At 46.5% G+C, this 118,466-nt stretch overlaps 1 protein-coding gene and 1 pseudogene across 1 annotated transcript; both read left to right on the top strand.

Moving 5' to 3' along the window:
- The first annotated feature begins 8,231 nt into the window (after window positions 1-8,231).
- On the top strand, window positions 8,232-45,924 carry LOC142501918 (arsenite methyltransferase-like). The gene is made up of 11 exons (XM_075612510.1): window positions 8,232-8,275; window positions 12,155-12,209; window positions 14,492-14,619; window positions 15,414-15,564; window positions 16,778-16,914; window positions 19,350-19,419; window positions 19,627-19,708; window positions 24,129-24,260; window positions 25,802-25,944; window positions 28,502-28,627; window positions 45,585-45,924. Exons 1-11 carry the CDS (start codon window positions 8,268-8,270, stop codon window positions 45,681-45,683), a joined length of 1,131 nt encoding a protein of 376 aa, XP_075468625.1. The 5' UTR covers window positions 8,232-8,267; the 3' UTR covers window positions 45,684-45,924.
- A 4,879-nt stretch (window positions 45,925-50,803) lies between these two features.
- On the top strand, window positions 50,804-103,002 carry LOC142502181 (arsenite methyltransferase-like; annotated as a pseudogene).
- Window positions 103,003-118,466: the final 15,464 nt, after the last annotated feature.

A 118,466-nucleotide genomic window follows, 5' to 3' on the forward strand; every position in this document is an offset into this window, starting at 1 on the left:
CCAAGGGACCCCACACCCCCAGCTTAAATGCTATAAAAAAATAAAGTTTAAACAAAGAAGAGGCAGAATTACTGCTTGAACCTCGGATGATGCTTCACTTGCATTGGATGATGCAGTAACTTGCATCCTTCTGTTGGCCTATCCCAAATATAAAGCAGGCTAAGGATTAAAGAGGATAGGTAAATTAGCACCAGTCGTGCTGCTAAACCCCGCAATGCGGGGTGTGGGGTGGCGAGAGCGGAGGGTGCCCTGCCGGCGCTGGGAGTTGGACCCGGCGGCGCCAGAGTTCGGGCTTAAATTCCGCACCGGTTGCTGCTGCTTCCTTGATGCGGGGTTACACACACACACACACACACACACACACACACACACACACACACACACACACACACACACACACACACACACACACACACACACACACACACACACACACACACACACACACACAGTAGGGATTGTGTGTATATGGGGGAGAATGGGGAATTTGTGTGTGTGTGTGTGTGTATATAGGGGGCTGTCAGAATGGGAAAAAACACCACTCTCACACACACTCATACTCACCCTTACACACACACTCATACTCACCCTTACACACACACACTGAATTCTTCTACAAAGAGAATTGCACAATAACATTGTTTCCTCGCTGTGTCAGTGGGAAGGTCTAAGATGTCCCTTTTCTGACTGTAAATTAAATATGCATTAAAAATACCACAATTTACAGACTTCAGCAAACGTCTCTCCCTTTAACTCCTGAGCAGGAAGGCCATTAAAAAGCTTGATGCAGAAGTATGCCATCTATTGCCTTTTCTTGATTTCTAGAATCACCGCCTTTATTGACATAAATGAATAATTACTGACACCTGCTGGACAATAACAGTGTATCCTCACTTTCTTATTATTTTTATTCATGTTTTTATCAGTCACCTTCTCATTGACGTTGTATTATTTGTCTTAATCCTATATAAATAATGCTAATTTTGTGAGTATTAATAAAGAATAGTATAGGCTTCAAGCAAAGGCCTTAATGAGACTCTGCTCTGTGATTATTACTTCAAAATTATGATCTACATTCTCGGTTCTTAGGGGGTTATTCATTAAATTTCGAGAGTGCCGATCGGGGCACTATCCCATGGAACCGCCCTCTGACTTTAATTAATATTTGTTTCTGTTCTCCACATGGCAGTGGGTACTAATAGGTTGCTCTGCTCCTTTAGCCGCAGTAGGACAGGAAATCCTTCCACAGGTTGTGGTATAAAAGGCCCCTACTACCTGCGGGATAGTCTTTTTCCTGTCCTATAATGTAGCAGCAGGTTTTGTTAATTCTTCATGTAGGACTCATCGGGACTGCAGTTAGTGCATTTAAATCCAGAGGGTAGTCATCCTCTCTCTCTCTGAAGTTCCGAAACGTGTCAACGGTGACAGCCAGCTGGAGGCCTCTGCGCCCAGGTTAAGACATTGGAGGTGTCTTGGAATGCAAGTAGTGGAACGCTAGACCCAAGAAAGCCATTGTGTGCCTGTGCAACGTCCAACATGGATGGAGAGAAGCGGGAATTGCGCCTGAAGCAGGGAAGGGCTGCTACTTAAAGGGGGAATGCCCAAACACCATGCCTGAGGCGTGCTGAGATGCTACGGGTCACAAGGAGTTGCAGTACCAGAGCAAATTGGTGATGGATTCTGGATCATGGAAAGGGGTTGCTGCCCAAATCTAGGTGAGTCCTTAGGTGTTTGATAAAATTAGTGCATTTTTGAAGAATGAAGATTTTTTTATATGTATTACTACAGTGAGGGACAGCCAGAAAAAGGACATAAAAAGCAGCCGTGGAGGCTTTGCATCAGAAAAAGAAGGCTACAAAGAAGTCCAGAATTTGTGCGGGCTGTGATGAACCTGCTATGGAAGCCAAAAAGGTTTAGCGAAGATTCCTTGGAGACCAGTGCGGTGGTACCTACCGGCCAGATGTCTAGTTTTTTTTATCTTGGATGAAGGATGCATGGTGAATTTAGCAGTCAGGCAACCAAAAGTCTCAAAAGGGATCAAGGTTTCAAACCAACTTGGACAAAAGGAGAGATTCTTCGTCAGAGGTTTCTGAGGTTCTCCAACAGTACTCAGAGGGTGAGTGCTGCAATTCTTCTGAGCAGGAGGCTGTAAGTGAAGACTCCAATTTTAATCTGGTGCTTGTGGACTCAAGGCAATGACGGACTCAAGGCAATGACGGAAGTTCTTGAAATAGAGAACCCAGAAGAGGAACGTCACAAGAAGGATAAATTATTCATGGACGGGCAATTTTTCTTTTGATGTTTACCACTACATAAAGTTCTACAAAGATGGTGCAAGCTGAGTTGACACAACTAGACAAAAAGTTCATGCCTAAGTGATATACCAGGATGTATCCTTTTGCAGTCAAAGAAATCAGGAATTTTAAGGATGCCATGGACTGAAGTATGGAAAGTGTCACCACAGCATCATTGTCTGTGTGGCAAATGTGGGGGAAGCACTAGATAAGGCTGTGAAAAGAGTCTCAATCTTGAGTCACCTTATAGAGATTAACTTGGCAACGGAGTATATTGCCGAGGCAGCACTGGACACAGTGTGCCTATAAGCCAGATTTTGATTCCTCATTCCTTGCCTTTCTAAGATGAATAGTACATTTCCACCGCAATAGAGAAGAGTTAGGTGTTTTTATAATATGATTCCTCCGCAAGACAAAATGCCTCCTAGGGTGACTAAGGTTTACTGCCCTGGGAGACCCTTTGCTTGACAACCTGCATGGAGAGGGGGTCAAAGTAATCTCTTTTATGGCCCCAGGGAAAGAGGGGCATTTGAAAGAGGAAAGTTTGCATGAGATCAGGAGAGCCCTGCAGTTCACCATGGGGAGAAAAGCTGATGCAATGTAGCATGGCATGGGCTCAGTCTATAAAAGACAAATAGGTCCTTCTGGTCATCTCGTTAGGATATCATCTGGAGTTCAAAAGAACACCATGGGGAAACAAATTCGTAATTTCAAAGTGCCTGAAATGCTGATTAGAAATTGCAGCATTGGACCATATTATGAGGAATTTTATATAGAACCAGTTGATATTTGAAGTCCCTCGCTCTCACAAAAGAAATCTACTCCAAAATATTTTTGGTCAAGAAAACACCTGGTGGATTCAGAGCAGTACTAAACCTCAGGAAAGTGATTACTTTTTTCCAGGTAAAGAAGTTCAAGGTGGTATAATTGAACACAATTATTCACAAAGTCAAGCCAAAGGATTGGCTAGTTTCGATAGAATTGTAGAACGTGTACTTGCATATACCAATCGTATAAAACCAGCAGAAATATCTCAGGGTTGCGATAAAATGAAGGTGTTACCAGTATGCAGACCGTCCTTTTGGACTAACAAGTCTGAAAAGCTTCGCCAAGGTATTCGTACCATTAGCGGCAGAGCGGCGAAAGATGGGGATCCAAATGTATCCAAATCTGAATGATTTGTTGATAAATTGACAAGACAAGAAACCCTTTTTGACCCACAGAGATAGTCATCACATTGCTGGAACGTCACGGATGGATCATAAACAGAGACAAAAGTCATCTCAGTCTTTGAAATTTCTGTGGCTCATATTTGAGACATTGCAGGGGAAAGTCTGTCTTCCCCAAGAAATGAGTTGGCAAATAATGAAAGTCAAATCAGAAACCAAATCTGAGTGCTGAATTGCATAAGATTATTGGGAAAATTCGCCTCAATGTTTAGTGTTGGACAATGGGCAAGGTAAGGTTCCATAAGAGACCGCTACAGAGAAACTTGTTGGGTCAATGGAAGAAGAATTCAAAAGACCCAAAACAATATATATCCGAGAACAAGGTGGCAAAATCTTGACAAGCTCCCTGAAAACATGCAGGAAATACAGGCAGTAGAGAAGGCTCCCAGATCTTTCCAAGGCAAGAGTGTGAGGATAAGGTCAGACAATGTCACAACAGTAAAATATATTGCCAAGCAAGGAGGAATGCGAGGCGGAAGACTTTGTAGGCAACATTAATTATGGTATGGGCAGATGTGCACCTGAACGATGTCACAGTTGTTCGTATTCCTAGATGCCAAACACTTGCAGCCGACTTCCGTCAAAATATAATTCATCCTGGACAATGGGAGTTATGTGTCGAAATATTTCAGCACCAAGTGCAGGGGTGCTCAACTCCAGTTCTCAAACTCCCTCAACAGGTCAGGTTTTCAGGATATCCCTGCTTCAGCACAGGTGGCTCAATCAGAGGCTCTGTCTTCAATTGAGCCTCTGATTTAGCCACCTGTGCTGATGCTGGGATATCCTCAAAACCTGACCTTTTGGGGGGCTGGAGGACTGGAGTTGAGCACCACTGACCTAGTGTAGCACTGGAGCGAGCCTGAGATGGACCTCATGTCAACATCTCAACAAAAAGGTGGAGTGCTTCTGATCAAAATTTTTCCATTACATCCCGTCATCACAGGAGGCCCCCCGAAAAGGTGATTGAGGGGGTTGTACTGAAGTGGGTAGCAATGAGGGTTTCCCATTACAGCCCATGACCCTAGATCAGACACTATTTATGGACCTGGGGGATAGAAATAGACCAGCACAGGCCCTGACTGTTGACCGAGAGGCAGATAGACATCCAGCAAAAGAGAGAGACTTAAAGCGAGAAAGGCAGGGATAGAAAGACAATCAGCAAGGGCAGAGCAGAGGCATAGCTAGTGAAAGAAAGAGAAAGAGAGGCGCAGTACAGAGAAAGAGGGACTGCCAGAGCAAGTGAGCAGGCCCAAGAGATAGAGAGAGCAAGAAGAACAGTCAGAAAGAAAGCAAGGCTGCCAGAGAGGGAGAGAGAGAGAGATATGGAAAGAGAGACATCCAGGAAGAGAGAGAGCGTGATTGCCAGCAGGAGACAAATGGAAAGAAATAGCTAGAGAGAGGGTCTGTGAAAGAAAGGGGGGGGGGCAGGAAGGGGGGCGCAGACTAAAAAGTTTGCGCACCCCTGGTCTAAGAGACAGTCAAAGAAAGAGGTAGCAATAAAAAGAGTAGCGAAGGAGAGATCGCCAGACTGCAAGAGAGGGCTCAAGAGACTATCAAAAAGGGAGATAGAGACAGCTAGAAAGAGACAGCCAGTAGTGACATGGACCCCTAACTGGGATGGTATGAACAGCTTATCACGTCAGGAGAAATGTGGTATCCATGTGAGCATGAAAACTAGCTTGTAAGCCAACCCCCCTCACTCACAGTTAAAGGGCGCGGGGGGGGGGGATGTCATTATAAGGCCAGAAAATATTCAGTATCTTAATAATCGGGCACCACAGAGTAATTTGAGTTGCAAGTTGCATCTTAAAAATACAAGGAATTGTTTTCATTGAGGTCGAGACCTGGCCTGGTTTTCTGTGTTATTCTAGAAGGGAGGTTATCTGGGGCCACGGCCAATTTTGGAAAGTGGACTGATTGAACCCTGAAGTTGCAACTCTTTATGACTGTAGAAATAAGCAACAAACCTTTTTAATATAACTTGAAAGGAAGTCCTCTGTGTTCTGGACAATGCCAGAGGGCGTAGCGAGGAAGAAACAGTCCATATCTGTGTAAGTTTGCTAAAATACCGCGGATCTCATATTAGTCGCAAGAATTACAATATATATTTGTAACATTTGCGATCAGATGAATTAAATGATGCTAAACAATCCACGATTGTGAGAGTGCAAAAGTCAGATGTTAGTTTGTCTCTCAAACGTAGAATGAAGCCCTTAAAAAATAGTCTCTTTACATGTGGCAAATTCACCTGAACGCGATGAATTGTGTAACAATATTCTAGGAATTGAAGCACTAAAGAGATGGGACATTTTCGATATTCAAAAACCTTTTGATTCAAAATGAAACCTTTTTCTCTCCCTAAGCTGTAAAAATGTAATTAGAGTAATGAGGGGAGGGGGGTTAATGACATGTTCAGAGGGTAGACTTATTTTGTGTTCAATGTAGAAGGGTTTTAGGATAAAAACCATGCATTTACAATATGAATTTGGAATTCAACCAAGAGGGTGTATTATGTCAATTTCACACGTGGATTTCCATATTTCCAACTTCAAGCCTCTTTGAAGGAATCTTATATTGTTATGTGGTAACATATGTAGCCATGCCTGGTTTTGGCTACCAGTCTGCCCTCTCTGTCATGCAAGCCCTGGTAACAGTGCAGGCAGTGACAGGACCAATCATGGCTTTTCCCCACAGAGGCAGCTCCCTCGAGTGACAGGGGAGAAGGTGGGACAAGGCCCGTGTTCTGCTCAATCCTGGGTTCAGACCTTGTACCTTACTCCCACTGTACTTTAGGGGCTGCACCACTAAATTTAGGCAGTTGTCTCTACCCTTGAGAGACAGGTAACACACAGGAGCACCGGCGCATTGGCATCCCCTGTTCCTCTTCCCCTTGGGGGAGAGTGAGTGATTACCATTCCCCTGTCCCTGCTAGAGAGTCAGGGAAGAGTAAGGACTGCTTCAGGTGCCCTTGCCCCAGAGTGGAGGTTCAGGGACCATACAGAGGTTGGTGGCCTGTATTGAACTGTACTGAGCAGATACCCAGTGTTATACTGTGCGTGTAGAGGAATAAACCAGTTGCAGTTATCTATAACTCCTGCCTGGTGTGCAATTTTTCTGGGTTGAGTGGAGTACGTTTCTTCTGTAGGAGATTGCCTCCATACATCTGGAGCCTGCAGCAGATGGAGGCGCTGTGTCACCAGAGATAAATGTCGGGTATGTACCCCAAAAACCTATCCAGAAGTCCCCACAACCATCGGCGGATCACTCAGCATTCTGTGAGCCAACAGGTAGCATGCACCAAACACCTGGTAACAGAGGAATCTCTCAGAGGGTGGGGGAAGCACCGTTACACATAGATTAGATTTTCTTTGTTTATCCCATTATTTTGATTAAACTGTCTACATATATTGTACTATATGTTTTTGTAATAATCGTGTTCTGTAACCTAAGCATTGTACTACTTTTATTTACTAAATCTAAAATGTAATAAATATTGCTTTGGGCTCTAATTGAACTTTACTCATGAAGAGAGTAATTGCAATTGCGAACACATTTTGCTACATTAGATTTTTGTGTGCTAATTACATATTTTTCTTAGTGAACGGGGCCCAAGGTCCTCCTAGCGATTATATTTTTCTTTATCCTTGGTGATGGCAGCGATTTAAGATATATTTTAATGGATTGATGGGGGATATTACTGATTTGAGGGACGCTGCGGGGGTGACAATCTGATTGGAGGGTGCAGCCGCAGCGTCATCACAGTGATGCGTTGCCAGGGCACCATGTGATGGTGCATTGTCATGGCAATGCATTGTCACTGGATGTCACTACGTCATGATGATGCAGAGTCACAAGATGCCACCGTGCGGATGGAGGAGGGCTGCTTTCTTACAGATTCCCGCTCTCTCCTACGGTAATCAGTTTCATTGCTGTGGGGAGGAGTATGTGGGGCCTCTGTAAGTGCAATAGCAATTCTTGGGGGGGTGCAAATGCACGCTTGCGCCTCCCCTGGTTGCGCTACTGGCTATGTGTATTAACACTTGTCACATATACAAGTCACGTGCTCACAGGTGTGCCATTCGTGACATCCATTATAAGAGAACAAAGCACAGGCTGGAGAAGGGTCACTCTGCATTCTGCACTATTACCCCAAGTTAGGAGTTGGGTTGCCAGGAGGCTTCTCCAAAAATACTTGACGCAATGGTGAAAGGTGTGGCGCGCTCGAGACACACACACACACATGCTCGAGGGACACACGCTCGAGAGACACACACACACCTCTCTCTGCTCCATGCTATTTCCTCCTCTCCTTTGCCCCACCCTCAGTTGCTTGGCACCTCCTCCTGATTGGCTGCTTCTGGGTGATGCAGCCAATCAGGATGGAGGAAGCTGCCCAGCCCCCTAGCAGAAACCCTGCTCGGGGAAATCCAGCGGCCCCCCAAGTCGGTCAGGTCACTATGTCCAGAGAGGTAATATCGGACACATTCATGTCCAGTATTATCTCTCATTTTTTACTGGACAGAGTTTCCAAATACAGGGCATCCTGTTCAGTACTGGACACCTGGCAACCCAGAGTTTCGATTCCTTTTAATGTTCTCTCTGTTCAAGATCAGCATTGGAGAAGGAAAAACTGCTGAACTACATGCAATCTGTAAAATATTATCCTGTACCATGTACACTGTAGCTTTAAACAGCAATGTATTATGGGCTGTAAGGGAGCTGCCATTTTTGAAGGACGTGGAAAATGTGCAGGTAACAACTTTGCTCTTGAAACAAATATTGCAGATTATGGGCTCAGGAAAGTGTTATTTGTTAACAAATATAAATGAGGAATGATCAGGGGGATCTTAGCTCTAGTGCTTGGTAGTAAATGTGTTATCTAAAGTACACGTTATATAAGGTGCACAGGTCACATGTCCGGAGTCCTCTGTGAGTGTATATAGTATATACTGTACTATGTGTGTTGCTGAGAAGTGTCTGATCCTCTTTCTTCTGTAGGGGGCAAAATATGGTGTTTATAAAGGAAAATGCAGCTTTTAAACACCAGGTACTTTACCAAACAGGAGTCTGAGGAACTTCTTTACAAGACTGAGCAGGGAAATATAACAGAATCACTGTGCATACATTAAATGAGACAATGCAATGTAAGGAGTCCTCGGATAGGCACTGAGGCAGATACATAGAAAAGTAACACAAGCAGAAGGTTACAATGAATGCATACAGTACCACCACATTGCTGCATTTCCCACTTTGGATAGATTGAAGGTCATAGGGTTGCCTGTGATATACCTGTATGTGGTGTAAGTGTATGTGCAGGATCGGGCATTTCTCACCTTTTATTCACGCCAATTGCAAGGTCTGTAGCAGTGACACGTGTATAAAATGACTTCTTGTATCTGTGCTTATGACCGTTAGCTGGACACTGTCCTGTATTCGAGGGACCTGGGGGCTGTTTAAGGCCGCGCGTATAGTGCCCGCGACGGAACGGGTGACATCACCCGTCGCCGCTAGCAAAAGTTATATTTCACTTTGCTGCGGCGTCGCAGGCTTTCTCGCATTTGATTGGTTCAGGGGCTGTCACATGAGGCCCTTGAAAAATCAAATATTGCCAGCTTCCGAATTTGGCGACGCGACGTCGCTCCGTCGCATTGTCGCCGTCGCGCTTACTATAAGCGCACGCGGCGGCGGCAATGTATTTGTTTTTGGACGACGTCGCCGTTGCGGGCACTATACGCATGGCCTAAAGCAGCAATCCCCCCTGAAGCCTAGAAGGGTGTATAACTCCTACAGTGTTGTTATTTTGCCCCTCAGCGTGCACTGTTTAAAAAAAAAAAAAAAAAAAATCGTTGTGTGTTAAAAATCACAACCTCCCGGACACTTAATATTTCAAAAATGTATCTCCTGGGCATCAGAGTTTTAAAAGAAAATAAATACAATGCAAAAAACAAACGTCTATCAGCTGCTTTAACGGGTTGTTCATCCAAATAATTAAACGGGGGGGTATTTCTATCACCATAGCTCAACAAAATATACATAGATCAGATGAACTATGTTAAATAGAATAGCCTCCTCAGCCACAAGTTACTGTTGTGTAAAAAGCGGGGTGCAAGCAGGATGCTAAATTCTTACTCAGAAAATTGGATGGCGGAAAAGGAAGATCCTTTAAGCTGCAAACTTATATAGACCCCAAGGAAAAGATCTGTGAAAACGATACAAAATATACTTTCGTTCAAACGTTCTAATGATAAGTCACAAATAACAAGAACATTAAAAACACTTACAAATCTGGGGGGCTGTACAAAATACAAAATACGTTTGTTGAACCTCTTAATTTAGAAACAATCTATTTGTACACAATGCAAATTTGGAGGCCCGCCAAGAAACTTGTAGTATAAAACACAGTGTATTATATAGTGTAGTCCACTCTATAGTGGAAGTAGCAGACCCTTTGGCTTAAATGCAGTGATCTGTAGCCATGTAGTTTTGGAATAGGATATGAGTTGGTTATTCACCAGGATTAAGAATTTGATTAAGCAGCGGTATTGATAGAAATTTGTACACTTTTCATAGCAAATACCATTTTCCTCCCCTGTCTTTTTTAATGTAAAGCATGTGACCATGTATAATTCTACATTCTTACCTAAACTGGCAATCATTTGGTGCCCCTGTTATAAATCTGTCCTGATTGTTTGCCTAACATAATGGCCACCTTTCAGTTCCAATCAATCTTTCAGTCAGTGTAACTCAGCAGCTACAATGTATCCTGATATTACTAAGGTAACATTATCTATTGATACAGTTTGCTGCTCAAACTACTGAGAACATTGTCAACAAATGATCAAAAACAGAAAAGTGTTGCAAAGATTTTGCACTGCTGGAGGTGGGCTAATCCTGCTATAGAAATCCAAAGATGCTTTATAACTCATTAAAAATGGCATTAAGAGTTGAATAAAAAATTGAAAATAAAACAGTCACTATTATCTAATACTACAGAACTGATTTATTTAAAAAAAAAAAAAAAACATATAAGATTTCACATGTTTTGCTGGTTTAACGATCCATCAATTGGTTATTACGGTCTCTAATTCATGTTAATATTTATATATTAAACCTAGCAGACATTCTAAAATACACGTAACCTTCCAATTCCAGATCCCATCATTTTCAGATCCCAACCGCTGGATACTTTAACAGTCACCCAGGCGAAACAAACAGGACAATGCTCGTATGAGTCCCATTGAGATCCCAAGATCACATTTTAATTCCTGAGTCTAGGCCTCTTGGATCTATTTATAAACTTGGTTATTTATCCACGGGTTCCAAACTGTACAGATATTGTTAACCATGTGTCTCAGGAAAGAGGTCACCTTTTCCATCAGCATTATGTTATTGAGGAATCATTCATCTTGAAGGTGCGGTAGTTTTTTCCCCACGATGCAGCAATTGCGCATCTGGCCGCTGAAGGAACGCGGGTTATCAGTTTACGAGTTCGAATTGTCTGTAAGCTTAGAAAATAAAATTTTCACCGGCTCAAGGGGGATCGTAATCTCTAAAGTGTGTTCTATTAACCTTTGGATTATACTCCTAAAGTGTCAAGCTTTAAACAGTACAAGCAAGTTCTGTATCTTGAAGATAAATGACTGAGGTAGACCAGAGAACACAAGGCATCCATCTTGGAAGGAGGAGTTCTAACCTCGTGTTACAGGCAGACACAGCTCTATGCAGCTCCTGAGGCAAATCACTAAATACTATGTTATGTTAAATACATAAGTTTGTTTCATACTTGCCTGTGTCTAGCAAGTGTGTTTGGAAGAAGTGAAGGGTTTCAGTTAAACAGAGAACATAACAACCCTACATTCTCTCTGTAAAACCACGAAACGTGGTAGATATTCCCAACCTGTCCATCCCCAACCTGTCCACATGCTCTCCAGCACTGATCCAAAGAGCCCGGAAATAACTGGTCCAGTCATTTGGAATGACATACCATCTAAAAAGTACTGATTTATAAACATTCTCCTAAGTTGTTGTACAAATAGAGGTCTTAGATTGACGCCCAACCCCAGATCTCTGACCAGCCAAATAATGGCCTTTGAATAAAGTCATGCTGTCATTTCAGCTGGGCAGTTTCTCCAAAAATGTAAGCAAAATACTTTAAAAAAAAATATATTCAAACACTGTGTTTGTCATTTGATTTTACTTATAACTCACGTCCCTTTACCTACGAAGAATCTAAAATATAATTTATTCTGGAGATACCAGCAATTCTTTTACATAGCACAGACTCAATAGCATAGAAACAGATATCCTATAAAATAAAAGGTAAGACTTGATGTACAAAACATTAAACCGTTTGTTGAAAGGAGCCACCAACTAATAATTGGGTAATATGAAGTAGGGTATGATGGATTGTTTATGTAGTTTTACTATAACACTATAGGAGGTTTTAATGTTTGATGAATAGACCCAGGAGAGTTGTGATGAGTCTTGTCTATAAACATTGTGCTTCTGAAGAACACGTGAAGGGTTTTGCTTAGCGAGACCGGGCTCCTAACAGCCCCAAGTCCATGTTTTAACGAAACTGTGAGGATACAAACTGCTAATGTAATGTCTGAATATCTGCTCTTGTTTTAGTGCTGCCGGGTCCAGCTGTTGCTCACAAGGTCAACAAACACATGAAGATGTCAAGGTGATACCCCCATGAAGCCAGGGCTTCCTATGTGCATCACACACATTCTTCACTTATTCATTTAATTAGTTTCCTTGTTGAAATAATGCCAATAATATATATATGTGCAAGGCTGTTATTGCATCATTTCCTTTCTCCCGAGCCAAGACTCGCTATATTGACATGATTTACACAGTCCTGGGCTTCTATCTGCTCCTGTGATGCCACCGTAAGAGGCATTAGGGAGCCAATGGATCAATGGTACTGTCAAATAATAAGCATTATGGGCATTATTTATTAAGCTGTAATGTACTTTATGGTCCATTCATTTGAATATGGCATAAAGTACCTTCTGGCTTAGAATTGCTTAGTAAATATGGCACTATTTGCCTAATTGCCACCATTAATGTTATGGACCTGAAATCTTTCTAAGCAAAGGACAAGATGACTTTGAAGCATATTGAGATGGAATAGGAGCCTGACATGAAAAAGTTCCATCCACTCAACTAGTATACAATGTTTTTCTTGTTTAAGACCATATATGTGACAGTCACTGTGGGTGGAAGGTTTTGTCTCCTGAAACCCTAATCCGGGCGGCACATTCCCCATTCTCGTGGTGTGAAAACAAACTCAGAGGTGAAGCAGATGGTACTGCCGCATTAATGATGCCTTCACCCAATGCCCTTACAACATTTACTTGCAATGCATTAAAGTAGCAATCCCAGGAAAAAATGGATTTTTCTTTACATAATTGGTACCAGGAGGGCCCCTGGATCTGCTCTGTGCTGCTTTCAGCTTTGGGAGCCCCCCGGTTACCGTGATAATTACAGCATTAGTTGCTGGTGTTCCTCACTGTGAATCAAATATGGGGGCCATGGTTTGACCAATTGGAAAGGGCAAATTATGATGTTGTAGCTTCCTATTGGCAGATCTTGTGAGATTTAAATGGCCATATTGTCTCCTCAGCTGGAGACCTGACAGCAGCAATTTACGCAGTAATTATCTAGGTAACCGGGGCTCCTCTGAGCTGAAAATAGCCCGATCTCGCTCTGGAGGCCCCCCCCCCCTGGCTCCAATTATGTAATAAAAAGCCTAAGTACACTGTGGGGGTTAATCAAGGGTTCGAGGTGGGATCGAAACATCAACTCCTATTTAATAAACGCATTTTCCATTTCACTATGATCCTTGGTGTGCCTGGATATCTTCTTGTTTATTAAAAAATAACACCTAGTGGAGATTGCAGCTTTAATTTAAAGCACAGGAGTTAACGCTGTCATAAGCAGCGCACATAGTAGGCGCGACCGAGCGCGTGATGTCTCGCGCACCTGCAGCAAAGGCGAATCGTGGCCCGTGGAGTGTAGAGGAGGAGACGCCACCAAGAGCAGCTCCAATTTCAGGCTTGGGGGCGTGCCCATGACATCACGTGAGCGCTTCGCCCTCATTGGCTGAACAGCGCACGTAACCCGGCCGTCGTGAGACACAATGAAAAGATCTTGTCTCGCAAAAAATTGGTCATGCCGTTGCGCTCCTGCACGCGCGCTTCCTATAGTCGTGCGCATTGCCTAAGGCTAAGGCCCCGCTCCCTCAGTCAGCGCGCACGCACTGCAGACAGGCGGGGCGCTGACAGACACAGACCGCGATATGCGGTTTGTAGGGAGCCGGGAGCCGGAGCTGGAGGGAGGGGGGCTGGAGTGGGAGGGAGGGGGGCGGGATCTGATCGTGGTGTCGTCTACCCCCCCACACACATACATACATACATACATACACATACACACACACACATACATACACACACACACACACATACATACACACACATACATGCATTTACACACACACACTTTAACCTGCAGCTCCTTCCCTGCTCCCCGCCCAAGGCGCCTCCCATCTAGCTCCTTCCCTCCCCTCCTCCCCATTGACTGACTCGCATACCATGTGACGCGTCGCCGCACGGGAACACAATTCTCTGGTATCCCCTGCTGGCTGACGCGTCACAGTACATAGTCAGTTGGCAGTGAGGAGGGACTGGGACCGGATCGTGAGGCTAAACAGCAATAGTGAGTTGCGCTCACGCGGCCGCCCACACCACCGGGCGCAGCGGGTCCCAGCCCTTACAGGCTTTGTGTGCTCCATGCATGCGACGTAGCTCATGTGACGTAGCTCGTACTGTCACACTTACTATGGCCGTGGGCTTAGTAGGGTGGATAGGGAAGGATCCCACGTTATTTGGTACAAAGTTGAGTGATTGGTAATATCTATGGGATGTGAATATAGGTTTCAGATGCAGATTTTTGTTTCAACAGGATTATTATGGAAAATGTTTAAAAACGGCAAAGGACCTGAAAACCAACGCCTGTGTAACTCCATCTAAACCGTTACCGAAATTCATAAGAGACGCACTGAGTGATGTTCATGAAGACGTCTCCTCACGGTATGGAATCCATGTTCAATGAGGAGCAGAGTAGCCTGTGGTATTGATTAGTGTTTGTATTGTAACGTGACCACCTCTCCCTGTTTATCATGAAATCAATCTCAGTCACCGTGACTATTATGTTCATTGTAAGAATTACATGGTGGGAACTTTATAAGTTTAATATAACTGAACCCACATTGTGCTCATCCCTAGATCACAAAGCACATCTGTTTGTATTGTGACTCTCTTGCTCTGAGGCTGGAGGATTGTAAACACGGGAACGATGAGATAGAACCTCAGTAACGTGCATGGAACATCCCGGGATATACACAAGAGAACCACAGGAAATGTAAAGGGAAAGAAGCAGTGTTTCAAATGTGAAGATACTGAAGTAACAATCCCTGCAGAACAGGGCATTACTGGCCAGTAAACTGCACCCGTGACCAAGTTATTGTTCACAGACCAGGAGTTAACTCCACTTTTTTTTTTATTCTGTTACTTTGAAACCTACAATTCCACTTCATTTTTCCTAAAGATACATGTATTTATATTAAAAGGCTCATTCTGTTTTCAGAGCATAAATATCATATAAACCTTTCCATAAATACAATCAAAAACTCTTCCTCAGTTAATAGGTCTACAATTTATTGACTGCCGATGTGGGACCGCAGCATTTTGCGGGCACTTTGGTCACTGAGCAAAAGACAAAAATGTAACGGAGATTAAACCTTTAAAGTAAATAGGAAGAATGCTGGTGTAGGTGGCTGGGCCAAGAAGTTCTGCCGCTACCATCAATGTCTGTGCTTGTGCAGGTACTATGGCTGTGGCATTGTGGTACCGGAGTGCTTGGAGAACTGCAGGATCTTGGATCTGGGCAGTGGGAGTGGCAGGGATTGTTACGTGCTCAGCAAGCTGGTGGGACAGCGAGGACACGTCACTGGGATAGACATGACTGACGAGCAGGTACAGTAATATACACCATATGGAGCGGGTTCCTGGATGTGAGTTTACACCTGCAGATTATTTCAATGCTTGTGACTCATATATATCTGCAGCATTTACCTACACTGTCTGCGGGCTTGTAATACACTGAGATGTGATGCGTTATAGCTTCCTATATCTTTTTTTAATGTACACACGAATGTCCATAAGGGATGTCTGGACACACAAAATGTCATATCCCTATGTGACCGAGAACATGGCACTGTTTAAGCCCGTCAGATCTTCACCACTCCTGTAGGTAACTTGGGTTAGATGTATTTACGGGTCACGTATTGCATATAATTCCTTAAGTGACATTGTTTGTGTCCTATATACTACAAAGTTTATATGGGCAGTGCTATATAAAATGAATGGCTACCCTTACGTAATCTTAACATCAGTATTCTGGAACAGAGTAGGTAAATGGGTTTCTTTTTAAGAGCAACACAAATATACTGTAGGTCTCCATTTCTATTGTGTATTACCATATTTACTTATGTAACCCTCCCTGCCCGGCTCCCAGGGAGTTTACATCAATTCTCTCTGAACATGGCTTGCTCAGAGATGATTACCCTGTCAGGGTGCTGGATATGTGCAGGCTGGGGGCGTTGGTAATGCAATGGTGGGCACCAGGAACTTTATTCATACAAACAGCATCTGTATTAATCACCATGGATAAAGTCTCGTTTACACGTCACTTTGTTTGTACCATATTCTCTGTATGTGCTGCCTGTATCCTCTTCCCTAGCTCCCCCCTATCTCTGCCCGCTAGGAAGGTGCTGAGGCGTAACTAACTCCTGTTTCCTGAAGGATCTCTCTGCTTTGTAGCGTTGATAGTGCTCTGTCTCCATTGGGCCCCTGTCGGCCTTGTACTACGCTCTCTCTCTGTCTGTGGTTAGTACTCTCGTTGCGGGTACTGAATGCCATCATGTGGCCTTCTGGGAGAGAGTCCGCTAAGGGCCCTCCCAATGGGGCTGGGCTATGCTTCGGGGCTGCGGCCATATTAATCCCAAAGGGCGGTTACACTTAAATTGTATATTTATTATACTTCATTTTGCAACACCAGAAAAGGTGAATGTAGGTGAATGTAGAGCATTGTAGACATTAGTGCAGAAGAGTTGCCTATACTGCATACTGTCTCTGTAATCTTCCCATACCGGGGCTTTACATTGTGCATTTATACTTTGTATTTTAGGTGGAAGTAGCAAGACGGTACATTGACTATCACACAAAGAGATTTGGTTTCCAGCAACCCAATGTGGACTTCATTTCTGGGTACATTGAAAATCTTCAAGCTGCCAACCTAAAGGACGAGAGCTATGATATTATCATGTAGGTAGCTTTATTGAACAATTCCACATTACATCATGTAATCAAATAGGCTTATATATTTTCTCTATTGGCCAAATATTTATCAAAGAGACTTTTTGCCTAGCTTAATGTGTTCATTACAAAGTGGTTGACGAATTTTATAGTCTGTTATCAAGGTTTATATTATAGTTTTAATTATAACAAGACCCTGTAGATATATCATGGACCTGTGATATATGGTATGTCCCAGGGAACCTTCAGATCAGGATCGAGAAGTATTTTAAAGTTACATTGAAGCCTTCAATGCAAGATGTACCTACATTATAACACTATGCCCTCAAGATCTTCATGAATGGTACATTATGGAAACACATACCTGTTGAGAGGGAGTACCAAGTACTGTCCTCTGAATAAGGGTGACCCAGATTAAGTCCCAGTTCCAAATACTTGTGGCCTTTAGAAAGTAATTTTACCTCCTAGTAGCAAACATTAGATTGTAAATTCTTCAGGATAATGAGTCATTGACATGATCAGTTCTACTATGTACAGTGCAGCGAACTATGTCACTGTAATGAATACAGTATGTTAGGAGGTATTGGGTATTTTAATCAATCTGGCACACAATGGACTAGTTCCGAATTGCCTTAAAAATACAATAATTGTTTTATGGCCTGTCAAACCAGGCCTGTGTTGTATAGGACTGAGGTTATCGAGTGAACATCTGTCTTGCCAGATATTTTAATCCCATATGGCTTTCCTGACACTAGAATAAACAAGACCCTTTTAAATACACCTTGAAAAGCATTCTTAGGAGGGGTTCTATATTGTGCCAAAGGGTGTGACTAGACCTACCGTTCAAAAGTTCTGAAATATGTCATTCTGGGCCTGACAGCAATTTACAAGAATACTAAATAGATATTTGTAACCGTTGCAATGAGACAAAGCAAATGGTTCCAAACACTTGGTGATTAGGAGGTTCAAAAGACAGATATCTGTTTCTCCTGCAAAAATTGACGTTGGGCTGACAAATTTTAGATGGAGGCTGTATGTTAAGTAGTGAAGTGTAGGAACCAGTCCCTTGTCCGGCGCTCCAGAAACATGAAGGAAAAAGCCAAGTAAATAAACTTAAAGTATATGTTATTGAGAAACAATAATAAAAGTCTTTAATTGAGACTACGGGAATATTGTTAGCTGTGTGAAGATAATATAAGACAGAGCCCATATATGTGTGGAGAAAAAAAACACAGGTAAGAATAAGGGTAGGTGGGAGGGATAGACCAGCACCGGTGAGCCCACCGCAGGGTGCGTCCACCGATGCCAATCAAAGCCAACCCACAACCCGCAAATATCCCTGCTGTCACACACTGGCCCCTAAGCATCACATGGGAAGGTAATAAAAAAACCACAGCTGAGAAGCATCCGTGTTGGTCCAAAATATCAGCGAAATCCAGTCCCGTTAAGTGTATGTTAAGTACACAGACGCAACAGTGAAGATGGTGTCTGTCTAGGTATTAGAGAAACAAAGTTAAGAAGCCTTTTATATATTGGAGAAAACTTTTTAAAACATCAGAAGATAGGTTTTTTTTCTTTTAGGTCGTAAATGTCAGCCAAGTGGCTGATTGATGACAGGGGCGGGTTTATGGTGGTTTCAATAGGAGGAGAAGAGTATATAGGTCTTAGCAAAGAGTTATGAAATTAGAATTCAACAGATGTGTGTTTTGGGAACAGGCACGTGAATTTAAGTTTTTCCTATGCCAGCGACCTCTCTGGGAAGAACCTATGACATGTGGTAACGTATCTTATGTTTATCCTTTTATTTGAAGAAATTATCTGCATTTATTTTAACTGGTTGTTCTTGTAATAATCGTTTTGTGTAACCTAATCGCTGTATTTTTTTAATATTAAGGCCAAACTTTACTTTGGGCTCTGAATGAACTGTTTGCACGCTTGGTAGAGAGTAAAATACCTTTTCTGACACATTTTGCTGCAACAGATTTTTGTGTGTTAAGTGCATAGTTTTTCTTTACTAAACAGGGACCAAATATCCTAGCAAATACAATTAATTTTGCGTTTATCTTTTGGTGGTGGCAGAAATTATTGTAACTGAGTATGGGGTGAATATTAACTCATTGGAAGTACTTTGCGCTGGAGAAAGGTGAGTTGGCTAGAGCCAGGTTGCATATCTAAGTGCTGTGCTGTTCGTGACAGAAGATATATTGGGACTGATTGAGGGGAGATATTAGTCATCTGTGGAGAAAAGTGAATCAGCTAGATAGCTGTGTGTATTAACCCTTATCCCATATACAGGTCACGTGCTCACAGGTGTGCAATATGTGACAGTCACCGTCAAATAGGAATACATTATTACTATTTTAACATAAATTGATATTGAGGACCGAAAACGACTCATGTATTTGTGATTGATAATGAATGATAATTATTTTGTTCCATTGTAGATCTAACTGTGTGTTAAACCTTTCCCCTGATAAAAAGACAGTGCTGAAAGAGGCATACAGGGTGTTAAAGGTAAGGTAGGAACACAATAGTGTTTAAAAAAAATGTTTGCAACACATTATTCTGAAATCAACGCACAACGGCCTTTAAGTTACATAAATATATATGTTTGCATATGAGTATATTTTATATGCATATGGATTTATATATTATTGCTTTGATTATTTGTTTTTACCTTTTTCCAAGTAGCATGCTAAAAGAAAACGTTCTATTTCTTAGGATGGCGGAGAAATCTACTTTAGCGATGTATATGTTAACAAGGCAATTCCTGATGAACTGAGGAAGAACAAAGTGCTATTGGGTAAGTGCCAAAAACAAAACCTCCAAATAAAAGCACTAAAAGGCAAACTATATCTCAAATCGCATTCCTATTCCCCATCTAAATATTATCCTATAATGTCCAATGGGGTGAACAGCACCGCCACACGTGTAGATTTGTCATATGACCGCATAGCAGTCCGGTGTCACGGGAGAAACTGCGGGGCTGGGAGAGGCTGGCAGGCGAGTAGCAATGGTCAGTAAACAGGCAGAGAGGTCAGGGCTGGCGACAGCCAAAGAATGGTCAGGAACAAAGCAGAGATCAATGCAGGCAGCAGGCAAAGGATGGTCAGCAAACAGGCAGAGAGGTCAGGGCTGGCGACAGCCAAAGAATGGTCAGGAACAAAGCAGAGATCAATGCAGGCAGCAGGCAAAGGATGGTTAGCAAACAGGCAGAGAGGTCAGGTCAGAGGGAAGCAGCAAAGGGACACGAAGGCAGCAAGCTTGTCCTAAAGGGAGAACCACAATAACCAGACAGGGAGGAAGGGGAGGGCTGGCTGGGCATGGGGGACAGGTGCTGAGCATTAGACAAATAGGCCGTGATTATAGCGCCCGCACGTGATGTCACAGGCCCTCTAGCTGGAGGCGATCGGGAGGCGACAGGGAGGCGTGGCCATGATGTCACATGAGCGGTTTGCCCTCAGTGGCTGAACCACTTACGTGACGTGGCCGTGACCTGGCCGTTGCGCTGCAAAAACAAATCCAATTGTATTTTGAAAAATAGCCTGCCTCCTAGAGGTGCGCGTGGCGTGCGGAGGCTCTACAATCACAGCCTTAGAATCCTCAGAGAGTTCTCTGGCGAGACCAGCGGCAGTCACAGCGGCCGTCCCAGCGGCCGTCCCAGCGGCAGTCACAGCGGCCGTCCCAGCGGCAGTCACAGCGGCAGTCACAGCGGCAGTCACAGCGGCAGTCACAGCGGCAGTCACAGCGGCAGTCACAGCGGCAGTCACAGCGGCAGTCACAGCGGCAGTCACAGCGGCAGTCCCAGCGGCAGTCACAGCGGCAGTCCCAGCGGGAGTCCCAGCGTCAGTCCCAGCGGCAGTCACAGCGGCAGTCAGAGCGGCAGTCCCAGCGGTAGTACAGCGGCAGTCCCAGCGGCAGTCACAGCGGCAGTCACAGCGGCAGTCCCAGCGGCAGTCACAGCGGCAGTCCCAGCGGCAGTCACAGCGGGAGTCCCAGCGTCAGTCCCAGCGGCAGTCCCAGCGGTAGTACAGCGGCAGTCACAGCGGCAGTCAGAGCGGTAGTACAGCGGCAGTCCCAGCGGCAGTCCCAGCGGCCGTCCCAGCGGCCGTCCCAGCGGCCGTCCCAGCGGCAGTCACAGCGGCAGTCACAGCGGCAGTCACAGCGGCAGTCCCAGCGGCAGTCCCAGCGGCAGTCACAGCGGCAGTCAGAGCGGCAGTCCCAGCGGCAGTCACAGCGGCAGTCACAGCAGCAGTCACAGCGACAGTCCCAGCGGCAGTCCCAGCGGCAGTCCCAGCGGTAGTACAGCGGCAGTCCCAGCGGCAGTCCCAGCGGCAGTCCCAGCGGTAGTACAGCGGCAGTCACAGCGGCAGTCCCAGCGGCAGTCCCAGCGGCAGTCACAGCGGTAGTACAGCGGCAGTCACAGCGGCAGTCCCAGCGGCAGTCCCAGCGGTAGTACAGCGGCAGTCACAGCGGCAGTCCCAGCGGCAGTCCCAGCGGCAGTCACAGCGGTAGTACAGCGGCAGTCCCAGCGGCAGTCCCAGCGGCAGTCCCAGCGGCAGTCACAGCGGCAGTCACAGCGGCAGTCCCAGCGGTAGTACAGCGGCAGTCACAGCGGCAGTCACAGCGGCAGTCCCAGCGGCAGTCCCAGCGGCAGTCACAGCGGCAGTCCCAGCGGTAGTACAGCGGCAGTCACAGCGGCAGTCACAGCGGCAGTCCCAGCGGTAGTACAGCGGCAGTCACAGCGGCAGTCACAGCGGCAGTCACAGCGGCAGTCACAGCGGCAGTCCCAGCGGCAGTCCCAGCGGCAGTCACAGCGGCAGTCACAGCGGCAGTCCCAGCGGCAGTCACAGCGGCAGTCCCAGCGGTAGTACAGCGGCAGTCACAGCGGCAGTCACAGCGGCAGTCACAGCGGCAGTCACAGCGGCAGTCACAGCGGCAGTCCCAGCGGCAGTCACAGCGGCAGTCACAGCGGCAGTCCCAGCGGCAGTCACAGCGGCAGTCCCAGCGGTAGTACAGCGGCAGTCACAGCGGCAGTCACAGCGGCAGTCCCAGCGGCAGTCACAGCGGCAGTCCCAGCGGCAGTCACAGCGGCAGTCCCAGCGGTAGTCACAGCGGCAGTCCCAGCGGTAGTACAGCGGCAGTCACAGCGGCAGTCACAGCGGCAGTCACAGCGGCAGTCACAGCGGCAGTCACAGCGGCAGTCCCAGCGGCAGTCACAGCGGCAGTCACAGCGGCAGTCCCAGCGGCAGTCACAGCGGCAGTCCCAGCGGCAGTCCCAGCGGTAGTACAGCGGCAGTCACAGCGGCAGTCACAGCGGCAGTCACAGCGGCAGTCACAGCGGCAGTCCCAGCGGCAGTCACAGCGGCAGTCACAGCGGCAGTCCCAGCGGCAGTCACAGCGGCAGTCCCAGCGGTAGTACAGCGGCAGTCACAGCGGCAGTCACAGCGGCAGTCACAGCGGCAGTCACAGCGGCAGTCACAGCGGCAGTCCCAGCGGCAGTCACAGCGGCAGTCCCAGCGGCAGTCCCAGCGGCAGTCCCAGCGGCAGTCCCAGCGGCAGTCACAGCGGCAGTCACAGCGGAAGTCCCAGCGGCAGTCACAGCGGCAGTCACAGCGGCAGTCACAGCGGCAGTCACAGCGGCAGTCCCAGCGGCAGTCACAGCGGCAGTCCCAGCGGCAGTCACAGCGGCAGTCACAGCGGCAGTACAGCAGCAGGCTGAGAAGGAGAACAGAGTTTAATACCTCTCAGGGACATCGCTGGCATCTGGCAGAAGGTTAGGTGCACGATGGACTGGGGACCACAACCTGGATACCCAATAGGATAAAGATATGGAAGAAAGCTCTCACAAATGAACTTACTTTCAGACCTGGAAAGAAATAAAGGGAATTAAGTTTCGGGTCACAATATTATCCTAGGGAACCCAAGCTGAAGCCTGCATGGAAGAATCAAACACGCATTACATTTAGGAAAACAGATGTTCTGAAGGGGCAATGCATCGATCTGACTTTTACTGGTGCAGTGATATTTTAATAAGTTAGTTATACCAAATAACTCAATTACAATGTGTTTCTTTTGCTACTGTGCATGTTTGCAGCTTGTTTTAGAACACCCCAAAGAATTCAATGTTCACGTAGATGACAGGTGGCTGATGTAGAAATTAAACATAACGCACCAACCACTCTATACTGTATAGTGATTAGTCGCAAAGAAGGAACATTCTTCAAGAATCAACATCTATATGTAGCCCTGGTTGGTTTTGGGCTACGAGTCTGCCCTCCTCCTGGCAGTAATCCCTAATAAGGGTAGGTTTGCCAGGAGTAATCATGGGTTTTCCCCACACCTTACAGCTCAGTGAGTCAGAGAAGGTAGTGCAATCAGGCCTGGCGTCCAATTAGGGGCAAGGGGCTGGTTCTTTCTAGAACTGACTTAAGGAGCTGTACTTCCTCAATTTAGCCAGTTGCCTCTACCCTTGAGAGAGGCTAGTCTACCCCACCCAGTTTTCAGGGCTCTGCTTACTGTGGGCCCTCCCTGAGGGGAGAGGAAGGGAGACTAGTCCCCTTACCCTACCAGAGGGTAAGGGAAGAGCAAGGACTGCTCCTGGTGGCCAGTGGCTGGGAGTGAATGTCCAGGGACATCCTGAAGGTGAGGACCCGTTGATGAGAATTGATTTCAGTGTAAGCTGTACACTGTCTTTGATTGCTATGAGGGTACTGAGAATAAAGAACATCTGCTTTCACACACTTCTTGCCTGAGACTGAAATCAATCAGGAAGAAGAAGAGATAAGTTCTCCTGCAGAGATTTCTCCCCACATCTCTGGGGGCTGCAAGAGATGGGGGCGCTCTCACCGTGAGTACGATTCGGGTAATACCCCAGAAGCCTGTCCTGACATCCCCTATAACACCATGCGGGAGATTCAGGGCCACTGTTTATCAGCAGGTATGCACCACACTACCATGAATAACCAGTGAAGGATTTTCCCCTCTAGACCCTATCTAAGATTGAGGGGGGAAAACAGGGTTACATCTAAATAACAAAGGCAGACGAGACCCTGATTTTTGTCCCCTTAGAAAAGTAAAAAATTAAAAAGCTTATGCTACATTGGACACACAACCCTTGTATTCAGTTATGTTTCCATAAAATAAGTGTGTTGTTATCATGTCTCCAGAAGGGTTCATACAACTTCCCTTTTAATGATGATTTCCTATCTTTTGTGACGCAGGGGAGTGCATTAGTGGAGCATTATGGTGGAAGGACCTCTTCCAGATTGCTGAAGAGATTGGATTCAGCACCCCGCGTTTAGTCACCTCCAGCTACATCACTATAAACAACAAGGCGCTGGAAGACATTATCGGTACGTTTATTGGGAGAGGTTTCCACCATATTAATGCAGCGTTATTCCAGTAGCTGTCTTTCATCTTTATTGCTGTATACATATAAATTAATCTCACATAAAAGATGGCTACATGATTTTAGTTAACACAGATTTTCTAACACTTAGGTCAAACATATGATATAATTGTTCTCCAATCCACTTCTTCACTAAAGTTCTCCGTGTATTCCATAGTTTTAAATATTCTTAGGGCCATATTAACTAAGCAGTGTTAAACTATAAGGCCCTTACACCCCATCTAAATGAATAGGCACCTTAACAACTCATTTTGATTTAAATATGGCCCTTATTCTCTCAACAGTAAATAGAGTCAGCAGGGTGTTCAGTAGGACGATACAGTCAGGGTGATTCCTTCCTGTGAAAGGGAACAAGTTCCTGATTAGACTAAGAAAAGTGCTGGGAACAATTTATTGTATCTAAAGTTCCTGGTTAGAGTTGGGCACTACTCGCTTATATTCAACTACTATAAAAAGATCCAAAAACAATGTAGCGTGTACAAAACATAAGTTAGGGAGAGCACATAACCAGCAGAGTGCACCTTGTATTGCATTAGAGAATGTTTTATTTCTTTTGTGTATATCTTATAGCATACAATGAAAAGTTAATTTACTCATATCATTGCATTGAAAGGTTTGTTTGCAGATAATGTGGTATTTTGTTTTTTTTTCAAATGCAAAGCTACATTTTTTAGATAGTTATTGCAGCCAAAGACCTTGATGTGCTGCCTGAATTCTGCACGCAGCCAGGGAGAAAAGACCCGCTGAAATGAGCTAGATTATTCCTAACCTTGACACTTCTTTATATAAAACAAATATTCTAATGGCTGTCTATGTAATATTGGCACATGAGTGATGTCGTAAATAAGCTCTGGTAAACCGAAGATATAAAAGGCATTTTTTGGTATCCTAACAATATAGATTTGTTTAATCTTTTGTATCTACTTGAATCGGAATAATTCTAGTGTATAATTATTTAATAAGATCCCTCATCTTTTTGTATTAATGGTCACTCTCAAGGTTACCTCAGTGTAATTTATTTATTGTTAGTAAAACCTCATCAGTCGTAATGAATTATTGAAATAAAGAACAGCTGGCAGAAAAAGCCAATTACCACAATAAACTTGGAATATTATATATAGATATAATGATATCTCAAAATCACAATCCAAGAAATAAAACCATATTCAAAATTCAGCTGTCAAATAAAGCAATAAACCAATTGAAACAAATTAGCAAAACAACACAGGTGTAGTCGTATTGAATTAAAGTAAATCAGTTGTAGTTTACACTGTGAGGACAATGTATACTGTATTGTGATACATTTCTTGTGTATTTGTAATGAATCAGGGATGTTTATTCACCTGTGAAAATATGGAATATGAATATCTTTTGGCCCCAAAAATTGCCTTCAACCAATCAAACACATTTCAGATGCAACCAGCCCCCATCCTACAGCACTATGCACGAAGGTCATATCAACATCTGGTCTCATGTTCATTTTAGGTGACTACAGATTTGTCTCTGCCACCTTTCGCCTGTTCAAACTCCCGCAGAACAGTGAGAAGATAAAATGCCTGGCTATATACAATGGGGGAGTCACTGGCTGGGAGGACCAGCTGCAATTTGATGCCAACTTCACATTCAAGGTGCAGCACTTCTCATTTAAGGCACAGCTAGAAAACAACTCTTACTGTTTGAGCTTCTAGCGCTTAGTTCTGTGTCCAGATCTATGAACCGTTTTGTGCATTTCAACATACAGATGCAGCGGCCGTTATCCGACCATTTCTCGGGTTGAAAAATGCAATATATTGCGTGGTGGTCTGAGATGGTTCACTGCAGACTAAATGGCCCATCGGATTCACACAGCAGGAGTCCCCGCTGTGTGAATCCTACCGGGGTCTACCTGTCTGGAGGAGACGCGCAGTAAGAGAGAGGCTGAATCAGTCACTCTAACTGCATGCCTCTAAAAGGCGATCGCGGGGGGTTTATTTAATTTGGATACTACAGTATTGTAGCAGGGGGTCTCTGGAGCTGAACTGCATTGATTTCAGGTCTGGGGACCCCCTACTTCCCGAGTTACAGGCCCCGTTATGGGGTGCCGGTATCCCCGCAATGTTAAAGGCCTCCGGTCACGTGACACAGAGCATTTTAACATGGCGGGGATACCGGCTCCCCATACTGGGGCCTGTGTCTCGGGAAGCAGGGGGTCCCCGAGGCTGAAATCAACTTGGTTCAGCTCAGGAGACCCCTTGCTCACGCACACTATGAATAAAAATATAAATGTAAGCAGCTTCATTACCTTAGTGGCTAATACTTACTTGAAAACGAAAGGTAACTCTCAATGTATTACTTGCTGGTAAAACATTTTTATAAATAAATATAATTATACCTATTGTACCAATACATAACCCACCCCCTGTACCCCCAACAACCCCCCCAACACATACAGTAATGGGCAAAATTACTATTATCCAGATATGGATAATAGTGCATTTGCCTATTTCAAATAAAACATCAACCAGCATAAAGTAAATAAAACATGCACTTACCACTGTCAGGATGAAGGCTGTCCTCATCCTCATCACTTTTCTTGTCCTCCGTTATCAGCAGCAGCAACAGTACAAGTACAATAAATAAAATACAATCTAATGGCCCCTACCCCCCTAATCACTTAGCGGTTAGTACCCACTATAGTAATTAAGGGGTTAACCCACCCTCCCCCACTACCCCACTACCCACCCAGGATGCCTAACCATCCCGGGGTCACTACCCCCACTACTCATTGATTGGCACAGTGTTAAAACATGCCCATATAAATATGGGCATGCTTTAACATTATAGCAATAAATAGTCAAGCTAAAAAAAAAAAAAACAGGCCCAAAATAAAATACAGTATTACATAGAAAAAATACCTATTACAAATGCCAAAAAACAATTGATTGGCACAGTGGCACACTCATGCCCTGTTTACATGAGACGCCACTATGCCAGGCAATATGCAACCTGCCAATGTCCAAAACAAGCCTCAAATTAAAAATACATTCAATTTTAATCCAAAAAATGCCAAAAGAAACCCCAATTGATTGGCACAGTGGCAGTAAAGCACTGCAGGAAATATTTGACAACCGTCTCTACCTGCGAGACTCGCAAAAACGGTTATGTTAGTATTGGTTAAACATTCTTATCCACTGCATGCAGAATACAGATCCAACATCCATGTGCCTTCAGTTTATAGATATGACGTCAGTATTATGTGGTGCAAAGCAGACAGAAGTCTTTTGTGTTGACACAGAGTGACAAACGGATATCTGTCTCTGGCCACCACCGAAACATCAAGTGTTTGGCCTTTTTACATCTGTCACCTTAAAACGATTACAAATATCTAAATGTTATACTTCCAAATAGGTGTAAGGTTTAGGATTCCATATTTCCTATCTTTTGAACGCGCCTTGGCACTCTGTAGAACACTTCCAGGAATGCCTTGAAAGTACCTTTAAAAGTGTCCTGGTTACTCGAGTGTCGGGATAGCCATCATTTAATCGCTAGCACAATAGATGCCCTATCTCTAGATTCTAATAGTCCCATACATCACAGAGGCCTGGTCAAAGGTAGAATAGGCCAGGGGAGCACAAGCGTTTGCTACTGGGCCCCCCTGTCTTGCCTGCCCTGGTGCTCGCGCCCCCCCCCCCCCTACCTTGCAGCTGCGTCAAATGACGCTGCGGGGTCATTTGAAGCCACGTTGCCATGGCAACACGTCACACAGCCGTCTGAATCACGGTAAGTTGAGTGCTGCAGAGGCCTCACGCGATCCCCAAGCATTTCATTTAAATGCCTTGGGGAAGAGCGCAGGGCCTCTGCAACTGCCTGCGCCCCCCCCGAAAAATCTCCTGCCCCCAGCTTGCGCACCGCTGTAATAAGCCACAAAAACATTTATTTGTATTTGTATTTAAGTCAAACTGAAGCCACATGAATCCCTGAACCACCATATTGATTAAAATACTTACAGTCCCTTGTCATCTTTATTACAATAAGTATCTTTTAGAAGAAAGCTTAAAACATTAATAATTGGGAAGAGTGCGTATATTTTATCAGTGCCAGTCACTGTGGTTTGCATTTATGATCTGAATTAGAAATGAGCAATGCGTGTGGAAATTATCATTGCTTTGGCCATTGTAATGATGTCACTTTGCTCTCTGTCGTCAGGAAGGGGAATTTGCAGAAGTGGATGAAGAATTATGCGGCATCCTGAAGAATTCTAGGTTTGCCGATGAGTTTCTGTTTCGGGCCCTTGAAAAAGGAATTTCTTCTGCAGGGTGTTGCCCTAAGAAGGTCAGTTTAATGCTGTAATGAAGTGTTTCATACTGTACGTGGTTATCAAAGAGAGACTCAAGTTGTATTATACAGACCACTAAGGATTGACATAATAGCTTTGTATAACCAGGCCATTGTAAGATGATGGACAATGTAATTGTGGCAGCAAAGTGGAAATGTAGTCCTTAAACAAGCCTGGAAAACAAAGAACAGATCCTGCACTCCTACCAATTGGGCTAAAATATACTAGTGACATGTTTACATTTAGACGCTAAGTCTGTGTAACAAAGGAGTCATTTGGTTGCATCTTTTGATCAAAATAGGATTGAAGTCTGCCAACCTCTTCAAGGTAACCTCCATTTAGCAGGTACCTGCACTGAATATATGTAATTAAACAAGCCAGACACATAATCAGTGTGCAAATATGAGACAAAGTGATGCTCAGATATAAATGTGTGCATTTATAATGTCTTTGAAACAACGATTGTTACACTGCAACCATCCATAAATTTAAATGACCATAAATGTATGCCGGGGGCACAATGACCTAGTGGTGTCCCTAGGACTACCACAGCCAGTGGTCTTTGTAAATAAACCCCTGAAAAGCATAAAGCCCCACGGGACGAAACGCGTTGGTGCATTTGTGGCTTTCTTTTTCTGTGAGCGGAAGCTGATGAATTAAATACCTTTCTTTTATTCTGGAGTTGCCATCCATTTTTTGCTGCTGTGCTCCTTTGCTCCATTGCTGCTGTTACATAATCAGTGTGAGATGTGTAGGCAGAATATTGGAGATAAGGAAAAAGCAGAGGTATTAAACAAATTCTTTGCCTCTGTGTTTACCAGGGAAGAATCTATTTCAATAGTAGGGCCGCAGGAGGAAGCCACAACCTCCATATTAATGAAAAACTGGTTAACTGAGGAAGAAGTTCATAAGCGACTTGAAAAAATTAAAGTAAATAAGGCACCTGGCCCCGATGGCATACATCCAAGAGTTCTCAAGGAGTTAAGTTCAGTAATAGCCAAACCATTATATTTAATATTCAAGGACTCCATTTCCACAGGCTCAGTACCACAAGATTGGCGTAAAGCAGATGTGGTGCCTATAGTTAAAAAGGGAGCTAGATCACAACCAGGGAATTACAGACCTGTAAGCCTGACTTCAATAGTGGGGAAACTACTTGAAGGTTTAATACGGGATAATATTCAGGAATACCTAATGGAAAACAAAATCATTAGTAATAGTCAGCATGGATTTATGAAGGATAGATCATGCCAAACAAACCTTATTTGTTTCTTTGAGGAGGTAAGTAGGAATTTAGACCAGGGTAATGCAGTTGATGTGGTCTACTTAGATTTTGCAAAGGCTTTTGATACGGTTCCACACAAGAGGTTGGTGTACAAAATAAAGCAAATTGGACTCAGTAATAATATATGCACCTGGATTGAAAACTGGTTGAAGGACAGACAACAGAGGGTTGTCATAAATGGAACTTTTTCAGGTTGGGCTAAAGTCGTGAGTGGAGTACCTCAGGGACCGGTACTGGGACCCCTGTTTTTCAGCTTGTTTATTAATGACATTGAGGTTGGCATCGAGAGCAAAATCTCCATCTTTGCTGATGATCCTAAATTGTGTAAGGTAATAGAATCAGAGCAGGATGTAATTTCTCTCCAGAAGGACTTGGAGAGACTGAAACGTGGGCAGGTAAATGGCAGATGAGGTTTAATACAGATAAATGTAAGGTTATGCATTTGGGATGCAAGAATAAACTGGCGACTTACACATTAAATGGGGCTAAATTGTGGGAATCCTTGATGGAGAAGGATTTAGGAGTGCTTGTAGACAGCAGGCTTAGCAATAGTACCCAAAGTCATGCAGTAGCTGCAAAGGCAAACAAGATCTTATCTTGCATCAAACGAGCAATGAATGGAAGGGAAGTAAACATAATGATGCCCCTTTACAAAGCATTAGTAAGACCACACCTTGAATATGGAGTACAATTTTGGGCACCAATCCTAAGAAAAGACATTATGGAACTAGAGAGAGTGCAGAGAAGAGCCACCAAATTAATAAAGGGGATGGACAATCTATCTTATGAGGAGAGGCTAGCTAAATTAGATTTATTTACATTAGAAAAGAGGTGTCTGACTTCCGGTGATGTCATCCAAGATGGTGGGTTAAACAGGGAGGTCTGAGAACCCTCACGCATCAAAAGGTAAAAAAAGCCGTTTCCACCCCTCGAAACGGACAGCAAACAGATCCACAGAGTGTCTGAACCCCACAGCATGCCACAGAAGGCGAAAACCCCAACCTCTAAAGGAGTCCCAAAATTCTTCCAGCCGCAGCAAAAACACGGCCTAGCGGGTATGCAGGGTCCCCAAGATGGCGTCGATCACCACGCGGCCGCATCCCCGCAAAGAGAGGGAAGCACGCAGGCAGAGGAACCAACCCTGGACAGGGAAATTACACGCTCATATCTCGAGGACCTCCTCTCCAATATGCATGACATAGGTAGATAAGGGAATAAACCTTATCTAATAGCTAAATTAGATTTATTTACATTAGAAAAGAGGTGTCTGACTTCCGGTGATGTTATCCAAGATGGTGGGTTAAACAGGGAGCTCTGAGAACCCTCACGCATCAAAAGGTAAAAAAAGCCATTTCCACCCCTCGAAACGGACAGCAAACAGATCCACAGAGTGTCTGAACCCCACAGCATGCCACAGAAGGCGAAAACCCCAACCTCTAAAGGAGTCCCAAAATTCTTCCAGCCGCAGCAAAAACGCGGCCTAGCGGGTATGCAGGGTCCCCAAGACGCGGCCGCATCCCCGCAAAGAGAGGGAAGCACGCAGGCAGAGGAACCAACCCTGGACAGGGAAATTACACGCTCATATCTCGAGGACCTCCTCTCCAATATGCATGACAGGCTGCATAAGACTCTTAAACAAGAACTTAAAGAAATGATGGCAGGAATGCGGGAAGAGATAAGCGGCCTTACGCAGAGAACAGACGATCTCGAGAGTAAGCTGGAAGAATCCCTGCAGGCACAGGCCATGGCGGACGACGAGATTATGCGCCTGGGGGAGGAGATCAGACTACTGAAAGACAGTATCGAGGACCAGGAGAACCGGGACCGGCGACAGAATCTCAGGATTCGAAATGTCCCGGAAACGGTTCTCCCTGAACAAATAAAACCTTATTTGGTCGACCTCTTCAATAATCTGTGCGAAGGACTTGATAACAGAGATCTGGAAATCGACAGGGCGCACCGCGCGTTAGGTCCCCGCTCCAATGACCCGAAGCGGAGGCGAGACATCATAGTCCGCCTCCATAGCTACTCCACGAAGGAGAAAGTGATGGCGGCGAGCAGGGAGAATAGCAACCTAACCTTCAAAAATGAGCCGGTGCAGATCTTCAGTGATCTCGCTAAGATCACGATCGAACGCCGCCGGGAGCTTAAGCCGCTTACTCAATCACTCTGAGAGAACAACATCCCTTACCGTTGGGGCTTTCCGTTCCGACTGTTAGTCAACAGGAACGGGAAACAAAGATCCATCAGGCTCCCGGAGGAGATGCAAGGATTCGCCCGTGAACTGGGCCTGACGCTGCCTCCAACGAGAAACACCATGCGGAGAGAGCCACGAGACACAAGCCAGGAGCGGAGAACCACGCGAGCCTCAGAAAGATTGGCGGGCCACCAGGAACAGCAACCCTGAACATCCAGATGACCAGCCCGAAACCCCGAGAGGAGCAGCCCAGAGACCGGTAACCCAAGTCGCCTTCCCAGAGGATTACACGTCGGAGCAGTACCGCTTGCTGCCGCTTTTACACCCGGTTAACCGAAGCGATCCCATTATCACAGGGTTTTACCTGCAATTCCTGCACCTGAGTAAACAGCACAGGCGAGTCGAGAAGCGCGGAGGCAGGAGAGGGGAAACCCGATCCACTGGTAATCTCACCGACCAGGCCCCGCTGGGAACTCCTCGACCTGCCCGTGAACACCGCCTAGATCAGGTTTGGCTGCCCCCCCCCCAGATAAACGTTAAATCTGGACTCCATACGAGAGTGCTAGCCACGTTCCCCCCCCCCCCCTTCATCAATCGGACTGCTACCGAAGCTGTAACCCTGGCAACGAGACTAACACATCGCTCAGGCCAAACACCCCACAACCCTGCATCCCCCCTTCTCCCCCTAGCATTACACAAATGCAGCCCAGACCCCTGTTATAGCTCAAGTGACAGCCACTTTACAGCGCCCCTCATTACCACAACACAAAACAGACCAACTCACCCCCCCCCCATTCGGTTACTCCCCCTTCCCCCCCCCTCCCCATCCACAACTCCCCCCCCCCCTTTTTCACTTCAGGACCCCCCCCCTACCCATTACCCAATCCCATCTCCCCCCCCAGGCCTGCTCCCTTCCCCCTCCCTCCCCTGACCTACCCCCCCCAAACACACCAACCTAGAACAACTGCGAATTAACCTACACCATATAAACTCCGCAACACCCCCAACCCCAAACAACCAAATATGAGTCACACTAAAGCCAACATCAAATAATACAGGAAACCATCATTGGATCCCCCTCCCCTACCCCCCCCCTCCCATCACCACACCAAGCCACCGTCCCCCCCCTCCACTCCCCCCCCTAAACCTAACCCCCGCTTACCTTCACCCATGCACGGACAAATCCACAAGTCAACCCAGACACACAGAAGAACTCAGCACCTGAAACACACCAAAACAGAGAACCGAGTGGAGCACAAACACGTGATGTCAACAAAACACCAAACAGTGGTACACAGACACCAGCAAACTGCACACAAGCTAAAACGCGATCATAGACCCACAATAACCCTCACACATACCTATCCCCGCAGGCCATCCCCCTACCCACCACCCTTCCTCCGCTTTCTCCCCAACCTCACCCCCCCCCCCCCCTCAGATAGAATAATAAACACGCCTGGAAACTCTGAACTCATACATAAAAGTCCCCAATCTCCTTAAACAAAACAGAGACTGAGCCCGCCCCAGTGTATAGAACACGTAACAGGAAACCAATGTATACCAAACATACAAGTGTCCCGCACCAAGGGACAGTTGAAACTGAGACCACTGTGATTTCACTACCAAAAGCTACCACAAATGCCTATCATGACAGGGAACGCCAGCCCATTTAAGGCGTAGGTGACCCTAACCCAATTGCCACACCATCCCCCCCCCCTTATCCCACCCCCTGACCGCCCACCACCACCCTCCCCCCCCCCTGCTCCCATCCCCTCCCCCCCCTCCCTCCCAGGACCCCATCCCCCTTAGAACTACTCAAGCTAATGACTCTCTCACCTGCTGCCCAGGACTCTCAGATAGCCGCGTCTCAGACACACACCGACACGAGCTTAAGAGCGTAGCAACGCCCAGAACTGATCACATGACTCTATGAAGTCGCGGCTTGGCACAAACAAAACAAACCCGTTAGACCTAGTGACACACACCTACAAAAATAAAGTAACCCCCCCCCCTCAAACCCCCCCCCGAGACATCCCTGATCACCCCCCCCCCACCCCCCCGCCCTGGGCACAGCACACTCCACCACAAAGGTCCCCCAGACCCCCCACACACAGTTGTGAACGAGCCCACCCTGGTGTGGATGATGGAGATCCAAGATATAATTGGGATACAAATGTCTCAAACTCGGACGCTAATGAAGATAGGATAACTGTGATCTCCATGCCAACATCTACTGTGAATGTATAATATCACTGTGATTATGTCCACATCGTATGTATATGTATCCCCAAGTTAATTTAATTGTTGCAACACCCGCACACTACCCCCCCCCCCCTAAACCTCCAACGATGCCACCCCCCCTCTCCTCCCTGCACCCCCTCCCCCCCTTCCTCCCTGCGTCTCTCCCCCCCCACCCCACTCCCCCCCGTAGAGTAATCCCCCCCCTCCCCTTCCCCACCAGCTTTCTCAACCCCCCCCCTCCCCCCCACCCTACCGCTTCCCTCCTCCCCCCCCCTCCCTCACCCACCCTGATGTTGACAAAGAAATAAATGTATAAACAGATTATTGGAAAAATAGATTGTATATCTAGCATTCAAGAGTTACCTATATCCATGACATGCTTTATATGTACCATGTGTAGGCGGTTCTTAAAAAACAAAACGCCGAAATCTTCTCCCTCTACTCCCCCTGTCCCCCTCGCCCCCTCCCCCCCCCTCCGCTTCTTACCACACTTCCCACCCCCCCCCCACCCCTTTCCTCGCCAGCTTCCCCCCCTAGGCCCTACTCCCCCCCCCCTCCCCTTAAAAACTCTGTAATGACCCATTCCTATCTGGCCCCTCCCGCCCCCTCCCCCCCTACACACCCCCTCCCATCCTCCCCCCCTTCCCCCCCTCCCCCCGCTTTCTCCCCCTATCAGAGAACTAAGGACACAAATGAGTTCTTTGAGCGGAGGAAAAACAAAGAACTAGAGGGTTCGGCCCCCTACCCCCCCACACTCCCCACCGGATGCCGACACCGGAGTCAACCCCGTTGGGCTCGTTAGCCCAAAAGCCGGTCGCCCACGGACCAGGCAAATACTTGTTAGGTTCAAGCTTGAACCTCATCCTACTTCTCTCTCTACCGCTGACTCTGTCCCAGCGGCACTACCCCCCACCCCTCCTGCCCCCTCCCCACCCCCCTCCCCCCTTGGCCCATCCAACCAACCCTACAATAAAACAAGCAACCCACAGAAGTTTGCTAGGGCCGTACCTACGTATATACTACAAGATCAGGACCCCCCCAGATGGGAAGGGAGGATCCCTCAAAACCAGACACGCTAACATCACATATGGCCTCTAACGCCCCAGTAAAAATAGTATCGATCAACGTCAAAGGCCTTCAAAATAATACGAAAAGGAGGCTCGCCCTCCAAGACATAAAACAGTCTGGGGGAGACATCGTATTCCTGCAGGAAACCCACTTCACATCAGATGGCCCCCCAAATTTATTCAAAAAAGTGTTTCCAACATGCTTTTATGCATCATTTAGTAGTAAAAAAAAAAGAGGTGTCTAAGAGGGAATATGATAACTATATACAAATATATTCGAGGACAGTACAAGGAGCTTTCAAATTAACTATTCATCCCAAAGGCAGTACAAAGGACTCGGGGGCATCCCTTTAGGTTGGAGGAAAGGAGATTTCACAAGCAACAAAAAAGGGAAAGGAAAGGATTCTTTACAGTAAGGGCAGTTACAATGTGGAATTCATTACCCATGGAGACTGTGATGGCAGATATAATAAATTGGTTCCAAAAAAGGTTGGACATCTTTTTAGAAAGGAAAGGTATACAGGGATATACCAAGTAAGTAAACATGGGAAGAATGTTGATCCGGGGATTAATCCGATTGCCAATTCTTGGAGCTAGGAAGGAATTTATTTTTCCCCTTATGAGATATGATTGGATGAAATAACACTGGTTTTTTTTGTTTGCCTTCCTCTGGATCAATACGTAAGTATAGATATAGGATAAAGTATCTGTTGTCTAAATTTAGCATAGGTTGAACTTGATGGACGTAAGTCTTTTTACAACCTCATCTACTATGTAACTATGTAACTATGTAACTATGCAACATCCAAACTCTAGAATTTGAATGTTTCACTTACATTGACATGTCTCATTCCATTAGATGAGTATATTTGGTATTGTGATGTTATATTGTGACCAGATCTATTGATATTTGGTTTATTGGTATAGATGGGGCTGGCCCTGAGCTGCATAGCACCCACATATGGGCCTCATTCATGATATTTGATTTACCAAGTGCTGGCTAATGACACACAATGTGTTGCACTGTGGCTCATTCCCAGCTGTGTGAGAATAGTTTTGTGAAATATATTCCTAATGCAAAGTTACCTGTGGACATGATCGTGTAGGATGTAAGAATTCCGACATACTTAACAAAGTGTTATTATCACATAGTATTTAAAGCTGCAGTTCAGGCTCCCGTTTTGTTTTGTTTTAAAGTTTTTTTTTTTAAAGTTTTTTTTTAACTTCAATAGTTTAATATGGGCAATCTCTACTTACCTAAAAAAACTGCATAGCTGCCAGTCAATTCGTTCTCCGTCTATTGATCGGCAAAGTTTGGCGACATCTTTAAATATGGGGAATGTAAATCGTTGCTATAGGAACAAGCATGCTTGTTAAAATAGAATACAAGAAAATTGGTCTTTCAAATTTTTTTTTTTAAAACAGAAAATGCTAAAAGTATTTTTTCTTACTACAGAACTGATTTATTAAAAAAAAACACACATGCAGGATATTGCTTGAACTGCAGCTTTAATGGAAGACTTGTAATGATGAATTATATACGCAGCTAAATAACTCCGTCACACTGTACAATCATATATTTTATATTTTTCCAGTCACTAAACTCATTTTTAGCTATTTTGTCACAATAAAGATGTGATGTTATGATATATTGTAACTTACGTTTTGGCTACTTAGTCCTCCTTGTGGCATCTGAAGATAACATTACAAAATACTTTTCCTGTACAAATGTCCTAATATTTCCAGCTTAAATAAAGCCATCACATTTACTAAAGAACATGCTGTGCCTAAATTAGTTAAAAAATAATTTCAGAAAATTAACAAAGCGGGGGTCCCCGGCAGTCCCATTCAGTTTGAATGGGACTGCCGGGGACCCCCGCTGTGTTAATCAGATGGGCCATTAGTCTGTCTGCAGAAATGTCACAGAAATGTTGTAGCATTACTGGAAGATTGCCCCAGATTTTCCAAGGCAAGTGTTTGGATACTCGTGGATGCAACTGTATAAGCTCAGGAAGCACTCAGAAGCAGTGGAGCTGTCCAACAGCTGATTTAGCTCACTGCTAAAGCTGCTGCCTCAAAATCAACCTGAAGTGCAACAATGACACCAACATGTGTGTTAGGCCCCTAAATTGGTATCAATATCGCATTTCTTCATGTTGGCTTTGAGGACACCCTTGAAGCTTTCTCTCTGTGCTCCACATTACAATTTGAGTGAGTCCAACCTTGTGTTAAAGCTGCAGTTCAGTCAATATCCTGCATGTGTGTTTTTTTTAATAAATCGGTTCTGTAGTAAGAAAAAATACTTTTAGCATTTTCTGTTTTTAAAAAAACAACTTTGAAAGACCAATTTTCTTGTATTCTATTTTAACAACCATTTGCTAAGGCACTGCCCCTTCATGTCCTGTCACAAGCCCTGGCACACCCCTTTGTCAGCCCTGCCCTCCCTCTAGCACATGTCAGTGCAGGAGTGCTCATGAATATTCATGAGCTTCCACTGAGAGAAAGAAGCAGAAGAAAAACAGATCCCTTCACTAATGATGTCACCAAATTTCGCCTATCAATACATGGATAACGAATTGACCTGCAGCTATACAGTTCTTTAGGTAATTAGAGATTGCCCACATAAAACTATTGAAGTAAAAAAATAAATAAAAAAAATAAAAAAGACTAAACTGCAGCTTTAAATGGTGTACACTCAGAGGAGGGGAAGGTGACCAGTGGAGTACTTGAGGGATCTGTACTGGGACCGATGCTCTATAATATCTTTATTAGTCACATTACAAATGGCTTGGAGGGGAAAGTATGCCTCTTTACAGATGACAGAAAGATCTGTAACAGGGTTGACATTCTGGGGGCTGGTCTCAACAAAGTGACTAATGATTTAGGTAAATTGGAGGAATGGTCAAGAGTGTGACAACTACCATTTAATGTGGCATGTAGTTCCACGGGTGCCCTTGCACACCCAGAGGTTGAGGCCAGTTCACATTCAGAAAATACTCCTAGTTGTGATATGTGCTTAGTTTGGCACGGCTGGCTGCTCTCAGTAAGCCACTTTTAGTCTTGCCAGAAACATCTACATTTTCATGGACAACTTTTTCCACCCTGGTGGGGCTTGGCTGACTTTGTCTTCCTTGTGTAGTGATGAGTACTAGAAGGCTGCTGGGAGTCAAATATAACTACTGCTCTATCTGTAAGAGCAGCTATAATCTTTTCCCTAGGGTCCTACTCATTGTCTGGCTAGGGTAGCCATAGCCAAGATCACCACATCCCCACATCAGTGCCCTTGTTTACCAATATTAGACTTTTTTCAATATTTCACTGAGTGCGATTCATCAGCAAATCTCTATCTACCATGTGTATAACATTCCACCTCCCACCCTGAGCTCCGTCCCAAATGCACAAGCACATGGTGTGAGCCCTATTTATAGTCTCGGCATTTAGCGAATCGCAATGCACATTGACTAAACCTATTAACTTAATATCTGGCAAATCGCTTGCAAACTCTGACTCAGTCGCATTTTTTCCCGTCTGAAAAAGGAGCAAATTCTGTGTGGTTTGTGACCTGCCAACATTTGACACATCTCTAGTGTTTATTCAAATGTGAAAATTCATTGACGGCAACTTTAAATATTTTTCATTAAGGGGCGGCAGGGAAAGTGTCTGTAAAATGTCACATTAATGGAAGATCCCATGAACCAATGCTTGTCAGCTGTGTGCAGCGAGACCACATTTAAGTTCAGCTTCACTTTCTTTGTTGCCTCATATAGGAAAGTGAATGGGACGCAAGGGTCCTTATACTCTTATGGAGTAGCACTGCTTAGTAAATATGGGCCATAACGTTGTGCCTGCTTTTATCGCCACAAGTAATTATGTTAGACCCCTATACGATTAGTGACATTAAAGTGGTTGGTGATAAAGAAAGGTCTCAGAACCTCGTTCCTGTGTCATTTAGAAAGTGCTGTACGCCTGAAGCAGTCTGCGGTGTTTGTTTACATACTCCTTATTCCACATTGAATACCACAAAAGACACACAAACCTCCTCCGACTATGCAGCCTGTGGGAAGGCATTTCCAAAAATGCAGTTGCCCTGACACGTGTTAAGTTTATCTCCGTCCTGTCCTTCTACCATACTTCCCCTTCACTGCAGGTGTCCCCCCAGTGTGCAGGAATAAAGAACAAATGGATCAAAATAAAGTCTTGGCTAACGAGCTTTAGATGTCCTAGAAATACAGCCCTGTGCCCTTCTTGGCAGGAAGAAAAGATGTTGCTCAGTCACTTTCTGTTATCTGGATTTGAAATGTATATGAAACCCCGTGTACTCCTCCTCAAATACTTTCATTCGCGTGCTGTAGAGATATATTGTACAAAGTTCTTGCGACACATTCAGAGCACACTTCAATGTCTTTCAACTTCACCGTAAACATTCCTTTAAACGGTTTAAAAAGAAAGTGAGCTAATGACATCGGACACTTTTGCTGTCCCTATAAAAACTGTCAGAACTCAGCGTGGTTTTCCATCCATTCATTAAAGTATTTGGCCATGAAAAGGGTGTGTGTGCCGAGCACGCGCATCTTAAGTGAAACGTTGTCTTTTATAACTGTTTTGTTATAGAAATTGTGTTTGTGTTGGTGATGTTTTTCATTAAAAATCAAAACACAATTTCAGTGACAAAACGCAAAGAAGTTTCCCTTAGAACGCGCGTGCTCGGCCCACACCCCGTTTTAGCTATTTGCACTTCTATATTTATACTAACTGTGAATTCCTCGTGTTTGTTTGTGTCTGTGTGTGCGTGACTGTATGACAGTGTGGGTGAGTGACAGGATGTGTGGGTGTCAGGGTGACAGTATGTGTGGGTGTCAGGGTGACAGTATGTGTGGGTGTCAGGGTGACAGTATGTGTGGGTGACTGACCTAGTTGGGTGACTGACTGACCTTGAATTAATCACGTGGGTGGGTGACTGACTGACCGACTTACTGACCTGGGTGGGTGACTGACTTACTGATGTGGGTGGGTGACTGAGACCCCCCCTCGTGCAGTGAGTGGCCCGGAGCTGGCCGAGCTTCCCCCGTGCAGTGAGTGGCCTGGAGCTGGCAGTGCCCCCCCCCGTGCAGTGAGTGGCCGGAGCTGGCCGTGCCCCCCCCCCCGTGCAGTGAGTGGCCGGAGCTGGCCGTGCCCCCCCCCACCCCGTGCAGTGAGTGGCCGGAGCTGGCCGCGCCCCCCCTCGTGCAGTGAGTGGCCGGAGCTGGCCGTGCCCCCCCCTGTGCAGTGAGTGGCCCGGAGCTGGCCGCGCCCCCCCCACCGTGCAGTGAATGGCCTGGAGCGGGCCGCCCCCCCCTTCTGCGGAGTGTGTCCCCTCTCCCCCGTGTGTCCATGGATCAGCGCTGCCTGCCTCCGGTGCAATTCTGTAGGACAAACTGCACCTGACCGAGAGAGAGTGGGGGGGTTGGTGTGTGTGTGTGTTACTGCCTCCTCGCGGTGACTCCTCTTGGTGGAAGCTGGCAACACTGATGGCCTCTTCTGTCAGGAGTGATGTCACTTCCGTCTCCAATCATCTACATTCATGTTGCTAAAGAAGTTTCACTTCAAAAAACGCTTGGACTACAACCCTCAGTCAGGTTTATGTAAACATTCCTGGTAATTGATAATGGAATCTATAAATCAATGTTTTAAGCTAGCTATATGTTAATACAAAGTTTTACTTTACATTTTACTGAGCTACATAGTAGATGAGGGTAAAAGAAGACGCATGTCTCCTGAATTCATCCTATATTTATTGATCCAGAGGAAGGTTAAAAAGAAGAATATCCCAATGATGTCTCATGAAGGGACTAAAATATATCAAACAGACACTCCACTAAATTTATGCTATTTTTTTAAACAAACCACATGGGGAAAATTCCTTCTTGTTTCCAGTAATAGAAACAGATTTATCCCTGGTAAACACCCTTCATATGTTTGTAGCCTGGAGCTCCAGTGGCTCCTGGAGACCCCCCTCCCTTGGTGCAGCGCGGTCGCGGGTGCCGACAGCCCGACGGCTGCTTCCAAGGGTGGGGGCTGGAGCAGGGAGCAGCGCGGCTTCCTCCGCCTGCGGCCGGTTGCCGGGGACGCGATCGGGCCGTTGCTAAGGCCGCGATCGCGTCTCTAAGGTCCCGGCGGCCGGTGAAGCAGGGCGCCGCCATTGCGCTGCGGTTTGCGCATGCGCAGGGACGCGATAGCCCCAGAGACAGGGCAAAGTCGCGCGAGACTAGGGACAGCTCAGGGAAGGTTGAGGCAGCTAGAGGGAGCTTGCGCAGGCGCAGGAGAGGTAGGGAAAAGCCCGCGAAGCCCTAGCCTACCAGGGAAGGCTCTGAGCTGGGACTACAGATCCCATGAGCCTCTGTATGCCCCACGTGACACCAGGGAGCCAATAGGGCTTAGGGAGCCTCTGAAGAAGAGATACATTTGGCGGGCTTACAGCACGTTAGCTAGCAGTCAGAGATCGGAGCAGCCCAGGGACGGAGGTAGGGTACAGGAGTCCAGGACTCACTGTACTAGGCCAGCACCCCCAGGGTCTGAGGTAGTTAGTACTCTGAGAGAGAGAGTGTTGCCAGGGACTGCTCTAGTGAGAGGGATCCTGTCACGCAAGTTAATCCGTTGGAGCAGGGGAGCTGTGAGGGAAGGCAGGGCGTGGGGAGCGAGTACAGCTCCTGTGGCCCTATAGGTACCCACACCCCAGTTAGGCCCCAACCCCCCACTAGGGTAGTGGGTTAATTGCTGAGGGAGGCCCAAGATAGGGACGCTGCCCTTAGTTTAGAGTGCTGCCTTGTCAGAGTCACAGCGGTCAGTGCTGTGAGGTCTGACAGGCAGGCACCTTGTTGCGCAGCATGTTGGCTGTCAGCATTTAGTGAGGCTGAAGGGACTTGGGTAGTTAGGGGAGTGGGACAGGTCCTTAACCCCTTTAGGCCCATAGGAGTTCCCCAAGCCACTACAGGTTGCTGTACTATAGGGACGGCCTATAGTGTAGCACGTGCCACTTAGATGAGAGAGCGACACAGCGGTTGCTGCTGTTCCTGTTGAAGCGGTTCGGACCCACGTTGGGGTCCGCAGAGACAATTCCGGAGTGGGACCGCCCTGGCGGTCCACGCGTGCCAGGAGTTCGGTTGGAGGATCAGACGGATTCATCACACGTCTGACCCTTTGCGAAGCCAGTTGCTGATCCGAGTACCGGAGTGCTCGGCAGGTATCTGATACATAAGTGCACCACCGGGCCCTTAGCTTAACTGTGACTGCGCAGTCACCCATTGACTCTCTGCAAGAGTGCGGGACATTGGGTGGGGTTTCTTTGGACACTGAGTGGGTTCACTTGGTGTTGGGGAAGCGTCCTGCGCGACGCAGTAGGTGTCTCCTCGGTAGAGGGACACAGGTTATTATTGATGTGCTGATGGCTATTCATGTTAGTAAAGGTATTAGTTAATATTATTGTATTGTATGTCTTTATTCACTGTGTATGTGTTTATTGATTGTCCTGCGAGGAACCACTCCCCCTCTGGTGGGAGCCATCGCAGGTGGAGGCGCTGCACCGAATGTAAGTGGTTGTCCGTAGTATAATTGCCCCAGGTTCCCCGTGGCGGAAGCTCAGCCCTCCTGTGAACCAACAGGTATGCACCACACTGAGTAACGATATATGTTCCTGCACCCACACAGTATAATCTGCGATTGGGGGGGGGAAACCCGTTACTTGTTTAATAGAGCACTCCTTCCTGGGGTCACTTTAAAAAGAAGAAAAAATGATTATGAAGCAGGTGGTCCCTGGAGCTGAACCGCATTAATTACAGCTGAATAGATTCAGGGCCGCCGACAGGGGTGGGTGGGGGGTGGGGGGGAGAGCCAGGACAATTATCCCGGGCCCGGTAGCAGCGGGAGGCCCGGCGACAGGACAAAGCAATTAGACCTGACCTCTCGTGGCCTCCGGGCCCCAGCTCTCTCCCAGCTGTGGGCCTCCCTGCTTCCTAACTGTCCCATGCCGGGCCCTCTGAAGTCGACGTGCATGCCCGAAGTAAGCTGGGCTCGGCTTCCGGCACGCGCCAGCATGCGAGAGAGGCCCAGCGCGCGCTGACGTCAGAAGCTCAGCATGAGGGAGAGGCCCGGCGCGCGCTGACGTCAGAAGCTCAGCATGAGGGAGAGGCCCGGCGCGCGCTGACGTCAGAAGCTCAGCATGAGGGAGAGGCCCGCGCGCGCTGACGTCAGAAGCTCAGCATGAGGGAGAGGCCCGGCGCGCGCTGACGTCAGAAGCCCAGCATGAGGGAGAGGCCCGGCGCGCGCTGACGTCAGAAGCCCAGCATGAGGGAGAGGCCGGCGCGCGCTGACGTCAGAAGCTCAGCATGAGAGAGAGGCCTGCAGCTGGGGGAGAGCTGGGATCCAGTGGCCACGAGAGTTCAGGCCCAACATTCATTGTCCGACCACCGGGCCCCCCGCAGCCACCGGGCCCGGCCAGAGGCCTGACACCTGAGACTAGCCCCAAGGTAAGGGGTTATATGTATTTATATGTATTGGGGCATCTTGTATGTATTGGGTTTTCTAATATGTATTTTTTTTTTTAAATATATTTATTGGGGGTTTTAATATGGATTTTTTTTTATATGGATTTTTTTTTATATGGATTTTTTTATATGGTTTGGGGGGTTTTATATGATTTTTTGGGGGGTTTGTATTAATTTTGGTTTGGGGTTTATATGTATTGTTTTTTATATGTGTTTGGGGGTTAGAATTTATTTTGTATGTATTTGCAGCGGTGGGGTATTTTGGTATGTATTTTGGTGAGTGGTTTTTTTTGGTATGTATTTTGTGTGAGGTATTGTGTGAGAGGGAGTGAGAGTGTGAGGAGGAGGGATTGAGAGAGTGGGGTAATTGACAGAGGGGGAGAGTGAGAGGAGTGAGGGAGTAAGAGTGAGACACATGGAGAAATACATGTGAGGCGGGGGGCAGGGATTGAGTGAGAGTGGGTTAATTGATGGAGGAGGGAGAGGTAAAACAGACAGGAGAAAACAACATGGGAAGAGGGAGGGAAATAGAGGAGTCTTGCGAGGTGTGAAATGGGGGGCTCACAAGACCACCATCACGAAGTCGGGGGGAGGGGGGCCCAGTCGTAACTCTAGTCCTGGGCCCCGGGAAATCTGTCTGCGACCCTGAAGAGACCCCCTTGTTCCTGAGATCCTTTCAGTACCTTCTTAGATGCTGCCAGTTACTTCCTGATTCTTAAATCTCCTGTCTCACGTGGGCCTAAAGGAACCACCGTGGTTTCCTATTGGCGGGTCTGCCGTGGGAGATTGAAACCTCCATTTTGTTTATGCTGCTGGGGGAATCTTTGGAGATATCTTGGGAACCAGGGGGTATCTGGAGCTTAAATGAATGTAATTTAGCTCCAGAGACTCCCTGCTTCCCACCTCAGTCTCCATAGGTAGTATGTTTCATTTAACCTCGCTGGTGAAATCTCCTTTCATTTCTCTTAATCTGTACGAACTATATATTTACAGAGAATAATATTAGGATCAGATAGGGAAGAGTTAATGATACACATACTGTATTGTGATATATCAGATTCTGTGCATTTCTGCTTTTCCCAGTACAAATTAAAGCAAATCCACCAGCTTTGACGTATATAAAATCCTTTGTTAACAAACCTGCAGGTGAAAAATCTCATTACTGTATAAAATGATGCAGAATAATATGTTAGTGTGAGATTTGTACAGATGTCCCAAAAGTTGTTTCCAGGCTCAGAGTTTATCATGAATGAGGAAAATGAAACATTATGTCCGAACAAGGGTAGAAAAGAATCTTCTTAATAAGGAGAGAATGGGAGAGGGAGAGGGAGAGGGGGAGGGGGAGGGGGAGGGGGAAGGGGAGAGATATCCTGTAACAATATTAATTAATATATGTAACTTAAGCAAAAAAAAAAAAAAAAAACAAGGTGGTGGGGTTAAAAGGAGGTAATGGGCCTAGGGTGTATAAGGAGGTAATGGGCCAGGGGGTATAAGGAGGTAATGGGCCTGGGGGGTATAAGGAGGTAATGGGCCTGGGGGGTATAAGGAGGTAATGGACCTGGGGGGTATAAGGAGGTAATGGGCCTGGGGTGTGAGCGTGAGGTATATATAAATGTCATTTCCCTAAATCATTTTTCCCAACAGGAATTGATCAGGGACCCATTTCAGTTTGCAGAAGAGATGAAAGATAAAGTTCACACTCCCAACACTGGCAGCTGCGGTGGACCAACAGGCTGCTGCTAGGAATGCTGGGTAATGCAGAGGTGTAGATGCACAAAGCGGGGTCAGGAGAACACATTTCTACTCTTATTCGTCATAATATGTTACAAACAAAGATCAGAAGGAAACATTTTCACTTGATTTGCTATAATAAGGAAAAATATGAACTAAATGAAACTATCACTAATGTCCTTGATTTTATTTGTAGAATATGATTACCTCTGTCATGTGTTTACTAATTCAATAAATGACCCGAGGAATTGCACTGTGTGTCTGTTTCAGTGTCTCTCCTCCTTGGCTGGTTAGGTCCTTCCAGCATCAATAAGGTGAAGTTACATTTGTTTTCCCTTAATCTACAGGGAATTTGTGGGATCTTTATTAGTCATTAATGCCAATCTCTGAGTACTACTCAAAATACAATGTCTACAATTGTTTACAACCAAGCTCAATGCAGCAATCATGCCTATTTAGGACATTCATTTTGTTGTAGAATTTTGGGGGGGCTGGGGGGGAGGAGGGGTATCTTCTGAAACGGAATCATGCAATTTTAGCTCCCCTAGTTCCCCAGTTCCAAAGATAACTTACCATATAAATTACCAGTTTACTTCCAGGATTTTCAAAGATGGTACCCACAGTCATTCAACAGAAAGCTGCAACATCACGCTTCCAAGCTTCCTATTGGTTTACGGGACCTGGTACTGTTGAAAGTAGTTATCTGCCACCAAATGATGGTTCTATGTCTCAATACCATTGAAATACTGCTACAGCTGTAACCTGTACTGGTAAAAAGCCATCGACCTTTGTGGTGTTTTACCAACTCCTCCCATTACATAGTTACATACTGTAGTAGATGAGGTTGAAAAAAGACATGTGTCCATCAAGCTCAACCTATGCTAAATTTAAATGACAGATCCTTTATCCTATATTTGTACTTACAGTACATTATTGAGTTATTTAATGGGACCTGTTAGAATCTGAATCATATAGCACATTGAAAGTGACTAAGAGGTCACAAAGGCCCCTATATCAATGCATTCTATAGTCAAAAATAGATGGGATAGTATATGTAAAGAGATACTAATATCCCTGTGGATTGCTGGATATAAGGGATAACACACAGACAAAGGCTAAGGTGAGCGAATCAACGTGCTCCATATCACAGTTAAAACAAAAATAATAAAATGTTATTGGTTAACAGAAGCGATGAATATATATATATATATTTATATATATATATATATACAGAGTATATATATATATATATATATACGGTGACGGTGTGAATGCAGAGACAAAAGTGTTTACCCTTAGTGGTCTGTCACCACATAGCAGTAAGAATCATGGGCGTCCGCAGAAATTTTTTCAGGGGGGGGCATAATTTTAACGGCCAGTGCCAAGCGTAAAAGTGGTGGTGAGTGCACCGTGGTGAGCGAGCCTGACCAGCATAAGGGGGTTTTTCCCCCCCATCTCCCATCTCTCTCCCCCCCTGCATCTCCCATCTCTCTCCCCCCCCTCTGCATCTCCCATCTCTCCCCCCTCTGCATCTCCCATCTCTCCCCCATCTGCATCTCCCATCTCTCTCCCCCCCTTCTGCATCTCCCATCTCTCCCCCCTCTGCATCTCCCATCTCTCCCCCCCCTGCATCTCCCATCTCTCTCTCCCCCCCTGCATCTCCCATCTCTCTCCCCCCCTCTGCATCTCCCACCTCTCCCCCCTCTGCATCTCCCATCTCTCTCCCCCCCCTCTGCATCTCCCATCTCTCCCCCCTCTGCATCTCCCATCTCTCTCCCCCCCCTCTGCATCTCCCATCTCTCCCCCCTCTGCATCTCCCATCTCTCCCCCATCTGCATCTCCCATCTCTCTCCCCCCCTCTGCATCTCCCATCTCTCCCCCCTCTGCATCTCCCATCTCTCCCCCCCTGCATCTCCCATCTCTCTCCCCACCCTCTGCATCTCCCATCTCTCCCCCCTGCATCTCCCATCTCTCCCCCCTCTGCATCTCCCATCTCTCCCCCCCTGCATCTCCCATCCCTCTCTCCCCCCCTGCATCTCCCATCTCTCCCCCCCCTCTGCATCTCCCATCTCTCCCCCTCTGCATCTCCCATCTCTCCCCCCCCCCCTGCATCACCCATCTCTCTCCCCCCTACATCTCCCATCTCTCTCCCCCCCCCTCTGCATCTCCCATCTCTCTCCCCCCCCTGCATCTCCCATCTCTCTCCCCCCCCTGCATCTCCCATCTCTCTCCCCCCCCTGCATCTCCCATCTCTCCCCCCCACTGCATCTCCAATCTTTCCCCCTCTGCATCTCCCATCTCTCGGTGAGAGTGATTAGGGGTGCCGGGGTGCAGGAGGGAGGGCCAGAGGGAGAGTCTGGGTGCCGGATGGGGAGTTAAAGCGCGGGAGAGCGGGAGGGCACGTGGCGGCCCCCACCCCTGTCCCCCCCAACCTCCTCCCACCCCAATCTCCTTTGCCCCCCCAATCTCCCTCTCTCCCCCGCATCTCCATCTCTCCCTGGTCCCACGGGTCCCACCCGTATGCGGCTGCCTACCTCAGGCCGGCGGCCACGGGTTCAGCAGACGGACGGTGAGGGACGGTGAGGCTGGAACTGCAGATGGTTCGAGGTGCCGTGGTGCAGGATGGGGAGTTAAAGCGCGGGAGAGCGTGGCGGCCCCCACCCCTGCGTGACTGCTGCAGTCCCCGCCCCCGGCCTCCCATCCAATCCCGGGCCGCGGCCCAGCATATTTTATTACGTTAATGCGAGGATCCCCTTGCCCCCCCCCTGCGGACGCCCATGGTAAGAATCTGAATCATTAATAAAACCCAGCTTATATCATGTCCTGAACGAGCTGTTGGTTACTGCTATTTTTTAAGTGGCTGTTAGAATGGGAATAACATGCACACACACACACACACACACACACACACACACACACACACACACACACACACACACACACACACACACACACACACACACACACACACACACACACACACACACACACACACACACACACACACACACACACACACACACACACTGAACGCTTCTACACAGAGAATTGCACAATAACAGATACAGTATTGTATCCTTGCTTTGTCAGTTGGAAAGTTTAAGATATTTTATCTTCTGTCTGTAAATTAAATATAGATTCAAAATACTACTGCAATTTACTTCAGCAAACGTCTCTCCCTTTAACTCCTAAGCACGAAGATCCTTGAAAAGCTTGATGCAGAAGTATGCCATTTGTTGCTTTTTCTTGATATCTAGAATGACCGTCTTTATTGCCATACATGAATAATGACTGACACCTGCTGGACAATAACAGCGTATCCTCACTTTCTTATTATTTTTATTCATGTCTTTATCAGTCACCTTTGCATTGTCGTTGTATTATTTGTCTTAATCCTATATAAATAATACGAACCGGCACCTCAAAAAATGTCCAATAAATGCCCAAATGAACTGGTGGATAGTATAACTCTGCATTGTTGTGAGTAGGATTCTGTTTTTTACCACCAGACCAGCATTACCACACTACTCTATTTGTAGAACTTTATTGTCTTTTTAATATTTTTAATAAATTAACTTAACTGTTTTTCAGCCGTTTTATTTGTAATTTGCTTTCTGTGTCTGTTTGTAGTGTTCTTTATAGTATGTTGTTTGTTTGTCGCGTTTTTGTTAGTTTTATATTGTTTGTTCCTGTTTGTTGTTTGCTGTCAGCAGTATACACTATGATTTTCTTCTGTGTTTAATCCTGCATATCTCGAGACGCTTCTCTGCGGATCCATCAAGCTGATCCAGGTGTGCCAGATTGGACTTCTATACAAGGTTCCCAATACTATCCACTAGTTCATTTGGACATTTATTGGACATTTTGAGTTGCCGGCTCGTATTTGTTACTTGTTATTATGTTCTGATCTTGTTCAGTCAGTTTTGATATCAGACGGCCTTTTCTCATATATATGAGTTTCTTACACTATTAATTTATTCAATCACTGGTTGTCACATTATTTACTGTTTAATATCGAAAGCGCTTTCAGCGCCGTCTTTCTTTTTGCTATATAAATAATACTGATTTTGTGAGTATTAATAAAGAATATTATAGGCTTAAAGCAAATTCCTTAATGAGACTCTGCTCTGATTATTACTTTAAAATTATGATCTACATTCTGGGCTCTTAGGGGGTTATTCATTAAACTTCGAGAGTGCCGATCGGGGCACTATCCCACGGAAACACCCACTGACTTTAATTAATATTTGTTTCTGTTCTCCACGTGGCAGTGGGTACTAATGGGTAGCCTGTTACAGCCAAGAACAGTGGAACAACAACGTTTCAGGTCCTATATCATCCTGATGAAGGGTCCATATGGGACTGGAAACGTTGTCTTCCCACTGTTCTTGGCAGTCACATTAACTGGAGAATTTCATTACGAACTTGTGAGTAGATGCATTAACAGCGGGATTATGTGATATACTCGATCTTCACTGACATGTGACTGTAGTTTATGTTGCTATAAAGATTGATATTAAAGATCTTGCACCAAGAGAATTTTGTTGTTGTGTGCTTTTACCTTTTAGAAGTACCATGGTGGTATCACACATCTCATTCCTGAATCCATGCCATTTCTTATGCATGTGCACACCAGTCTATTTTAAAAAGAAAGAAAATTATTTGGCACTCTCTACTACCTACTTTACACATTGCGTACTCTATTTTATTTATCTCCCATTTTGACTTTCCTGTAAGCCAATGCTGCTGCCGGTTTTACCTGTCCCCCCTAAATCCTCCACATTTTAAGGACCATTAACTAATGTAATGCAGGAGTCATTAACCCTTCCTACCTCAATTAATCTCTTATTCTCCACTGAGATAAATCTTCGAAAATGTGTTCACCTTTTGCTTAGTTAGCACGTGCACACGATTGTAGTTCATGAACAATTACTAATATGGCTGCCGTCATGAGATGCATGCACCAGAGAACATCAGCAGTATACAAATTCTGTCGGCTACTTTAGAAATGTCATACTGCATTTAGCCTTTTAACTTGTGGAATTAACTGTTTTTTTTAGCAAAATGCACAGCTCTAGATTCTACACTGCAAAAGAGACAAAGGTATCACCCTCTGAACAGAGATTAAGAAAATGGGTCCCTGTGTCAACCTTGAAATGATGGATCCATGTCAAGGCTTGCAGGGTCTCCATGGCTGCTGCGAAGGAAAATATAGCAGCAAGGATGAAAAAGCCAAGAGTACCCCTTTGCTGGTCAGCCAAAATTTTGCAAGGCTTCCAACATGCCAGTCTTTCCACCCAGTGACCCTATGTTACTTACTACAGACAGGGTTACAGGGATTCTGGTACATCAGGGTATTGAACTCTCCTCTTCACTGAGGTCCCACTTGAGAACAATGAAGCACCCATCATGGACCAGGCCATGGCCTCAGGTGAACTCATCCTGCAGGCTTCGCAGGGTTCCCACATGAGAACCACAGTGCATCACCAACCGGTCACCCTCCGCTGGCTTCAAACTTTGTGACTACACAACTCAACAAGCGTCACAAGTGCTGCTGTGCTGAGGAATTAGAGCGGCTGTCAGGAGATCCATGAGATGAAGGAAAGCCATCTTTCTTCAGATAACTTTACATATTGCACTGACACGCACGGTTATCAGCACCTCTGTAGACGGACAGCATCCCTCATAACAGGCTAGCCCACTACTGTTTGAGGGGCCAGAGGACGTTGCATGTCTGATCCCCAACACATAAAGGTACAGAGGAACTGAATGGCTGTACCAGCACTTTCAATGGCCCTTCCACGGTGGGTAAGCCCATGGGATGCAGCAACCCACAAATCCCAAGAGGACAGATATTGAGGAATATCTTATCTGTGTGAGAACCCTTAGTTCCACACATCACGTTGGCTGCCATATCCAATGAGCAATACAACAGTTGCTGCAAGCACAGCCAAGACCAGGCGCATACTTTTGGACAGCTGTTATTCCAAGAGCTTTACAACACATGGACCAACAATGTAAACGTTATTGGTTTAAGGTGAATGAGAACTCTCCCTGTAAATCTCAAGATATAAATCATTTCTCACACGAGTTATACGCTGATGAACTCAGCGTGAGTCCAAAACCATTAAGGATACTCTCAATAGAATACTACGTAAAGTATTGGATCTATATACATAATTTACTAGACAATTTTGTGAGATTTCGTAAAGTAAGTAAATACCATAAGAATCCTTGAAGTGGATTTATCCAGTCATCTGTAGCAACTGTTATCTGTTCTAGGACACGGTGTAATATGTCATGTGTTGTTGTTCATTTGAGTATTTACCTAATTTTAAGACCTGCTAAGGAACAGACGATTGTTATTATATCCCGATATGTAAAACCATAGAATTCAAATAGGGTGTACTTTCTTTTTCACACCACTGTATATATCCCCACCTCTGTCTCGTGGTCACGCCATGTTTGGGGTGAGCACTCCGTTACAGTATGCTCAGCCCAACAAACATGGACCCTGCCGAGATCTGGTCTCTGGGCAGGGAGGAGAGGGGAGCGGCCTCGCAGCCTCCCTGGAATGTGTAGGTTTCTGTGGTGCAGTTGTGTAAAGTTAGTGAAGGATCTGTTACTGATTAACGAGTTCATACTAACAGAGGCAATTTCCATACACCCCAGATAGGTTTCCTCTCCCAGTCCTTACTTATGGCCTCATTAAGGTGGTGGGGAGGAGCCCTCTTCATTCCCCAGAACCTTTCTCACATGGAATGTGCCTCTTACTAACCACAGCACAACTTGGTCTTGTTCACAAATGAGGAATCACCCAGTCCAGTTATTGTGTAGGAATGATCTTGTGACAGAATGAGGACAGTTTAAAACACACAAATGCAAGCATGCAGTGGTCACCTTAGCCCTGACTTTGGTATAATCCATACTGCTTCATATTAAACATGTTCATTTCCATGAATATTGCTCAGTGTTTAATGTTTCCTCAGTTAACGGCACATTACTTTCTTTACTGATTTTGTGTTACTGTTAGCATGTATATGACCTAATGCAGCGTAATAAACGTGGGTGATAATATTCTGCATGGATTTTGCACGTTATTTGTGTTTTACTTTATACTAAATAAGATGTTAGAGAAGAAAATATATATTTCATATAACTATCTCTTTGTGCATAACACCATATTGGGAATCTGAAAATAATTTCATTGCATGTTCGTTTACAAAGTCAGTGTAATAAAATGTGTTTTTTAATTGTGCCATAGAAACATTTTAGACCAGTGACACTCAACACACGTGTGAAAACCCCAAGCCAAGTGTGTCCCGAAAATTTTAAGTGCAATATAAAATGAAACGCAAAAATGCAACTTTATGTGTAAAGAAATACAACCGTATGTGAAGTTCTAGCTAAAATAATATGTAAAACGATTATTTTACATGGAAAACCATAGAATAAAAAGAATAATTGTGTCACTTGTATTAAAAAATAAAAGTATAATAAGTCAGTCGGGTCACCTTGTCCTGGCTGGAAGAGATCAAATGACTTCAAGTATTTACAATTATTATTTTTATTTTTTTTAAATCAAAAACGTTGTAGGTTTAACACATAAGTGCTATGAACACAGGCACCAGTAGGGTTACTGTTCACAGAAAGGGACAAGAGGTGATGCAATTGAAGGGTAAACAGGTGAGCATTCTTCACAGCTGTGACCTTGAGTCAAAAGTTTCATACACAAATGTTTCACATTGATCCATAAAAACGCAATGTCAACATTTCGTAGACCAACACAGCAACTAGAACTCAAATGCTAAACATCACCCTAATGTGTGTAAAATGGTATTCTCGCTGATGTCAGATTTCAGAAATTGGTACGTCTGATATGGTTTGCTACGGACGTTAATTAAAAATCTTACTGTTCTGCAGGGAAAATAAAAACAATAAAGTGTAATAAACTTCTACACAGGAGTTTAACCCTTTAGGTCCCTTAACATCTGAGTATTGATGTGTACTTTTGTTTGTACTCCTAAAAGAGAGTATGTATATATACATATATATATATATATATATATATATATATATATATATATATATATATATATATATATATATATATATATATATATATATATATACACAGTGTTCGACAATGCTATACATTTACACGCCCGGGGCGTGTGGATTTAACCTCCGGGCGAGTAAATATTGGCCCAAGCAGCACACGTGTGTTTTTTTAAATTTCCCTGCTCGCGCTGCTGTTTTTTCCGCTCGCGCTGGAGAAAAAAAAAAAAAAGCCGGAGGCGGGTTCATGTTGTTGGGGGAGATTACCCCGCCTCCGGCTCTCTGAGCAGCGCCTTCGCTCCTCCCCCGCCTCTGAGCAACTTTCCCTCCTCAGCGCTTCCACTCCTCCCCCTTCCTGCAGCCAGCCCCTTCCACGCCTGTCTGCCTCAGGCCCCTGCAGGGCCATCTGTCGCCCGCCCCCCACTCCCATCGGGCCATCCGCCCCCCCTCGCATCGGGCCATCCGCCCCCCCCTCCCCACCCCAATCTCTCCCGGCCTCAGTGACCCCCCCTCACCCCAATCTCTCCCGGCCTCAGTGACCCCCCCTCACCCCAATCTCTCCCGGCCTCCGTGACCCCCCCGACACCCCAAATCTCCCCACTAACTCCCGATCTCACCTCCAACTGCATGTCCCCGGCCTCCGTAACCCCGCGTGGCAGCTCCGCCAGGTCGGTGACCCGGATCAGCCCGTCGTGAGAAGATGGTCTCCTCCTTCACCGCCAGCCGCTGAGGCTGCCGCTGCCCCCATGTCCCGGCGTGTCTGACACCCGGTGACCAGCCGCATCACAAGCCCCCCCCCACTCCTCTCTCCCCTGTGTCCGGATCCCTCACTGCCACCCGGTGACCCGCAGCGGCCGAGGCCGAGGGCGACACCAGGCCTGCCGCTTCCTCGGCTGAGACCAGAGACCACAGCGATCCACGGTGTGTAGAGGGGGGGGGGGGAGGAGTGTGTGTGTGTGTGTGTGTGTAGGGGGGAGTGTGTGTGTGTAGGGGGGGTGAGTGTGTGTGTGTGTGTGTGTGTGTGTGTGTATGGGGGGAGTGTGTGTGTGTGTGTAGGGGGGGAGTGTGTGTGTGTGTGTAGGGGGGGGTGAGTGTGTGTGTGTGTGTGTGTGTGTGTAGGGTGGGTGAGTTTGTGTGTGTGCGTGTGTGTGTGTGTGTGTGTGTGTAGGGGGGAGAGAGAGTGTGTGTGTGTGTGTGTGTGTGTGTGTGTAGGGGGGAGGAGAGAGAGACCACAAGTAGTCACCCCCACCAAGTCAGTTAGTCATCCCTCCCAACCCCCCACCCACCCAGTCACCCCCCCCAGTCACCCCCCACCCCCACCCTGTCAACCCCCAAGTCAGTCAGTCACCCCCCCACCCACCCCCCCAGTCAGTCAGTCAGTCACCCCCCCCACCCACCCAGTCAGTCAGTCACCCCCCCACCCACCCAGTCAGTCAACCCAGTCAGTCAGTCACTCCCTCACCCACCCACCCAGTCAGTCAGTCACCCCCCCACCCAAAGTCAGTCAGTCACACCCCCACCCAATTAGTCACCCCCCCACCCAGTCAGTCAGTCACCCCCCCCCACCCAGTCAGTCAGTCACCCCCCCACCCAGTCAGTCAGTCACCCCCCCACCCAGTCAGTCAGTCACTCCCCCCATCCAGTCAGTCAGTCAGTCACCCCCCCAAACCCAGTCAGTCACCCCCCCACCCACCCCCCCACCCACCCAGTCAGTCACCCCCTCACCCACCCATCCCCTCACCCACCCACCCAGTCAGTCACCCCCTCACCCACCCACCCAGTCATTCAGTCACTCCCCCACCCACCCACCCACCCAGTCAGTCAGTCACCCCCTCACCCACCCACCCAGTCAGTCAGTCACCCCCCCACCCAGTCAGTCAGTCACCCCCCCACCCAGTCAGTCAGTCAGTCACCTACCCAGTCAGTCAGTCACCTACCCAGTCAGTCAGTCACCTACCCACCGACCCAACAAGTCAGTCAGTCACCTACCCAGTCAGTCAGTCAGTCAGTCACCTACCCAGTCAGTCAGTCAGTCACCTACCCACCGACCCAACAAGTCAGTCAGTCACCTACCCAGTCAGTCAGTCAGTCACCTACCCAGTCAGTCAGTCAGTCACCTACCCAGTCAGTCAGTCAGTCAGTCACCTACCCAGTCAGTCAGTCACCTACCCAGTCAGTCAGTCAGTCAGTCATCTACCCAGTCAGTCAGTCAGTCAGTCACCTACCCAGTCAGTCAGTCAGTCACCTACCCAGTCAGTCAGTCAGTCACCTACCCAGTCAGTCAGTCAGTCACCTACCCAGTCAGTCAGTCACCTACCCAGTCAGTCACCTACCCAGTCAGTCAGTCACCTACCCAGTCAGTCAGTCACCTACCCAGTCAGTCAGTCAGTCACCTACCCAGTCAGTCAGTCAGTCACCTACCCAGTCAGTCTGTCACCTACCCAGTCAGTCAGTCACCTACCCAGTCAGTCAGTCACCTACCCAGTCAGTCAGTCACCTACCCAGTCAGTCAGTCACTCCCCCCATCCAGTCAGTCAGTCAGTCACCCCCCGACCCACCCCCCCACCCACCCAGTCAGTCATCCCCCCACCCACCCCCCACCCACCCAGTCAGTCACCCCCTCACCCACCCACCCAGTCAGTCACCCCCTCACCCACCCACCCAGTCATTCAGTCACCCCCCCACCCACCCACCCAGTCAGTCAGTCACCCCCTCACCCACCCACCCAGTCAGTCACCCCCCCACCCAGTCAGTCAGTCACCCCCCCACCCAGTCAGTCAGTCACCTACCCACCGACCCAACAAGTCAGTCAGTCACCTACCCAGTCAGTCAGTCAGTCAGACACCTACCCAGTCAGTCAGTCAGACACCTACCCAGTCAGTCAGACACCTACCCAGCCAGTCAGTCACCTACCCAGTCAGTCAGTCACCTACCCACCGACCCAACAAGTCAGTCAGTCACCTACCCAGTCAGTCAGTCAGTCACCTACCCAGTCAGTCAGTCAGTCACCTACCCACCGACCCAACAAGTCAGTCAGTCACCTACCCAGTCAGTCAGTCAGTCACCTACCCAGTCAGTCAGTCAGTCACCTACCCAGTCAGTCAGTCAGTCACCTACCCAGTCAGTCAGTCACCTACCCAGTCAGTCAGTCACCTACCCAGTCAGTCAGTCATCTACCCAGTCAGTCAGTCAGTCAGTCAGTCACCTACCCAGTCAGTCAGTCAGTCAGTCAGTCAGTCACCTACCCAGTCAGTCAGTCACCTACCCAGTCAGTCAGTCAGTCACCTACCCAGTCAGTCAGTCACCTACCCAGTCAGTCAGTCACCCCCCCCACCCAGTCATTCAGTCACCCCCCCACCCACCCACCCAGTCAGTCAGTCACCCCCTCACCCACCCACCCAGTCAGTCAGTCACCCCCTCACCCACCCACCCAGTCAGTCAGTCAGTCACCCCCCACCCAGTCAATCAGTCACCCCCCCACCCAGTCAGTCAGTCACCTACCCACCGACCCAACAAGTCAGTCAGTCACCTACCCAGTCAGTCAGTCAGTCACCTACCCAGTCAGTCAGTCAGTCACCTACCCAGTCAGTCAGTCAGTCACCTACCCAGTCAGTCAGTCAGTCACCTACCCAGTCAGTCAGTCAGTCACCTACCCAGTCAGTCTGTCACCTACCCAGTCAGTCAGTCACCTACCCAGTCAGTCAGTCAGTCACCTACCCAGTCAGTCAGTCAGTCACCTACCCAGTCAGTCAGTCACCTACCCATTCAGTCAGTCACCTACCCACCGACCCAACAAGTCAGTCAGTCACCTACCCAGTCAGTCAGTCACCTACCCAGTCAGTCAGTCACCTACCCAGTCAGTCAGTCAGTCACCTACCCAGTCAGTCAGTCACCCCCCCCACCCAGTCAGTCAGTCACCTACCCAGTCAGTCAGTCAGTCAGACACCTATCCAGTCAGTCAGTCAGTCAGACACCTACCCAGCCAGTCAGTCACCTACCCAGTCAGTCAGTCAGTCACCTACCCAGTCAGTCAGTCACCTACCCACCGACCCAACAAGTCAGTCAGTCACCTACCCAGTCAGTCAGTCAGTCACCTACCCAGTCAGTCAGTCACCTACCCAGTCAGTCAGTCACCTACCCAGTCAGTCAGTCAGTCACCTACCCAGTCAGTCAGTCAGTCACCTACCCAGTCAGTCAGTCACCTACCCAGTCAGTCAGTCAGTCACCTACCCAGTCAGTCAGTCAGTCACCTACCCAGTCAGTCAGTCACCTACCCAGTCAGTCACCTACCCAGTCAGTCAGTCAGTCACCTACCCAGTCAGTCAGTCAGTCACCTACCCAGTCAGTCTGTCACCTACCCAGTCAGTCAGTCACCTACCCAGTCAGTCACCTACCCAGTCAGTCAGTCAGTCACCTACCCAGTCAGTCAGTCACCTACCCATTCAGTCAGTCACCTACCCACCGACCCAACAAGTCAGTCAGTCACCTACCCAGTCAGTCAGTCACCTACCCAGTCAGTCAGTCACCTACCCAGTCAGTCAGTCAGTCACCTACCCAGTCAGTCAGTCACCTACCCAGTCAGTCAGTCACCTACCCAGTCAGTCAGTCAGTCACCTACCCAGTCAGTCAGTCACCCCCCCCACCCAGTCAGTCAGTCACCTACCCAGTCAGTCAGTCAGTCAGACACCTATCCAGTCAGTCAGTCAGTCAGACACCTACCCAGCCAGTCAGTCACCTACCCAGTCAGTCAGTCAGTCACCTACCCAGTCAGTCAGTCACCTACCCACCGACCCAACAAGTCAGTCAGTCACCTACCCAGTCAGTCAGTCAGTCACCTACCCAGTCAGTCAGTCACCTACCCAGTCAGTCAGTCACCTACCCAGTCAGTCAGTCAGTCACCTACCCAGTCAGTCAGTCAGTCACCTACCCAGTCAGTCAGTCACCTACCCAGTCAGTCAGTCAGTCACCTACCCAGTCAGTCAGTCACCTACCCAGTCAGTCAGTCACCCCCCCACCCAGTCAGTCAGTCACCTACCCAGTCAGTCAGTCAGTCAGACACCTATCCAGTCAGTCAGTCAGACACCTACCCAGTCAGTCAGTCAGTCAGACACCTACCCAGCCAGTCAGTCACCTACCCAGTCAGTCAGTCAGTCACCTACCCAGTCAGTCAGTCACCTACCCACCGACCCAACAAGTCAGTCAGTCACCTACCCAGTCAGTCAGTCAGTCAGTCAGTCAGTCACCTACCCAGTCAGTCAGTCAGTCACCTACCCAGTCAGTCAATCAGTCACCTACCCAGTCAGTCAGTCAGTCACCTACCCAGTCAGTCAGTCAGTCACCTACCCAGTCAGTCAGTCAGTCAGTCACCTACCCAGTCAGTCAGTCAGTCAGTCACCTACCCAGTCAGTCAGTCAGTCACATACCCAGTCAGTCAGTCAGTCACCTACCCAGTCAGTCAGTCAGTCAGTCACCTACCCAGTCAGTCAGTCAGTCACCTACCCAGTCAGTCAGTCACCTACCCAGTCAGTCAGTCAGTCAGTCAGTCACCTACCCAGTCAGTCAGTCACCTACCCAGTCAGTCAGTCACCTACCCAGTCAGTCAGTCTCCCTCTCCCCCCCCCCACAATCTCTCCCCCCCCCACACTCTCTCCCCCCCACACTCTCTCTCCCCCCACACTCTCTCTCCCCCACACTCTCTCTCTCTCCCCCACTCTCTCTCTCTCCCCCACACTCTCTCTCTCTCCCCCACACTCTCTCTCTCCCCCACACTCTCTCTCTCTCCCCCACTCTCTCTCTCTCCCCCACTCTCTCTCTCTCTCTCTCCCCCACTCTCTCTCTCTCTCTCCCCCTCTCTCTCCCTCTCCCCCCCTCTCCCCCTCTCTCCCCCTCTCTCCCCCTCTCTCCCCCTCTCTCCCCCTCTCTCCCCCTCTCTCCCCCTCTCTCCCCCTCTCTCCCCCTCTCTCCCCCTCTCTCCCCCCTCTCTCTCTCTCTCTCTCTCACCCCCCCACCCAGTCAGTCAGTCACCCCCCCACCCAGTCAGTCAGTCACCCCCCCACCCAGTCAGTCAGTCAGTCACCTACCCAGTCAGTCAGTCAGTCAGACACCTACCCAGTCAGTCAGACACCTACCCAGCCAGTCAGTCACCTACCCAGTCAGTCAGTCACCTACCCACCGACCCAACAAGTCAGTCAGTCACCTACCCAGTCAGTCACCTACCCAGTCAGTCAGTCAGTCACCTACCCACCGACCCAACAAGTCAGTCAGTCACCTACCCAGTCAGTCAGTCAGTCACCTACCCAGTCAGTCAGTCAGTCACCTACCCAGTCAGTCAGTCAGTCACCTACCCAGTCAGTCAGTCAGTCACCTACCCAGTCAGTCAGTCAGTCACCTACCCAGTCAGTCAGTCACCTACCCAGTCAGTCAGTCAGTCACCTACCCAGTCAGTCACCTACCCAGTCAGTCAGTCACCTACCCAGTCAGTCAGTCACCTACCCAGTCAGTAAGTCAGTCACCTACCCAGTCAGTCAGTCAGTCAGTCACCTACCCAGTCAGTCTGTCACCTACCCAGTCAGTCAGTCAGTCACCTACCCAGTCAGTCAGTCAGTCAGTCACCTACCCAGCCAGTCAGTCAGTCAGTCACCTACCCATTCAGTCAGTCACCTACCCAGTCAGTCAGTCACCTACCCAGTCAGTCAGTCACCTACCCAGTCAGTCAGTCACCTACCCAGTCAGTCAGTCACCTACCCAGTCAGTCAGTCAGTCACCTACCCAGTCAGTCAGTCACCTACCCAGTCAGTCAGTCAGTCACCTACCCAGTCAGTCAGTCAGTCAGTCACCTACCCAGTCAGTCAGTCAGTCACCTACCCAGTCAGTCAGTCAGTCACCTACCCAGTCAGTCAGTCAGTCACCTACCCAGTCAGTCAGTCAGTCACCTACCCAGTCAGTCAGTCAGTCAGTCAGTCAGTCACCTACCCAGTCAGTCAGTCACCCCCCCCACCCAGTCAGTCAGTCACCTACCCAGTCAGTCAGTCAGTCAGTCAGACACCTATCCAGTCAGTCAGTCAGACACCTACCCAGTCAGTCAGACACCTACCCAGCCAGTCAGTCACCTACCCAGTCAGTCAGTTAGTCACCTACCCAGTCAGTCAGTCACCTACCCACCGACCCAACAAGTCAGTCAGTCACCTACCCAGTCAGTCAGTCACCTACCCAGTCAGTCAGTCACCTACCCAGTCAGTCAGTCACCTACCCAGTCAGTCAGTCAGTCAGTCACCTACCCAGTCAGTCAGTCAGTCAGTCACATACCCAGTCAGTCAGTCAGTCAGTCACATACCCAGTCAGTCAGTCAGTCACCTACCCAGTCAGTCAGTCAGTCAGTCACCTACCCAGTCAGTCAGTCAGTCACCTACCCAGTCAGTCAGTCAGTCACCTACCCAGTCAGTCAGTCAGTCACCTACCCAGTCAGTCAGTCAGTCACCTACCCAGTCAGTCAGTCAGTCACCTACCCAGTCAGTCAGTCACCTACCCAGTCAGTCACCTACCCAGTCAGTCAGTCACCTACCCAGTCAGTCAGTCTCCCTCTCCCCCCCCCCCACACTCTCTCCCCCCCCACACTCTCTCCCCCCCACACACTCTCTCTCTCCCCCCCCACACTCTCTCTCTCTCCCCCACTCTCTCTCTCTCTCTCTCCCACTCTCTCTCTCTCCCACACTCTCTCTCTCTCCCCCACACTCTCTCTCTCTCCCCCACACTCTCTCTCTCTCCCCCACACTCTCTCTCTCCCCCTCTCTCACACTCTCTCTCTCTCTCTCACACTCTCTCTCTCTCTCTCCCCCACACTCTCTCTCTCTCCCCCACACTCTCTCTCTCTCCCCCACACTCTCTCTCTCCCCCTCTCTCACACTCTCTCTCTCTCTCACACTCTCTCTCTCTCTCACACTCTCTCTCTCTCTCTCTCTCCCCCACACTCTCTCTCTCTCCCCCACACTCTCTCTCTCTCCCCCACACTCTCTCTCTCTCCCCCACACTCTCTCTCTCTCCCCCACACTCTCTCTCTCTCCCCCACACTCTCTCTCTCTCTCCCCCACACTCTCTCTCTCTCTCCCCCACACTCTCTCTCTCTCTCCCCCACACTCTCTCTCTCTCTCCCCCACACTCTCTCTCTCTCCCCCACACTCTCTCTCTCTCCCCCACACTCTCTCTCTCTCCCCCACACTCTCTCTCTCTCCCCCACACTCTCTCTCTCTCCCCCACACTCTCTCTCTCTCCCCCACACTCTCTCTCTCTCCCCCACACTCTCTCTCTCTCCCCCACACTCTCTCTCTCTCCCCCACACTCTCTCTCTCTCCCCCACACTCTCTCTCTCTCCCCCACACTCTCACTCCCACCCCACACTCCCTCCCCACACTCTCTCCCCACACTCTCTCCCCACACTCTCTCCCCACACTCTCTCCCCACACTCTCTCCCCACACTCTCTCCCCACACTCTCTCCCCACACTCTCTCCCCACACTCTCTCCCCACACTCTCTCCCCACACTCTCTCCCCACACTCTCTCCCCCACACTCTCTCCCCCACACTCTCTCCCCCCCCCCCACACTCTCTCCCCCCCCCCACACTCTCTCTCCCCCCCCCACACTCTCTCTCCCCCCCCACACTCTCTCTCCCCCCACACTCTCTCTCCCCCCCCACACTCTCTCTCCCCCCCACACTCTCTCTCCCCCCCACACTCTCTCTCCCCCCCACTCTCTCTCCCCCCCCACAATCTCTCTCCCCCCCACAATCTCTCTCCCCCCCCACAATCTCTCTCCCCCACACTCTCTCCCCCCACACTCTCTCTCCTCCACACTCTCTCTCCCCCCCACACTCTCTCTCCCCCCACTCTCTCTCTCCCCCCCACACACTCTCTCTCCCCCCCCACACACTCTCTCTCTCTCTCTCCCCCACACTCTCTCTCCCCCACACTCTCTCTCTCCCTCTCCCCCACACTCTCTCCCTCTCCCCCCACACTCTCTCTCTCCCTCTCCCCCTCCCCCCAACAACTCTCTCCCCCCCACCCCCTCTCTCTCCCCCCCACCCCCTCTCCCTCTCTCTCCCTCGCTCTCCCTCTCACACTCTGGATCTGGATATCTTATTTACTCTATATATCTTACCTGCCCTATACTACACCGAAATAACCTATACTGCTTTCTTCCAGATCTGACTCAAGCTTCACACGGAAGACATCGGAATCCCCCCTAACCCAGAAGACAGGTAGGGAACACATCCCCTCCAATGTATAACATTGCAGGAATGAGGGTACCTGGACATTGAGGGACTGCGGATCAGGTAAGATCCCAGGCGGGATTGCTGCTTTAGATATTGTGAAGCGGGGACGTCCAGACACTGGTTATGGGGTTCAGGAAACTAGTCATTCACACCTGGCTTTTATTTCTATTTTATTTTAAAGCAGGGTAGGGGCGGGGTTGGGGGCGGGACTAGGTGGCGAGTAGATTTTTTTGGTTGGGCGAGTAGATTTTTGGGTGATTTGTCGAACACTGTGTATATATATATATATATATATATATATATATATATATATATATATATATATATATATATATATATATATATATATATAAAATCAAAAAATAAGTAGACTATACCGTTCTGTGGCTAACGAAATGCTTTTATTTGTGCGAGCTTTCGAGATACACTGATCTCTTCTTCCGGCGATGTTACAATGAATGAAGCAAGCAAAGGGTATACTTAAAAACAGTGTCTATTGGAATGTTATCTGTGCTTGTCCCTCCCCCGCGTGTGGATGTGATTTATGGCTAGAGGTGTTACAGTAAATGGTGCCTCAAAGTTAGTGATGTAAGAGTGTGTGTATATGTGTGAATATAAATGAATGGAGAGCCCACAGTGTATACAGTGCTTTACAAAAGGTGTGTGTGGAGTGGGAGTTAATATTAATGGTGTGGGTAGGTGTGGAAATGTGAGAGATTGTAACATAACTAAAAGTGTGTGTGGATACTATGTGGTCCCTATTGGTGTATAGGGATGGAAAAACAAGGAGTATTAGTATGTGTGAGAGACAGCTGTGTGTGCATACATATAGCACAGTATGTACAGACATGGCCTTTAGCGCTCATGGGAAGAGAGTTCACTTCTGTCAGTAATGACTCATAAAATTTCGATCTCTGTTTAGGCCACCGCTAAGTGTCCCGAACAGTTGCATAAATTTGTATTCATGCAACCGTCTCTCTTTCGGTGTTTTAAGATTACCTTTGAGTATGGCAACCCTCAGATCGTTCATCTTATGGCCAGAGTCAGAGAAATGTTCGCCGACAGGACTGTCTCTTGTTCCACGTGTGATGCTGTGGTGAAAAGGCCATGTCTGTACACACACACACACACACACACACACACACACACACACACACACACACACACACACACACACACACACACACTAAAAAACATTAATGCCTCAACTTCAATTCTTTAACACATAATAATGCTACACTTCTTGAAATTCCTATATTGTTACCAATTCTCATCCAACTACACAAGGAATTAGATTTTTTGCAGAACATGTTTCTTTATATTATCCCTGGGCAACCTTACAACTATTTTAGAGCACAGCAAAACTATTATCAGGCATTTAATGTATTTGATTGAAAGAACTTGGTGGTCCCATGGGTTAACCTGCTAAATTAACATCAAAGTAATCCTCTCCTCTCTCTCCTTTTACACCCAAGTTAGGAGTTTGGATTCCTTTTTATTACCACTCTCTGTTCATGATCAGCATTTGAGGAGGAGAAACTGCTGAACTACTGTATATTGTATGTTGCAATCTGTAAAATATTAACCCTATACACTGTAGCTTTAAACAGCAATGTATAGTGGGCTGTAAAGGAGCTGCCATTGGTAAAGGACGTGGAAAATGTCGAAGTGCAGGTAACAGCGTTTGCTCTTGAAACAAATATTGCAGATTTGCAGATTATGGGCTCAGGGAAGTGTTATTTGTTAAGAAATATAAATGTGGATTGACCAGGGGGACCTGATCCGCTGTGATCTTAGCTCTGGTGCTTGGCAGTAATATACTGTAGTATGTGTGCTGGTGAGAAGTGTCTGATCCTTTTCTGTAGGGGCATACTATGGTGTTTATAAGAGAACATTCAGCTTTTAAACAGCAGGTACTTTACAAGCCGGGGTGTGGGGAACTTCTTCAGAAACATGAGAAATATAACAGAATTACTGTGCATACATTAAATGAGACAATGCAATGTAAGGAGTCCTCTGATAGGCACTGAGGCAGATACATAGAAAAGTAACACAAGCAGAAGGTTACAATAAATGCATACAGTACCACCACATTGCTGCATTTCCCACTATGGATAGATTGAGGGTCATAGGGTTGCCTGTGATATACCTGTATGTGGTGTAAGTGTATGTGCAGGATCAGGCATTTCTCACCTTTTATTCACGCCAATTGCAAGGTCTGTAGCAGTGACACGTGTATAAAATGTGTACTTTGTGTATTTAGACTCTGTGGTTATGACCATTAGCTTTACGCTGCTTTCTAGTGACCCGGGGGCTGTTTAAGGGTTTGTTCATTCACATAATGACCTTTGAATAAAGTCATGCTGCCATTTCAGATGTGCGGTCTCTCCAAAAATTAAATAGTGAAGCAAAATTCTTTAAAAATATTTAACACTTTGTTATTAATCATTTTTATTGTCCTTATCGCTCACGTGCACCAAACATGCTTTATTATGGATATAAAACCCCGTAATTGTTTTATTTACCATACAGCAAATGAAACCACTTGTGAGCACATTCACACATTTCAGACAGGTCTGCAACCCTGCTTTTCCTCATTATCTCTTAGCATACAATGCTTCCACTGCAGCTGAGGATTCTGGGAAATTGCATGCTAATGAGCACACACTCAAAAGCATAGACAGACATTCTATAAAAGGAAAGGTAAGGCTTAATGTACAAAATATTAAAAAGTTTGTTGAAAGGAGCCACTAAATAAAAATTGGGTAATATGAAGTAGGGTATGATGGATTGTTTATGTAGTTTTACTATAACACTATAGGAGGTTTTAATGTTTGAACAGACCCAGGAGAGTTGTGATGAGTCTTTTCTAAGCCAAACCTGCTCATCTTCAGCAACCCATTTCCTATAAACGTTGTGCTTCTGAAGAACACGTGTAGGGTTTTCCTTAGCAAGACCGGGCTCCTAACAGCCCCATGTCCATGTTTTAATGAAACTGTGAGGATACAAACTGCTAATGTAATGTCTGAATATCTGCTCTTGTTTTAGTGCTGCCGGCTCCAGCTGTTGCTCACAAGGTCAACAAACACATGAAGATGTCAAGGTGATACCTCCATGAAGCCAGGGCTTCCTATGTGCATCACACACATTCTTCACTTATTTAATTAGTTTCCTTGTTGAAATAATGCCACTAATATATATATGTGCAAGGCTGTTATTGCATCATTTCATTTCTCCCGAGCCAAGACTCGCTATATTGACATGATTTACACTGTCCTCTGTTGAAGTGGCATTGGGTATCTTTTGGAACAAGGTTACTGTGAAATAATGACCATTATGGGCCATATTTACTAAGCAATGCTCAGCTGTAATGTACCTTATGGTCCATTTATTTGAATAAGGCATAAAGTGCATTCTGGCTTAGCGTTGCTTAGTACACATGGCCTGATGTACCACGTAACTACCATATGTCTCTTATTAAGACTTTATGCGTCGTGTGTACTAAGATTTAGTACTAAAATGTAATACAAACCTTCAATAAATGAGCATCATATGTACCAAGACTTCGTACATATGATGTGTAATTTGTTGTTTGAAATGATTTTTGACACATCCCTCGTGTTGAATACCTGATTGATACAATTTCAATTAAAACAGCGTTATGTGTATTTTTATTTATAACTAGTATTAATATTACAACATTATTAGTGTAATATTATTTATAATAGCCATACTGTGAAAATAATACCTTTCATTAACCTATACATTGAAACATCTCTGCTGCGTCAAATACATTTTTGGTTCATACAAAGCGACTTCGTTCTGCACTAACACTAATAAGAGTCTTTTTAGCGTTTACGCCAAGTTGAATTTGGCGGACATATTAACGCACTTCTAATTAATTTTGTGGTGCATAGAAATATTGTTGTTTTTTTAGTACATCTTAATACCAAAAGAAAGGAGACAAGTTATTTCTGACGCAGTTGGAGGAATTTGAACTTTGTACAGAGGCGCACACACACACACAACTGAAATGGAGTCTGAAATGCACAAAAATGCTGGTTGCGATGCTTGGTACATAGTCCTCAATATGTCACAGTCACTGTGGATCTAAGGTTTAGTCTCCTGAAACCTTAAGGCAATCAGCACATTCCCCATTCTCCTGGTGTGAAAACAAACTCTGAGGTGAAGCAGATGGTACTGCCGCATTAATGATGCCTTCACCCAATGTCCTTACAACATTTACCTGCAAAGCATTAAAGTAAAGCCCCGGAATGAACTTGTCTTACTTGCTTGGGTGGGAAGAGAAGGATCGGTACAATGTTATTAATAAAAAATATCTATGGGATGTGTTTCTTGAATATAGGTTTAAGATACAGATTTCTGTTTGACAGGATTATTACGGAAAGCATCTAAAAAATTCGAAGGATCTCAAAACCAGCGCCTGTGAAAGTCCATCTAAACCATTACCAGCATTCCTAAGAGATGCTCTGACTGATGTTCACGAGGAAGTCTCCTCCCGGTATGGAATCCATGTTTAACACTATAATGATAATACATTTATTTCATATAGCGTTTTTCTCCCAATGGGACTCAGAGAACTTCACAATTACAGTACTGTGTGTGGCACTCAGCACGTAGGATTCTTACAGACACAGTCCCTGCCCAGAAGAGCTTACACTCTATGTTTTTGGTGCCTGAGGCACAGGGAGATGTCCAAGGTTACAAGGACCTGACACAGGGAATTGAACAAGGTTCCCCTGAATCAAACACAGATCATTGTTGGCAGTCAGTGTCCTTCTCCCTTTGAGTGCTGTTTAAAGTAACAGTTACTTTATAGGAGGGGAGCCTCTTTAGCAGCTGAAAGGGGGCATCAGCAAATAGATATTAGCTCAGATTCTCTCTGTGCAACCACAGAATTCCCTGGTGTCTGTTTTCCCTGTGACTTATAAATCTATAGCAGCAACTGTGGGAGGTGGCACTAACATTGGGGCATTTTGTCAGGTTCTGGAAAACTTGGAAAGAGTTATCCTCAAATAAGTCTGGACACAAAAGAACCTGTTATTATAAGCACTCTATGGGGCTTATTCAGGTAGCTTTGATAAGTGAATTATTCAGGTAGCTTCGATAAGTGACTTAACGCTAGTTAAATGCACTTTCCAAGTGATTTTGCATGTGTTACTATTCAGAAAGCTTCGATAATATGTCAAAATCAGAAATGCCGTTTTAACGATAGTTATCACACAAGTCGTGCAGTAGCTCAAAAATAAAATGGGGTGTGTGCCGAGCATGCATGTTGTAAGTGAAACTTCTCTGCACATGAGCGAACGGCGCTGGCTGCTTCTGCGCATGCGTGAGCACAGCGGTGGATATACCATGTGCCTGTCAAATGTGACATCACAGGCCTTATATAAGGCCTGTCATGTCTCATTTCACAGGAAGAAGACGGCGTGTAGACATCTCCTGCACCTGTTCAAGAAAGAAGAGAAGAAGATAAGAATATCTATTCACCGGTGACTCCTCTACAAGCAACAGTGGATCTGTGCATCATGCTGTACTTCAAGATGAGGATCATTGTTTCGTGGGTCAAGAGTTGTTGGTGCCATAGTTGGATGAGGAGGATGAGCCTTCATCCCGGCAAGGGTAGGAAGCACTTTAATTGACTATAGGGTACCTATTGATTGCCAGTTTGGCTACCCATGCTCCCGTTGGGGCATAGGTAACCACAGTGACAATCAAAGTATTTTTTTGCCACTGTTTAGTCTAAATGTATTGTAATGTGTTGTTTATTTAAATGTCTTTTTTTTTTTTACGGTGTCCATTGATAGTGACATTGGCAATCTGTGCTCCCATTGAGGGCATAGGAAACCACAGTGACAATAAATGGATTTCTTTCTAGTGTTTTTTTAATGTCTTGTAATATGTATTTTATTTAATAATAATAATAATAATAGTGTATTTTATTTAATAATAATAATAGTAGTAGTAATAATAATAATAGTGTATTTTTTTTTGCCATCACAAATGGGCAAAAATGCTATTAGCCATATTTGGTTAATTGTTGTGTGGGGAAGGGGGTCAAGGGAGTGGGGGATGGGGGTTGTTGCCCCGGGTGGGTGATTAGGCATCCTTGGTGAGTAGTGGGGGGGAACAACTCCTTAATTACCATAGCGGTTACTACCCACTAAGGTAATCAAGGAGTTACTGGCCAGTAGCTTGTGTTTTAATGTAAATATTGGTAGCATGGAAGAGGAGGATGAGGACAGCCTTCATCCTGGCAGGGGTAAGTACAACTTTTATTTACTGAAGGGTGGCTGCTTATTGATTTATTTTGAATGGGTAAAAGCACTATTAGTCATATATGGCTAATAGGGCGTTTGCCCATTACTGTGTGTGGGGGTAGTGGGGGGCATGGGGGGTTGTTGGGGGTAGAGGCGATGGGTAGTAGGGTGCCCATTGGTTGTCAATGTAGCTATCTACGCCCCCATTGAGAGCATAGATAACCACAGTGACAATCAATGGATTAAATGGCTAGTGTTTTTTTATATAGTATCTTAATTTGTATTGTATTTCATTTTATTGCAATGTACTGTATATTTGAATGGGCAAAAGTGCTATTAACCCTATTTTGCAAATAGGGATTTTGCCCATTACTGTGTGCGGTGTTGGTGGTAGAGGGGGTAGGTAAAGAGGGTAGTTGCCCCGAGGTGGGTGGTTAGGTCTCACGGGAGGGGTTAACCCCTTCATTATCTTATCAAGTTAAAATGTCCGAATCACGTGGGCCGTGACGCGTGACATTTAAACTTGCAGGAGATACCGGCACCCGATATGGAGGCCTTTACCTTGGTGAAGCAGGGGTCCCCGGACCTGAAATGAATGTGGTTCAGCTCCGAAGACCCCCAGCTTCAATCCTATGTTACTAAAATAAAAACAGCGTGATCGCCTCTAAGAGCTGTGCAGGGAGATGCAGCTTCTCTGTGTGCAGGGAGATCGCCTGTAAGAGCTGTGCAGGGAGATGCAGCTTCTCTGTGTGCAGGGAGATCGCCTGTAAGAGCTGTGCAGGGAGATCCAGCTTCTCTGTGTGCAGGGAGATCGCCTGTAAGAGCTGTGCAGGGAGATCGCCTGTAAGAGCTGTGCAGGGAGATGTAGCTTCTCTGTGTGCAGGGAGATCGCCTGTAAGAGCTGTGCAGGGAGATGCAGCTTTTCTCTGTGCAGGGAGATCGCCTGTAACAGCTGTGCAGGGAGATGCAGTTTCTCTCTGTGCAGGGAGATGCAGCTTTTCTCTGTGCAGGGAGATCGCCTGTAAGAGCTGTGCAGGGAGATGCAGTTTCTCTCTGTGCAGGGAGATCGCCTGTAAGAGCTGTGCAGGGAGATGCAGTTTCTCTCTGTGCAGGGAGATGCAGCTTTTCTCTGTGCAGGGAGATCGCTTGTAAGAGCTATGCAGGGAGATGCAGCGTCTCTGTGCAGGGAGATCGCCTGTAAGAGCTGTGCAGGGAGATGCAGCTTCTCTCTGTGCAGGGAGATCGCCTGTAAGAGCTGTGCAGGGAGATCGCCTGTAAGAGCTGTGCAGGGAGATGCAGCTTTTCTCTATGCAGGGAGATTGCCTGTAAGCCAAATAGAAAAAATGCTGTCCTGCGCTTCAGCCTAACAGTAGGCACCAAAGGTGTCAACCCGCCATGTCTCTGGATGTGAGGGAGCATATAAAAGACCCTAGGGTGACCGGAGTGTGTGGAGAGGTAGAAAATAAATAAATCTCTTACCTTAGTTCTCCACTCCGGTCTGGGTCCTGCTCGCGCCTCTCTTCCAGTGTCCGCGTGCTGCCCTCAATGGATGCGTATGGTAGATGTGTTAAGAAGGCGCTACTGCGCATGACAGAAGTCCAAACAGGTCCCGGATGATACAAAAAGCTTTATTGGCAACACACTTGGGGGCTACACCACGATCTCCTCCTCTAGGAGGAGGGAAAGTGAGGAAAAAGTGGGGGAAAAGTGGGGAAAAAACTAAAGTGGGGAAAAAACTGTGTGTTGCCAATAAAGCTTTTTGTATCATCCGGGACCTGTTTGGACTTCTGTCATGCGCAGTAGCGCCTTCTTCACACATCTACCATATCGCATGTACGAGCTGTGCAGGGAGATGCAGCTTTTCTCTATGCAGGGAGATCGCCTGTAAGAGCTGTGCAGGGAGATGCAGCTTCTCTCTGTGCAGGGAGATCGCCTGTAAGAGCTGTGCAGGGAGATGCAGCTTCTCTCTGTGCAGGGAAATCGCCTGTAAGAGCTGTGCAGGGAGATGCAGCGTCTCTGTGCAGGGAGATCGCCTGTAAGAGCTGTGCAGGGAGATGCAGCGTCTCTGTGCAGGGAGATCGCCTGTAAGAGCTGTGCAGGGAGATGCAGCTTCTCCCTGTGCAGGGAGATCGCCTGTAAGAGCTGTGCAGGGAGATGCAGCTTCTCTCTGTGCAGGAAGATCGCCTGTAAGAGCTGTGCAGGGAGATGCAGCTTCTCTCTGTGCAGGGAGATCGCCTGTAAGAGCTGTGCAGGGAGATGCAGCTTCTCTCTGTGCAGGGAGATCGCCTGTAAGAGCTGTGCAGGGAGATGCAGTTTCTCTCTGTGCAGGGAGATCGCCTGTAAGAGCTGTGCAGGGAGATGCAGCTTCTCTCTGTGCAGGGAGATCGCCTGTAAGAGCTGTGCAGGGAGATGCAGCTTCTCTCTGTGCAGGGAAATCGCCTGTAAGAGCTGTGCAGGGAGATGCAGCGTCTCTGTGCAGGGAGATCGCCTGTAAGAGCTGTGCAGGGAGATGCAGCGTCTCTGTGCAGGGAGATCGCCTGTAAGAGCTGTGCAGGGAGATGCAGCTTCTCCCTGTGCAGGGAGATCGCCTGTAAGAGCTGTGCAGGGAGATGCAGCTTCTCTCTGTGCAGGAAGATCGCCTGTAAGAGCTGTGCAGGGAGATGCAGCTTCTCTCTGTGCAGGGAGATCGCCTGTAAGAGCTGTGCAGGGAGATGCAGCTCTCTCTGTGCAGGGAGATCGCCTGTAAGAGCTGTGCAGGGAGATGCAGCTTTTCTCTGTGCAGGGAGATCGCCTGTAAGAGCTGTGCAGGGAGATGCAGCTTCTCTCTGTGCAGGGAGATCGCCTGTAAGAGCTGTGCAGGGAGATGCTGCTTCTCTCTGTGCAGGGAGATCGCCTGTAAGAGCTGTGCAGGGAGATGCAGCTTCTCTCTGTGCAGGGAGATCGCCTGTAAGAGCTGTGCAGGGAGATGCAGTTTCTCTCTGTGCAGGGAGATCGCCTGTAAGAGCTGTGCAGGGAGATGCAGCTTCTCTCTGTGCAGGGAAATCGCCTGTAAGAGCTGTGCAGGGAGATGCAGCGTCTCTGTGCAGGGAGATCGCCTGTAAGAGCTGTGCAGGGAGATGCAGCGTCTCTGTGCAGGGAGATCGCCTGTAAGAGCTGTGCAGGGAGATGCAGCTTCTCCATGTGCAGGAAGGTCGCCTGTAAGAGCTGTGCAGGGAGATGCAGCTTCTCTCTGTGCAGGGAGATCGCCTGTAAGAGCTGTGCAGGGAGATGCAGCTCTCTCTGTGCAGGGAAATCGCCTGTAAGAGCTGTGCAGGGAGATGCAGCTTTTCTCTGTGCAGGGAGATCGCCTGTAAGAGCTGTGCAGGGAGATGCAGCTTCTCTCTGTGCAGGGAGATCGCCTGTAAGAGCTGTGCAGGGAGATGCTGCTTCTCTCTGTGCAGGGAGATCGCCTGTAAGAGCTGTGCAGGGAGATGCAGCTTCTCTCTGTGCAGGGAGATCGCCTGTAAGAGCTATGCAGGGAGATGCTGCTTCTCTATGTGCAGGGAGATCGCCTGTAAGAGCTGTGCAGGGAGATGCAGCGTCTCTGTGCAGGGAGATCGCCTGTAAGAGCTGTGCAGGGAGATGCAGTTTGTCTCTGTGCAGCTCTTCCAGATTGATGGAGGGAAATACTGGGCATGTTGCTTGTAAAGCAAAGTCAAACTCGTGCGGTTTGTCATTTTTGTACCAAACGGTATTTACCAAGCGATATATCTTACTAAATATGTGTTTTTCACAAATGTCATACCGTTCGGTAAGAAGATGCAAACATGTTTTATGTTGCAGTGATAACATCGAAGCTACCTGAATAGGACCCTAAGAGGCACCTCTTTGCATAATAATTAAACAAAAAATTTCATTAGATTTTTTTTGGGGAAAAAACTATTTAGTTGAAAAAAAATAAACTGAACAAACTACACACTGAAAATCCTCTACAACTCACAACTGAGCTGCAAACCTAGTTGATAAACTGGGCTTGTGTTTGCTGTATTTATATAATATACATTAAAAATGGCTGGTTCCAATAGTATTAAGTTGAAAGAAAGGGGAAGGGTGGTGATTGGGAATGAAACCAGTGTTTATCCGAATATATAAATACAAATATTATCAGTGTCCTCTGCGTTACCTACGGTATTACCTCATATCATGTATTTAATATAGAAGGAAGATATAATCTGTAAAGTGTTCAGTGTTTTAAAGAGGTGAGAGAAAGAGATAGATCAACTAAATGCTACCTCGGTGGCATACCTTCCTGCCTTAGTTAATTGATATCTGGTTAAACTCTGTATTACTACTCTGTTGCCCAGAAGAAGCTCTTCGGAGTGAAACGTGTGTTGGGCTGAAGTGACGTCAAGAGCGGCACACAGAGACGTGGCAACATAGTAGTATAAAACTTTCTGTAAATAAAATGTACCCCCCCCCCCTTGTGTTGGTTACGAATGTAATCTAAGGAGTTAATAGTAAGGAGTGGTTGATAGGCTCCACCCTCCTGTGATAACACATGGAACTACTTGATAAGGGGTATAAGAGTCAAAGGAAATGTTCTGGAAGGTTAGGTTCCAGAAGGAGAGGAGAATAGGAGCCTCAGGGAGTAGAGGCTGGGAGAAAATCCCCCTAGTAAAGGAGAGATTAGGCCCCCCTGTTCATTATGCTTGAATTAGGGACAGTGATTTAACAGTTAGGACCCCTACAACAATGCACAGAAGATATATGCAGGTCCCAGAAAGGGAATGCAGACATGCCACAGAGAGCTGCATAGTTAGGGCTCTGGGATGTCAGGAGATCAATCCCACAAGAGGATCTCCATAATACAGAGTTAATAGTCCCTGAGAAAGTGGCAGTTTCCTGCAGGAGAAAGGAGGGTGATAATTAGGGTGACCAGATTTTGAAAATGAAAAACCGGGACATTTTTTTTTTTACATAACAGTTTATTTATTGTAGTACACTTATACTTACTACCATTAGTCCTTGTTACATAGTTGTGTGTGTGTGTGTTGACCTCACTAATCGAACAAAAAAAACCCAGATGTGAATGATTCTGAACCCCTTAACCAGTGTCAGGACGCCGCCTCTTCACAATTTCTAAAGCAGCAATCCCGCCTGGGATCTTACCTGATCCGCAGTCCCTCAAGGTATTATACTGGAGGGGAGGTGTTCCTTAGCTGTCTTCCGAGGTCTCCCGTGTGAAACTTGAGTCAGATCTGGAAGAAAGAAGGGTAGGTTACTTCGGTGTAGGTATACGGCAGTTAAGATAAGACAGGGAGGGTGAGAGAGACAGAGAGAGAGAGAGACAGAGAGACAAAGAGAGGGTGAGAGAGACAGAGAGAGGGTGAGAGAGACAGAGAGAGAGAGAGGGTGAGACAGAGAGAGGGTGAGAGAGACAGAGAGAGAGAGAGAGGGTGAGAGAGACAGAGAGAGAGAGAGGGTGAGAGAGACAGAGAGAGAGAGAGGGTGAGAGAGACAGAGAGAGAGGGTGAGAGAGACAGAGAGAGAGAGAGGGTGAGAGAGACAGAGAGTGGGTGAGAGAGACAGAGAGTGGGTGAGAGAGACAGAGAGTGGGTGAGAGAGACAGAGAGTGGGTGAGAGAGACAGAGAGTGGGTGAGAGAGACAGAGAGTGGGTGAGAGAGACAGAGAGTGGGTGAGAGAGAGAGGGTGAGAGTGAGAGAGAGAGAGAGGGTGAGAGAGAGAGAGAGGGTGAGGGTGAGAGAGAGAGGGAGAGAGGGTGAGAGAGAGAGAGGGGGTGAGAGAGCGAGAGAGGGTGACAGAGAGAGAGAGGGTGACAGAGAGAGGGTGACAGTGAGAGAGAGAGGGTGACAGAGAGAGGGTGACAGAGAGAGAGAGGGTGAGAGAGAGGGTGACAGAGAGAGAGAGGGTGAGAGGGTGACAGAGAGAGAGAGGGGGTGACAGAGAGAGGGTGACAGAGAGAGAGAGAGGGTGAGAGAGAGAGGCAGACAGAGAGAGGGTGAGAGAGAGAGGCAGACAGAGAGAGGGCGAGAGAGCGAGGCAGACAGAGAGAGGGTGAGAGAGAGGCAGACAGAGAGAGGGTGAGAGAGAGGCAGACAGAGAGAGGGTGAGAGAGACAGAGAGAGGGTGAGAGGGTGAGAGAGACAGAGAGAGGGTGAGAGAGAGAGAGAGAGAGAGAGACAGAGAGAGGGTGAGAGAGACAGAGAGAGAGTGAGAGAGACAGAGAGAGAGTGAGAGAGACAGAGAGAGCGTGAGAGAGACAGAAAGGGTGAGAGAGACAGAAAGGGTGAGAGAGACAGAAAGGGTGAGAGAGACAGAAAGGGTGAGAGAGACAGAAAGGGTGAGAGAGACAGAAAGGGTGAGAGAGACAGAAAGGGTGAGAGAGACAGAAAGGTGAGAGAGAGAGGGTGAGAGAGACAGAAAGGGTGAGAGAGACAGAAAGGGTGAGAGAGACAGAAAGGGTGAGAGACAGAAAGGGTGAGAGAGACAGAGGGTGAGAGAGACAGAGAGGGTGAGAGACAGAGAGAGAGAGAGAGAGAGAGAGTGACAGAGAGAGAGGGTGACACAGAGAGAGAGAGAGAGAGGGTGACACAGAGAGAGAGAGAGAGGGTGACACACAGAGAGAGAGAGAGGGTGACACACAGAGAGAGAGAGAGAGAGAGAGAGAGAGAGGGTGACACAGAGAGAGGGTGACACAGAGAGAGAGAGAGAGAGAGGGTGACACAGAGAGAGAGAGAGAGGGTGACACACAGAGAGAGAGAGAGGGTGACAGAGAGAGAGAGAGAGAGAGAGAGGGTGACAGAGAGAGAGAGAGAGGGTGACAGAGAGAGAGAGAGAGGGTGACAGAGAGAGAGAGAGGGTGACAGAGAGAGAGAGGGTGACAGAGAGAGAGAGAGAGAGGGTGACAGAGAGAGAGAGAGAGGTTGACAGAGAGAGAGAGAGGGTGACAGAGAGAGAGAGAGAGGGTGACAGAGAGAGAGAGGGTGACAGAGAGAGAGAGAGAGGGTGACAGAGAGAGAGAGAGAGAGGGTGACAGAGAGAGAGAGAGGGTGACAGAGAGAGAGAGAGGGTGACAGAGAGAGAGAGAGAGAGAGGGTGACAGAGAGAGAGAGAGAGGGTGACAGAGAGAGAGAGAGGGTGACAGAGAGAGAGAGAGGGTGACAGAGAGAGAGAGAGAGGGTGACAGAGAGAGAGAGAGGGTGACAGAGAGAGAGAGAGGGTGACAGAGAGACAGAGGGTGAGAGAGACAGAGAGAGAGGGACAGAGAGAGAGGGACAGAGAGAGAGAGAGAGACAGAGAGGGAGAGGGACAGAGAGAGAGAGAGAGAGAGACACAGACACGGGTACACACACACACACACACACACTGGTACACACACACACTGGTACACACACACACACACACACACACTGGTACACACACACACTGGTACACACACACACTGGTACACACACACACTGGTACACACACACACTCGTACACACACACACTGGTACACACACACACTGGTACACACACTGGTACACACACTGGTACACACACACACACACACACACTGGTACACACACACACAAACACACTGGTACACACACACTGGTACACACACTGGTACACACACACACTGGTACACACACACACTGGTACACACACACACACACTGGTACACACTGTGACAAACAGCTTACTCCGGGGCTCCGCCGCTTGTCCGGGACGGTTAGAACACGGTCTTTTAGGGTAGGTTAAAATGAGGAGGCGTCACGTACTGTTCCTTTAAACAGGCTGGGCCTGGTTTATTCAGTCCCAGGCACTGAGACTGCCACAGTGCATAGAACAAAACACATCAAAACAAAAGCTGCTCACCTGAGCGATAACTTAACTTAGATTTCCCTAACTCAGGGTGGAAGTGGCTTTTCCACTTTCCAACAACAAAACAAGGTACTTTTGCAGACTTAGCCAAATGAACAGAACGATTGAACCTGTGTGGGGAAGAGGCTTCTCCCCACTGTGTTCAGCAGCCTTCCAGGCTCTGGAGAAGAGACAAGAGCAACCAGGAAATCAGTCTTACATACCTGATTTCTAATTAGCATGACAGGTGACAGAAATCAGGCAGCCAGACAAACTCTGGTCTGGATCTCTCATCCCTCAGTTCCAGCGCTTGCCAAACTGTGGGATGGAGTGCATGTATTATAAGGCTGCACTCCCAGGCCAGACAGGATATAAACTGTTCAGTACCCTGGGAGCCCTATATATGGAATTTATTACCATCCCCTGGTTTCTGTCACATATCCTCCCCCCAGCTCAGACCCCGAGGGATGAGCGACCATGGATATTAGGGAGTGCATCCTTGACAACCCGTCAGCATTGCCATGTTTGTGCCCTGACCTGTGTTCCACAGAAAATTTAAAGGGTTGTAGGCTTAGGAACCACCTGGTCACTCTAGCATTCTTCTCCCTGTTTTGACACATCCAGGTAAGGGGTGCATGATCTGTGACCAACCGGAATTTTCTCCCCAACAGGTAGTATTTGAGCGTCTCTACAGCCCACTTTATTGCGAGACACTCTTTCTCTACTATGGAGTAATTCTTCTCCTGGGGATTTAGTTTCCTACTTAAATAAAGGATGGGGTGTTCCTCACCTTGAGACTCCTGGGAGAGTACCGCCCCCAGCCCTACCTCAGATGCGTCGGTTTGGACTACGAACTCTTTGGAGAAGTCAGGTGTGACCAACACTGGTTGGGCACAGAGAGCTTCTTTCAGGCTTCTAAAGGCCTGTTCGGTTTCGGGGGACCACTTTACCATAAGCGGTCCTCTTGCTTTTGTCAGGTCGGTTAGTGGGGTTGCCTTAGTTGCAAAATTGGGAATAAACCTTCTATAGTACCCAATTAACCCCAAAAAGGTCCTTACTTGTTTTTTTGTAACTGGCCTTGGCCAACCTTGTATCGCCTCCACTTTGAGTGTTTGGGGTTTGAGTAAACCTCTGCCAATAGAATACCCCAGATACTTGGCCTCCTCCAGACCAATGGTGCATTTAGCGGGGTTAGCAGTTAGTCCAGCAGACCGAACTGCGTCGAGCACAGCTTGGACCTTTGGAAGGTGGGATTGCCAATCTTCACTATGGATTACCACATCATCCAGGTAGGCAGCAGCATACCGAGCATGTGGTTTTAAAATTTTATCCATCATTCTTTGGAATGTGGCGGGAGCTCCATGTAAGCCAAAAGGCAGCACCCTATACTGAAAGAGGCCATCTGGGGTTGAGAAGGCTGTCTTTTCTTTTGCCCTTTCTGTGAGGGGAACCTGCCAGTACCCTTTTGTTAGGTCTAGGGTTGTGAGATATCGGGCTTTGCCCAGTCTCTCTACAAGTTCATCTACCCTGGGCATAGGATAAGTATCAAATTTTGACACCGCGTTTAGTTTCCGGTAGTCATTACAAAACCTTGTTGTACCATCTGGCTTTGGGACTAAGACTATAGGGCTGTTCCACCCACTTTGGGATTCCTCAATTACGCCTAGTTTTAGCATTTTTTTAACCTCTAAACTTATAGCCTCTCTTTTGGCCTCTGGGATTCGGTACGGTTTAAGGTTAACTCGGACCCCCGGATCAGAGACTAGGTCATGTTCAATTACGCTAGTTCTACCTGGCTGTGTAGAGAAGATTTCTTTGTTTCTTCTCACTAAATTCTGAACCTCTTGTTTCTGATGAACGGACAGGGTTTCAGCTATGCTAACCTCTGGGTCAGTTTCTTGACTCTCTGACGGACCTGGGGTTACTAGGGTTGACAAGACTTCTCTATCTTTCCAGGGCGTGAGTAGGTTTATATGGTAAATTTGCTCAGGTTTCCTCCTACCTGGCTGTCTTACCTTATAATTTACTTCTCCCACTCTTTCCAAGACCTCATATGGCCCATGCCATTTAGCAAGGAATTTACTTTCCACGGTGGGAACCAGAACTAGTACCCTATCACCTGGAAAAAAAATTCTGACCCTAGCACCCTTATTATACCTATTCCTCTGTGCTTCTTGAGCTTTCTCCATGTGTTCCCTCACTATGGGTAGGACTGCAGCAATGCGGTCCTGCATCTGGGCAACATGCTCTATTACACTTCTGTAAGGGGTAACCTCGTGTTCCCAAGTCTCTTTGGCTATATCCAGTAAGCCCCTTGGGTGTCGGCCATACAATAGTTCAAACGGGGAGACGCCTGTGGATGATTGGGGAACTTCCCTAATGGCAAATAACAGGTACGGTAACAAACAATCCCAGTTTTTCCCATCTTTATCGACCGCCCGCCGTAACATGCTCTTTAAGGTTTTATTGAACCTTTCCACTAAACCATCTGTTTGTGGATGATAGACTGAGGTTCTGAGATGCTTGATTTTTAGGAGTTTACATAACTCTTTTGTTACTTGGGACATAAATGGTGTTCCCTGGTCAGATAGAATCTCTTTAGGAATTCCAACCCGGGAAAACAGAACTACCAACTCTTTTGCTATGTTTTTGGCAGAGGTGCTACGTAGGGGAACTGCCTCCGGATATCGGGTAGCATAATCTAATATTACCAATATATGCTGATGTCCCCTAGCAGACTTTATTAGGGGTCCTACTAGATCCATAGCAATCCGGTCAAATGGTACCTCTATTATGGGAAGGGGTACCAATGGGCTGCGGTACGCCTTGAACGGGGCGGTGATCTGACATGCTGGGCATGAGGAACAATAATTCGTAATTTCTGCCAGAACCCCAGCCCAATAGAAGCTTCGGAGAACCTTTTCCTTTGTCTTTTCCACCCCTAGGTGTCCCCCCAATGGATGACTATGTGCGAGGTGTAATACTACATTACGGAATGTCCGTGGTACCAACAATTGTTTAGTTGTAACTGATTTCCTTTTATCAACCCGATATACTAGGTCGTTCTCTACCTCGAAGTAGGGGTAAGCAAGTGACCTATCTGGTTGGCCAGGAGTACTATTCAGGTCCCGTATATTTCCCCTTGCTACCGCTAACGTGGGGTCCTCCCACTGGGCCTTCTTAAAACTCCCAGGACTGACCTCTAGGTCAGCGAGGGTCTTATCCGGTTCTGGGGTGGTAAGTGTCTGCTCAACATCTTGATTTGGGGTATTCCCTACCAAAGTAGTGATGGGGAAGGGAATTTTACAGCACTCCTCCTTTTCCCCCTTCTTATTTGGGCCCTCGTCAACCTCCATTTCTGAAAACGGGAAAGGATTTATTTCTTCTAACACTTCGTTATGGTCCGCTATTGAACTCTGGGCGCTATTCTGAGCGGGGGACCACATTTTTAGAAAATGGGGAAAGTCGGTCCCTATTAACACATCATGTGCCAGTTTGGGTACAATACCCACCTTGAAATCTAAAGAACCAAACTCTGTTTCAAAAAAACCATCAACAGTGGAATATTCATGATTATCCCCATGTATACAACAAATTGCCATTCTTTGTGAACTGTTTCCCTGTTTCTTCTTAATGGGCAAGAGGTATTCGGACACTAGTGTGACCATGCTCCCAGAGTCCAGAAGTGCCCGAACCCTCTTACCATTAACCTTTACAAATGCCCACAGATGGTTATTCAAGGGGTCCTCTGGGCTAGGGCGCATACATTGGGACAACAGCGAATAAGGTTCCATGCTGTTGCATTGCATGGGCTCATCATTTAGTGGGCAGATTTTTGCTGTGTGGCCCCTCTCATGACAATTTACACATTTAGGTACATAGTCTGTGTCCCACTTAGAGCCTTTTCCCGGCTCCCCATGTTGGCTATTGCCCTTAGTGTGCGAACCACTGTTGCTGGTGCTGCGTGAAGGTGGTCGCCGCTCCTCAGCTCCCCTTAACCCCGGTACCCTTTTACCGTCTCTGGAAGAGTCCTGGAACCTCGGGTAGTGGGGTTGCTCCCCGACTGTGGGTTGCGGGTGCTCTTCTGCTGCATTGTACCTTTCTACGAGGGCCACAAGCTCATCCGCATTGTGGGGGTCACTCCGACTGACCCAACGGCGTAAGGCAGAGGGAAGTTTCCTCAAGAACTGGTCCATGACCAACCGTTCCACGATGTGGCTTGCTGAGTTGATCTCGGGTTGTAGCCACTTCCGGGCGAGGTGGATGAGGTCATACATCTGGCTTCGGGTGGCTTTATCCATCGTGAAGGACCATGCGTGAAACCTTTGGGCGCGAACAGCCGTGGTTACGCCGAGGCGGGCGAGGATCTCGAACTTCAATTTTGCATAGACGTTAGCTTCGGCTGGCTCTAGATCAAAGTAAGCCTTCTGGGGTTCGCCGCTTAGGAAGGGTGCGATTAGACCAGCCCACTCAGCTTCTGGCCATCCCTCTCTCTGTGCCGTGCGTTCAAACGTGAGAAGATAGGCTTCCACATCATCCGAGGGTCCCATCTTCTGAAGGTAGTGGCTTGCCCTGGTCATTTTCGGAACTGGGGCTGCCTCTGCCAGTGGAAGGTTACTGATAGTCCCCCTCAGGATCTCGAGTTCCTGCTGTAAGCCCTGAGCGAACCGCTGTTGCTCCTCTCTCAGCAAGCGGTTTGTCTCTTGCTGGTTTGTATTAGTCTCTTGCTGGGCTATTAACAGCTGTCGCTGGGTTTCACTCGCCTGTTGCTGAGCTTCATTCGCGTCTTTCTGGACAGCGACATTGCGTACCAGCGCACTCACCACGTCTTCCATCTTGTTTGGAGAGAGAGAAAAAAAAAACTTTTTTTTTTTTTCTTTAAAGTTCTTTAACCCCCAGATCTTTTAGTGTTCTGCCCGCATTCTCCACCATATGTGACAAACGGCTTACTCCGGGGCTCCGCCGCTTGTCCGGGACGGTTAGAACACGGTCTTTTAGGGTAGGTTAAAATGAGGAGGCGTCACGTACTGTTCCTTTAAACAGGCTGGGCCTGGTTTATTCAGTCCCAGGCACTGAGACTGCCACAGTGCATACAACAAAACACATCAAAACAAAAGCTGCTCACCTGCGCGATAACTTAACTTAGATTTCCCTAACTCAGGGTGGAAGTGGCTTTTCCACTTTCCAACAACAAAACAAGGTACTTTTGCAGACTTAGCCAAATGAACAGAACGATTGAACCTGTGTGGGGAAGAGGCTTCTCCCCACTGTGTTCAGCAGCCTTCCAGGCTCTGGAGAAGAGACAAGAGCAACCAGGAAATCAGTCTTACATACCTGATTTCTAATTAGCATGACAGGTGACAGAAATCAGGCAGCCAGACAAACTCTGGTCTGGATCTCTCATCCCTCAGTTCCAGTGCTTGCCAAACTGTGGGATGGAGTGCATGTATTATAAGGCTGCACTCCCAGGCCAGACAGGATAGAAACTGTTCAGTATCCTGGGAGCCCTATATATGGAATTTATTACCATCCCCTGGTTTCTGTCACAACACACACTGGTACACACACACAGACACTGGTACACACACACACAGACACTGGTACACACACACACACACACTGGTACACACACACACACACACACTGGTACACACACACACACACACAGACACTGGTACACACACACACACACACTGGTACACACACACTGGTACACACACACACTGGAGTACATACAGAGGCAGTCACGAGCAGGTGGCTCTCCGCCTCCCCCTGCACCCACCCCCGCGCCCATCTCCCGCACCAAGGGGGGGGGGGTGGATAGGAGCGCTGGGACGCAAAGGTAAACTGCCGCCCCCCCTCCCCCGGCGGGCAGCCACGGGTTCCCGGGGCAGAATGGGGGAACACCGCGCAGCCACCACTGCCCGCCCCCGCGCCCATCTCCCGAACCAAGGGGACGGGGGGGAAGGGAGCGCCAGGACAGGAGGCAAAGGATCAAAAACCCACCTCCTATCCCCCCGGGCGGGCAGAGGGGGGGAGACACTGCGCAGAAGAGCCAGGAGCCGCGGGCAGGCACACACCACGTGTGCTCTGCCGCAGGAAGCGGAAGCCCCGCCCAGAGGCAAGTTGGTCCAGCCCCCGGCACCCTGGCCCTGCCCACCGCCCCCAGGCACACTGGCCTTAAACCCCACCCCACCCCACGGCACCCTTCCTTCCATCCATTCTACATGCCGGTCCTTGGTGAAGGATGATGCCGGGGGCGGGGCTTAATGCCGGGACGCAGGGGATTGGCCAACAAGGTAGGAAACTGCCGGGAGGGGGGGAGGCATTAAAAAAAAAAAAATACTTACCAGCGGGGCTGCTGCAGTCTCCTCCTCTGCGCCGCCGCAGACTCGCGCACAGCGCACAGCGCACAGCGCACCGCAGCTTACTCGCGCACCGCCGGCGACAAAAAAAAAAACGGGGACACATTGAGGAAAATCCGGGACATTTCCGGTACACACAGTAAACCGGTACAGCTCCCGAAAAACCGGGACTGTACCGGCAAAAGGGGGACGGGTGGTCACCCTAGTGATAATACCTCCCCAGAGCGGGACAGGATCTCACATGGACAGATCTAAGCAAGCGCAACAAGGGGCAGCTAGTCCAATTCCATGGAGTGCTGTCAGTAACAAGTGTGTGCACCTCCCAGGAGTGTTAACAGAAGGCACACAGGGAAGAACTATGTATAGAGTAATAACAGTATGGACGAAACAAGGTACAACCATGTCAATCTTATTGTAACTTTAACTGTAGTGTTCCTAAGCTTGGGAATATGAATAAAGATTGAAGTTGTACCATAAAAACTCCTGGCGCCATCTTTCCATCACCCAGGCGACCATATCCAGCACCCTGAGACAAGGTAAATCTATGCTGATGTTAAACACACTACGACACCAATGTAATCTCCATAGGAAGCCGGGCAGGGAGGGTTACAAAAATTAAAAACTCTGCCTCAGTTAATAGGTCTACAATTTATTGACTGCCGATGTGGGACCGCAGCATTTTGCGGGCACTTTGGTCACTGAGCAAAAGACAACAATGTAACAGAGATTAAACCTTTAAAGTAAATAGGAAGAATGCTGGTGTAGGTGGCTGGTCCTAGTAGTTCTGCCGTTGCCATCAATGTCTGTGCTTGTGCAGGTACTATGGCTGTGGCATTGTGGTACCGGAGCGCTTGGAGAACTGCAGGATCTTGGATCTGGGCAGTGGGAGTGGCAGGGATTGTTACGTGCTCAGCAAGCTGGTGGGACAGCGAGGACACGTCACTGGGATAGACATGACTGACGAGCAGGTACAGTAATATACACGGTATGGAGCGGATTCCTGGATGTGAGTTTACACCTGCAGATTATTTCAATGCTTGTGACTCATACTGTATATATCTGCAGCATTTACCTACACTGTCTGCGGGCTTGTAATACACTGAGATTACACTGAGTTGTGATGCCTTGTAGCTTCCTATATCTTTTTTTAATGTACACATGAATGTTCATAAGGGATGTCTTGACACACAAAATGTCATATCCCTATGTAACCAAGAACATTGCACTGTTTAAGCCCATCAGATCTTCACCACTCCTGAAGGTAACGTGGGTTAGATGTATTTATGGAGAAAATGTAATCCAGTTGTGCACAGACTACAAAGATCCCACCTCTCCAATAGTGTCTTGTTAATTACACATAAAACGAGTCACGTATTGCATATAACATATATGTCTATGTTTTTGTTCATGTTACATAGTTACATAGTTACATAGTAGATGAGGTTGAAAAAAGACGTACGTCCATCAAGTTCAACCTATGCTAAATTTAGACAACAGATACTTTATTCTATATCTATACTTACTTATTGATCCAGAGGAAGGCAAACAAAAAACCCCATTAAGGGGAAAAATTAATTCCTTCCTGACTCCACGAATTGGTAATCGGATTAATCCCTGGATCAACATCCTTCCCATGTATACTTATTTGGTATATCCCTGTATACCTTTCCCATCTAAAAAGATGTCCAACCTTTTTTTGAACAAATCTATTGTATCTGCCATCACAGTCTTCATGTCCGGTATACTACCGACTGCATAGTGTATAGGCAGTGCTGTAGAAAATAGAACAGAGCATTGTAGACATTAGTGCAGAAGATTTGCCTATACTGCATTCTGTCTCTGTAGTCTTCCCATAGATTGTGCATTTATACTCCCCAAACAATATGTTACTTTGCCCTTTCAGGGTCCTTCTGCAGAGCATCCATCGTTGAACTCACCTTAGTAGAGGTTACTCATGTTTAGGAGACACATGGCAAGCTTTTTCTGTTTTGTAGGTGGAAGTAGCAAGACGGTACATTGACTATCACACGCAGAAATTTGGTTTCCTGCAACCCAATGTGAACTTCATTTCTGGGTACATTGAAAATCTCCAAGCTGCCAACCTAAAGGACGAGAGCTATGATATTATCATGTAGGTAGCATGTTATTGAATATTTCCACATCACAACATGTACTGTAATTAAATTGGTTTATATACAGATGTAGCAAGGGTTACTGCCTTCCTGGCGCATTATGGTGAGATATTCTTTGTTATGAATTAGTTCAAATAAAGTTGGCTACATCAGTATTTCCTCTGTTTACAAATGTTTATTAAAGATTTTTTCTCTGGCTTAATATGTTCATTACACCGTGGTCAAGACTCATTTTTATAGTTTGTTATTACGGTTTATAATATAGTTTTATCTAATTCTAAGAAGACCCTGTACTATTAAGGCTGCGCTTATACAGCTGGTGACGGCGACGCGACCGATGACGTGACCCGTTGTACTTGGAAGTTTAGGCGACGTCACTGGATGACGTCATAAAAGTGGAGGGCACAGGCACGGAGAAGCTCCCGATTGGCCGCAAGGGGAGACCGTGCTGGAAAAAATCAAATATCAGTGACTACCAGATTTCTGGTAGCACTGTCGCTCCGTTGCTTTGTCACCGTCACGTGCACTATAAGCGCACGCAACAGCGACAATGCATTTGTTTGGCCACGACGGCGATGTCGCGTCGTTGGCACTATAAGCGCAGCCTACGTCATGTAATGTACTGTATGTCTCAAGAAACCTTACAAATCTTTCAGATAAGGAGATTAAACATTTTATTTTGCAGCTGTTAGCTATGAAGACCTTCAGTGCTAGATGTACCTATAACACCTTGCCCTCAAGGGTTGTACATTATGGATTCAGACACCTAATGTGAGGGACTACCAAATACTGGCCCCTGAATAAGGCCCAGATAAAGCCCAATTTTCCCCAAACATTAGACTGCAAGGTCTTCAGGATAATGAGTCACTGACATGATCGCTTGTACGAGGTACAGTGCAGCGAGTAATTTCACAGATAAATACAGTAGTTATACATTATTACAATTTTAACATAAATTGATAGAGGACTGAAGTGGTGTGTGGCTCATGTATTTGTGGTTGATTATAATGAAGGATAATTATTTTGTTCATTTGCAGATCTAACTGTGTGATAAACCTTTCCCCTGATAAAAAGGCAGTGCTGAGAGAGGCATTCAGGGTGTTAAAGGTAAGCTAGGAATACAGCCGATCATTCTTCCAAACATTTTCTGCAACACATAACTCTGAAATGTGCAAATTACTTTTCATATTAAATACTGAGCTCAAGATAACGCGTTTATCAAAGCCTATAGGCCATTAAGATAAATACTTGTGTATATTATCTATGCATATACTGTATATTTATTTATATATTGTTGTTTTGTGCAGTCATTTGTACCTTTTTTCATGTAGGATGTGATAATACTAAAAATATATATATATTCAATTTAATTTTCTTAGGATGGCGGAGAAATGTACTTTAGCGATATGTACGCTAGCCAGGCTATTCCTGATGAATTGAAGAAGAACAAAGTATTGTGGGGTAAGTGCAAAGAACAAAACCCCACAATAAAATGCCTTTATGTCGCACATTTAACCCTATCACCAAAGGGCGCGCAACGCATTAAAAGGCAAACCGAGGCGCGGATATAGAGTTTGCTAACAGATGTCCTAACACAAACTCATTGCACAGTCGCTAAATCGTAGCTGGCACTTTGTAAAAATAAAAAAACAAATACAAAAACCCTGTGCTACTTTCCAAATTGGTCTATTAGTGAAAGTTGACATTTTTAATCCTTACTTTTTTTTTTTTAACAAAGGTGTCATTTGGTTGCATCTTTTGACCAAAAAAAGGATTTAAGTCTGCTAACCCCATCAAGGTAAACTCAAATTAAGCCGGAATTTGCGCCAAATACTGTATGTCATATCTCTTATTGTCTTGTGGACTAAACAGCTGCACTATTACAAGAGAAGGTAGCAGGCTGGGAACCTGAAAGAACAACGATGCCAGAGCTCTTCCCCACCTCTTTGTTCAAAGCTTCTAGTTACAGGAGATTAGCAGGAGCACGTACAGCTAACGAATGTGTATAGCTGCTGTCTAAATTGAGTCCTCTCTCAAACAGTGAGTCTCCTGCTGCTTTTAAAGTAAAGCACACACATCTCACATGTACATCTGTACAAATTCCGGCCCACCTTTCCCTTCCTTAGATGTCTTGCTGGTCAGTGGGTCAGTTGTTTTTCCACGGTTATGGGTTATTCTTGACTTGACTATTCTTGCATCTCAGCTGTTGGGGCCTATGCACAAAGCAGTGATAAGTGGTTTTAAATGCGATAAATGCCTTTATAGCGCGTTACTGCCTGCTGCGCGATTCACAAAGCAGTGATAAAGCTGTGATAACAGTTCAGTATCGCGCTATAAAGGCATTTTATCACCAAAAACGAGTCAGTGAAAAAAAAAGTCGTAAGATTGGCAAAAAACAGCGGGTTTGCCATTTGTGGGCCTGTCTGCACTATTCACAAAGCAGTGATAACTGATTCATACTATAAATGCTCACCATTTATTTTCACCAGCTAAAGGCTGGGGCAAGAGAGATTGAGCCATGCATAAAAGCATTATTATTTTTTTTTGCACAGTGTTAATACAAGAGGTGGCGGGGGTCTCTGGGTGGTCCCCGTGGGGGTCCTCGGGTGGTCCCCGCGGGTGTCTGGGGGTCTTCGGGTGGTCCCTGTGGGTGCCCGGGGGCCCAGGGTGGTCCCCGCAGATGCTCGCGTGGCTTCCGCAGGTGTCCGGAGGCCCTCGGGTTGACACCTGCGGTGTCCGGGTGTCCCCGCTGGCCTGCGGTACCAATCCTGTGACCCCCCAAAAATGTCCAATACTTTGAAATAAATACACCCCTCCCCCCCCCCCTAACACATACAGTACAGTTATGGGCAAAATTACTATTATCCACATATGGATAATAGTGTATTTGACTATTTAAAATAAAACATTAATCAGCAGAAATAAAGTAAATAAAACTTGCACTTACCCCTGCCAGCCTGTCACGATGAAGGCCGTCCTCATTCTCATCACCGTCCATGTCCTCCGTTGCCAGAAACAATACAGTACAATAAAAAATACAATCTAATGGCCCCTAACCCCTTAATCACCTTAGCGATTAGTAACCACAATAGTAATTAAGGGGTTAACCCACCCTCCCCCACTACCCACCCAGGAGGCCTAACCACCCTCCCCAGGCAACTACCCCCACCCTCCACACATTCATTGGTAAAGTGGGTACATCATGCTCATATAATATGGGCATGAGTTACCAATATAGCAATATATGGTGAAGCTAAAAAAAAAAACAAGCCCAAAATAAAACACATTACATAGAAAAATCAACACATTACAAATCCCAATAAACCAATTGATTGGCACAGTGGGTACATCATGCCCATATAATATGGGCATGATTTAACACTATGGCAGTCAATGGTCAACCTAAAAAATAAACAATATCCAATGTAATCAAAACAATCACCAAATACACAACAAACAAGTAAACTAAACAAAATGACCAGCAATCAATTAAGCAAATACCAAATAACCACCAGAATTAACAATTAAAACACCAAAACCAAACCATCAATAAATAAAAGAAAGCTCCAAATAAACACCATCATTCAAAATCAAAAGACACCACTATTTTCACTCTTTTAAATTCTTTAGTAACATACAAGTTGACTACCGTGAAAATTAACTATAGTCACACCATTACTTTTTTAATAAAAACGTAGTACAGGTCCAAAGGTCAGGAGTAAATTCAAAATACTCATATTTCAAAGAGTAAGCTGCATTGCAGCAATATATAGGCAGAATTGTGACTGTGAATATGTCACTCTTATCACCACAATATAAATTACTATAAACATCTAGTGGTGTTATTTAAGCGCAATAGCCCTCTATACATAAATAAAGACCCTTAAAGTCAAGAGGATAACAGCTTATTACATTTGATATTTGCCTAGGACAACTACCTAGGTGAAATATCATTAATTGTTTTATAAGTATCAGCTACTACTGACCGAGAATATTTAGCACTTGTCGTGTTTCTATTTATACCCCTTTATTTTAATACTAATACGAATAAAATTACTTTTAAGTATTCAACTATACACATTATATTAGGGTACTAGAGTGCTTTCTTCTACCAGGGTCTTTTTCTTTATGTTTACGCTTTGGGTACAGATCAATACAGTGATAGCCAATATATTTTTTGGCAAATACTGTACTTGTTTTCTATTGAGTGTTATTTTTTCTATTTCTGTTGATTGGATTAAATTGTTTGTAATTTGGTTGGCTTGTTTTGATTTATGTTTCCGATTGTTTAATGTTTTTAATTAATTATTTCTTTTGTTGTCTCCTGGTTTGAATTGATGTTTTGGCTAGTGTTTTTATTAATTAATTGCTTTGTTGGCTACTAGTTAAAATTCTTTAATTGTTTTGTTGGCCAGTGCTTGTATTAATTGAATTTGTTGGCTAGTGCTTTCATTTATTGAAATGGTTGGCTAGTGCTTTCATTTCTTGAATTGTGGTGTTTAGGTGCTTGTGTATATGTTTTATTATTGTTTATTTTGGGCCTTCATTCTTTTTTATTAGGATGACCATTGAGTGATATAGTGGCTCATCATGCCTATATTATATAGGTATGATGTACCACTATGCCAATCACTGTGTACAGGGTGTGTATAGTGGTTCCGTGGTGGGTGGTTAGGCCTCCCGGGTGGGTAGCGAGGGAGGGTGGGTTAACCCCTTAATTAATATAGCGGTTATTAACCGCTAAGGTTATTAAGGGGTTAGAGGCCATTAGATTGTATTTTTTTATGTATTCTTGCTGGCAGCGGAGGACATGGACCTGCAGTATGCTGACGAGGATGCCCTTCATGATCGCAGGGGTAAGTAGAAGGTTTATTTACTTTATTTATGCTGGCTGGCTAATGTTTTATTTAATAATGGGCAAATGAGCTATTATCCATATCTAGATAATTGTTATTTTGCCCATTATTGTACTGTATGTGTGGGGGGGGGGGGGGAAGAGGGAGGTGTATTTATTGAAATGTATTCCACATTTATTTTTTTTGCAACAGAATTGTTACCGCATGGTAGCGGGGACCCCACAGGGACCAACCGAGGACCCCCGGACACCACCTGAGGACCCCCGGACACCCACAGGGACCACCTGAGGACCCCCAGACACCACCTGAGGATCCCCGGACACCCATGGGGACCACCTCAGGACCCCTGGACACCCACGGGGAACACCCGAGGGCCCCCAGACACCCATGAGAACCACCCGAGGGCCCCCAGACAGCCATGGGAACCACCCAAGGGTTCCCAGACACCCATGGGAAGCACCCGAGGGCCCCTCAGACACCCTTTGGGACCACCCGAGGACCCCCGTCGGCCTCTGGTATCAATCCTGTGTATCAAAAAATAAATTATGGTGTTATGTGGGTGCACAGGGGGTGGGTGGGTTGTGTATTGGTAGTTAGTACATAATGTAAATGGATTACATTTTTACTATATTATAATGTAACAAGCATTTTTTGTTCCTATAGCAACCATTTAAAAAGTCACGTCCCCTTCCTCTTCTGAAACAGGATCAGTGACACCCCTTTTTGAGCCCTGCCCTCTCACTAGCAGTGCACCAATTGTATACAGGCATACCCCGCTTTAAGGACACTCACTTTAAGTACACTCGCGAGTAAGTACATATCGTCCAATAGTCAAACGGCAGCTCACGCATGCGCCTGTCAGCACGTCCTGAACAGCAAAGTTGAACTCCCTACCTGCACCGAAGCTGTGCGCAAGCGGGGAGACTATAGAGCCTGTTACAAATGTGTTATTTACATCAGTTATGCACGTATATGACGATTGCCGTACAGTACATGCATCAGTAAGTGGGAAAAAAGGTAGTGCTTCACTATAAGTACATTTTCGCTTTACAGACATGCCCCGGGCCCATTGCGTACGTTAATGCGGGGTATGCCTGTATTAACTTTGTCATATTAATATGCAAATGCATTCTACTGACTGTAGCATACTCCTCTGCAGCCAGTTAGTGAACCCTCAAGCCAAATCTTTGCTGATCGGTCACAGGAGAACGGATTGATCGGCAACTTAGCTAATCACTTGTCAGTGTGTGGATTGTACTGATACACATATTAAAATGGAAAAAATAAATTAAAAAAAGAGCAGCTTGAACTGCGTCTTTAAAATGGCTCCTAGCCAATGGCGCTAATCTAAGACCTCATTATAACAATTTAAGACCAGTTGTTTGTGACTCAGTTGTGCCAAACCCGAAATCGAAGTCTTATTTCTAAAAAAAATAGCAATGCACAGTGCTATCTTCTTTATGACAACACTATTTTTGCAACTTTGTCTACACTCTAAATCAGGTCTTTTATACCAAATAACTTTTTGATTTCCGTCTTAATATTATCCTAGGGAGCCCATGCAGTTATTTCAGGAGCGGAGGCCGGCATGGCAGAATCATAAGCTAATTACATCTAGGAAAACAGATATTCTGAAGGGGAAATGCATCAATCTGATTATTACTGGCACAGTATTAGTGTACTAATGATATCCCTTGTGAGCACATTCACATGTCTCACACAGGTCTGCAACCCGGCTTTCCCCCATTATCTCTTAGCATACAATGCTCCCACTGCAGCCAGGGATTCTGGGTAATGACAAGCAAATGAGCGCACTGTCACCTTTTACTTGTACTAATGATGTCATGTAACATTAAAACGGTATGATTGGTGCTTTATTGGGAGTGAAGTAAACGTGTTTTCAGTCATATGAAAGTGGTTTTATTTGTTTTTATTTACAGTTGAGACTTTTGAAGAGGGGGAGTAGTCACTGTCAATTGCATTTGTTCTACTCCAGTGATAAAGGACATTTATTTATTCAATCGACATTTCGGTTAGATTTTCGTTAGAAGAAAGGGAACTGATATAAGAGATATGGCATGTAATCCCAGAAGGTTACAAATATTTCTAGAATAAACATTGAATAATTATACAAACATACTTGTCTACTTCTTATTTAAAGCGACCATAATCCCTGAGTTGAACATTTCCCGTATCGCTGTCACTAGTTCAATTTCGTCTTATGTGGGACTTCACCATGGAGCGTATCACTGAAAAAACGTTTGTCTCTTAGTATTTGTGTTAATAATGTAAAACGGGCATATGTATCAAAGCAAAAGTGGAGCGATTCTAGTGAAAATTAACTACACCATATGCAAAGAAAAAAGTCACATTAAAATCAGTAGGATTTATTTTATGCAACTTGTGTAGTTTTTTTGCCCCAGATTTGCTGTACTTTTACATTGATACATAGAACCCAACTTTGTTTATCACGTTTTCAGTGATACAATATGAGTTATTTAGAATTCGTTTATTTTGCAGCTGGTCCTATAAAATCCCAAAGAGTTCAAAGTTCACGTAGATGATAGGTGCCTGATGTACAAATTTAACTCAATGGCCCAACCACCAGTGGCGATTCTAGGTCTTGTAGGGCCCTAGGCAACAGTTTTACAGTGACCCCAGCCCCTGATATTTCATAGCTTTTTATTAGCAATATTCTTTTAAGCTTATGAGGCATAGAACTGCTGAAAGAGAAGCTCCCCCTGGTTTTGCTGCATAGCAAGTTCCACTCCCAGTTGCAGTGATAAAATGTCCAAGAGTGCATGGAGATCTAGCACAACGCGAACCCAGCCAGAAGCATACAAGCCTGTTTCCCGCCACGGGGTCCTAGGCTGACTGCCTATGTTGCCTAACAGTGGAGCTGCCTCTGCCAACCACTATGATTAACATATAATGATTAGTAGCAAAGTAGATGAAGGACCATTAGAGGTTCGAAAGCTTGTAACAGATCAACTACTTGTTGATCCAATAAAAGGTATCATACCACCTACTCCCTCTCCCTCCTTTGTTACTACATGGAAGAAAGGACCAACACGGCTACCCACCCTTCTTTGCTTAGCAAAGAAGAAACATTCTTCAAGAAGGCACATCTCTGAATAGCATAAGGATTCTGTTTTTTGTTCCTTTACAAAAGTTAAAGTTAAAAACTGTGTGCTACATTCTTGACATACAACCCTTGTCCTCAAATATATTTCCATAGAATAAGTCATATCTGCAGAAGGGTCCATCCAACTTTCTGTTGAGTGACCATGTCCTATCTTTTGTGACGCAGGGGAGGGCATGAGTGGAGCATTATGGTGGAAGGACCTAATCCAGATTGCTGAAGAGATTGGATTCAGCACCCCACGTTTAGTCACCTCCAGTAACATCACTATAAACAACAAGGAGCTGGAAGACATTATCGGTAAGTTTTTTGGCAGAGTAGATGTCTATCATCTTATTGCTGTAGCCTTAAAAATGAATTTCCCATAAGAGATTATTACTACTGTACTTGTTTTTTTAATTTAATTTCCTCATTGTTCTGTATGGTGCCCCCAGGGCAGAACCGCATTATTTTGAGCTCCTGAGATACTTATCTTTGCCCCTTCAGCAAAACAAAATGGCAGTTGAAATCTGGTGAGATCCACAAGCTCTTGCGGCTGCCTATGGGACAATCATTTTAATCCCTGGTATATACCAGGAAGCAATGCTGGTAACTTTACCGGGAAGTATCTCGGCAAACAGGAGATCCTCAGAGTAGAAAACAGTGCGGTTCACCTCTCAGGGTCACCACCGTCCTCTTTCTGTTCAAAAATAAATAATAAGTAGGTCAAAATGGTGGGATTCGCTGCTTTAAGTAAAACAGTAGTGAGTTGCCCAGGTCCACCTAGGAATGGCTTTAATTCTTATTTAGTGTTGACCATGATGTAGTAATATTTCACACACTGTAGAAATATATTCATAGAAAGTAGAGGGTAGAAACTATAAATTGGGGAGAACACATAATCAATAGAGAGCACCTTGTATGACATCCACTAGAGAAAAGTATGTTTTGTTGCATTTGTGAATGTTTTATAGTATACAATGAAAATATATTTGACTCTTAGGATTAGGTTGATAGGTTTGTTTTTCAAATAATGTGGTATTGGTTGTTTTTTTAGATAGTTATTGCAGCCAAAGACCTTGATGTTGGAAAAGAACAGAACTGCGCAGAAAATTAACACTTAAGAAGGGGAACACAATTGCCTAAAAATAACTAAATTGATCAATCTAAGGCTGGGACCATGGTGCCTTCGCCGCGCGGAGGCGTGCGCGGCCGTGACATCACCTGCTTGAAGCGGGTGCATTTTTCAGCCATGGTACGCGTGCCGTCCGTGGGCGTGTCTAGGGACGAGCCAGTGATGTCACAGAGCTGGTTCGTCTTCATTGGGCGAACCGCTCACGTGACCGGCCTGTCGCACCAAGAAATCAGTTTGAACTGATTTCGTGCACAACGCGCGCCCCCTCCCGCTTGCACGCGCCCGCACCCCACATGGACGCGAACACTGCCTTAAGGCAGTCTGTTCGCTCAGTGTGCGGAAGCATCCGCACGGTCTGCGGCACCATGGACCCAGCCTAACTCTCCCTGCAGCTAGGCCAAACTCTCACCCAGAGAGAGAGTCAATATTGTGTGGAGAAAAAAGGACCTAAAGTGCACAGGAGAGAGAGAAAAAGAAACCAAGCATAGTGTACTCTGTATGATATAAAAGCACAGTCCTGCTATAAAAAACTGCACTTACAAGATAGCAACTGAAAACAGGCAAAATAGATCATCTTAGCTGCTTTAGTTGTTTAGGAAAGGTCCACTCCGTCAGATTCAGCTGGGCTCCTCTGCTGAGATACAAATACTGGGCTCAACCGGACTAGGACAATTGGCTCAGTTCCCAGAGAAAATATTTGGATAAGGAAAGAGAAGGGTGTACAAACGTACAAAAATATATTGAGCTAAAAACACATATATTAAAAAAAAGGATATATCTGCCAAAGTAACACCGCGCACGTCAACCGAATCTTCCAACTCTCCTTGAGAGCGTCCTGCGTTCCTCTTCACCGGTCTCTCTAAACACACTATATTTCTCCGACACACGAGGGTCCTTTGTGGTTCAAAGAGACGTCCCGCGTGCTTCTCTGCCGGTACCTCCATACTCCCGAATCACTTCCGTGTCACGTGAGGATTCTTCTCACGTCTCGCAAGATTTCCGTGAGATAGTCGCAGTCTATCGGCAGTAATGATTTGCAAGAAACAAAACATAGTGTACTCTGTATGATATAAAAGCACAGTCTTGCTATAAATTGCAAGTCCTCCAGGGAATTCTTCACACGTACTCCACATCCACCACTCTACTAGTTCGCCTAGTGGCTTCGTCAGGGGCATGTCCCTGGACGTGGATATGGAGTACGTGAGAAGAATTCCCTGGAGGACTTGCAATTTGTAGCAGGACTGTGCTTTTATATCATACAGAGTACACTATATTTTGTTTCCTTTTCTATCTCTCCTGTGCGCTTTAGGTCCATTTTTTCCACACAATAAAGACATTGATGTGCTGCTTGAATTCTGTACGTAGGCATGGAGAACAGATCAGCTGAAATGAGCTAGATTATTCCTAAACTTGACACTTACAGTGGGCCTTTGCCTCTTCACACCCAGATATTAATTTGTAATGTATATGTTATATACTTATGAATGTGACACATGCTGTGTGTGTATATATTATATTATTTAATCAGTGTGAATAATTATAGTGCCTTCAGCCAATCAAGTGCATTTCAGATGCAACCAGTCTCTTGTTCTACAGCACTATGCATGAAGGTCATATCAACATCTGGTCTCATGTTCATTTTAGGTGACTACAGATTTGTCTCTGCCACCTTTCGCCTGTTCAAACTCCCGCAGAACAGTGAGAAGATAAAATGCCTGGCTATATACAATGGGGGAGTCACTGGCTGGAAGAACCAGCTGCAATTTGATGCCAACTTCACATTCAAGGTGCAGCACTTCTCATTTAAGGCACAGCTAGAAAACAACTTGGGGATCTTCTTATGAGCTTCTAGCACTTATTTCTGTATCCAGATCTATGAACTGTTTTGTGCATTTCAATATAAAGCACTGCAGGAAATATTTGGCTTTAGTCTCTACCTGCCAAACTCATAAACGAAAACGTTTATGGTAGTATTAGTTAAATGTTCTGATCCACTGCACTCAGAACACAGATCCAACATCCATGTGCCCTCGGCATATGGATATGACGTCAATATTATTTGGTGAAAAGCAGTCAGTAGTATTTTGTGTTGACACAGAGGTTAAGATGTAGTCAGGAAACCCACAGACCCACTTGATCCTTCACGGCATCTACTAATGTTAGCTTACAGTAGTAAAATCACCAGTACGATTGTCTTTAAAAGAAAGCTTAAAACATTAATATTTGGGAAGAGTGCGTATATTTTATCAGTACCCGTCACTGTGGTTTGCATTTATGATCTGAATTAGAAATGAGCAATGCGTGTTGAAATTATCATTGCTTTGGCCATTGTAATGATGTCACTTTGCTCTCTGTCGTCAGGAAGGTGAAGTTGCAGAAGTGGATGAAGAATTATGCGGCATCCTGAAGAATTCTAGGTTTGCCGATGAGTTTCTGTTTCGGGCCCTTGAAAAAGGAATTTCTTCTGCAGGGTGTTGCCGTAAGAAGGTCAGTTTAATGCTGTAATGAAGTGTTTCATACTGTACGTGGTTATCAAAGACCCTCAAGTTGTATTATACAGACCACTAAGGATTGGCATAATAGCTTTGTATAACCAGGCCATTGTAAGATGGACTTTTGTGGATGGATATTGTGGCTGCAATGTGGAAATGTAGTCATTAAACAAGCCTTTCAATGGGGGTGGGGAAAGATGTGAATGTCTCTTACAACAGTCACAGAGGGATAAGGTGCAGGAGCATATAGTGATATGGGAACGAAACCTTGCTGAAGCAAGGAAAACATAGGCCCCTATATACAGCACACTAAATCCAAAATATTGCTGATAACGCTAAAATATAACCTTTTATTAAGGATGTGTATAAAATAATATTTGACAAAAAAACACCAATTAAATATAAAAGACGCACATTAACTTACAAGTTATGGTTGGTCCCTTAGTCAGAAAAATAAACCTCAAGGGTAGAAATCCTGATTGAACAAGGTGGAGATCAAACGTTGTCTGATAGTGTATGTATGTATGTATGTATGTATATATATTGTGACATAGTCCAAAGATGTTAGGCAGCTTTCTGCCCCATTTTAGATCAGAAAGTGCAGGAATAGTTAAAAATGATCCATTCCACAGCTTCACATTAACTGAGGCTGCTGGATGGAAAATCCAGACCACAGATTACAATGGGTCTAGTTCTCCCTCACCTGCTCTTCTAATCACATGCACAGGTATTTAGAGCAGAGAGGTTTGCATTTCAGTCTCTCTCCTTAGAGTCTGGGGGCTGGGGGTGTCGCTGCTCCCCTGCATCCAGTTTCGGGGTGGACGGCCCCTCCAAGTATCACAGTACCAGAGGATTTGCCTGGACACTTGGGACCGAGTTCCCACCATGAACAGATAAGACAAACAAATATGTATTGCTGTTTCTAAAAGACTATGCTGTATCTAGTGACCCTAAATGAGAGGGCATTGTTTTAAGCTGGGGAACCAGGTTAGTTGGCCCAGCAGCAGTTAGAGGCTGATTATGATGTGTAGTTAGATCCCTGAAAGGGATAGGATTTTGTTTATAAAATTTGGTTTCTTGTTACTTGAAATAACAGTGTGGGAAATACTATGACACTGATATAAGTGAACCGCTGAATGAAAATGTCTGAGTGCCTCTAACCTACACATGTTAAAGCTGCAGTACCTTACTTGGATGAAAATAAAGCAGGCAGAAGCCTGAGTTAAGCAACGTAATACTTTGCATGTTCCTGTTTGTTGTATAATTCACCCTAGAAGACTGTATCGGGAAGAACCCAGACAGACATCAGCGCTACAAAAGAGGGGCGTTTGTCACAATATATATATATATCTTGATGCCCACACCACGTTGCAGTCTCTTTTGTCCCAATTTAAGGCCAAAAACACTGCATAAAGTTTAACTGCAGGGGTTTTATTTACAGGGATTAAATCATATACTAGGCCCACCGCCCCTTTAAATCAAAACAACACATAACAATAACTCCTATTCCCTTTAGGGAAAGCTAACTACACCATAGCTTTCGCCCTCACTAACTGCATAGCCAGCTAAACTGGTTCCAAGCCAAAACATGTCCTGGCATATGCAACCATGTCACACAGTTTCTGCATACAACAACAAAGTGTTTTTGCTTATCTGTCAGTCCTTTGGAGCAGACGTCCCTGCTTCAGCACGGTCTCTCCTCCTTTCTTCCTAGGGGAACTCAGCCCCACTTGAGCCCAGAGAAACTCCTCTGTAGGTCCTCTGTAACCAGCTTCCACAGCTGGGGAGCCCTTCTATCTCCCCCTTCTCTAGGGAAAACAGTCTCTCAGCATAGCAGCTTCAGTCTGTCTTTTAAACCACTTCCTTGTTCACTCAAGGAGTCTGATTAATGCCATTAGTTAGCAGCTGCTGTTGGCGTCTCTTTGAGGAATTAACTCTCTGTTGACTGTAAAGCATAATTACTGCACTGTTCCAGCCCCTAGAGGACAGTGATGGTATCACATATCCCTCCCCCCAGCAAAACATTGTCCTGTGATCGGCCCGTGCACTATTCCCGTGCACCAGCCTCTTTGTCAGAGACATCTTACATCCATCTTTTCTTTTTCTGCCAAAAGTTGAAGACTTTTTTCTTCGGGGCAAGTACTAAGCCTTCTGGGCCTGCAGATTGGTACCTCGCTACCTTTTTGTCTTGTGCCAGTTTGAGTTTAAGGTTGAAGCTCCGCTTTTGTTGTGTCCCTTCTTGCAAAGGTTCCTGATCATCCTGTTATCTCTCTCTGCCAGGACTCTATGCCACGCGGTGACCTTTATCTGCATCTATGTCTTCTTCCTCTTGTGCTCAGAGTCTGTCCATGAAATGTCTGTGAATTGACTGTATAACCTCTGTTCTTTTAATGCAACATGTATTGCCCAGGACACACTTGAAGACGAGAAGTAACTCTCATTGCATTACTTCCTGGTAAAACATTTTTATAAATAAATAAAAATATGATTACGATTGTGTATATTTGCCATTTACAGATTTATATCTGACAGTACTTCCAATTGTACTGAATATGAATGATCTTAATTAATGATACAGAACAGAGTGACCTTCCCATCGCCCTTGGTCAGGGATGTATACGATCAGCTTTGAAGCTCTTTAATCCAGATAAACGATGGGTGAATTTTTTTAGTGGATTTGGATCTGCAGCGGATCGTCCGGATCCTTTGTTCCGCGGATTTCCATGGATCAACCCAAAAAAAAGGGGCGATTCACGTTTTGCAGATTTTTTATTATTATTGCCAATACACTCCACGGATTCAGCAATACGCCGATTGGATTCGACAAATTCATCAACAGATTGTATCCAATGGTGGATTTTGATGAATCCGCGCGGATTATTTTAGGGGGAAAATGCTAGAAAATCCGGGAACGGATTGGGGGCGTATTCGCGCATCTCTAATCGCAATACTTTACAGTTAAACAAATTAAAATGATGTACAATTGTTTCGTTAGCCAGGAAAAGCCAGAAGGAAGAGTTAAGTCTTACACCGAGCCCGAAACAGGGGTGAAGTAGATATACACCTGAGCTCTGGTGCTAGCGAGTTCCAGACCTATGAACCTGCACACGAGAAGTCCCGCCCATAGGGCGCCGTACCCTTGGCACAAAGAGGCCGACCCTCCCTGAGGACATGAGATCATATCCAGTATCCCTCCGCGACTTCATACGAGGCTGCAGATCGGCAGACCCTTGACCTTGCAAGGTTTAGAAGGCCATTACGGACAACTTGAACTGAACCCGGAAGATCACTGGAAGCCCGTGCAGATCGCCCAAAATTGGAGTGATATGCTCAAAGCGAGAAACACGTTAGCAGAGTATGAATTTTTAACCAATTTTCAGCTTAGAGGTGCTTTTTTCTGCAATCATACAATTATTTGAAAATAAAGCTATTTTCAATACATTGTTAGCTTTTAGGAAACAAAGAAATGAAACTGGTATTCTCTTCTTATTGCCAGTTTATTTTCATTTTCACTTATTCACTGTTGGAAAGTTTACAATAATCACAGATATTATGTGTCCTTCTCTTGTCTTAATCTGTAAGATCTAGTAATTACAGAGAATATTATTATGAACAGATAGTGAAGAATTAATGATACACATATTGTGATGTATGAGATTCTGTGTGTTTATCCCTTTCCCAGCACAAATTAAAGCAAATCCACCAGGTTTGATGTATATAAAATAATCTGTTGCTAACAAACCTGCAGGTGAAAAATCTCATTACTGTAGCAGGTTTCTTACATTTACTGCAGGCGCATGTTGAATGTACATAGACACTTGGTGGTAACTTGGTTCTAAGCTCTGATATAATTTATACACCCAATTATAAAATGATGCAGAATAATATGTTAGTGTGAGATTTGTACAGATGTCCAAAAAAGATGTTTCCAGGATCATGGTTTATCATGAATGAGGAAAATGGAACATTATGTCCGTACAAGGTTAGAAAAGAATGTTCTTAATAAGTATGCAGGAGGCTGAACCTTCCTAATCACTAACCTTGCTGCGCCCACTGCCATGTGATGACAGATCAACTTCTCAAAGACAAATGGTCTATTATTTCTCTACATCCAAAATCAAAGGCGTGTGTGTGTGTGTGTGTGTGTGTGTGTGTGTGTGTGTGTGTGTGTGTGTGTGTGTGTGTGTGTGTGTGTGTGTGTGTGTGTGTGTGTGTGTGTGTGTGTGTGTGTGTGTGTGTGTGTGTGTGTAATAATAATTCCTGCAAAAATATAATTAATAGAACTTGAGCAAAAACACAAAACCGTGAGCATTCTCAGCAGCAATACCATCAGCATGTGGCAGATAGTGTGAAAGCTCCTTGCTCTGTGGGGTTGGTTTACCATCATTGGGTGACTTAGGCTGCGTCCATGCAGAGCGCGACTGCGCATGCAATACAGACAAAAGGCCATTCCACAATGAGGACAGCCTTAGTGCACGCGATGGCGAGCGATGGTGTGGCCGTTTTTTTGTGCGACAAAAGAATCATATTTTGTCGCACGATGGCCGGGTCACGTGTGCGGTTTGCCCCGGGGAGGGCGAACCAGCTCTGTGACGTCATGGCCACGCCTCCCCGTCGCATCCCCCGCTAGGCCAGAAATGGCTTCTGCGGCAGGCGTGCGTGATGTCACATCTAGCATGGCCTCAGCATTAGGATGTCATCCACCTCAGCAATGCCTTATGATTGATTACATTTTACTAAATAAATTGCATCAAACTTATGTCATAATGTTTTAGGGCATTTTGTGGCGTATCTCACTAGCATTCCCTCAAGCTAAAAGCCTGGAACACACTATTTTCTACCAATGGTGTATACAGTATCATAAGAAAGATTGGCTTTAGACTAAAGTGTCCATGCATATCCCTATATATATATATATATATATATATATATATATATATATATATATTTTACCACAGCTAGTATCTGGAGGCTTAGAAGAGACACATTGATACATAGTGTGTCAAACCTTTGCATCTAGTAACTCTTCCCCTATTGCTCCTTATATCCACCCTTAGGCCTCGGCTAGGGTAGCTCTGAGCGGGCGCGCGCGCTCACACTGGCCGCTCTGAACCACATTGAGGCAATGTGTGTGGCCAGTGTGAGCGAGCGCCTGCGCATGCTCGGCGCTTTGATGCTTGCAGAGCAAGCAAATTTTATTTTGCCGCTCGCAAGCGCGTCACGTGAACTGTTCGCCCACTGAGCGCGAACCAGCTCCGTGACTGCGCCCCCAAACGAGCGCGCACCTAGTCGGTCACGAAACGCCCGGCCGAGCAGAGCGCAGTGCATGAGCGCCATCGTGCCCGCTCCCTGCCTGGCCGCAGCCTTACAGGAGTGAAGCAAGCTCGACTTGAACTTCTCACTAGTATATTATTTCTAATGAGTCTACAGTATCCACATTAAAAAAAATAACATTCTTCTGATCCGAGCCCTATTTTAGATTAGGACTTTTGGAGTGATATTGCTTGCAACTACAGTATTTTAATTTCCCTAAATAATTTTGAATGTTCTTTTCCCAACAGGAGTTGATCAGGGACCCATTTCAGTTTGCAGAAGAGATGAAAGATAAAGTTCACACTCCCAGCAATGGCAGCTGCGGTGGACCAACAGGCTGCTGCTAGGAATGCTGGGTAATGCAGAGGTGTAGGTGCACAAAGCGGGAGCATGAAAACACATTTATACTCTTATTCGTCATAATATGTTACAAACAAAGATCAGAAGGAAACATTTTCACTTGATTTGCCATAATAAGGAAAAATATAAAATTAATAAAAATTATCACTAATTTCCTTGATTTTACAACCGTTCAAGATTTGTAATAAAAAAAATCTATCTTGTTTTCTGTTTTGCATCACTATTTTGTCTTTCACACAATACTTTATCACTTGGAGCCCCTGCAGCACCGAGAGGGAAAAAGAATGTATTAAGGACCCTATTCTAAATTATTCCGAAGAGGCTGCACATGCTGTTTTCTGATGGAAATCCCTATTAAAAAGTCAACAGCCCCTTCAGACTACTTAGAATGACTTCCTAAATGTTGTGCATCTTTACTGTTTAATTGTAGAATATGATTATCTCTCATTTATTTACTAATTCAATAAATCACCAGAGGAATTGCATTGTGTGTCTGTTTCAGTTTCTGTCCTCCTTAGCTGGATAGGTCCTTCCAGCATCAATAAGGTGAAGTTGAATTTGGTTTACTTTCATCTACAGGAAATCTGTGTGATCTCTATTAGTGTTTAATGCCAAATTCGGTGAGTACCACTCAAAACACTCCTCCTGAACTTCAGTAGGTTGCTGATATGTCAGCCATGGTTGTGATTTCAGTAAACAAATCAGTTCAGTCTCTGGGCCATCTAGCAAGATCCAAAATGATATTCTTCTTGCTATGACAATTCCTAGTAGTAGGACAATAGCATGCAGAAGGATCTACATTCAGATTAATCTTGTGCTTGGAAAACCTGTTACACAGAGCAAAGGCACCTCTAATTATGGTGTTTAAAGCCTTTCTTTTTTGTTTTATTTAAAAATGCAACAAAGAAAAAGCGCCAACCCAAACCCTTAAGTAAGGGAATAATAGTGAAAGTGAACACTGTAATAGTAAAAAAAATATAAGTGTTGGTATCACCATACAGTATGGGAGAGGTGCAGCTTGTAGAAGGGGGTTTCTCAACATCTTTAATTAGATGTCACAGCAAAACTTCGCTAGCGCAAACTCTCTTCAAATATGTAATAGAAAAAAAATATAACATAGTACAGATGTGTACACAATAGTGGTTAAATGATAAAATCATGTAATGCCCACTCACGTAGTGGAGATGAAATTCAAGCGTTTTCAAGTTAGAATCTGGTCTGGGCGGTGGGTTCATTAATCAAGAACTACCCAAATCATACAACGAGAGAGAAGGTACCGTATACATAGTACAGAACAGCTTTATGAATAAGAAACACAAATGAGCAGTGAGCCCAATCAAACTCACATGCTCCAAGGTAAAAACAAGCGTTTGGACCTGAGATGTCGGCGTCCCGCTAGCACTCAGCTGGTAGCACTCTGCTGATCTCGGTCTCACGGAGAGTCACACTTATAGGTTTCCTCTGCGGATGACGTCATGGCGTCGACGGAGCCAATGGAAGCCTTGGAATTTGGCTACAGCTGCTGTGGTGCAGGGAGAAGCAGGGACGGCGCTCACAGTGCTCGCGGTTTTAAAGGACTACCCTACGCATTTCGTTCCACTGTGAGAACTTCCTCAGGGGTGCGGTAGAAGTCCACAATGCACTGGTCTGATATATACAGTCCCCAAAGTCAACGTCACCACAAAAAAGGGCGGTGCAAACATCAATTGACAGAAATGTAACATTAAAAAAACTGTAACAGGACATGATACACTGAAGCAGTGTACTATTTATACGTAAGAGTTGCTCTAAGGAGAGAACAGACACCAATTAGAACATTTCACATGATTGGAACAATCAGAGGCAGTGTTCCACATCAACAAGGATGAGACCATTGATACTGGAATAATTAAGATCCATAAATATTAATATGCAAAGCATATAATGCAATTATAAAAATAATATAAGAATACATAAAAAGACTAAATAAAGAATACTTACTAAAGATACATGTAATGCAGATACTGTTAAGGAAAAACGGAATTTAGATCTATATCGATATTTAGACCTTGGGGTTTTAAAGTATTTAATGTATGAAACCAGAATGTTTCTTGTTGTAAAATATCCGGGATCCGATTAACCCCTCTCCAATTTGACTTTACTAGGTCAATGTCTAAATATGCCTAAAGGTCACTGCCTAAATATATGAGGCCTATGGAATCTGGCTGGAAATGTTTGAAGTGTAGAGACAACACACCTCCACCCACCCCCCTGTACCAACAACAGGAATGGTTAAAAGTGCTATTAACCAAAGATGGCTAATAGCGCTTTTCCCCATTCCCCCAAAAATTACAGTGCAATACATACATTTTTTTTAAAGGATGTGACGTCATCAAAAGGGAGAGAAGCCAGCCAATCAGCAAGGCTATGCTTCCCTCCCTTTAAGATGACATCACCAAAAACAAAATGGCTGCATTTACACGTTACTCCAACCAATGGATTGGGAGATATATCAAGTGAGGCATCACATGGTACACCCCCAATCTGATTGGTTGCAGTACAATTTGACAGCTTCCATTTTTTTTTCAAAGGATGTGATGTCATCTTAAAGGGAAGGACGTCACCACCTTTGAAAATAAGTTCCTGCCAACAGAGGACAAGAAGATGAGGATGGCCTTCATCCTGGCAGAGGTAAGTAGAACTTTAATTTACTTTATGCTAGCTGGTTTTATTTTTAATGGGCAAATGCACTATTATCTATATCTGGATAATAGTATTTTTTCCCATTACTCTGCTGTATGGGGAGGGGGGTGTGGTTGGGGGGTAGAGGCGGTGGGTGGGTTGTGTATTGGTACGTAGTAGGTATTTTAATGTTTATTGGAGATAGAGAGATTGGTTGAAGTGGGTACTTGGCCCAGGGCTGCTAGGCCTTCCGGTTGGGTAGCGGGAGGGGTTAACCCCTTCATTACTATAGCAGTTACCACCGCTATGGTAATGAAGGGGTTAACTCCTCCCGCAACCTTCCCGGTAGGCCTAACCACCCACCCATGGCCAAGTACCCCCTTCACTCACCCCCTCTGCCCTCAATAAATCAGCTACTGTGGCTACCCACTAAGGTAATGAAGCTGCTTTAATGTGAATTTTACTAATAGTGTACTGGAGCAGGGGGTCTGCTGAGCTGATCCGCATTCATTTCAGCTTTGGGGACCCTCTGCTACCCAAGTTATAGGCCCTGGTATGGGGTGCCGGTATCCCCTGAACTATTTAAATCCCCCGGTCACGTGGGCCGTGACACGGAGAATGAAAAAATGGTGGGGATACCGGCACCACACACCGGTGCCTATATCTCGGAAAGTAGGGGTTCCCTGAGGCTGAAATCAATGCGGTTCAGGTCAGGAGACCCCCTGCTCCCATACACTAGTATTAAAATGAATAGTTAAACTGCACGATCGCCTGTAAGAGCCGTGCATGGAGACGCAGCGTCTCCGTGCTCCAGGCTGCAGTTTAAACAAACAGATTCAGTGCGATAGGACTTCCAGAAAAACAAGTAGTACAATTTTGCATTTTTTGACCACACTAAAAACATTGTGTTTTTTCTTAGTGAATACCATTTTGACACACGTTTTAGCGTGCGGTAAAACAATGCAAAGTCGCTCTGCAATGCACTGATTTTAACGAGGTTTAGTGAATAAGCCCCAAAGGCAGATGAGGTAGAGAGGTGATGGAGGGGCATAGGAATGGTAAATAAACAGACAGGGCAATACATGGATCCAAGAAGCAGTAAGTCATGTGGAGTCCAGCCAGGAGCAAGCATCCAGCCGCAGTGGGAGACGGAGGAGCAGGGTGGGTAAAGTGTTAGATTATCAGAGGCAGGGGAACAAATGATATAAAACTCTGATAGTGCGTAAGAAACCCCAGATTGGTATTACTTCCTCTTTTTTTGTGTCAAACAGCATTATAATTTTGAGTTCAAATGTTCTCTAATTTTGGGTGATTTTAAACATCTCCTCGTCCCAGAATGAACATACACAGACACACAATAACACACCATGAAGAAGAACAATCCCACACTCTCAGAGCCAGATCATTCCATAAATGATGTAAAAATCTAGATCCGCAAACGGGAAACATTTAAACTCACAATGACAGTGCCCCCTCCCGCTGCTGCTGGACGCTCAGTCCTTCCTACATGCTCCCCTCACTTCTCCCCCCTCTCTAGCTGCAGCGATTTGTGCCTTGTAGGTAGCAACGGGGGAGTGGGGGGGGGGGGGGTGGGCGTGTCGGAGGCATGGTTGGTTTGCCCTCATTGGGCGAACCGCTCACGTGACCCGACCATCGCGCGACAGAAACACATTTATTTGTTTCCTCGCGAGCGCCGGCGCTCTGTACTTTATGGCCGGCCTCATAGAGGCAAGGCATTTTGATCACACCGTCGCGCTCACCATGGACGCAGTCTTGGGTGGCGCTTATAGTACTGGCAGTCGCACCGCCGCAAATACTTGAAGTCCATCGCGTGGGCGCGACTGCGATTGCGATGCGCAGCGACAGAGCTACCAAAATCTCTGAAGTCAAGGGAATTTGAGAATGACAGCGGCAGCAGCGTGACATCAGCGGCACGTGAGCGGTTCAGCCAATGAGGGCGAACCGCTCACGGCCACGCATCCGCCACACCCCCTGTCACCTTCCCTTGGTCTCCTGCACCAGAGTGCAGGAATAGCAATAGCTACGGCGACAGCTGACATCAGCGGCCGCACAGCCAGTACTATAAGCGCAGCCTTACCGTCCCTTTCATCCATTTATTGCCGTCTGTTTATTTAGAATTCCTCTGTCTTTCTTTCTGATTCTATCCCATCTGCCAGGCTGTTATTTTGCATTGCTTGACCTGAGGAAGAAATTAAGAACTCTTGGAAGCTTGGCCAAAAATGCTAATTTTTAGTCCAATTTTTAGTCACCTGATACCCATTTATTTTTCACTAGTTGCAAACGATTCAAGAGGGTCTGATGTTTTGCAACAGATACATACATTAGCACTATATGGTGCAAGTGATTATCTGCCATCAAATTATGTTTCTATGTTTCAATACTGTTGGGCAGTATGGGCACAATTCACTATTGGAATACTGCTACAGCTGCAACCTGTACTGGTAAAAAGCCATCTGCCTTTGTTGGTGTTTTACCAACTCCTCCAATTCACGAGGAGCTGTTATTTAATGGGATTTGTTAGAATCTGATCCATTAAAGAAACTCCCGTACTGTATATCATGTCCTGAACCAACAGTAGGTCCATGCTGTTTTTCTAAGTAGCTGTCAGAATGGGAAAAACACCACACTCACTCACACTCACACTCACACTCGCACACAATTCTTCTACAAAGAGAATTGCACAATAACATACTGTATCCTCGCTGTGTCAGTGGGAAGGTCTAAGATGTTCCTTTTCTGACTGTAAATTAGATATGCATTAAAAATTAACTCCTGAGCAGGAAGGCCATTAAAAAGCTTGATTTAGAAGTATGCCATCTATTGCCTTTTCTTGATTTCTAGAATCAGTGTTCTTATTGCCATTAATGAAAACTTACTGACACCTGCTGGACAATAACGGTGTATCCTCCATCTTATTGTTTCTATTCATGTCTTTATCAATCCCTTTTGCATTGACGTTGTATTACTTAACGTGTATAAATAATATTGATTTTCATTTTGTGAGTACTGCATCAGTTCTAAAGCGCAATAAAAATAATAATGTGATGTACATTCCGGGCTCTTAGGGGTCCATTCTCGTAGCTCCGAAGTGTGACAATCCGCTTCTGAAGTGCCCTGTAGAAGCAGATTGGCGCGCTTTACTATTCTGTAAGCCCTTCTCGCATGTCCAAACTGTGCAGAAAAAATATATTTTAGAAGTGGTTTCATTTAGGCTCTGCCAATCCGTGCCAGCTCCGAAAAGTGCAAAAGGCTTCATCGCTTCAAACAACGGAGAAGGAGGTGGAGTAGGAGAAGGACTTACATTTGGTAGTATCTCCAGTTGTATATGTTGTACTGTATATGTGTGGTTTTTAACTTACAACTTCGGAGCTATGAGAATAGGCCCCTTCGTCTTTGTGCCTGTCACATTGTATTATAATTGTAAATTCAATGATCTCATTTAGCATTGTCATAAAACCCATTGTGCCCCCTCTGCACAAAACCAATTCTTAGGCTGGTGTGAAATAGTGTAAATAAAGTACTAAACTACAAAGAATAGAAACCTGCATTCAACTAGTTCTGATGCCAGCTATGGAGAGGGAGGTATAGCCACCAGATAAATATATGAACCATCCTTTCCCTAACCCAGGGGTGAGCAAACTTTCAGTGCTGCGCCCCCCTGCCTGCCAGCCCCTATGCTCGCGCTCCCCACTTACCCAATATCCAGCATCATTTGACACGTGTTCCTATGGCGACACGCACGTCACATGACCCCGCAACATCATTTGACACCGCGTTGCCATGGCGACGCGACGCAGAGGAAAGGTAGGTGAAGTGCGCGCCTCCCCCCCCCAAAATAATCTTGACACCTCCTAGGGGGGCACGCCCCCCACTTTGTGCACCACTGCCCTAACCCATGAGAAATTATGATTATTCAGTTGTCTTCTCATTATAAAAAAAATGCTTAAATCCGCAGTCTGGGCTGCTCGCTATTTTGTATGTTTTAACACTTAAATTAACCATGGGTCCTCTGCAGCTGATTCGAGGTCTCCCGTGCTTCAGGGATCCCCTCGTTTCTGAGCAATAATAATAACAATTTTATTTTATATAGCACTTCCCGCCCAGTGGGACTCAAAGTGCTTCCCAATTATATTATATATTTCGTATTAAGCAGCACATAGGATTTTGTTTACAGACACAGACCCAGCCCTGATGAGCTTACAATCTATGTTTTTGGTGCCTGAGGCACAGGGAAATAGAGTGCCTTGCCCAAGGTCACATGAGGAATTGAACCTGGTTCCTGTCAGTGTTGTGTTATTGGCGGAGGCGATGCCTTTATTCACTGAGCCATTACTTCAGCACGATGAGTAGTTCAAAATTACTGTGGGGTCAGGCTCCTCCCAGTGGACAGTAGAAAGTTGCAACATCCTCAGGAGTTGTTCTATTTGTGCCAACGCCTGCCTTATCTGAAACTTTTTATGTGGTAAAACAGGCACAAAAAACTACAATTATCTCTGGCATCGGGGGTCCCTGAGGCCATATTTTCTGAAGCTGCTAATTACTAATGTCAAATCACAACTGAATCAGCTCTGGTATAAAAAAAAATAACGTGTCCGGGACTGATACAGATCTAACCCTTCTGTGTCATTCTTTCTATAAGTGAGATACATTTACTAGAAGTGAGTCCATAAATGTAAATAAATCTCTGACCCCACTGGCCAACTCTTCCAGATTTTAGTATACTTTTTCTGTTAACTTCCTGAAATTAATTTCCTCATCCTAATGCAAGTCAATGGAAGGGTCAGAAATCTCCTGCATTTTCTTCCCTCATCTCCCTGAAACAAGCTTTCAAATATTGGCCGAAATGTCTCTGACAATGGTATAAGTAGTCAGTCATTTGTTTCTGTAAGTTCTGGGACCTCTAGTGCAGCGATGGGCAACATGGTATACATATAAATATATATATATATACAGTGCTTGACAAATCACCCAAAAATCTACTCGCCGAACCAAAAAATCTACTCGCCACCTAGTCCCGCCCCAACCCCGCCTCCAGTCCCACCCCCAACCCCACCTCTAATCCGGCCCCCAGCCCCGCATTTAAAAAAAACTATAAATGAAATAAATTTTATAAATTCCTAGTAAGAACATTCGTTTTTGACATAAGTTTATTTATTGTATTACATTATACTACAATTAGTCCTTGTGTGTGTGTGTGTATAAATGTCGAAACTAGAAAAAAAAGCCAGATGTGAATGACTAGTTTCCTGCACCCCTTAACTAGTGCCTGGATGCCCCCGCTTCACAATATTTAAAGCAGCAATCCTGCCTGGGATCGTACCTGATCCGCAGACCCTCAATGTCCAGGTACCTCATTCCCGCAATGTTATACTGGGTTGGGTGACTGGGTGACTGGGCGACGGGGCGACGGGTGGGATGACTGACTTTTGACTGACTGGGTGGGGGGGGGGGTATGACTGACTTTATGACTGACTGGGTGGGGGGTGGGGGTGACTGACTTACAGGGTGGGTGGGTGACTTGGGTAGGTGACTTGGGTAGGTGAGTGACTGGGTGGGTGGGTAGGTGAGTGACTGGGTGGGTAGGTGAGTGACTGGGTGGGTGACTGACTTGACTGGGTGGGTGACTGACCTTGACTGACTGGTTGGGTGGGTGGGTGACTGACTGGGTGGGTGACCAACTGACTGACTGGGTGGGTGACTGGGTGGGTGGGTGACTGACTGGGTGGGTGACTGACTGTGTGGGTGGGTGGGTGACTGACTGACTGATGACTGACTGACTGGGTGGGTGGGTGACTGACCGACTGACTGGGTGGGTGACTGACTTGACTGACTGACTGGGTGGGTGGGTGGGTGGGTGGGTGACTGGGTGGGTGACTGACTGGGTGGGTGGGTGGTTGACTGACTGGGTGGGTGGGTGACTGATTGACTGGGTGGGTGGGTGACTTTGACTGACTGGGTTTTGACTGACTGGGTGGGTGACTGACTGACTGACTGGGTGGGTGACTGACTGGGTAGGTGACTGGGTGGGTAGGTGACTGGGTGGGTGGGTAGGTGACTGACTGGGTAGATGACTGACTGGGTGGGTGGGTGACTGGGTGGGTGGGTGACTGACTGGGTGGGTAACCGACTGACTGACTGGGTGGGTGACTGGGTGGGTGACTGGGTGGGTGACTGACTGACTTGACTGACTGACTGACTGGGTGGGTGGGTGACTGACCGACTGACTGGGTGGGTGGGTGGATGGGTGACTGACTGGGTGGGTGACTGATTGACTGGGTGGGTGGGTGACTGGGTGGGTGGTTGGGTGACTTTGACTGACTGGGTTTTGACTGACTGGGTGGGTGACTGACTGACTGACTGGGTGGGTGACTGACTGGGTGACTGACTGGGTGGGTGGGTAGGTGACTGGGTGGGTGGGTAGGTGACTGACTGGGTGGGTGGGTAGGTGGGCGACTGACTGGGTGGGTGACTGGGTGGGCGACTGACTGCCAGTGAGCATTTAGCCCCCCCCCCCAGCCTGTCTCTTTCCTCTCCCCCCCAGTCTCTCTCTCAGTCCTCTCCCTACTCCAGCCTGTCTCTCTCTCTCTGCTCTCTCCCCAGTCCAGCCTGTCTCCCCCTTGCAGCTCTGTTCCCCCCCCACCTCCGTTCACCCCCCCCCCCACCTCCGTTCACCGCCCCCTGCACGTCGACCCGCGGGGCCTAAACGGGAGTCCGCAGCAAGAGCGGAGCGAGGCGCCTGCTGCAGGGGGGAATAGATCTGGGACCCGGCAGCCAGACATGACGCTGGCTCTGGTGGCGCCGGGTTCGCTCCAGCTCTGCAGTGGGTAGTGTGAGTCCCCGTCGTCGTCGTCCCCCCGGTACCCGCTCGGGCCCGGCCCACTGCAGCCTCCCGGAATAGCGGCCCCAGCTCTGCAGGGGATGGTGTGAGTGTGCGTGAGCGTCCCCCTTCCCCCGGTACCTGATCAGACCCGGCACACACACACTACAAGGAACGGAACAAACACACGCACACACCACCAGGAACGGAACGAACACACACACACACACACACACACACACTACAAGGAACGGAACGAACACACACACACACACACACTACAAGGAACGGAACGAACACACACACACACACACACACTACAAGGAACGAACACACACACACACACTACAAGGAACGGAACGAACACACACACACACACACACTACAAGGAACGGAACGAACACACACACACACACTACAAGGAACGGAACGAACACACACACACACACACACTACAAGGAACGGAACGAACACACACACACACACACACTACAAGGAACGGAACGAACACACACACACACACTACAAGGAACGGAACAAACACACGCACACACTACAAGGAACGGAACGAACACACACACACACACACACAAACTACAAGGAACGGAACGAACACACACACACACACACTACAAGGAACGGAACGAACACACACACACACACTACAAGGAACGGAACGAACACACACACACACACACACACACACACTACAAGGAATGGAACGAGCACACACACACACACACTACAAGGAACGGAACGAACACACACACACACACACACACACACACACACACACACACTACAAGGAACGGAACGAACACACACACACACACACACACACACACACACACACACACTACAAGGAACGGAACGAACACACACACACACACACACTACAAGGAACGGAACGAACACACACACACACACACACACACACACACACACTACAAGGAACGGAACGAACACACACACACACACACACACACACACACACACACACACACACACACACACACACACACACACTACAAGGAACGGAACAAACACACACACACACACACACACACACTACATGGAACGGACACACACACACACACACACACACACACACACACACACACACACACACACACACACACACACACACACTACAAGGAATGGAACGAACACACACACACACACACACACTACAAGGAACGGAACGAACACACACACACTACTAGGAACGGAACGAACACACACACACTACAAGGAACGGAACGAACACACACACACACACACTACAAGGAACGGAACGAACACACACACACACTACAAGGAACGGAACGAACACACACACACACTACAAGGAACGGAACGAACACACACACACACACACTACAAGGAACGGAACGAACACACACACACACTACAAGGAACGGAACGAACACACACACACACACACACTACAAGGAACGGAACGAACACACACACACACACTACAAGGAACGGAACAAACACACGCACACACTACAAGGAACGGAACGAACACACACACACACAAACTACAAGGAACGGAACGAACACACACACACACACACACTACAAGGAACGGAACGAACACACACACACACACTACAAGGAACGGAACGAACACACACACACACACACACTACAAGGAACGGAACGAACACACACACACACACACACACACACTACAAGGAACGGAACGAACACACACACACACACACACACACACACACACTACAAGGAACGGAACGAACACACACACACACACACACTACAAGGAACGGAACGAACACACACACACACACACACACACACACTACAAGGAACGGAACGAACACACACACACACACACACTACAAGGAACGGAACAAACACACACACACACACACACACACACTACATGGAACGGACACACACACACACACACACACACACTACAAGGAACGGAACGAACACACACACACACACACACACACACACTACAAGGAACGGAACGAACACACACACACTACAAGGAACGGAACGAACACACACACTACAAGGAACGGAACGAACACACACACACACACACTACAAGGAACGGAACGAACACACACACACACACACTACAAGGAACGGAACGAACACACACACACACACACACACACACTACAAGGAACAGAACGAACAAACACACACACTACAAGAAACGGAGCCGGGAGTCCCACTCACCAAAGGTATGTGGGTATCTGGGGCCTGCGGGCGACATCGAGGTCTGCGGGTGACATTGCGGGGCCTGCGGGGAACATCGGGGGGCCTGCGGGGGCATTGGGGGGGAAATTGAGTATGTGGGGGCATGCGGGGGACATCCTCCCTGATGGGAAACGTGGCCGGATGGGGACGCGCTGGATCCAGCAGCTAACTTTGCTAGCGCGCACGCCCCCACCCCACCGGCTGCATCCATGGGGACGGAAGTCAGAGCCCCTGGCAGCAAGCGGGGATCGGGGGCAGGGGAGGGGGGAGAGAGAGGCTGACCCAGTGCTGCCAGCCGGCCCTCTTCCCGCGTCAGACCAATCAGGGAGAGGATTTATTTATTTATTAAAAAAAAAAAAAAATTTAAATTTGAAAATTTTGACGCGAGCAGGGGAATTAATAGAGCTGCAGCACGGCTCGCCAGCGGCCTAAATCCACTCACCACGGGCGAGTGGTTATTATTATTTGTCGAGCACTATATATATATATATATATATATATATATATATATATTGGGAAAATGTAAAAGACAGCGCCTTTCTCAGCCCACACCCAAATTGCTGCAACCCTGATCCAATAAAGCAAGATGACACACCCAGCACAGATGCCTAATGGCAATGAGAAGTATTAAGTTACTAGTGGTTAGGAACAAGTGATTGTGTAATACCTTATGAATTAAGTAAAAAAATTTTTTTTTACCAAAACGAATGTAAAAAATGGTAAAAAATGTGTGTGTAACAAAAAAAAAAAAATGGTAAACCAGATATGTGATCAGAATATTGAATGTATGATCATATGGGGCAAGAAAAAATAAAAAATAAAAATTTAATGAAAAATATGTGAAAAAATAAATAAAAACATCAACACCATATAATAAAAGAAACAATACTTAAGTCCATATGAGTCCTTGTGTATGAAAAATAGAAGTTCCGGGCAGCTTCTTCTTGGGCTCACCAACCTCCCAACGATACCTAATAGAAAAGATAAAGAAAAAGAGCCCGATCCTTGTATAAAATCAGATATAAAAGTTTAATATTCCATGGACAGACAAATGTACACTCCCACTTTGTCAGTAAAATAAAGGCATGTTATGAGACCAGCCCATGCACCAGATGGACGTGAGACTTCACAGCCGTCCTCCATTTGAATGCGGTTGAAATCACTGCAAATGGATGTTTGCTGCTGCTGTAGTCACCGAAGAGATATTTTTCCTTCAAACCGGAACGCCTCTGGTCAGTGCGGCCGCCATTATCCTCTCATCAATCAGGGACCAGGGAAATCCTTCACTGACGTCCTCACTCTGGTGTCTGGACTGCTCGACCACTGTAGTTCCTATGCCACGTGACCCTACGAGTTTCATCCGTCTCAGCGGATCCCCTGATGAAATCCGCTGAGACGGATGAAACGCGTAGGGTCACGTGGCATAGGAACTACGGTGGTCGAGCAGTCCAGACACCAGAGTGAGGACGTCAGTGAAGGATTTCCCTGGTCCCTGATTGATGAGAGGATAATGGCGGCCGCACTGACCAGAGGCGTTCCGGTTTGAAGGAAAAATATCTCTTCAGTGACTACAGCAGCAGCAAACATCCATTTGCAGTGATTTCAACCGCATTCAAATGGAGGACGGCTGTGAAGTCTCACGTCCATCTGGTCCATGGGCTGGTCCCATAACATGCCTTTATTTTACTGGAGGGGGGAAGTGGTGGGAAGGGGGGGAGGTGGTGAGAAGGAGGTGGTGGGAAGGGGGGGAGGTGGTGGGAAGGGGGGGGTGGTGGGAAGGGGGGGGAGGTGGTGCGAAGGGGGGGAAGTGGAGGGGAGGTGAAGGGGGTGGGGGGTGGAGGGGAGGTGAAGGGGGGGTGGAGGGGAGGTGAAGGGGGATGGTGGAGGGGAGGTGAAGGGGGGGTAGGTGAAGGGGGGGTGGAGGGGAGGTGAAGGGGGGGGTGGAGGGGAGGTGAAGGGGGGGGTGGAGGGGAGGTGAAGGGGGGGGTGGAGGGGAGGTGAAGGGGGGGGTGGAGGGGAGGTGAAGGGGGGGGTGGAGGAGAGGTGAAGGGGAGGTGGAGGGGGGTGAAGGGGAGGTGAAGGGGGGGGTGGAGGGGAGGTGAAGGGGGGGTGAGGGGTGGGCGAGGGGAGGTGAGGGGAGGTGAAGGCCGCTCCCTCACCCGTCCGGCCGCTCACTCACCCATCCGGCCGCTCCCTCAGCCGTCCGGCCGCTCCCTCAGCCGTCCGGCCGCTCCCTCAGCCGTCCGGCAGCTCCCACGTGGATCTGAGGCGGGAGGCAGCTTGTTGTGGCCGCTCCCCCGCTGTGTCCCGGGCACTCGCTCCCCCGCTGACTGTAGCGGCGCCGGGGGGGGAGGGGGTGGAGGGGAGGTGAAGGGGGGTGAGGGGTGGGTGAGGGGAGGTGAAGGGGGGTGAGGGGTGGGTGAGGGGAGGTGAAGGGGGGTGAGGGGTGGGTGAAGGGGGTGAGGGTTGGGTGAAGGGGGGTGAGGGGAGGTGAAGGCCGCTCCCTCAGCCGTCCGGCCGCTCCCACGTGGATCTGAGGCGGGAGGCAGCATGTTGTGGCCGCTCCCCCGCTGTGTCCCGGGCACTCGCTCCCCCGCTGACTGTAGCGGCGCCAGGGGGGGGGGGGCTGAAAGCGCGGGAAACAGGGAGACACGGGGAGAGGAGGAGGTGCGCGCGGGTGTGGAGGCTGATGTTCGGAGGGAGGAAAATGCGGAGGCTCCGGGACCGGCGGGTATGTGAGCCCCACCCCCCGGGTTATACATGCTGCTAATGTACACCCCCCCTACTGTGTGTGTGTGTGTGTGTCCCTGTGTGTGTGTCCTTGTGTGTGTGTGTCCCTGTGTGTGTGTGTGTCCCTGTGTGTGTGTCCCTGTGTGTGTGTGTGTGTGTCCCTGTGTGTGTGTGTGTCCCTGTGTGTGTTTGTGTCCCTGTGTGTGTGTGTCCCTGTGTGTGTGTGTCCGTGTGTGTGTGTGTGTGTGTTTGTGTCCCTGTGTGTCCTTTGGCCCGTCACTCCGCCTCAGGCCAATGAGAGGTGTGCGGGGTCGGGCCAAGGGACCAATGAAATTTCCCCTAGGGACACCGGACATCCAGGCAGGCATAGTGCTTTCACTAATATAGTATAAGATATATATATATCTATATATATATATATATCAAATAAAAAGATCACTTGTGAGCACATTCACATGTCTTAGGCAGGTCTGCAACCCTGCCTTTCACCACTATCCCCAGCATACAGTGCTTCCACTGTAGCAAGGGATTCTGGGAAATGACATGCAAATGAGCACACAATGTCACCTTTTGTCTGAAAAACCATTGTTATATAGAGCCCATATAAGCTAATACTCGCTGTTAACACAGCTTTAAGAGCACTGCATGGGAATCAGATGCAAAGATAGATAGATAGATAGATAGATAGATAGATAGATAGATAGATAGATAGATAGATAGATAGATAGATAGATAGATAGATAGATAGATGATAGATAGAACACCTCCTTTGCATACCATTAGCACTAACATCCGTTATACTAAGGCAAAGACTTAGCACTTAATGCAGCGTTAGTGAGTTCAGCAGGTCCCCATTAGCACTAGGTGGTAACTGAAGTAACAGAGCTTTGTGGATCTGTCCCTTTAAGTGCAATGCCTACCCTAGCGATGCTTCCCCAAATTTAGCTTGAACTTATACTGCTAACAATGACATGAACGCTCAATAAAACAGACCTAATTGCCTATTACAGACTGGACAATTGGCTGACTACTAATTTAAGGTAAGCCCTTAACTTATCCCTAATATATCAGATAAATAAACAGTTGATGAAAAGGAATGC

The sequence above is a fragment of the Ascaphus truei genome, chromosome 8 (genome assembly GCF_040206685.1).
Source record: "Ascaphus truei isolate aAscTru1 chromosome 8, aAscTru1.hap1, whole genome shotgun sequence".
In the NCBI taxonomy this organism is placed as follows: domain Eukaryota; kingdom Metazoa; phylum Chordata; class Amphibia; order Anura; family Ascaphidae; genus Ascaphus; species Ascaphus truei.

What these genes read in the sequence shown, in the direction of transcription:
- LOC142501918 (XM_075612510.1), top strand. An exon ending in TAGACATGACTGACGAGCAG is followed by an intron (nt 15,565 to 16,777) that starts GTACAGTAATAT and finishes TTTGTATTTTAG; the next exon opens with GTGGAAGTAGCAAGACGGTA. An exon ending in AGGCATACAGGGTGTTAAAG is followed by an intron (nt 19,420 to 19,626) that starts GTAAGGTAGGAA and finishes TCTATTTCTTAG; the next exon opens with GATGGCGGAGAAATCTACTT.